Source organism: Abrus precatorius, unplaced genomic scaffold (genome assembly GCF_003935025.1).
Source record: "Abrus precatorius isolate BTA unplaced genomic scaffold, Abrus_2018 Scaffold9, whole genome shotgun sequence".
NCBI classification, from domain to species: Eukaryota; Viridiplantae; Streptophyta; class Magnoliopsida; order Fabales; family Fabaceae; genus Abrus; species Abrus precatorius.
Window position 1 is genome coordinate 9,580,031 of NW_020874439.1, and position 126,588 is coordinate 9,706,618.

Sequence of the window (126,588 nt, forward strand, 5' to 3'; positions counted from 1 at the left end):
ATAATTCCACAAGATATTTGCTAAATATACATCAAGTCAAGACAACAAGACTATGGAAATGGAATCACTTCACAGACTAGCAGGTGAACCATATATAAGGCTGATCAAAATAAAACCACATCAGCAGAAAGCAAGCAATCATTATTGCAACAGACAATACTACAATAAAAACTAAGTCTTATCCCACCACGTAGAGTCGGCTACCTAGATCACACAATCCCATTGAGCTCAGTCAAATACAAACTTTTCAGAAATCAAGTTAATCAAAAGGTCTTTTTTAATAACTTCATCTAAGGTTCTTTTCCTTCAACTCTTTTTTACCAGACTCAAAAGTCATATCGCAACAGACAATTTATAAGCAATTTGCATAGCCTAAGAACATTCAGATGGAAATAATTGCAATTTCTTGATGCCAAATCATGAAGTCTGGGCAAATGTCATAGAAAATACTCTCTCTCTCTCATGCTAAATAAAATCCAATTTCATTCATGAACTTGTGATCAAAGCTTGTTCAATAGAATTACAATGACAATTTTCCCTTGGGACCTATTGAGGATGAGATTTATTTTTGGCTCAAAATGGAAAACTGCTGGTAACTATATATGAAGTTAACCATAATTGTAGTCAGTGGATCCTTGACATTGAGGATAAATATCAACAAGTTGAGCTCAACCTGTCCTTAGCATCAGTTTTGCCTAGTTTCCTAGCCTATTTGTGTCTAAAACCCTTTGTTCAAACCAAGAACAACTCTTCATGTTTTGTTTAGCGGAGGGGATCAGAGCCTAGCTGATGAAAAAGAACTTATTTCACTGACTTCATATCAACACTAGCTGCTGTTGCTACTTTTCACAAGTTGACAACAATTTGATGCAACATTTGTCTTCTTCCTACATAATATCTCTGAGAAGAAAATAGTTGCTAACATATAAGCATTGCTTTGCAATCTTATTTATTTTATCTCATCGCAAATAAATTATGTTAAATTTCTAAACAATTTTTTCATAGAAGCTTCTGCAAGTTGGACATTGTTATATTGTTTAATGAATAGTGCCATTAGAAATTAGAATCATACAGAAAGGTAATTCCAACCAGCGAAGTTAACCCTAATTAATTAAAACTATACTCAACCAACCTATTTTCTTCAGTTGGAAAGCGAAAAAGAAGGTGGAATGAATAAAAGGTGCAAACGGTACCATGAGCATATCATAGAAAGGAAACCCTGCATTTGTCTAAAAGCATTGGAAGCAGAAGAGACATGATGAAAGACCACCCTAGCTTGACCCTCTTGTGCTTGAGAGCTTTGAAAGCTGACACCTCAAGAATCTTCCCGAACTGGGTGAAAATTACGTGCAAAAACTTCTTCAACTCTGCATCCCATATACAAATGCAGTCATTCAAACAATGTACGGTTGAAGTTTATTTTTTTATATATGGGATCTAAAAATTATATATATTAAAATACAATTTTTTGAAAAAAATTATAAAAATATGAGGTTTAAAAATTGTCAATTTTTTATGTAAGTGCTGATGAAATATGAAAAGTTACGAAATTTTAAAAATTGTTATTAAAATTTTTAATAAAATTATAAAAATAATCAAAATATCAAAAAATGCTATCCATGATTTTTGAAAAGTTCTCCAATCTTTGTAATATTTTTTAAAATATCATATTTTAGTATCTTTTATTTTTTTCTATATAAAGAAAAGAGCCTACCTTGTATTGAAACTGAAATTGGAATAGCAATGGGTAGGGTGCTCTAGTACTCATCTCTATACCTGCATTTAAAACAAATAATCATACTCATTTGCGTAGATAGTAACATTAATCTTCATATCCATATTATCTAGGTACTTGCATACTCATACTTGTATTCATTAGCTGCTCTTGTTTGAGAAAATAAATATTTATAAATAAAAGTATACTTATATAACTTCACATAACTAACATAATAATATAAAAATTCAATATGTAGTTGTCAAACAAAGTACAAGCAAAATAACAAATATTCAAAAATCACATGTTAAATAGGCCTTCGATCGAGAACGGTAAGTTCTTTTCTTTCTTTCTGTCTAATCTACCGCTGAATTGATATAGTCCGAAAGCCTGTCTTTCATGTTAAGGGAAGAGTCTCCCAAAATTCCTGTAATAAATGCTATTCATCAAGGGAGGACAACACAACCTGAAAGCCTTTCAAAACAAAAAAAAATAAAAATAGGGTTAGCTAGATAAGAGGAAGAGAATGACATATGTGCTTACTTTACTTGCAATTCCTCTCCTTGACTATGTCCCGGCTGATTGGTGGGAAAAAAAGAAGTTAAGGGAGAAAAACCTTGCCTCATATGCGATGTCGCCTAACCATTGAACTCTGGGGGAAGAGGACTTTTGTTTCTTAAATCCCACTCACTTCTTTCTACGCTAAAAGATCACAAGCTTGTTAGCGATGTGGAGTCAGATTCCTACTGACCCCTTGCTTGAACCTAAAGTATACTTCACTGAGCAAGCTAGGAAGAAATCGCTAGATCACGTCCTTGAAATAAACCTAGTTTTTAAAGGTAGGATTGGGTTGGTGGCCTAAAAGTCAAAAGGGATAAAATTTTAAGTGAAATTAAACACACAAATTATTTGTCCACAATGACCCATGTCTTGTATGAGATCCAATTAAATGACAACACTGGGCAGTGACAAGATAAATATGCACAATGGATGGCCTTTCATGTGGGATAACTTGATGACCTCTTATGGTGATATTGGCAACTACATCTAATGATTCACGGTTGTTGCAATAAGTTTGAATAAGACAGATATTGAGAATGAGAGTTGGGTTATGACAAAAAAGCTCAAGTATTGAATGACAAAGAGAAATTGTCACAACACAATTTTTTTAACTTTTGAATTTGAAATTGTAAGAAAAATAACAGATTGAATTAAAATTATATAATATAATTAATTATATATATATATATATATATATATATATATATTCATAATACATATGATAACACTAAGTGGCGATGAGATAAATCTGCACAATGGATGACTTTTCATGTGAGATCACTTAGTGACCTCTTGTGGTCATTGGCAAACTACCTCTAATGATTTATGGTTACTGTAGTAAGTTTGAATAAGACAAACATTAAGAATGAGAGTCGGATTACGGCAAAAAAACTTAAGTATTAAACGACAATGGGAAATTGCATTATATCTTTATTTAGGACATTTACTTTCATTCTTATTCTTTGAATTCATTTTCCATTGATCTTATATCCTCTTTGGTTGTAACTTGTTTACCTTTATGATCTTTTCAACTTCGCCATATCCCCTTTATAACTTAGTAAAGTCTTCTTGATTTTTGTATGTATGTGTGAATCCCAGTAGAGAAATAGGCAATGGTCAAGTTTATGGTTGATCATGCTTCATGTTGTGCATTTTAAGTGATACACTTTATCTTATACACTTGAGTGATTGAGAATATTCATGTGAGAATTCTATTTCTTATGGTTCACTAACTTGATTTGATAAGTTTATTTGTCAATTTAGAGTATGAGGATTGATTTCCATTGTAGTCATGATATTTAAACTTAGTTAGCTTTGTACATAGCTTAGTTTGTGTTTTATTACCTATGGTTTGATTTTGTGATTTGCCCAAAAAAGAAAAGTTTTAAGTGTGAGGAAATTTGATATAACATATTTTATATTTACATTTATAGTTTTATTTTGATTTATAAAAACTTTTTATATGCTTTATATTTAGAGTTTTTACTATTTTCTAGTTATTTGAATAAATTAGGCTTGTTACAAATACATGCTTTAATTGCATATTTTCAATTATTCTGACCTATAACTATTCTTTTGGTCATAATTTTTTTCTATAGATATCGTTTTTGTTTGATTTTAGTTGCATTGGATTCTATACATTCAGGGCTTCAAAATGCATGTATAGATAATTGAATTTGGAGTTATTTTTTATTTTTTATGATTTTTTGAAGTTGAAAAAGATTTGTTGAATCTTGTTGCGGGATTGTATTTGCACCTTTTTTATTTAATAATTATATTTGGACTTTTAGATATAATTAAGGCCCAAATTTTGGCCATTTAATTTACCTTAAACAAAACTTATAAATAGACTAATAAAGTTCTAAATTAGAGTGTACGATTAGATATTGAAATTTGACTGTTAATAAGAATCCTTGTTTTTACCTTTTCTAAAATTCTCTCATCTTCTTCTCATTCTCACTTGGGTTAAGTACTTTGATGGAAGATTAAACCTCTCATTCAATTCAGATGGTGTAAATCTAATTTGAGTTTTTGGCCAAATTGCTCAAGTTTGTTTTCTTTTTCTCTAAATTTATATTTGTATATTGTGATCGTGATTAACTTTTCTGTTGTTAGAATTTAAATTAAGACTCAATCGATGTTCTAATTTGATAATTAATTTGGATTAGATTAAATGATAATTTGATTTAATTTATGATCTAGTTCAATTAGGTTATTCGATTAAATTAATAATTGGGTTGCGTAATCATTCAAATTTGGATAAAAACTTTTAGATACTATAATAATTAGAATTACACGCATTTGGTATTCGTTGATTGATATTCCTTAATAAGTTTTTATTCAATTTACTTTCGCTCATATTTTTTATTTAATTAATTCAAAAATTTTAAATCCCTAACTTTTATTTGCTTTATTAAAAAAATTTAAAATTAAATTTAATTGAAGATGTGTCTCTATGAATCGACTTAGATCAAGCTCTATATTGCAAAATTCTTAAAGAAACTTAGTTATTTTGATAGCGACTGAGCATCGTCTATCACATAATAAATGAATAAGTACAAAAAATATAACGTTTTAACTCTGAATTAAATTTGACTGTTATATTTAATTTCTATACATATTATTTGTTTCAAAAGTTAGTTAAAATTTTTTACTCTCTTAATTTTTTCTTCACATTCAAACATTTCCCTTTATGTGCTTTTAAAATTTTATGAGTATAAAGTCTAAGACTTATAATATGAGAAAAATAAATATTAGTGTTTAAAATGTCATAAAAATATTTTTTATATAAACATATCAAATTATATTTATTTATTAACATTTCATATTTTAATTATATGATTATTCAAAATTTTCACATTGAAAAAGAAGTTCCAATGTTTTTGACAATTTTTTTAAGAGTATTCAATTACAAACGCGGAGAACAATATTTTTTAATGAAAAAATTTAGTCATTTGTAGACTTATAATTAATTCTCAAGATATAAATCAAAATATGAGTATTATACATAAAAAAATTAAATCAATACAAACATATATTTTTATTGATATAATTATTTATTATATTATATTCTTAAAATTATACAATTTTTAATTTAAAAAATAATATTTAAATCAGGTTTATTAATTATTGATTTTTTTTAGAATCAAGTAACGTATCAAACATTATACTACAAAAATGTCACACAAAATATATAAGTAATCAACAAATTTCATAATACACCCACAGATCTGCATCAAAATGTTTAGAATATATATATATTTTTTATGATAGTATAATATTTTAATGTTTTTATATTTAAGTTATATTTATATAGTTTTAAAATAATTATAAACCTAATAATAATATATGTTTTTTTAATTTAATTTACATGTTCCCTTTCATTTAATATTTTAAATTTATTTTCTAAATTTTATTTAAATTAATATTTTTTATTTTAATAAATTTTTAAAAAATATTATTATATCATTTACAAACCATATTAATTATTTTAAAAATTTAAAACAAATACATAAAAAAATTAATGAATTTATTATTTTAATTTTATAACCACACAACATAACTTTGTTATACTTAATTAGTTATTTAATAAAATTAATTTTTTTTAAATGTTAATCAATATTAATTCTATTAAGTGATCAAGCAATATAAAATAATTTAATTACTTTAAAAAATTTAATTCTATATTTTTTATTTTTATCAACAACTAAATTTCTAAATTAAAAATATATATTACATTATTATTATTTTTCATTTACAACTTTTTTTATAGTAATTTTATTTATGTAATAAAAAAATAATATATTTTTATTTTTAGATATTAACATATAGTTTTATATATATTTATATTGAAATCATATTTTTAAAATTTCATACATTAATTAAATAAATTTTATTTTATTTTGTATATATTAGTCGAATGAGTTATTTTTAAAAAAATATTATATCATTATTTTATAATGATATCATAAAAAATTTATTAGTAATTTTAAATTATAATTATAAATAAAAAATTTATCATATAAATTTAGGTTAATAAATATAAGCAAATGCATAAGTAAGAAATTATAGGATATTTTATTTAAACTTTATAACTCATTAAAAAAATTTGTTATATTTAATAAATTATTGTTATAAGTATTTATTTTAAAATTTTATATTAATAAATAATTTTATAATATGATGAAATAATATAAATTTTATTTTAATATTTTGGAAATAAGAAATTTTATACTATTTAAAATTAATTTTATAATTTTATTATAAATATTTTTTTAGTCTATCAGATATTTTAAATTAATATAATTAACTGTAGAAAATACTAAATTATATATATTTTAATTTTACAGTACTATTCTAATGTTATGATATTTTTTGTAAATAAATTTTTTATATAACAATAAAAGTATTAATATATTTTAATTTGCATAAATTACTTTATAATTTTTTATATATTTATACTTAAATTATTATTATTTTTAATAAATTATGGCGATAATAAAAAATTTCCTTTATTTATATTTTATTTAATTAACATGTTTTTTTAGTCTAACATTTTAATTTTATTTATTAATAAATAAATAACACTAAAAAATATTAAAATATATATTATATTATTATCAATTTATTATGTATCATAATTTTTTTAATTAATTTATTTTTCATAATCATAAGAAATTATACTTTTTAAGTAATAAATAAAATATTTGTTAATATTATCATTAATTTTTTTAAATTTAAATTTTTTTAAGTATATTGATATTTATTTATTTATTTATCTTTTAAAATTTATTATAATTATTATCGTATATAATTTATTTATTATATTTTATTTTAAAATAACTAATAATATGTATCATTATCTATAAATATATATATATATATATATATATATTTAAAATTTACTTATTTATTAGTATTTTTTAAGATTTAACATATTGAATATAATAACTTTTTTATTATATTTATATATTTTATATTTAAATAATATATATTTATTTTTATTTTAAAATAAATTTATTTAATTAAAATAAAATAAACTCGTACAACGTATGTACATATTTACCAGTATTGTATTTTAAGTTTATCATTTTTTATAAACATTTTTATGATAAATATCTCAACACATTTAAATACTAATAAGCTAATTTTCCTTATTATTAATATGGAGACTATATAAGCATATTCAATCTAAAAACTTTTTAAATACGTTAACAAATTTCTTCTTTTAAGTAGACTTTAGGGTTAAGTATTGTTGTTGTAGATTTAAACCTTTAAATATACTAATAAATAGATAATTTAAAATTATTACAATAAAAAATTAATAACATATTTTTTTATGTTACATGTTATTTATTCAAATTAGTCAGCTTATTATTATTATTTTTATATTTTTTTTAAAATATTAAATTTGAACTTGATATATAAAATATAAACTCTTCTAAAATAACTAATCTTACTATGTTAGGTATATGTGATTTTTTTTAAAAAAATATTGTATCACATTTAAAAGACTTTGTGAATGAATTTTTTTAATTATATATATAATTTTTCTAATTTAATTTATTTAATAAATAAGTTTGATTTTATTTAGACAACATTCTTGAGAGACTATATTTTTTAACAAACAGTTTTAAAACTTAATTGGATAACAGTATAAACGGATTTATATTCCTTAATGTTACAAAACAGTTTTGAGAAAAGAAAAAATAATGGTGAATAAAACAAAGTTATTAAAAAAAATTGTAAATACACTTGGTTATTCCTATCCTATTTTAAAACACAAAGCAAGAATAAAGCAATTTTTTTAATTCAATTTATTTCGGCAATTTAATTTTTAATTCAATAAGAAAGAAGTAATTGAAAGAAGCAATAAATAAAAAGCCCAAAATGGAGGTCCAAAAAAATAGTTTATTCTGAAGCCCCCTCGAACGTCGTCGTCTTCATGCCCAGCCCACAACTCGCATAGTCCCTCTCCACACGCGCACGAAGAACAACCAACGTGCAGAATATAGAGAGAAAGAGGAGCAAAATCACCATCACGATTACCCAAATTGGCCACCTTTGATTCCTCACGATTGCTTCCATGCCTGACATTTTCCGCTACATGTTAGGTTCCATGGCCAATTCGTGATCCAACTGTCCCTTTTCCAAAACCCTAGGAGAGAGAAACTTCGAGTTGAAACGGCCTCTTGGGGCTCTTAGGTTTTGCCCTACCTTCCAATTCTGCGACCCTTTCGTGAATTAAGGTGGTTTTCTTGCCTCAATTGTTGTGATTTTGGCATTTTGTGTGTTCCCCTGGAAACCCTAGGATCATGCCAATTGGGGGAATTTGTGGAAATGGGTGCTGTTAGGGCTTTAATTTTGTTGGGGGAATTGTGCTGGGTTGTTGTCTCTTTGCGACTGTGTTGTGCATTGTGTTGGAAATGGATTCAGGCTTGTCTGTTTATAGGTACCTGGCATTAATGTGCTATTAAATGCAGGGGGCTTGTGTACCCATATTGGGAAACTAAATAGAATGCGAGCTTTTGAAGTGGCAGGCTAGTAATTTGAAGCATAAATGTATAGTCTGCAACGTTTGTTTGAAATTTGAAGGGAATAAAACCATTGGCAGTAACATTCATGCATGCAATAGTTTCTCCTTCTGTGCATTTATTAGTGACTAGTACTTCAAATATTAACTATCATACCATTCTTCTTGTTGCTATTAGTTAGTATATTTGTAGATTCTGCAATGTTTTTCTGGTTTAGCATTTGCTTTCCTGTTCCCCTGTTTATAAATAGCCAATAAAGTATGTTGCAACATGCTAACCATTGTTTGATAGGTGTTCCTTTTAACATCCTAACTTAATAGGTAGTCCAGTTCACTTTCTAATTAGTATGAACCTTTTAGATAGTGAATTAATACTTGCTGAAAAGTGGGTCACATATTTCAAACTTTTATGGGGTGCTTTTCATGTTTATTTATGTTCCACCAAGGCTGATGATGGTTGCAGCAAACACACTCCAACACTAAGTTAGTATGTCCCTAGGAGGCTATTATATTACATTCAATCCATTACCTGAGGGCTTAGTCCCTATTATTGTGGTGAGAATGAGATGCTTGATTAACAAGTAACCTAGTGTCATTACAGGATTTAAATGGATTCTATCCCTTGATAACAGATTGGGAGAGGATATAATGGATTTGGATCCTTTATAACTGATCCTTGAAAGATCCTGGAGATATATGTGTTAACTATCTGGTGGGGCCAAGTTTGCTTGTCTTCAAATAGCAGGTTTCCTTGCTTTTGTATGTAGGGACAAAATTGAGTTCATAATAATATGTTTATTTTAGTTCATATCTTAGGTCTGTGTAGTGTGTACCTTGTGTATTGCTGTCATATAGTTTTAACATAATAGTATTCAAATTCTTGACTGATGGGAAGTTTTGGGTATCCTGATATTTTTAATAATTGTTTATTGTTACGAATTGCTTGGTCATTTAATTTATGCTTTTTAACCCTCTTTTCTTCACAAATTTGGTTGAATCATTAATAGATGCGAAGTAAAGCTCTTAGATATTAGAGGTTGGGAATGCATGGATATAACTCAGGATCTGCACTTGTTGTAAATGCTGAGGTCGATTCTATGGGAGGAGTTGTTGACGGCGGAGTTGGGATAGGTTTGAAGATCTCTCCGCGCAGAGCAGCAATTGAGAAGGCTCAAGCAGAGCTCAGGTGATGGGAAAACCCTTCGTGTGGTTGCATTTTGTTTTCTTACATTTTGATTGCCAATCCATAATTCTTATGTAAAAGAATGATTATTGCATGTGATATCAGAGAGGAGTATGATGCTCGTGAAGAAAGAAGAAGAGAACTAGAATTTCTTGAAAAAGTAAGAAAGTTTTGATCTTTTTCACTTCATATCTCACAATACTTTGATGTAAATGATGGCCACCTCTACTTTGTAAGTGCAGGGTGGGAATCCTCTGGACTTTAAGTCAGGGAATGCTGCCTCAGCTAGCGTCCAGTCTACTTCACTCACTGATCAGCATCATGAGCAGTTTGTGACCAGGTTGGCTATTCACATTTAGTTTTTCCATGCATGTATGTGTGCTACTTTTCTATAAATATCCTTTGTGTATTAATTTTCTTAATGATACTCTTTTTATTCTTTCTCCTATTCTGATCTCAGTGAAGCAAAAGGTAGTTTTGCATTGACTGCCTCCCCTCATGGTGACTCTGTTGACAGTAGTGTTAGACCAGGTGCTCCTTTGGCTAGTGAACCTAATACTGCTGATAATCTCCTACTTTTTGATGGTGAGAATGAGTTGCCTGAAACTGAGAGGAGGTGCCTGCATTCAAATAGAAGGAATAATAATGCTCCGTCAGAGCAGTCTTCCCAAATTGATGGGAGTCAAAATGTTAGGGAGACTGAAGATTCTGCTATTTTCCGGCCATATGCACGAAGGAACAGATCTCGACCAAATCATGGTCCTCGTGGAGCTTCAAGGGAAGTGAAGGGATTAATATCTGAAGCAAATAACCAAAGGAACCCTAATTTGCCTTCTGTATCTAAGCCAAAGCCTTCCAGTTTAAATGGTGATATCGGTACTAAAAGTCTGGCAACTAATAATACACTCAATAATGAACTGGTTGGGATCCGAGATCATCAATCCACTAGTGGCAGTTCTAGTGTTCCTCATGATAAATTGAATATTACTGTGAATAGAAACTTAAAAGGAAATCATGGAACTCTACCTTCAGAAGTTAACACTGTTCGAAACCCAGTTATCATGGCTTCTGGAGAAGCTAATGCTGTTGAATCAAGGGAGCCAGTAGCTGCTGTTGATCATGAGCCTTCACCTCATGTACTTACTACAAAACCTGAAAATGGGACTTATCATTGTCAGCCAAATGGGTTTGGCAATGTAGAAGTAGGCAGGAAAAGTGCACTAAATGAAGGCCAAAATAACATTGCTACATTAGGCCCGAAGAATTTCAATTTAGAGTCCTCGTGCACACATATTAGTTTAGGTAGAGATGTAAATAATGATAGTGATATGTGTACTAATATAAAGAATGTTGATGCTAATGAAAATAACATGGAACAACCATTTGCATTAGAGAATAAACTGACCTTTGTGGGCTGTGAAGTTGTGAAAGATAGGCACAAGACCAAAAGTGAAAATGGTGCTACTCTTAGCAACAAGCATGATGCTGGTAATCAAAATCATTCTGGTAGTGGTAATGTTGTCAAAGCTGAGGAAGATGTCCCAATTAACAGTTCTATCTTGTCAAATATAAAGGGAGTACATCACAATGATAGTACCATAACAAAATCTGATAAGGATACTGTCTTAGTGGATCATTCAAATTCTGTGAAGGAAACCAGCTATGAAAGACATCAGGCTCCTGCAGATTTGTCATTATTAGAACTTCCTCAGACTGCTGCAGCTGAAAAGGTTACTAGTGCCACCTCTGATGGTCAACCAGGTTCTACGCACAACATGAAGTTAGCAGACAGAGCTCATGAAGATTCTATTCTGGAAGAGGCTCAAATTATAGAGGTCTCTATTTCTGTTTTCCATTTCCAGTGATTATTGTTTACATTTTTTGGTTATATTTTGGATGTTCAGTAAATTTTAAAGGTCTGACATGATACTCTAAACAGGCCAAGAGGAAGAGAATTGCAGAGTTATCTATTCGCTCTTTACCCAAGTTGAACCACAGAAAGTCACACTGGGGTTTTGTTCTTGAGGAAATGGCATGGTTGGCAAATGATTTTGCACAGGTTTTATTTTTAATACTTCGTACTGGTGATAGATATTATACTTTCTCATACCTTTTGTGCAATCTTTTTCATTTAGAAACTAGCAAAATAAAAATCCTGCTTAAATTTATATGTGTTTGTTGAAATGATTTTTCATTGTCCTCAAAAAATGCATTTGTAGGAGCGTCTTTGGAAGATAGCTGCTGCTGCACAATTCGGTCATCGGGCAGCTTTTACTTGTCAGTTAAGATTTGAAAAACTAAACAAACAACTAGGGATAAAAATTTTGTCTCGCAAGATTGCAAATGCTGTCATGCAATTTTGGCATTCAGCTGAGCTGCTTCTAGAAAATGATGATCCTGGTGTTGAATGCATTGTTGGTTCTGTTGAATCTGGGAATGTTTATGGAAATAAAGCTTCTAGGGACCGAAGAAGAAATTCCAATTTGCTGCTGGTTATTTTCTGTCCCTTTTTACTCTATCCACAAATTAAACAGTGCTATACGAATTTGGTCATTGTCTTGCTAGAATTTTGCTGTTATATGAATTTTCTTTTTCTAATTTTTTTAATGAGTTGCTGTCAGTAAATCATTTAGTATGGATTTAAAAGTTGCTACTTTAAGCTTCACAATCGATATCGTGTATTGCATTTATATACAGCCTGTGTAATCATGTAAACTTGTAATAGTGATTTGAGAAAATGAGAGAAAAATCAAGAGAAACAGAAAGTTTTAGAGAGAGAGAATGAGGGAAGAAATTTGATTTTATTGATAAACAGTAATAAAAGTGATTATACATTATGGATCTTGTAGGATCTCTCTATTTAATAGACTTACAGCCTATATAACCACTCACTGACAGCTGTCATGCAACTGTCAGTTAGTCACAAATTCACAACAGAGGCAACTGCAGCGCCTAAACAAACTAACTATTAGAAGCGCAACACCTACTGTACAATATAGAAAATAATGAACTAGGTTAGGCTTATACTCTTGACAACTTGAATGAGTTGGTGAACTCAAAAGTCTGAACCAAATTGTGTAAACTGGTTGTATAAATTAGCTCAAGGTTTTGAGGATAAACCAAGCCAAACCTTATTTATATTGTTATATATATGCATTTTATATGTAGTGTACTTGTAATGTTGTAGTTTCTGACAAGGTAGTTAAATCGGGATTCAAGCTGTGAATCATAAGCCTTGTTATTTGAATCATGAATCAAATCGTATCTTGAATCGAAATATTCAACATCACAAATCATAAAAAACACAAATATAAGAGCATTGTAACATAAAGAAACATCAAAACATCTAGTATATTAACATTTTGAAGTCAAATAGTATATAGCTAACAATGTGACATATACTTGTAAGCAAGCTAGGATTGAAATCATAATATTTAGTCACATTAATAAAAAAAAAAGTGACTGCTCAAATTCAATATATATGAGCCTTTCAAAAAGATAAACAAAATATGAGGACCCATTTGTCTCCCAAACAACAAACAACAAGCAAAAAGAGTTGGAGAAGACAGATAGAAGATGGGAACCCTTGTAGAGGAGGGGGGGGACCACCAGAAATCTTGAATAGAGAGTGAGAAGTTGAGAGAACTACAATAATGCACTAGGAGACTAAGGTAGTTAAAATCAGGATTTTACTTCAAATCGTTAAGGGAAGTAAAAATGTAAATCGTAAAATTGTAAATTGAACTTAAGATTTTACAAAATTCTTATACATATAAGTTCATATTCTGCTTATTTAAATAGCTGAAATTAAAAAAAAAAATATATATCACTAAAAGTACTTAAATAATCCATATTCCATAAAGAGACTATCAAGCATAACCCATAATGTAATAAGTTAAGAATTCAAAATAGTCAAATCACCATTTTTTGATAAATTACAAGGCACAAACACCAAAATTAAATCGGAATACTAACTAGTAATATTCTAAGATGTCTAATCTAACAATTGTGCCACATTAAAATCATAAGGATCCACCATATGGTATTCATCTTCATCTCCATCAACTTCATCATCTAAATTCGGCATATCAACATCATTCTCAATAGCATTCTGTCCAGCTTGGTTTTGGGCCAAGTTCTCATCTCCATCCATGTCCAAATTGTGTAAATCCAAGTCCAACCCTTCAATATCCCCAACATCATTTTCTGCAATCCACTCATCATTAGATAGCTCACGAGCTCTCCTAAGTTGCTTCTTTTTTTACCAATTTTGAATTAGCCATGACAAAGACAACATCAGTATCATTCACAGTCTTTTGCTTCAAGTGATTTCTTCTCTTGGTATGGACTTAAACACATTCAAATATAATTATTATAAGTAATTTGTAGGCTTGCAGATAATTGAAAACAACTTTACTAAAAATTTTACCATCTCAAATATACTCCAATTACGTTAACAATTGATGTTTAGCAATTTGTAGGCTTGCAAATAATTGACAAACTTTTGAAGCTCTAGATATTTATCTCCATATGACTCACCAATCAGTTGGGGTCTTCTTATGAAGTGGCCCTCTAGCCAAGGGGCTACCAAAAAACAATTGATGTTTCTTGAAATCATCAATTTGAACATTAATCTTGGCTTGTTCTTCAATATTAGGCACCATCCTTGTCCTAGTTTAACTTCAAGATCAACTGTAATTCTAGGACTATAATGTAATTCCTATAAAGCTATTTGTCCCATCTATTATCAATGATATTCTGTAGAGACATGTAACTAAAGAATAAATAAAATGGGTTAATTTTCAAACAATGAATAAAAGACCACAAAATTTTAATTTTAACTAAATTTGATAGATAATCAATTACATCTTCCTGATTTCATTGAAAGCAATATGGATGGCTTCTTTAGCTTGGTCCATTGCCTCATAAACAAAGCCCATGGCTGGCTTTTCATCTGAACTAATCAAACGAAGGACTTTAATTAAAGGATATGCACCCTGTAAACAGATTAGAACATTCTTCCAAAACTGGTTGTCCAAAGCAACTTCCTCCACCAATTTAACATTCTTAACAAAGCTCCTTTGTTCTCATGAAGGCACCCCAAAGTTAAATATGAAGTGGCAAATCAAGTGATACCTGGTTTCATCAAATCTTTTCCTTTTGTGAAGCGCTGCAATAATGAAATGAGAGAAGTCCCTTTGGAATTGTTTCCTCATGGAGGGGTATATTTTTCTCAAAGTTTTCCAACATTAGATCAATGTAGTGTGTAGCATAAGGAGTTCAGTATAAATTCCTTCTTTTCTCCATCAACATCTCTCCAAAAACTTCATAGTTTGCTGCATTATTGGTCATAATTTGCACTACGTTTTTCTCACCAACCTCTTCCACAACTTCATCAAGCATCTTGACTATTTTGTTAGCTGTTTTGGTAATGTGGGAAACATCAATTGATTTGAAAAATACTGTACTTTTAGGGCTGTTCACTAAGAAGTTCAGAATAGTTCTCCTTTTGTCAGTCCATCATCTGTTATTATTGTGCAGCCAACACTCTTCCATAAGGTCCATTGTCAACTTCACTTCTTGCTTCAAGTACTCCACTCTAATCTCATGATAAGAGGGTGGCTTAAATCCTGCGCTGTGTCATGCAATTAACTAAGACATGGTAGAAATTCTTCACTTCTTGCAACATTGAAAGCTATGGCATTGTTGTAAAAAAATCTTGCAATTGCTTGACATGCATCCTCCTTTATACTCTTCTTGAAATATGCTGTTTATTGTGGCTTGTGGACTGACACCCCTTTTCTTTCAAAACTATCTAATCCCAACACTCTCAACTTTAGCACCTTCCAGTGGCTTTTCTCTTTTCACCAACTTTTAAAGAGTCATTTTTGTTTGCTGTTTTTTTCATCAAGGAAGTAATAATCTCCATCATTTCCTTATTCACATCTTCAAGAACAGATTTGCAAGGTTCAACATTTTGATTTGTTTTAGCCAAGTGGTGCTTTAAGCGATAAATACCTCCATTTAGTACCTTTTGGCAGAATTTGCATTGAACCTTCACAGTTCTTTTAACTGAAAATCCATATTTCCATCCCATATGACCCCTTTTTCCATGAGCATTCTGGGGAATCAACCTATGAGACACACTTGAAGAGCCCACAGCAGTGGAGCTGTCGGTTGCAGTTGGGAGTGACCTAGAAATGCCACCACCTGAGCTTTGACCACCAGCTATGTTTGAAGCTATTCTCGGACAAGATGAAAAAAAAGAGCAAGAAGAAAACAACTAACAAGTTGTTGTTGCCTTGTCAGTTTGGAGTTCCACGAAGAAAATAGAGCAAGATGAGAAGAAAATAGCTGACAACTAGGATTGGGGCAGAGAAAACCAGAGAGATCGTGAAGAATTCATGATTAAATGCTGTATAGTGCACACCAAGTCACTTTGAGGAGGTCTAGGGTTTGACAAAGAAGAAAAGAAGGATATAAGGACGTGGGACTTCATTGCCTAAACAAAGTTGGGTTAGGCTCGGGTTATAAAGAATTTGAGCTGAGATCCAAATCCAATCTGCATTTTGCTGAAATTGGAAGCAAATCGTGATTTCACCGATTTTACAATCTAAATCACGATTTGACCGCAATTTTACTCTCCTCTGATTTCTCCTATGATTTGCATTGTTTGGCTGACCAAAATTCAACTTCTGATTTTCACTAATTATTAAAATATTGCTCTGTTGAAGTTTGTGAGAGGGCTATTGATAGGAACTAGGTATCTTATTAAGGAGAATTAGGGATGAATCCCAATTACAATACTCACACTGCAGAACTTCAAGGGCCTGCACCTCCCAATGCCATAAAGGCCCCAATTTCCTTTCACCAATTCTCCCCTTCCCTCTTTAATCCCCACTCTTATTTATAGGCAACATGCCTTGTTCAACTAACTCACCTAACTAACCAACTAATGGGAATTAACTAAGTAATCTGTTTAGACAAACTATCAACGGAGTGACCTATCAGCTATGTACTATTTTTATGAGTGCTTTTATTTTACTTAATTATTACTACTCATGAACAGCTTTTGAATGTATTAAGGGAGTAATCATATATTAGTAGAATTTGAAACACTGTTGATAGATTTTTGAAACTAATAATAAACTAAAAGCTATGCTATTTTGCTTTATAAAATTTATCGACTGTTAATCATGATTTACTTCATATTGAGATAATGTCGAAGTGGATTCAGAATGCCCTTAGAACTGGTTGGATGTTGTGCTTTGCAAAATCTGGAATTTTAGTAATAGAGATTGTTCAAATACATTTACGTGTGGTTATCATGGTAGTTAAAATCGGGATGTGAATCGTAAAATCGTAGGATTTTACGATTTATCCCGGCCAAACGATTCAAAGCGCAACAAAAATCGGAGCAAGGTGAAATCACAGTGAAATCGCGATTCAGATCATGAAATCAGTAAAATTCTGATTTGCTGCTAATTTCAGAAAAACATGGGTGGTTCTAGATTTTGGCCCAAATGCTTTATAACCCAAGCCCCATCCAACTTTTTAATTAGGCGTGAAGGAAGTCCCGCATTCTTCTCTTCTTCGTCAAGCCCTAGACCTATTAAGAATGACTTCATGTGCACTGTTAGCAAAAGACGTCTTCTCTTCTTTGCGATTTCTCTGTCCCAACCTACTCATTTGCTATTTTTTTCTCATCTTCCTCTGGTTTCTTCGTGGAACCCTAAACCGAGACCAGACCAGGCGACAGTTTTTAGTGATTTAATATATTTTTTTTAATTTCAGCTGTAGAATATGAACTTACATTCATGTATATATAATTTTTGTAAAATCTTACGATTCGATTTATGATTTTACAATTTACGATTTTTACTTCCCTTAACGATTTGAAGTAAAATCCCGATTTTAACTACCTTGGTGGTTAATTGAGTTATTATGCCTTTATGTTCATTCATAAATAGACATAGTAAATAAATTTGCACAAGTGGTTACTCTTTATTATGCTTGATGAGTGTTGGTGGTGTCATAATATTTATGTAATGGTTAAGATGACAACAACAACAATCAAACTTTATCCCACTAAGGTGAGGTTGACTATATGGATTACATGACGCCATTAAGTTCAGTAAAAAACCAAATCTCTAGAAACATTTTTAATCAATATATTTCTTTTAATAATTTTCTCTAAGGTGTTTTTGGGTCTTCCTCTACTCCTTTTTATTGAACTAAAAGTCATATCATATACTTGCTTTATTGATGCTTCCAATGGTATTCTTTGCATGTAACTAAACCACCTTAGATAGTTTTAAGTCATCTTTTCCACTTTAAGTACTACTCCGATATTCTCACGTATACAATTATTCTTATCTTCTCCTTTTCTCGTGTGACATCTATTGTAATATTTTTATTTCTGTCACTTCCATTTTTTTACTTGTGTTGTTCCATTAAAGCCCAACATTCACTACTGTATAGGATAATGTGTCGTATTGTAATATGATAAAACTTTAACTTCAGCTTAATTTGTACTTTATGGTTATAAATAACTCTCAATACCTTTCTCAATTTTAACCATCGAGCATATATTCTATAGGGTAAAGCCCAAGACATAAAAGAGTAAATTTTGCAATGGAATATTCTCTTTTTCTTTTTTTTGTTTACATTTGGAGATGACATTTAAACAAAGTATATTGTTTTTAATTATCATTTCTTGTCGTTTGTTTGGCCATTGTTTGTTGATATAATTATTTGAGAGATGGCTGTCTTTTATTCACAAGTAGATTAGATGCTTCATAAATTCCAGATCAAAACCTTTTGTTATTTATTGTTTCATGTGTTATGGTTCTGTTCTGGGAGATTTGAAATGCTATAATTTATTTCCTTTTTTCTATTTTTTCTTAACTAATTGGTTTATTTACTTTTCGTTGTTTTGAGATATTTGTTATTGATGATTAAACGTGTTGGGTTTTGGTCAGGAAACAAGCAAAACTTTGGATGGACAAAGTCCTGAAAAACATGCTGCACTTAACGTGCATGCATATGCTTTAAGATTTTTAAAGACTAATAGATCTCATGGAATTTCCTCTCAAGCAGAAGCACCAACAACACCTGAAAAGATATTTGACTCGAGCACTGTTGACATGTCATGGGATGAGCATCTTAATGAGGTATCTAACAAATTGTTTTATTTTCTTATTAAAATATTTATTTTAACATTAGCTTTGCATCTCTGTCTTGCTCACTCTGTATATGTGATTACTTTGGTATTTGAGATAGAAAGAAAGCTAGAAATCTTTTATTGAAGGAAGAACAAAATCTCAGTTCTGTACTCAATTTGAGTGCGGACTGAAAATGATGCCAGCAAGTCAAATCTCAGAGAAATTAAAGAGACCTTGGACTCTCCTAACTGTCTTACAATCTTCTGCCCATAACACCTAATTCTTGAACATACAGTGGCCCCCTTAACTGACTGTAACAAACCTCCAAACTAAATGCAGCTAACTAATATCAATTACAATTGGCCCTCATTATCCACTGGTTCGCTTCTCCTCCTAAAATAGACCTGTTTTATTATTGGTTTGCTAACAGTACATGATTGTGTCACATGTTTATTTGCGACATGTTACTGCTAAATGCAATATTCATTTTGAAGTCCACTGGACATTGTTTTCTAATCTAATTTATTATATAGTTTTGGATTTTTGTGAAGTACTTTTGCAATTATTTTGTTATAATTGATGTAAGATTGTAAGCAAGCAACTATTTCATATGTATTTAAAATTACAGGAACGTCTTTTCTATGAAGTTCCTCCCACTGCAATGGAAACATACAGAAAATCTATTGAATCTCATTTCCTACAGTTTGAGGTAAACTGTGCCCACAGCTGCTCAGCTACTTAATTATCACAAAAAAGAAAGAGATGCTCGCTTAATATCTTTTACTCCCTCCTAAATGACAAAGCTGTTGCAGGAGTGTGTTTTATTCTTATTGGTTGAAATATTTATTTATGTAAATGAGTTTTTATTTATTTATTTTTGACATATTGGGTCAATAATCTAAAAATTTTCAGAAAACTGGAAGTATCACTCAAGAGGAAGTTGAAACATCCGTCTATGATACTGCAGCAGGTACTATTGAAACTACTTGCATTGTTTGGATTTTTTAGGACATTGTTGATTACTCAGAAACCCATCACTACTTTCTTTTGTCCATTGAAATAGAATTTGGTTCTGAAGAGAATGCATATGATGAGGAAGAAGGAGAAACCAGTACCTATTACTTGCCTAGTGTTTATGAGGGCAACAAATCATCAAAATCTGCACATAAGAAACATAAAAACTTGAAGTCGTACGCTCATAGGTGTGGTGATTCTGGTACTGATTTGCCTTATGTGCACTATACAACTGGTACTCAACCATCCATGGTGTTTGGGAAAAGACCTGCTGGTTTAAATGTTGGGCCAGTACCAACAAAACGCATGCGAACTGCTACTAGGCATAGAGTTTTAAGTCCTTTCACTGGCAACATGGGGATGATACAGGCTCAAGCTAAGGCAGATGCTTCAAGTGGCGATACCAATTCCTTTCATGAGGAGCAGATACATGTTGGACCCCTGATCCAGCAAAGTATGGAGGTGGAGTCGGTTACAGATTTTGAGAAACAGTCATCTTATGACTGTGCAGAAACATCTGTTAAAACAAAGAAGAAGAAGAAGGCAAAGGCTTTGGTAATCATCAATTTGTATTTATGTAACTCTAAGGCTGCTTATAAAAAAAAATATGCAACTCTAAGGCTTGCTTATTTTTCAGATGTGGAGGTATATTTTTATTATTTCAAAATCTCTATTTGCTTAACTATTATTTCTGCAGGGTTCTACATATGACCAGGGATGGCAGTTGGATTCTATTCTAATTGAACAGGTAACCTTGTTTTAGGCCAAATTTCCTTAATGTAATATTATGAGCCTTACTATTTCAACATTATGAAACAAAACTTGAATCGGGCAGTAAATTTCTTTCAAGTATTTTTAAGTATGTACAATTAACATGAAGCTCAAATTTTGGCATGATTAATAATATTTAGATTCTGTATATATGCTGCAAAGTTATAGTTGTGGAAATTCCATAAGACAGATTTAGTTTTGCTAACTCATTGGTTATTGTGATCTGAGCAAAGCAAATACTTTTTGGATCTTGCCATCTTTAGCTTGTAGAAAAAATGGTCTAATGCTTTGTAGTTTTGACTAAATGAGAAAGTAATTGTTTGACTTCTCCCCCTCTGTTTATTATTTGGATGGATGTGCCAAATTTTGAAAGTTCCTTGATGTTGGGAGTAAATTATTGGCTAATTCTTTGTGGGAGCTTGTGATTCAAAAGAACTTTCTTAAAAGGATAGAAAGGGTGCCTTTCTTTCCCCTCATTATTTTGGTGCTGGTATAATCAGTAAGCCTATCCTTTTCCAGAGCTGCTGGTCCCTCTCCTTCATTTCCTTTCTTGTTTTGGGATTATGGTAGGAATGGAGTAGACAATCAAGAAAATTATGAGGGATTTTCTTTGATCTTAAGGAATTGATGACTGGATAGGGCCCAAAAGAAAGGGGGTTAGGATCTTTGGAATTAGGTCTTCCAGAGATGTTATGATAGACAAATGACCTTGCTGTTTTATTTAGATACTACAGTTTGGCAGCTGGTAATTTGAGTAGGCATGCTTTTAATGAGAATCAATGTGATTCCAACCATGTTATCACTTGTCACTGAAACTTCTCCATGGTTCCCTGGAATATGAATCTTCGGATAATTGGATTATGCTTCTTGTATACAAATATTCACTGATATCGTAGGGTTTTGGTGAATGGTGATAGTTTGCATAATAAAGTGAGGAGAACATTATTGTACAGAATAATAGTCCTGCCTCAAAGTATGTTCCTTGCCTAGTTTTTCTTTACATGAACTTCCAGTCTGAAATTTTTATTAGATTTTAGGACCCTTAACTCTTTAATGGTCTTGGAATTTTATCTTCTTTTGAAACTGAGTGATAGAGATATTTGGCAGTGGAATCTCACTTCTATTGTTTCTGATTGAGCTGGTTCAAAAATGATGGGAAGAACTGGAAACTGTATTGAAGACAAAGCTCAAACTCTAGCTCAATATCAGATTGATATATGAACTGAGCTAGAGATGTGAATACAGAAAAACAGAAAGTATCCCTCCCACTGCTGTAATTTTCTAAATCCAAATCTGAAGTGCTTCACTAACTCTCCCTCCTTTCTATTTATACAAGTCCTCCCTATATTATAATTTATTGTCTTCTAGACAGTTACAATCTCTCTTACTGTCTTCTGGACAGTTACAATCTCAGGCTATACAAATGAGGGCTAAGCTTTTCATTTGGTCGTTTAGGCAATGATTAAAGCCTGTAAAGTGGCAACTTCAGAAATACCCAATCTCTCTGTAGCTTCTCTTGTAAAAGCTGGCTGGATGTTTATATGAGCAATATATCAGTGAATAATTGAAAAGGAAATTTGGAATTTTAACTTACAATTGTTGCTAATATTTTTTTTATTGTATTTTTATTTCTCCCTAATGATGCAACTTCTGAAATTTTAAAAGTTATAAGAATTCTAAAATGACTTGGATAACTTGTATCTTTCAAAACGTTAACCTTCTCAAATCAATATGCTAAGTTTTATATTTTTTTCCTATGATAATAAGCCTTACAAAAAAAGTAAGAGACATTGTTTTTTACTACATTATCTTTTAAGCTATTTTTCTTAAAATTATATATATATATATATATATATATTAATAATACTAGAGTGTGCCCATCTATTTTTAAGTGTCAACTCAAGTGTCTAAGCCATACGGAGGTTTTAATTGGATTCCTAATAAGGAGTGGTTGACCTTGTCGAACAAGTGTGTAAGAAGTTTTGGTATCAAATGTATGTAGCACCATGACACTTCAAACAAGAGGTGTTTGTGCTTCATAGCAATGACGTCTTTGACAAATTGATTAGGATGAAGGGAAGATTGGGAATCCTCCTGAGCTAAAGTACAAGTTGGAAAATAACAAAGAAAAAAGGTAAAATCAATGGGACAAAGCTGCCCAATCCCTACAATATCTGGGAAATTCCATTGGAAAGGCCATGTGCATTTGCAGTGGAAGAAGCCAAATGCCTAACCTTTATCCCAAATCAAGTATTGTGCATTGAATTGGGTGCTTGTCAGTAGAGTATTTATAGTTGTATAGAAATCTATCCATATAATCCAGTACTTAGGACTTGTGTCGCTCAACTATTGAAAAATTTGCCACTCCAATGGCAATTATGTAATTTGTTATAAAGCACGGTCATTGTTAAGATTCCCACATTGGTTAAGAATAGAGCCAAAATACTCCTTATAAGGACTAAGATAGTCCTCTTCCTATGAGTTAGCTTTTGGGAGTGAGTTAGGCCTAAGTTTCTTAACAGTCATTTTGTTTTTTTACAATTTGTGGAGTTTTTCTTGTGCTGTTTTATGGATGCTTCTCTAGTTTTAAGTAAAACTGGGAATTACTTAAGTACAATTATTAAGACAGCGACTCTTATCACTTTTTGGCACGTCAAAAGGTTGTCTCTGTCTTTGTTTTTCTTCGTTTTTGGAAAATTAGAAAGTTATAACAATTTGATCCTAGGATTGCTACCTAGACCTCCAATTTTCTGCAGGTATTTCTAAATTTACTGTATACACTGTTTATGACTATTATTTTCTAATGGTGTTTTCTAAATGCAGAGGGATCATTCCAAGAAGAGAGTGGATAGTCATCACTTCGAATCTAATGGAAACAGTGGTAAAACTAGCTATTTTATCATGGATCTAGAAACATGTCTTATTACAGTTACAATTAAACCAGAATGCATTGACAGTGTAGAAGTTTTACACTGTCATCCAATCATAGATTGTCATATCAATGAGAATGACTGATTCTTTTAATAATTAATTTAAAAGTCATATCCATCATGTATTATTTTACATTGACAATGCATCAAAATTAAATCTTACAATTAATATTAGTATTCTATTTTCTTCATGCTTTACATTTTTAACTGTCTTGTTCTGAAGGCTTGTATGGGCAACATAATGTGAAGAAGCCGAAGATAATGAAGCAATCACTTGATAATCCTTTGGACAATGTTGCTCCAATGACTAATTCTATTCCTTCCCCTGCTGCTTCACAAATGAGTAACATGTCCAATCCCAATAAATTTATTAAGATCATTAGTGCACGAGACAGGGGCAGGAAAGCTAAAGCAGTGAAGGTCAATTTTGATGTGAATTTAGATAGTCATTTCTAGCAAATTTTCTTTCTGTTATTTATATTTTTTTTATTTTTTGCTAATAGATTTCTGCTGGACAGCCTGGTTCTGGAAGTCCTTGGTCACTATTTGAAGATCAGGTTGTTTGGAATTCATTTGCTTTATTATTATTTTTTTCTTTTGTTCTCTTTAATAAATATTTTAGACCTGAAAATAACTGGGTTTTGTAAAAGGCTTACCCTTACTGTTCTACCTGTTGCAGGCTCTTGTGGTCCTGGTGCATGATATGGGTCCAAACTGGGAGCTTGTAAGTGATGCCATCAACAGTACTCTCCAAATCAAGGTAATTATACCCAAATATGGGTTTTATAAGAAAAGTGTCATGGTTGCAGGACCTGTTTTATTACCTTGTCACATTCCATTGCTGAAAAATTTCATCTTCAAAAGATATTATTATATTGACACCCACCGATTGCACCTCCTGCTTCATAGGACAGCTTTACACATAACTTAGAAAAAAATTTCAGTAATTGGTAGTTACATAACTTGGAAAAAAATTTCAGTAATTGGTAGTACTTTGGTCAGGTGTACTGTGCACATTTACTGTATCTTTTGAAACTGATGCAATGTTCATTATGAATTTAAATGCTGACATTTTATTTAATTTATGATTTGGTGTTGGCATTTAATCTGTATTTGCTGATAGCATGACATTTTACAATATTTCCAGTGTATCTTTCGGAAACCAAAGGAATGCAAGGAACGTCATAAAGTTTTAATGGATAGAAGTGCTGGGGATGGGGCAGATAGCGCTGAAGATTCAGGGTCTTCACAGTCTTATCCATCTACGTTACCTGGAATTCCTAAGGCATTGTTTTCTTTTAATCATTTTTCATTGTTTATTATATTTGGATGCATTGGGGGAACCCCATGGTTGACCTACATTTTGCAGCTTTGATTAAACAGATCTTTCGAATGATGTATCTTTAGCAGGGTAGTGCCAGGCAGTTGTTTCAGCGTTTGCAAGGGCCAATGGAGGAGGATACACTGAAATCTCATTTTGAGAAAATTATAAAGATTGGGCAGAAGCAACATTACCTTAAGAATCAGGTTTGAATCCAAAGTATTTTTATCAAGACAGATTCCAGGATGCAGTGACATTTAGAAGTGGTATTCCTTTTATGCTAACCACTAATGTCAGTGGTTAAATCAGATGATTAGTGGTTAATTGGGGAAATAGAACTTAAGTGATAGATGATTACTTATAGTGCTTTTAATGTGGATTAGTGCAATTTCTGCATGGATAAAATGTTGTTGTTGTGTATGATTATGAATCAGTTCATAAGCCAACTGTATTGTAGAGCTGTTATATTTTTATCTATGATGACCTTTATCTTCCTTTAAATCCTTATCATAGTCAACCTAGGTATCAACTTCTAAGGGCTTGTTTGGTTTCTAATAATGTTTTCTGTTATCAATTTTAATTACAAAAGTGCCACCTTGTCTTCATCCTGCTTCCTGTTTTCTAAGATTTGAACAGGAAACAGTGAAAACAGAATAACATTCTGGTGAATTCACTGTGAAATTGAGTGGGAAGGAGAGATTTTGGGGCTCTAGGAAGCAAGGTACTTAAAATTGAGATTTTACTTTAAATTGTAAAGGGGAGTGAAAATCATAAATCGTAAATGGTATTGTAAGATTTTACAAAATTCATATATAAGCATATAAATTCACATTATGCATATAAAATACAATAATTAGGGAAAAAATCCTTTAAATCAATAAACGCACTTAAACAAAGTAGCACTCACAAATCATAATTCATATTCCATAAGTTGGCATGAGTAAAAAATAGATCAGAACAGAAAAGATGCAAGAACAACAGCACTAGACTCAAATTCAGCAGTAGCACACTGATGGGTTGAGTTACAGACCAGGCTGCACACACCAAGAGGACTGTTGAATGTTGACAACAGTGTGAGGGTTCAAAGCTGCTAGGGGCAAATTGGGTTTGATAAAAGGAGATATGAAAGAGGTGTCAACTACATTAGGGTTCAACAAGAGGCTTTTTGAGGAATTTTCAGAATCAAAGTGATATTGTAAAATCCCATGATTTGAAGAGGGATTTTACGATTTAAATTGGGATTTTACAATGATTTTTCTCAATCAAGATTTTACAACAACCAAGCCTTATCCACTAGGTGAGGTCAATTACATGAATCATACGACGCTGTTGTGCTTGGTCAAAAACTAAATTTTTAGAAATCTGGTTAATCAAAAAGTCTCTTTTAATAAATTCGTTTAAGGTTCTTTTGGGTCTCTCTCAACCCCTCTTTAATCCACTTTCCTTACTGGCGCCTCTAAAGGTCTTTTCTGCTCATGACCAAATCACATAAGATGATTTTCAGTCATCATGACTTGTCCATTACAAGTGTTACTCCAATATTCTTTAGTATACTTAATTTTGTATCTTGTCTTTTTTCGTTTGTCCACTCTTCCACCTTAGCATTCTCATTTTTGTCACTTCTACTTTTTTCTCATGTTGTTCCTTTAAGGCCCAGCATTCACTACCATAAAGGATAGCTAGTCGTATTGTCGTGCGGTAAAATTTTCCTTTTAGCATGATAAGTACTTTACAGTCACAAATAAATCTTGATGCCTTTTTCCATTTTAACTACCAAGCTTGTATTCTGTGAGTAACATCATTAATTTTCCCACCATTTTGTATAATTGATTCCAAGTACTTGAAATTGGAAACTTATGGTACAATATCATCTCTAAGTTTAATTTTAAATGCATGATTCTCATCTTGTTTTTTGCTAAACCTACAATATATGTACTCTATCTTACTTTTACTCAAGTGAAAAACTCTTTGATTCCAAAGTCTCTTCCTCCCAATGATATCAATGGCAGATGGCGGCTCTTGGCATAAACCAAAAAAACTGCCATGAAGTTATGGCGGCCGCCATGAGGGGTTATGGTGGATATAATAAAATATATATAAAAAATACTATAGGTCACAAAAAATAATAGAAAATAATTAACTCAAAATACATGTAGCATAACCCACAATCCAAAGCATAATTCAATACAAAATATGCAATTATCAAATGTCAAGTTAACAATAAAAACAAAGATTATCAATTTAGTCCTCTTCTTCAACTTCAACATAATCGTCTTTTTTCTCATCCATCAAGGCATATCCCTTCTCTTCTCCCTCAGATTATGGAAGATTAATTTGTAATTCATCTTCTGTTTCTTCCGACATTTCTTCATCTTCTAATTTCTTCATCATCATCTTCAATCACTATTTTCTCTTTTTTTTTTGTGCTGTTGAACATGTCTTGATCTTGGAAATTTTTGCAGCTTTGATAGTGATACCACTTGATGGACTCTTTCTTTTCTTAGAATGACGCTTAGTATATGGTGTAGGATGTCCAATTCCAGAAGCTTCATAAACAGTTGCCCAATTTGAAGTGTTATCACCATAAAAAACTAACACATTTCCAGCATTTTCATTATGAGCATCATCATCCATTTCTCCAACCAACTACTCATTACACTTATCAATATTATTAAGTGTAATTAGATCAATTACATCTTTAAGATTGTAATATTTTTTGAGTCAGTGGTTATATTTCACATAAACCAAGTCATATAATTTTTTGTGATCAAGCCTATTCCTCATCTTTGAATGAATTTACAACGTGAGTTTAATTAAAAAATTAGTTTCTTTCTAATTTCTAGAAGAAAGTAGTAGGCTTAATAGATAAGAAATTACTTGCTGAAAAACACTCTAGTTGCTTTTCCATTAGGATGCACTACATGTCAAGCTCAAAATTTTTATAGCTAGTTGTTGCAAATGTGGAGATGTCCATACATTCTCCACCATTGAGCTATAAAATAAAAGATAAATTATAACTCTAAATATGAATTATAACCTTAAAATTAAAATGTTGAAAATTTTGATGAATTACCAAGAGCAATACTTTTTCCTTGTAATTTTGCAAAGTCGGACCCAAAAAGACCACCACCACTCTCATAAATTGGTAATTCAAGAAGTATGCTTTGTTGCATATCCTGACATGGCACTAACCTCTTGATAAAATCATACAACCCATTTGTAACTTCCAAATCAAATTTTATTTGAGGGTTGTCATGATAGAATTTCGGGTTTAAAATGTGACCAACTGCATTTAATGGACGGTGAAGCTAACAAGTCCATCTCTTATCAATAATTGCAAACTCATCTTTGTATTTGCTTTCACTATTTTTGAATGAATTCATAATAGCTTCTTTACCTTTCTTCATTGTTTCATAAATATACCCCATGACTGGTCTTCTTTCCCCATCAACCAAATGAAACACCCGGACAAAAGGAGCCATGATTTTCAAAATATATATCACATTATTCCAAAATGCAGGATTTAATAGAACTTTTATTGCTTGCTTTCCTTTAGCTTCCTTTTACACCACTCCTCAGAAGTAAACATCTTTCTAAGATTTGTTTTTTCTTGATGAAGTCTTTTTAATGATAGAAAAGAAGTTGCAAATTTATTAACTGCATGTCTCACCAAGTCCCTCTTGTTTGTAAAATTTTTCAACAAACTCAAGGTACTTGAATGACTGTAGATAAAGCCAACAACCAATATTTTCCTTTGAATTGTCTTATTTATCAAAGGAAGCTTTTCAATATTTTCAAGCATAAGATCTATGCAATGAGCTGGACAATGAGTCCAATAAAGATGTCTTTTTGCTTCCAACATCTTTCCAGCTAAGACATAATTGCTTTCATTATTTGTTGTCACTTGGACAACTTTATCTTCTCCAATCTCCTCCACAAGAGCATCAAGCATATCAAATAATTTTTCACTGGTCTTTACAAAATTAGATCCCTGAATGGACATCACAATCATAGTCTCAGCAGGAAAATTGACCAAGAAATTAATCAAGTATCTTTGTTTTCGATCGGTTCATGCATCTGACATGATGGAACAGCCATGTTTGCTCCATTACTCCTTATGATCTTTCATGAGAGAATCGGTATATTCTAGCTCTTTCTAAAGAAGTGGAACTCGAATATCATGATAATTTGGAGCTGATAAATTTGGACCAAAAGCATCAACAGCTGTAAACATTTCTTTGAAGCTCGTCATTTTAACAAGTTTAAAGAAAAGGCCAGCCTGATACCAAAATCGAGCTATGTATTGATGGACCCTTGCTTTGGTTTCTTTGTTACAAACTTCTTTTCTATTTGCTTGTCTCAATTTTAACTTTTTCCTTTTCTCAATTGCATTTTTTGGCTTTCTACAAAACACATCCATTGGCCCTTTCTGATTACCCATGTCAATACTGTGTTTGGGTATCCTCCTCAAATCCTCACTTTCATCATAGCCTATACTTTCAAAGCTTCTCACATTTGGCATCTCAAAGTTATTTTTACTTTTTTTATCCTTTTGATATGCCATAATCCCTTTTCTAACTTCTTCAAGACACTTGGGGCAAGCTTTCACGTTACCTTTCTTTCCAATCAAATGTTTCACTTTAGTGATTCCAGCACTCATAACTTTCCCACAAAAGTTATATACAATATTGTTTGTATCATCCTCTTTCAATGAATGAACATATTTCTATCTTGGGTCAGATCAATTAGAAACTTGATAATGAAGATTCTTGTTGAGCCATGTTAAGAGAGGCTAAAATATAGAATTTTTTTTTTTTTGAGAAAAAACAGAGAAAAAACAGACATGTGGAAGAGGGAAAAATTGAAAAATGGAAAAGGTAAAACTGAAATGAGGAAAATAAAGAAAGAAATGGCTATTGGAAAAAATGGGGTCCCCAGAGGTGGAGGATCAGTCGCTGGAAATGGAGGTTGAGGTTGCCGGAGATGGAGAACATAATAGTGACATCCAGTAGAACAAATAACAGGTGAGATCTTAGATGAGTGCAGATCTACGTCAGAGAAGACAGAGATCGGAGAAGATGAGGGTAGAAAAAGTCGGAGATAAGCAGAGAATAGAGAGATTTGAGATGAGGGAGAAGGGTTTTGAGTGACGAAGAAAAGGGACTTACCTAAGTTTTCTTCGCGTATCATCCTTGGACTGGGTCAAGTTTGGGCTCAAATCACGCAAACTGCCATTTTTCACGGTTTTCCGCCATGGCTGTTGTTACCGCCATGCGCGTAACGGCCACCATGGCGTTGCCACACAAAAAACCCATATAACGGAAGCGGTGTAACAACGGGGTTAAAAATTGCTACCACAATCTGCCATAGTGCCGCCATTTGACAACACTGCCTCCTCTATGACTCAAGTTTAACATTAATCTCTTTTTTTGAATCCTTAACCAATACTATATCATCTACAAATAACATGCACTGAGAGATAATCTTTTGCATGTCATTTGTAAGCACATTTAAAATAAGATTTAACAAGTAACGGCTCAAAGTGGAGCTTTGATGTAAACCTATTTCAATTGAGAAATCTTTAGATATGCCTCTAGAAGTTCTCACACATGTAGTTACCCTTTTATACATGTCTTGTATAGCTTGAATATGATAATGACCTGAGCATGTAGTGGGTGATGAAGCTGACACTCCCATCTTCTATCAATTACAGCAAAAATCTCCTTATACTAGTCTTCATTCCTTTCAATGCATTTTTAATGGTTTCTTTAACTCTATCAATCGTTTCATGTATGTAGCCCACATTGCAGGTTTTGTCTCATTATCAACAAACCTCAAAACTTGCACAAGAGGCCCCATAGCCTTAAGGGTGAAAACATCATTCCAAAAACAAGGCATAAGCACACACTGTTTGTTGCCCTTTTTCTTTTAGCTTCTTTGGCTGTTTTGGACTTTAACCATTCATCGGAAGTGAACAATTTTTTAAGGCTATTTTTTTTATCATGTAACCTTTGTAAAGTGAGGGATGTTGTCACAAATCTTGTTACTCCATATCTGACCAATTCAGATTTATTTGTGAACCTCGTCATAATATTCAAAGTCAATGAATGATTATAATTAAGCCCACAAGATTAACTGCTCTTTGTATTGTTTTCTTGACTTTTGCTGTTTTTCTAATGTCTTCCAACATCAAATCAATACAGTGTGTAGTACATGGAATCAAAAATAAATGTTGTCTTTTAGCTTGTAACAACTTACCTAAAATAAAATTGCATAGTTTAAAATTAAAAACTAATAAAATAAGAATACAAATTGTTAAAATGAAATTACTTGAGAGTTGAGAACAATTCTTACTTGGTAAGATAGTTACTTCCATTTTCAGTGACTACTTACACAACTTTTTTTTCTCCAATCTCCTCAATAAAACAATTTAAGAGCTTAAACAACTCTTTTCTGGTTTTCATATAAGCAGATGCATCAATGCTCTTCACAAATATAGAACTAGTTTGACAATTTACTTAGAAATTGATCAATGTCCTATTTTGTTTATCCGTCCACGCATTTGACATAATTGAATATCCACACTTTTCTCTTTCTTCTTCATGGCTTTTCAACATTTTCTTTGTGTATTTTAACTACTTTTTAAAAAGAAAAAATTCTACTTGAATATTTGAATTTCTTGCACCTCTTATTCCTCATCATCATCTTCATCAGGCTGAACTAAATATGCCTCTTTCTCAACTTACTTCTTCTCATGAGCTGTTATTAGTGTTTTTTTTATTTCTTTGGGAAACCTTGGACAGCTATCAGCATCTCTCTCTTCACTCCCATCTGATGTCTCTTCGGGTAATACTACCAATAGTAGTTTTTTCACAAAAGTCACAAGTCATAGACTTTTTATTATTTAATGTCTTTCAAACTATTCCATTGCCAACCTATATCCAAATTATTACATGTTGGCTTCACCAATGCATAGGAAGAAATTGAAACAAAGGTAGTTCCTTGTGATTGATTGGCAAGAGCAGCCATTGCTTCTTTTTTAGGCATTGAAATTTGAAACAAAATAAAGCAAGAAAATCAAAACAAAGTAGGATAATGAAAAATAGAAAAGGAAAATGGAAAATAGAGAATGGTCGGTCACTGGAAAACGTTTTAAGTTTGTTGGAAGTTTGCTGGAAAATGTTTGGGTCATGGTGGAAGCTTTGCTGTAGTTGAAGAATGACCCAAAGACGTCTGAGTCACGTCGGAAGCTTCACCAAAGATGAAGAAGGACCCCGGAAGCAGGAGGATGTCGCAGCGATTGAAGATGAAAGATAGAATGAGAGAGAAGAACTAAGAGATGAGAATGAGCTTATGGCTAGCTTGACAAGGGAGAAGAAGATATTAGAAATGTAAACAGGCAGCAAAATCCGAAGATTGCCCTCCTTAAAAGTTGCCAAACTTTCAGAAAAGGAGGGTAAAATAGGGATTTGACCTAGGATGAAATAGTAGCCAAGATGGTTGCTCTGTTGTGTTCTTGACCATAATTCGCAATGCAACAACCACTATAGTGAAACACGACGTGATGATGATGGGATAGCAGCACCCTGTCACTCTGCTCTGCACCTCCGCTAGCAGACGTTATTGACTACTATGGTTTTAATGGGGGCAAGAAGCTCAAGAAGCCTTTGAGAAGTTGAAGAATGCAATGACTGCACTACCTATCTTTGCAGTCCCAGATTTTTCTAAGTCATTTACTATCAAAACTAACGCCTCAGTGAAAGTTTTTGGAGCTGTCCTGTTTGAAGAAGGGAGATTACTAGCCTTTTGGAGTGCCACATTGTCTGAAAGTGCTCAGAAGTTTGTCTATGGGAGAGAGCTTATGGGTGTGGTGCACTGTGACATCATTATTTACACTGTCAGCACTTTATCATCAAAACAAATCAAAGGAGGTAGAAGTTTGACTGAACAGACACTAGTGACTGGAGTAGTTTTGCTGGGCCCCACAACACATTGATTATGACTTTTAAATTCAATATATAGCAGGGAAAGATAACTCTGCTGCAGATTGCATTCCACTCTCTGGGAGAGCAACTTTTGCAGCGATTTCAGTTCTGCAGTTTGATGATTTAAAGGATTGGCGGATGCTCTCAGAAGAATGATACTAGACTTCATCACTGGCCCTAATTCACATACTGGATATTTAGTTCAAGGATCAGAAGTTGTTTTGTAAGGGCTGATTGGTTCTACCAAAAGGTTAATCTACAATTTCAGACTTAATCAAACAATATTTTTGCTGCTTGCCAATAGGAGGGTGCTCAGGATACTTCAGGACCTTCAAAAGACTGGATGATGTAGTGTTTTGGGCAGGAATGAAGCATGACATCAAAGATTTTATAGCTGTTTGTCACACAAGTCAGAGATACAATTATGAAACTATGGCCCCAGCAGGATTGATTCAACCCCCCTCCACAGTTCCTACTCAAGTATGGGTTGACGTTATGGATCTTATTTGTTGCCTACCTAATAGGGACAAAATCCTAATAGTGGTCACATGATGCCATCCTTTTAAAGCTAGTGAAGTGGCAGCACTCTTTCTTAAAGAAGTGGTCTGTTCAGGCTTTGTGGATTCTCTTCCTTTGTAGTTTCAGATAGGATTTGTCTGAGTAATTTTTGGAAGGAATATTTCAAGGAAACTTGTTAGTTAAAATTTAGCGGGCATATTGATAGTACAACTTTAGTTTAACCTTTTTTTTTTGGATAGTACAACTTTATTTAAACCTTTTTATTGGAGCTATTCCTTTGATTTCCCATGACATACTGATTTGGGACAGCTTGATTACTGCTTATTGGTCTTGTTACTTCTGAAGAATGTTTTCTCCATTGAGCAGAATTGTAGCTACATAAATTCAAATTGGCCCATTTTATCCTTAGTCTATATGTATGATTCCTAATAGAATGTCTTTTGTTTTAATGCAGATTGATAACCAGGATTCAAAACAATTAATGCCTGTCCATAATTCACACATGATTGCTCTTTCCCAAGCCTGCCCCAACTACCTGAATGGAGCTGTTTTAACGTAAGTTTACTTTTATCTTATTTTTTGGGTAATATGGAAATATTTACAACTCTGCACTCTATTGCATTGTCTACTATGCTCATTTAACAGTAGTTGGGTTTACCTTTTAATTTAAAATTTTGGTAAGCCTGATTAGTGTGGTTGGCACAAAAATTTAATTTATGTTTGAATCCTGGATGTAGGCCACTTGATCTCTGTGATACAAATTCAAGCTCAGATGTCCTAGCCTTTGGATATCAGGGTTCTCATGCTGCTGGTTTGGGATTATCAAGTCAAGGTTCTGTTCCGTCAATGCTTCCTACATCTGGCGTGAATTCTTCACTACCTGGGACTTCTGGTATGGTTCTTGGCAATAACCTGTCATCATCATCTGGTCCGATTACTGCCTCTGTCAGGTATGCACTTTTTATCGATGGAGATTATTGATGTGCAATTATATATTGTGCATTAACATCATTTGTTTTTCTACACATAATTAATGCATTTGTGTCAGGGATAGTAGATATGGGATTCCAAGAAATTCACCTTCATCAGTGGATGAGCAGCAGAGAATACAATACAATCAATTGTTATCTGGAAGAAACATCCAGCAGAGCATGTCTGGGACTCTTTCTGGAAGTGATCGGGGTGTTCGCATGCTTCCTGGTGGAAATGGTATGGGTTTAATGAATGGAATTAACAGAAGCATGTCAATGGCCAGGCCAGGGTTTCAAGGAATAGCATCACCATCGATGCTTAATTCTGGAAGTATGCTTTCCTCTAATATGGTGGGAATGCCAAGCCCAGTAAATATGCATCCTGGACAAGGGAACTCAATGTTACGACCTCATGAAACTCTACATATGATGAGGGTGAGAAATGTTCTTTTTCCATCCTTTTAGGATTCAATTGATTCTGTAGTGTTATTTAATATTTGGACTGGCTTATATCTATTTCACAAAGGCTTATATTATAATCAAACTGCCAGAGAGAGAATTTGATCAAAAAGCCTTTTTTTAAAAAACTTAGCAAAATGCTAAAATTAAAAATGTGCTTAATTGGTGTTTCACCTTGTGACTATAAAACTTATATCCCAACCAGCTTTGCATCCTTGTTTTCACTTCAACTGTAGTGAGGCAGTGGCCTCGCTTGGGCTTTGTAGGAGATTGGTGTATTTGTCAATATATGTGGTGATTTTATTTCAATTCTAATGATGACATTTTCCTCATCGACATTAGCCTGGCCATAACCCAGAACATCAAAGGCAAATGACAGTTCCAGAGCTTCAGATGCAGGTCACCCAAGGGAACAGTCAAGGTATTCCTGCTCTGTGTGGGCTGAGTTCTGCCTTTAGTAATCAAACAACTCCACCTGTTCAGCCTTACCCAGGACAGGCCACGCAGCCACACCAACTGTCCCAGCAACAATCCCATCTCAGCAATCCTCGTCCTCATCTTCAAGGTCCAAGTCAGGCCTCTAATTCACAGCAACAAGCCTATGCTGTCCGGCTGGCAAAGGAAAGGCAACTGCAGCAACAGCAGCGATATCTGCAGCACCAGCAGCAGCTTGCTGGATCAAATGCATTGATGCCACATGTCCAGGCACAGTCTCAAATTCCCATATCCTCATCACCGTTGCAGAACAGTTCCCAAGTTCATCCACAAAATTCTTCTCAGCAAGTACCTCTTTCACCTGTAGCACCATCTTCACCTTTGACTCCCTTGTCATCTCAGCACCAACAGCCACAACCTGGATTCAGCAGGAATCCTGCTGCTGGTGTGTTGACTAATCAAGCAGCAAAGCAGCGGCATCGACAGCCACCACAGCAGCAGCAGTATCAGCAGCCTGGTAGGCAACACACCAATCAGCGGCATAATGTACAGTCTCAACACCAGGCAAAACTTCTAAAGGGAGTGGGAAGAGGAAACATAATGGTCCATCAGAACCTCCCTGTGGATACTTCTCATCTAAATGGACTCTCTCGGCCTGTGGGAAGTCAAACTGGTGAAAAAGGGGACGAAATCATACACATGATGCAAGGTCAAAGTTTATACCCTGGACCTGGTTTGAACCCAAATAACCCATCAAAGCCCTTGGGTCATGCCCATTCTTCAAACTATTCACAGTTGCAGCAGAAGGTACATTCTGGATCAACAACCACTTCATCAAAACAACCTCATATTCCTTCCGATACTAGTTCTCAAGGGCAGGTTTCACCAGTTTCATCCAGTCAGTTGTCACCTCCTCAGCCAGCTGTTATTGCTTCTAGCCACCATCAGCTGCCATTACAGATTCAGCCTCAGTCTAAGAAAATTATTCAAACTCAAACAAATGTTCAGAGAATTTTGCCTCAAAACTGTCAGGTGCAATCTGAGTCAGCAAGCAAGTCTCAATCTAATTCAGCTCAAGCTGATCAACAGCCTGCAAATTCTCCCCAGGTTAGTTCATGTGCTACAATGACACAGGATTGTATTGATTCTGCTAGTGCAGTACCAGTTTTTACTTCTGTATCTTCTCAGTGGAAAACATTGGAACCACCATTTGATTCCACTGTGAAGAATCAAACCACTCAAGGGAGCTCCTTGGGGAGTGCACCTGTTGGAAATTCAACTGGAAATGAGCAGCCAACAATTAGTCAAGGGTTAGGGCCAAGATCAGGTAGCTTGACTAACGCACATAATTCTGATACACAGTGGCAACAGCATCAGCAACAACCTCTTCAACAGTCATTGTCACAACCCATCCTATCTCAGCAGCCATATCAGGCACCAGAGCAGCAGCAGCAACAGGAGCAAGAACTGCATCCTTCCAAAGATCTTGCTTTACAACATCAGTCTCAGCAACATGTGCAGCATTTACAATCAGGACAGAGCAGTTTGTTTATCCAACCTCCTAATTCTAAAGTGGAATGATGCATTCTTATGGATGGAGCAGCCAAGTGTGCTTGTTCTGTCCGGATTGGAGTCTCTATGCCTTTATGACAGCAGTGTACAGGTATTTCTATACTTTTTGGCTTGTATGTTTGCAAATATGGTGAGCATTGTATTACATTTGTTCATTCTTTTAATTCTTAGGGATGGGGCAGAGTCATCTGATTTTTGCACTATAGGCATGGAATACACGTGCATCATGTAGGCTTCTCTTAAGTTGTGTTGCTGTTAGAGGAAAGTTTTTTCCCAATGGTCATATCATTAATTTACAGTGACTTTGTTCTCAATGGCAGCTGATTTTCTCTAAATTTGTTGCTCTGGTATACTCAAAAAGTCTGTTGAATGATAACTAGAAAGGAATAATAGGCATGCTAGGTATCATTTTCAGAACATTACCTAAAATCCACTGCATAGAAACTCTAGAATTCACTGGGAAGCAGGGCAAATCTATTAAATAATGTCAACTAGTTTTATGTCCTGCACCATGGGCGGATTGATAAAATAAAATTTATTTATAATAATAAATAGTATAGATTAATATAAAAATAAAAATAAAATATAAGCCTCAGCTAGTAATTTTATTAGAAGAAACATCTCCAATTGATGAATTATTTGATATTTGGTTCTTCAAACCTTATTTTATTTTATTATAATTTGTATTGTTTTGACTATTAATTTAATGAAATATATTTATTGTGTCATAGCAAAAACATCAATCTTTATAAGTGCATATGTAAAATGATTTTGTTATTTTATTTTTCCTTTTTGTAATTGTAAAAATTGATTCACAGTTTTTTAAGTACTACATGTGTGTGCACAGACACATACAATAATTTTTTTTTATTAATTTAATAAAATATTTTAATTATGTTATGGAAAAACTATTAATAATTACCACCTATATTCCTATTTAGAAAAAATAAATACTTAATTCATCAAGATCAATAAAAAAGTAATTATATGTTATGAATTTATATTTTATTCTAGAAATACCCATAATTTAAATGAATAAATGTATCTAATTATGTATGGGTAATAGGTGAGTGTCTCTTGAATACAAATCTCATAATAAATAAGGGTATAAAATAATATTCAAAATTGAGAATCAATTTTGCAATTGAAGAATGGAGATTGAACATCAAATAAAATTATCAACATCTTTGTAATAATTTTTCTCGAGAAGACACTTTATCTTCTACGACAACAATCAAGCCTTAGTCTAAGATTTGTTACATAGATCATACGATGCTAATCAAATGGGTCAAAAAGTGATATCTCTAAGATATTATTTATTGTCAAATTCCTTTTAATATTCTTTTTTCAAAGTTATGCCATACACTTTTTTCACTAGCGTTTTCAATGGGCGTTTTTGCACGTTTTCAAACTAAATCGTTTTTTTGTCATCCTTTTTCATAATAGGTGTTATTTCAATATTCTTTTGTACACAATTATTTCTTATTCTATCCTTTTTCATGTGACCATTCATTCATATTAGCTCTCATTTTTCCATAATAGATGGTCTATATCGTTTGCATTATTGTTTTAATGTAATTTCTTTATCAAAAAAATTTTAGTCTATCTCTCACTTTACACATTGTCCGAGGTCCCTTTGGGTAAACATTTTGTTACTCCTTCCATGATATATTTTCCTCAAAATGACCTCAAAAGAACCCTACTAAAGTTTTTATGGATAATTTTACAAAAAGTTACTTAAAAACATTGAAAAAGTTATAGTTATAGTTTTTATCCCTGTCATATTTATGTTACCATTCACTTGAAATAAACTTGTGTACAAGTTTTTGTGATGCTCTAGCATTAATTTATTAGATATAAAAGAATATTTTTTATAATTGAGGATCCTGACATTCTTTTAAGATGTGGTCTACAAGATCTATGCATTTAGGATTGTTTGCATTCATCTTTGAGTGATTTGATTGATCAAGAGCTTTTATTGATAGAATCTGAAAATAAAAAACTAAAAGATTTTGGCCTAGAAAATCATTACTTTCTATTTTCTAATCCTTAAATGTGCTTGAAAATTTAATGGGTGTTAAAAAACATAAATTTCCTTTCTAAACCACTACAAGAATCTGCTTGAATAGTAGTATTTTCAAAATCTTGATATAGCTCATTGTCATCTTCTACTTGTATTGTATGAAGATGGCTTGATTGATCAACTATTATATTTTCTTTCCTGAACACTACAAGAAGTAAAACTCCTATGCATAGATCTACCATGTCTTTAACCTCCAAAGTTTAGGTTTGTTTGCTGCTTTGGGTTGTGAGGCTTATTGTTAAGACCCTGGAATTTTATTAAAGAATACAGGAAAGAACTCCCCAAATCAAGGTTGTCAAATGGGGTTCAAATCGTAAATGGGAAGCTCTATTTTTTTAAAAGAAAATCATGAATAAAACCATATGTAGATCTTAAGATTCATGATCAATAATTAAAAATGCCATAAAACATATTTTAGCTTACAAAAACATCTAAATATTACTGTTTTAAATTTAAATAGCTCACTGTATATCTAATAAAGTGAAATATAAACTTCAAAATAATGAACACAATAATTACTCAAATTCAGCTCTAACCCTAATGAATGTTTTTGAAAAAAGCAACAACTACGATTTCATTATTATTTTAAAAATTTATAATACCTAAATATTTATCAACTTCTAAAAAATTTCTAATAATCATTATCAGTTAATTTTATTTTTTTTTCTTGTCATTACATCCTAGTCAACCAACCACAAAAAGGAAACCCACACTTTGGCCGAAGCCCAAGAGTGTGATATAGCACACTACCTACGAAAAAGACTCTGGAGCCATGGCATGCATGCTCTAGATCTATCATACTCATAATCAATGTAAGTTTTAGTCCCATTTGGATCAATTTATTAATCAGGCTGACCTGATCAAAAGTAAAAATTTCTATCCATTATAGAGCTCATTCCCCCACAGTTGATAAACTTGAACTTTCAACTTTGTTCTGCAACCTCAACCCAGTGAAACTCAACATATGCCTTTATTCATCAATAATCTGAGCTGGGGTTGAGAGGGAGAGTTTAGGATGATGAATAAAGGAAAAACTTGCAAAAAATTGACCCTAAAATTGCGTTCTTACATAATGGGTTGCATAACCTTACCCATTTTTTGGATGCGACCCAAATGTGCAATGACGAACCTTTCCCTCTCAGCCCCAACTCAGATTACTGATGAATAAAGGCAAAAGTTGCAAAAAATTGACCCTAAAATTGCTTTCTTACATAATGGGTTTCATAACCTGACCCATTTTTTGGATGCGACCCAAATGAGCAAGAATTGTACAAATCTGCTTCGATTCACAATTTGTCTGAAATTGGGGCGATTGGCATGATTCAAGGTCAAAAACAAGTCTCCATGCAATTTGTACAATTTCTTTGAATTGAAATTTGTGCCAAATCGAGATATGTATTATACGAATCTTGCAGTTCTTAACTACTATTTCCCACATTACAAGACAGAAACACATACACGGATGTTGAGGGTCTGTGCCTCTCAATGCCCAAGGGCACCAATTTACTCTCAAATCACAAGATAAATCCACTCTTAAACTTCTCTTGTATATATAGGCAACATGTCCAACTAACCTGACTAACTTCTCCACTAACATAACTTTACTATTAGACTAATATACTCCCCCTCATCAAGGTGATAATGTGGATCTGTCCCATATCCTTAGATCCCCTAGTTGGAAAAACACTTTCCCCTTGTATACCGCTGTTTGTGGCCTGAAGCTACTGCCTCTATCCAATAGGTTTGGACCCATATCCTTGGAACCACGGTCCCATTTCCCAGCATTGCAATCCTGTAGTTGGTAACCAAACACTTGACTACTCGCATTTGTTCTGACTTCCAGTGTGGACATGGTCAGTAGCTTACATCATCCTGTAAGTTCCACCAGGGTCAAATACCTTAAGACCCTCTTGGTTCCAAATCCCAACACAAGTCTCACACAACTTGCAGAAAAGACCAGCCTGCAATCTCGGCTTTACCATCTCGGCCACTTGGTTGAGGCTCTGATATCATGTCACCAACTAACTCTCCCAAACAGTTAAAAAGTGAAGGCATGTCTCAATGGTTTTATTATTTTCATGATTACATCACTTGACAAAAAGTGTAGTTTTAAATTGATTAACGATGTATGTTGATATGTATAGAAATTTTTGTATCTTTGTGAATACGCTGTCTTTGCTAACATGTATATTGAGGTCTGATGCCTGTTAATTTCTCATGAATAATATCCTATGATGATAGTTCTATAAAATGTTTCACAAGTTGCAAAGTTTCATAACAATTTGTGCTTCAGTTTGGTCGTGTATATGTGTATCTGGCCATTTTCTTGTTCTTTTACTTTGGTGTATTTGTTAATTTTTCATGGTAGAATGAAAAAAGAAAAGAGAGACCTCATTTCTGCCATGGGGTTTTGTGCAGATGTAGCTGGCTATTCATGATGGGGACTGTGGATTATGGAAACTGATATTCGTTGTTTCTGCACAGGTCCTGTTAAAATATTAACCAAAGTTATATTGGCAGGCTTCGTTGCTTATTTTGTTCTTGTTTCGCAAATCTTGTATATTACCACTGTTCTTAGAAGGTTGACCCCCCTTTTTATTTTTTTGTAAAGAGACGAATATAGAGGTATTTGTACAGGGTCGTCTCTTTTTTCTTTTGTACTTTCCCCCTCCCTTTCCTTTTGTCTTGTTTTACCTTCTCATGTGTAGAGGAACAGTTCCTTTTTGTTTTATTAGATCAGCGAATGTATGATTACTTTAGATAATTGGGATAGAAATCATTTTTATGGGCAAAAGCCTATTGAAGGTTTTGTGAATACAAGTTTTCTGATGTTCAAACCGGCTGATAATGCTATTTATTATCTTAGTACTACCATCTGCACTTGTGGAAATTTTCAATATTGTAACCATTTTAAGTTTATGAAACACAATGTTTTAAGAGCTGATCCTTACATCTTTAATGTGTCAACCACAACAGCATTTGAATTTTCACTATAAAATGCTTGTGCTTGGAAGTTTTTGCCATTTCATACCAGTTTCATCGTGAGGGCTGAGGATGTGATAATGGTTAGAGTAAGGGTGTTATCTTGCCTCGTATAAAAAATGTGTCATTATAACACACTGATTCTAGTTTTTCTCTTTGGTGAAGCTGATGCTTGTAAATCATTGCAGATTGTATTCTATCCTGATGAAATTATTGTAATTTATTAAGATTCTCTGTTTACTCAAGTAGTTAAGGACACATTTTGATTTGTTTCATCACTTATCAGCAAAATTTTTCTTTGTTGTATTAAAAAAGGTATTAGTTATTGCATCAGTATCTGCAATGACTGGAAACCTCGTTAATATTGAATGCAGAGACTGCAAATCTAGTCAATAAGATGAGTCATTTTGTTTCTCATTTGACAGCATTTATTTATGTCTTTGTCAGCCATGCTGAAATCCCCTAATTGAGATTGATGATTGCAGTTTTTGTACTCCCAAGATTTAAATGCATTTTCCAGCATTAAGTCAGCTTTGTTTCTACCAAATGTGTTAGTGGTTCGATTAAGAAAATTGTAAATCTCAACCTTAAAGTTTAAACTTTGGAATCACATGTATCTGAAAAATGCCATAGAAAGAAACTCTACCGCCTGCATTGGTGCATGATTTTATCCTGAGATTAGTATATTAGTGGAAATGTACTCTCCAGCACACAAATGCACATGCATATTTAATTCTTTTTGGGAAGTACTAATTGATGTTGATATATATTACAATACTTATGCTCTGATTTGCTAATTTACTTTGTTATCTTGCTAATTGGGGAAACCCATTAGAATCTAACGACCTGTGTCATGTTTAAATTCAGTTCTAGGATCTTGCCTAGTTTAGTAGAATCTAACGAACTGTGTCAAGTTTAGATTCAGTTCTAGAATCTTGCCTAGTTTTGAAAATTGGCAATTGATGCCTTGTTTTTCTATTCTTATGGTAATACCAAACTCAATATAAATACCAAAATAATCTTAACCATTATATTTATGTAGAAAATCACACGAACATTAGCGTGTACACTAATGATGTAGGTTCAAATCTAGTAGCCATGAAAATTTGGCAATTGATGCCTTGTTTTCCTATTCTTATGGTAATACCAAACTCAATATAAATACCAAAATAATCTTAACCATTATATTTATGTAGAAAATCACTCGAACATTAGCGTGTAAACTAATGATGTAGGTTCAAATCTAGTAGTCATGATAAACTACTTGTAATCTAGTCTCGTCATCAATGGTGAGGGTTTTGTAGTAGAAAAACAAGTTATGCAGTAGTGTTTTAAGTGATTGATAATGACAACCATTATAGACTACTTGCATGAAGATATTTTTTCATCATATTCTTAACATTAAATAACATTTGTTAAGAATGTGTTGATAAATTAAGATAAGAAAATATCATCACTGATTAGAGAACTTAAATTAAATTTCTTTACATTACTTTATCCTTTCTATTATATATATATATATATAAATACTATCCTCCTAGATAAATAAAAAATTTTCACCCTTAAATTTATTTAAGCTTAATTGTATTTTTTCCCCACTCTAATTTAGGCTATATACAATTTTAGTCTCTCAAATTTTTAGCTAATTCAGTACTTTTACTTTAAAAGTTTAGCAAATTTGGTCCTCCACTTTATTTTTCCACCTATAACTTATAAAATCTTACTTTCTATGAAAAACTATTACAAATTTAATTGATTAAATAATCTTTTAGTCAACATTCACCAACCAAATTATTAAATTTCACTCAGAAAAGATAATATATCATTTTTCTCCTTGAATCATAGTTTCACATTTATAAAATTCTTCAAATTTCATTTAGTTTTCACTAAACTGCTCGCTTATAAACGATTAAAACAATTTCATGTTCCAAGTTCATCATAAACCTTCCAGATTTTTAGATAAAAAATAATAATTTGAGGATTTTAAGTAGGGAAAAAAATAAAGAAGGGACTAATTTTGTATAATTTTAAAAGTGGAAGGATTTAATTAGGTTAAAATAACTTGAAAAACTAAATCAAATCCAAACTAGAGAAACTAAGGTATAAGAAATCCTTTATTTGAATAGTTGTGAATGAGCTTCTTGGGAGTAGTGATCCTCTTTGGTTGCTTGTGTCTCAATAGTAGTTAGTTTTAAATCCTGAATGTTGAATTGAGACTTTAGAAGATAAAAATAAAATTTTTGAGTAAAACTACAATGTTGTTAAATTTGATGTTAAAAATTTTATTTCAATTTTTTTTTTGTCAGAAAAAATGACATATATTGGAGGCAGCTGAAGCCCAGAGAGACACTAAGTCTGCCCTTTGATGTTCACTACATTTGAAAGCAAAGAATGTAAGCTAGTTGTTCACGTCTCATGCTAAGGCTTCCAAAATACTCAGCAGTTACAGGCTCCATTCAACACTTAGATAATCACATAGACAACTATAAATGTTAAAGTTGTATCTTCACTCACATCTGGGCATTATAGATAACACATCTCTCTCACACCATTGTAGATTTTCTTTAGTATAACTTATTCTGTTGAAACACACTAATTTGACATTGAAGTATCTTTGGAAATTCCATCTTTACCTGTGTGTGAATCGGAATCCATATTCCTTCTAGTACCCTTACTAGAAGCAGAATTAGCACATCTTTGGATACACAACTTACTTAAACCTTTATTCGATAAGCTTTTTTGAAATAATAATTTATATCATAAATTTAATAATAAAATTTATTAAAATAAAATAAAAATTACTTATTCTGATAAATTATACTATTTTTTTTTAAATAAGTTGAAAATAACTTATAAGAACCATAAATTATTTTTAATAAGCTGTCTATAAGTTTTTCCAAATAAGTCCTTAGAAAGCCTTAGGCTTGACTATATCACTAACAAATATTTTTCTTATTTTGATAGTTTTTTGAAAATTGAAATAAAATTAAATGATAAATCAACATAAATTTATTAACTTTTTATATTAATATTGTAGAACTTTCTTAATTTAAAAATAAAAAAATATTTTCCCTCATTATCTCTTATACCTCTCTCTCTCAGGCATATCCAAAAGTCATAAACTTAATACCTTTATCTTTTATTTACTTTTCTAAATACTATATAACTTAATTTTTTTTAAGAAAAAAGACTTTTCCTTTTTACTCCCTCTAAACCCTCACATCCAAACTATCCATAAGGGAACAATATTGGCTAACATTTTTTTCTTTCGAATAACTTATATTATTTTGTACAACCATTTATTTATTTCTATGCCAATTGATACGTCTTATAAACTAATAGTTCGACCTGAAAACCTATTCAGAACACTCAATGCTCTTTACTGTACACAACTAGACATGTTTATTGTTATTTCTTGTGTATTTAAAGTAAAACATTTTCTTAGCATATTACAGGCTTATTAGTGCTAACCTTTTTTTTTTTTTTAAGAAAAATAAAATTGTATTAATTTAAATGAGTGAAAAGATGAGATTATAAGAAATAGGAGACTTATATAGTCCATAAAACTAACAGTCCTAACTAATTTCTAACACCTTTGATTTTGAATAATATTTTTAAAATGCATGCATAAAAAAGAGAAATATATATAACTTTACTCTTGTTCAAATAACAAATTTGTGTTTATTTATCAGTACTATTGCATATTTATGTAATTTTTTTCATACAAACAAAAAGGACATCTTTATGTCAGAAAATAGTTTCTGCGGGTATACTTTCTCCATCACATGTTAATACGATCAAGTTTGACGGTTTCTTTGAATATATCTTTTGCGTTATTGTTTTAGGTATACAAATATAACTTAAAAAAGAAAATGTTATCAACAATTTGTTCACAGCATAGTTATTTGCCCTTCAATATAACTTTTAATGTAAAGAGTAACACCTTTGCCAGCAAATTAATATTAACAAATATCAATTGCCGTTAAGAGAATTACTTAAAACTCTTTTTATCAAGAAAAGAAAAACGTTGAACCAATGAACCCATGAAACTGCATGAGTCAGTTTCTAGTGTAACAAATTGGATGCTTGACACCCAATAATTACCAGGTAAATAATCTCGCTGGCACACTTACAGATCCAAGAGTTATTTTAAACACATTTTTCAGTCTTACTAGTTAAAAAATCTTACACACGCTTGCAGGATTGATTATGCTTAATTCATACGCATGCAATTTTCAGACAGAACTCTGAATTTCAAATACAAAATCTCAATCCGAACATGTAAATCACTACACTATACATGTTTTCCGTGTGAATTCAAGGCACAAGAGACAATAAATAAGCAAAATAAATGGGTCCTCCCTCTTACAAGAAACTTCACCTCCTGAGTAGTCAACAGAGGCATATTATAAAATTAAAAATCCACTATTGTATTGCATCGTATTACAAACAACATATAGTCATCTCAATATAATCCATATATTTTCAAAAGCACAAAACATTTAGTCTTGAAAGTTGACACTTTAATTTAGCACTTAGATTGCCCCCAACTTCATCAGCCATAAATTTATTTGATCCGGATATTTACACCACCAATCAATTTGGACAAATCAGTCACATTATGGACCCAAATTGATAAATTAACTAATGGTATTAATTAATTTCAAGAACTAATTTGATGCGTCCTTGTTTACAGAAAGGGAGAAATCTCTCTTCTACATATCCAAGCAATGGGGCACCGTAAACACAAAAAGGATTAAGGACCAAAAATGGTAAAAGACCAAAAAAAATGCGAAAATTCTGCAAAATAAATCAGCACATCATTTTCCCACAAATCTTCAATACATTAATATAAATGATCAAATGTGGGGCCCAGGCTACAATGCACAAGCCATTCAAGTGATGCACACTTGCACAAGTAACATTACCAAGTTTTGAAAGTTATTATATTTATATTTTAGTTCTTTAGTTTTTAAAATTTAAGTTATTAAACATTTATAATAGGTACTGGTAGAAAAAGTAAAATATTTGATAGGATTAAGGACAAGGAGAGAGGAGTAGAACTGTTTCCAAAGAAGCTTGAAGGTCTGACAAAGATTAGGCAGTGGTGGTGAGCATGAGCAACGGCGCAGCCTTGACAGCGCTGGAGTACTTCGATTCTTCTCCTCACTCATGGCAAGCTTCTCGTAAGAAAAAGGTTGTTATGCGCGTCGCCTATGTCGGCACCAATTACCGACCTCCCTCTTTTCTATCCACCATATGTTTGTTTTTCAAACCCACTTCCACGTATAGTGTTCCCCTTGTTCTCATGTTTTCAGTGAGTCTTAAGAAATATTTTAAATTCCTTGCATCATAGGTGTTGCTGCATCTTAAAATCCTAAATGCCATGGTTCCGCTGCATCACAAACAGCAATTGCTACTTGATATGCTAACAAGAAAATCACAAACACCCCATACTGACCTTTAAATTGCTATTACATGTTGCACGTTAAAGAATTTAAGCATCATAGCATACAACACAAAATTACTAATTTTCAAATAAAGAATCCATTCAGCAGATTTTATCAGATGAGTATGGAATCTGCTTGAAGGTTGATATTATTTACAAATTGATCAAACACTATCATTCAGTAATTTTGATGAGCTACTGTATGAAGTAGCATGGAACTGACTATCTAACTGAAGATATAGGTTTCCAACCAATGCTGTCACTAGAAGTAGTGCACAAGTAGATGATAAAACATCATGAAAAGCCTCAATGATTTAAGCACAAATTAGACTTTCCAAACATTTCATATTAACTTTTCTTAAAGTTTTTATCAAATGAAATAGCAATGCTTTGCTTCATCTCTACTTGTTGCACCTTAGAAAAGATAGGCTTCCTAATAGGAGACAATCTCCCACATCTAATCATTCAAAATTTCAAATTCAATACTTGGAAACATGAAATTGTTGAACATTGGCTAAACCACGTTCAGCAACTTTGCTATTTCTCTTTCAAATTCTTCATAGTTTCCAACCTTCTTTAAAAGGAAGTACATTTTAATCCCAATTGGTAAGGTGAAGCAGATGGTTTTCAAGTTTCAAGACTTCTGCAATATATAGAGTAATCAACTTCAAAATATTGGCTATTGAGCATCCTAGCTTTGACCAACAATGATATCTGTTTGGAAGCCAAGGATATTAGTACTAGGTCAAAAATCACTTGTCCAAGTCAAACTACTTGAGAAATTTCTTACTATTACACAATCAAAAGAAAACTAAAAAAACCTTTTCTATTTAAATGCAGTTTGGCTAAATCACAGTCCACGACCAATTACAATTTACAGGTGATGAAGTTGCCAATTACGGTTTGTCATTGTAATTAGAAACTTATGTAGTTTCCAGCTTGGTCAATTATGTAGCTACCCTTGTACTGTTTGAGTAAAATATTAGTGAGACCGCACATACATTACTTTATTTTATCGTAATTTTTATGGTTCATGTGGTTTTCTGCTTTTCATGTGATTTTTCTCTGATGTGTTCAAATTTTCACATGGTTTTCTGCTGTTTTTGGTTAGTAAAAATTCAGGTACATTATAATATGGAGTCATCTTCAAAGTTACGTATTTCCCAGTGTGCAGTTAAAACAACTTGTAAAATAAATAAACAATTATCAGAGGCTCAACAAAATAGAATTGAAAATACCCCTTTTAGTTGGTTGCTGAAGCTAATAAGCAACTCACTGATAGGATAATTAATTATTAGAGATAACGCCAAACTAATTTTAAATTTTATTTAATTAATTACTTTTTCAATTAATTCATCTTATTCACTTTTGTTTTCATACTTTAGGTGGGAAGACTAATACACTGCTTTCAGAATCGGAAATAAATTTATGAAACCTACTGTGGAGGATATCTCTTTAATCCTTGGTTTGCGTTGCCAAGGAAGAGATATAAATCTAAATGATGGTAGCAGCTCTTCTACTGTCTATCATCTATGTGATGGAAACATCACATTTGAATCAATTACAAAGGCCTTGCAAATAAATAATACAAATGATAATAGACAACTATTGTCATTTGTATTTAGCAGCCCTTAAGTATCTAGACGATTTAAATAATCTAGATAACTTAAATTGGGTTAGGGCAGTTTATGATTATTTGGTTAATGGGCTCAACCAAACTTCAAATAAAGAAAACAAAAGTTTCACACCAGAATAAAAGGATGTGTTATTGTCCATCAAGCAAGTGTATCATTTTTTGTTAATTCTAATTTACTTATAAGTTATATAGTTTATTGATATAAATTTTCTATCTAATGAAAATAGATATGGACATATGAGCATCTAAAGAGCTTTAAAAGGCCAACCTTAAATGAGCATCTTGTCTTGGACAAAAAATCTATAGGTTACTTGAAAAATAAGGAGGTGAAAATCTTCACCTCCATATCAAGGAATAACCTACAGCAGGAAATAACTGGAGAAGGATTGACAAAAGACATTCCTTAAGAGAAGTAGACCTTTAAAACTAGCATGATCAAATTATATGGTCAGAATGTTTAGAAGCTTTCTTTCTGGAAAGTTTGATCATACTGGAAAGTTTGATCATAAACGGTACCGTATGACAACTAGGTTCGAGTGTTTCAAAAGGAATTAGGAAACATAGGCAGAATGCCAGTCTTGTCATATGTCTCTAGTTGTCTTGGAACTACAATAACCAACAAGAAGCATGTGTGATATTGAAAAAATCTTAAAAGAGGAATCTTTCACAATTCCTCATTAATAACAGTGATATAAAGATTAATGCAGAAAAACTTCTTCGAAGGTTAGTTGGGAAGAGCAAGCTTAAGATAGGAAGAGAGGAAAAGGTGGGCTAATAGAGGGTTAAACCTCCAAGTCCAACAGGATCATATCATAACGCTTCCAGTTTAAGAAACTGGGGCTGAAACCAGTTGAGCCACAAGCTCATGGACTCAAAAACAAATTTTCTAGGGTAAGCACAGGATACGTAGAAAAATAACATAAATCAACTGCTAATAGCCTCTAGTAAAATATATTGTAAGACTAAGATACAAATCATTCCTGCTCATGCCCGAGTATTTTTGCTGTTCTTGACAGAAATGCAGATTTACTACATTGACAGAGAAGATAAAAGTGTGAATTAACGATTACTTGACTCTACCATTAAAGTAATGGATTTTTGTATTTTTGCTTTTCGTTTACTCATTCACCCCAAGATATCTTCTCCATAACAAAGTTATAATATAAAAGAAAGAAAACTGACCAGTCAGCACACATGCATATTATTGATCCGTATGTAATAAAGGAAAATGCATGTATTAATACTTTTGCAGTTAGTAGCAACAAACAAACCATTGTGGTAAATGACTTTCTCGTAAGGTTCAATCAATATCACAATAGAAAGTTATTATTTAAAAGAAAGAAAACGCAGCCACTTGCACCTTAAGTTGATCCATTTAGGAAAATGCACATATTAATACTAACAACTATTGTAGTAAATGACTTTCAATAAAATCATAATAGAAAAAAGCTAGTACTGTAAAACTCAACTAAGACCAAAAAAATTAACTTACCCTCACGTGATTGAGGTGTGTAGTAAGGACTTCAAACGAAACAAAAAATAGGATAAATAACTCTCAGCATGGCATTCAACTGGTTTTGTAGACTTTTCTGTGGTAGAAAGCAACCAGAGTTTATTTCTATTTTCACAATCTGCAAGCAAATCCACCATGTAGCCATAAATTTCTAAAACAGGTTACATACAAATTACAAGCCTTGCAATACAAAACGAAAACGAAACGAAAACGACTCTGCATTGAAGAAGAATAATTCAACAATTGCAAAGCTGATATCTTCGATAAAAGTCTAAATCAATATATAACCCTACAACAGGATGATAGTATCCGCAATTAAAATAAAAACAGAAATTACCGATTGAAAGCCACAATAGGAAAAAAAAAACCTTCAGGTTTGTTGACCAATCTTGATCCTCTTGGAAGAACCGAAAACCCTCCCAATGGAATCAACGATCCTTCGCTGCGATTCGAGAATCATCTGAATCCGCTTCTTCTCCATCTCCAACCTACACCTCTCCGTTTCCTTCATCATCTCCATCTTCAAATTCTCCATCCCAATAAACCTCTCCGCGAAAGCCCTCATCTCCGCAGTCAACCCTAAAACACCATCGTCACCCCCATCATCATATTCATCATCTTCATCATCATCATCATCATCGTCATCTTCATCATCATCACCGATATCATCGTAATAAACAAGTCTCTCCTTGGTTCTCATAGGTCTCTGGCTATGGCTAACAATATGATTAATACTCTTCGACTTGATATAACTCTCTCTCTCCCTCTCATCGTTTTCATGCGGATTGGTGTCGTTGTCGTCGAAGTCATCATCGCTGTCGTTTCGCGAAGGGGCTAAGGCGGAAATAGGGAGGGGGCCGCGTTCGAGTTCGTCCATGAGGGATGAGTATTGCCACGCGCTGGCGGGGGCGGTGGGGGTGGTGAGGCGGTGTTTTTTGTCGGCACGGTGGCGCTGACGGAGTTTTTCCATTTTATGGCGGCACTGGAGGGCGGACTTGGAGGGGTGGTTGAGGTCGTAGCCGCAGCGGGCGGCGACAACGACGGCGACTTCTTCCCACTGGTTTTGACGGAGAGGGCCGCGTTTGAGAGAGTACCACTTCTCTTGGTAGGCTCGGATGAGGTGAACGGTTTCTTGGTGGGTCCATGGTATGGGTTGGGGCTTCTTTGAGGGCGATGCGGCGTCGTTTTGGGGTGAAGACGGGGTGGCCATTTCAATGGGTAGAGTGAGTGCGTGGTTTGGTCATAAATTGTGGTGTGGTTTGGCTTTGTTATAACTTGTGTGGTTTTAAGGGATTGGTTGACATTTGGTGGCGGTTGTTGGTGTTGTGGCGGTCATGTAGGGGTGCTGTGGTGGATAGTGACAGGCCAGCATACTCAGAACGGAACGTGGTGGGTCACTGTAATTGCCACACCCAGTTAGCCTTCTACAAATCTTATTTATTTATGGTAAATTAACAAAATTACTTTACAAGTTTATTAAAAAATTATTTTTTTCATAATATTGATGTAATAATTTATTTTTTAAAATAAAACTTTATCAAACATTTACTGGATTATTCTTTAATCATATTATAATTATTCTAATTTAAGTTATATATTTTAGTGTCTTCTAAAGTCTCCATAGATGAAAATGAATGTAGATGAGAATTGGATTTATAATTTGAATGTCATGGGTGCTGGAAGGGCAATTTTTCCTGTAGTGACATGTTTGGTGACTCTATGAGTCGAGTTAATAACTATTGAAGAAAGATTACATTTTTGTTGACATGAAGAGTTTTGTAAGGTTATTTGTGAATCAGAGTATCTAGAATGGTGAAACCAGTTTAAGATCTTTAGATGGAAATTGGTTAGGCCAGGTTAGGCTTTACTCTAAACAGGTCTGGCCTGTAACATAATTATTAGGCCTGAGTCTGGCCTGTTACCTGTTAAAGGCTTTATTTTAGGTTTGGCCTGGCCTGTTTAAGTAGTCTGACTTGGCCTAAAGCCTATTAACAAAGCTTGTTAAAAAAAATTAATATTAATAAAAATATAAATATTTTATTATTAAATTAGTTTATACATTTTTCTAATTTCTATCTATATTCTTAATAATTATTAAATAATTTTTAAAATATTATTTAAGTATGAATTATAAATATTTTATATTAATAAAATTTATATTTATTTTTTTTATTTTTTTAAATTATATAAATAATAAATATTTTAGTTTTATTTTAGAAACATATTTTGTTTATTTAAAGACATCTTATATTAAACAAATAAAGTTATAGTAAATACATAAAATTGATAAAAATAAATAACATTCACACAGTTTGTTGAATCAATTAAAAGAAAATTATATGTTTTAAAAAAAATAAATTTAAACTTACTGCAATATATATATATATATATATATATATATATAATGAAAATAATAATAACTATTAAATTAAAAAAATAACACTTATAAAATTTATTGAATCAACTAAAAAAATTATTATATTTTAAAAAATAAATAAATATCATCATTATAAAAATTGTAGATGATAAATACTTATATTATAAAATTCATAGATGCAGAAAAATAACATATGAGTATAGGAAGAGTTATTAAAATTTATATTTAAATTAAAATAACTTATATTTCTAAATTTTTATCTTAATTAAAAAATATGTGATAAAACTTAATATAAAAATTTAAACTTAATGTACTATATATATATAAAATAAAAACAATAATAACTATTAAATTAAAAAATAATTACAAAATATTTAATTTTATTTGTCTCATTAATTTGTTATTTTAAATTAACAAATAAATATAAAATTAATTACACTATAATATTAATGTAATATAGAAAATATTACTAATACAATAAATTAAAACACATACTTATAAATTACATATAAATTGATAAATTGACTAATAATTTAATTAAAACATGTGGAAGTTATAAAAATATATATTATTATATAATTTATTTATAATTATATTATTTATATTATTTACTACATGGTCTGATTATATATATATATATATATATATATATATATATATATATATATTAATATATATTATAATAAGTTTTTTATTTTATTTTGTTATCATTTTTTTTATAAATTTTTACTTTCAAATAAAATATAATTCAGATTTAAGCCATCTCTATTTATTATAAATAAAAAGAATTATAACATAATATATTAATATAATAATTAAATAATTAAATTAATAATAATAAAATTAAGAGTATAAAAAATATGTTAATATAATTTTATTATTTTATTTTTAAATTTTATTTCGTTTAGTTTTGATTACGTCTTATTCCTGTTCAAAGACTTAACTATTTTTTAAATTGTTTAAATATAATAATTTATTATTAAATAAATTTATTATTTAAAAAGTGTAATCATGTATAAATATTTTTAATTTTTAATATAATAAAATTTATGTTTATTATAATTATAAATAAATAAAATTATAACATAATATATTAATTTAATAATAACAGAATTAAGAATATAAAAATATATTATTAAATAACTTTATTATTTAAATATATTTTGATAGCTCTATTTTTAAATTATAATATATATATATATATATATATATATATATTTATACAGGCCGGCCTGTCAGGCTTAACAGGCTTTATAAACAGCTTAAGTCTGACTTATTTACTTAAACAGGTCTTAAAAAAGGTTTGAGTCTGGTTTTTTTATTAAAAAGGTCAGGTCAAGCCAGGCCTAAACTAGGTCAGGCCACAGGCTCTTGTCAGACGGCCTGGCCTGTTTCCATCCCGAAAGGAATAATACTCATATAGAAATGTTATTAGGAGAATAAAAAAATAAAAATTTGAGATTGGAATGTAGACTGTGTATTTTTAGAGAATCCAATTCGGTTGTGCATGATTTGGCTACTTGACAGCTGAACATTTGAAATTAATTCTTCATTAATTTTTTTTTTAAATTTTGAAATCAATTCATGTTCCAATGTCATTACAAATTCTTCAAAAAATAAATAAATTATAAAGATTGCTTCAAACGTTCATTTTCTTTGCGACTCAACGCCTTCAATGTCATTCAGCTATTTCTATCACCATCAAAATCAACTGGCTCTACCCATTGTTATCATCTATCACAAATTCAATCCTTTTATCACTGCAATATGACACCTTCCACTATCATCACTTGAAACCTTCCACATTTCATAACAACCCTTCTTCACCATTATAACTTCACATTCTCTAACACTACTTTGGCCTATCATCTTTATTGCTAGCATCACTTTAATAAAGGTAATTTTGTCATTGTTAAAAATTCACCTTACTATTTATGAGGTTATCTCGTATATTCCATTGCTTTAATAAGGCTAATTTATGTTATATATTATATATTTTTTGTTAACACAGATTTTACTCTATAAAAAATAATCGATATAATTTTACGAAGCATAAAAGGATGTCAAAGTGATTTTTTATTTATTTTGCCAAGTGTAAATTGTACTTTTTTTTAAAATGTTAACAATAATAGTCTTTCTTTAGAATTGAATTTAAGTAATGAAATGATATTTTTAAATAAATTATTATTATTTATGAAAATAAAAATATATATTTAATTAAAGTTGTGGTTCCTGTACTTAATACTATTTTTTTTTTTAGGCTTTCTATAATTTCATTTTGATTTTTATATGAACATTCATTTATGAATTATTTTTTTTATTATTTATTAAAATTAGAATAGTGTTAAATTTAATTTCTATACTTAGCATGATTTTTTATATAACTATATATTTGAACTACTCGGGCTATATATACAAGTAGCAGGCTTATGTTGGTCGAGTTTGATAAACCTAAACTTATTTGAACTTCTAAAATGGCAGCTAAAGTTCAACTCTATATAAGTAACAAACTTATGCAAATTTATTCACATAATTACAACTCATAACAAAATACACTACTAATAATAATAAGGAAAAGGATTATTTTAACTCTTATATGTTTGGTCATATGCAATTTAAATTCTAACTTTTTAAAGTGTCTAATGAGATGCCTTATATTTACCAGCATGTGCAAAAAAAGTTCTTCCGTTAGTGAAACATTCAATTTTTCTGTTTCTTGAAAAAAAAAATTAACCCTAAATCCTTAATCCTTCATCTCTCTAGAGTGTCAAGTTTCATTTGTAGAAAGCTTTTAAGGTGATCTATAAAGGCCACAAGACTGTTGTGGTAGGATCCATCCTTTTTGACTTTCCAAGCTTTCTATGGCATCTCTTTGACTTTGATTCTCAATGCTTAATCCTACCATCCATTAACTTCTTCACAATTTTCTCTACACATTCCCTAGCAATCACTTTCGTCTTTCCATAAGCCTTTTATTATAGTATTAGTTGCTAAACCCAAGCATGGTGATCAAGGGAATCCCAACACTAATGGCTTCCACCATTGTGTTTCATTCACATTGTATTAGGAACTTTCATGTAGGAAGATGATGTGTGAATAGTAAATACTCGTCACTCGCCCTATGTACAGAAACTTGCCCTAATACCTATGTGGGTACACAAATAATGGGTACTTGTAAGGTTAAATAGGGCTTTTTTGCCCGCATGGAGTTAAAGGAGAAATAATTTCTCCATATGGGGTTATTTCATAACAAATGTTGTGTCTACGGTGATATGAAAGTGTTGTAAAATGATCTGACGATACAATGTAAAGTGTCGGCTACAAAACTACCGACACTAAGTCTAATTATTGCCACGTGGCATATGTGTCGGCTCGTTGTACTTCGACACATGTGTGTCAGTTTTATTTTTGGCGACACTTGTGTATCAGCTGGTAGAATGCCGACACTTGCGCTGTGTCAGTTGCTTTGACGCCGACACATTTCTCGTCCATCTCCTTACCTATTGGACAAACCAAAAGACAGTCTTTTATCCAGTGATTTTTATTCAATTAAAATGCATATATATAGGTGAACGAGTTTGTATTGGTTGCGAAAAATTTTGAAGAAGTTGCCGAGTATAGAAGAAAGTGAAGGTTAGAATGTTATTAATTTATTGTTTTAATTTTTTAATTATTGCAATTAAATTTGAATTAATAATTTTAATATTATTATAAATTAATGAAATTAAAAATATTTGTAGTAATTAATTAAATTATTTAATGTTAATATAATATTATTAAAAATATAAATGTAAATCTTTTTTATTTTTATATTTTTATAATATTTTTTGTTACTATTTGTTTAGGTATACTTTGGTAATATTTTTTGTTGTATTTTTTAATTTGATATATAGGATGACTTAAATTGTGGTTATTTTATACTGGAATGGAAAAGTGTACGAAGAAAATGAGGATATCATATTTGAAGGGAATAAAAAATGATTAAAAGAGAACGTGAAATTACTTTTGAGATGCTGAAAAAAAATACATACAAAATTAAGATTGTGCAATAGTAATATAATTTTTAGACTGATTTCACGAATTTTAGTTGATGGAAAAAGTGGAAAGTAAGCAATTTTAGATGTATGTGATAATAAAGACATTGACTGTATGATAAGTGCTTGTCAAGAACGACATCAAAGAAATGTAGTTAAGTTTTATGTGGATATTGCGGTTGGTGAAACTTCTCATGTAGGTGAAACTTCATTATGTTTAAATTTATCACTCCCAACTGTTAATGTTAATGAGAATGAAGAAGAGTATGTAATTGAAGGAGGTAATGTATAATATTTATTTAAATTATATGATGTTTAAAATTTTATAAATTATTAATAAATATTTGTTGCTGTATCTACAGATGAAGAAGATGAGTACGATGATGACTATGAAGATGAAGGAGAAATTCATTTAGATAGTTCTTCTGATACTGATTTGGATGATGGTTTCGATTCAATGATGAATATTCCAAACATTGAAAGAAATAACGGTATGCAAGGACAATTTACCGTACAATTTTATATAATATAATAATTGTAAAATATTTTTAACTAACATTAGTTGAGTTTAATACAGATTCTATAACACCTTTTTGGAACATAAGTTTACACTACACTGCTATTAATAAGGAACATCTTGATCAAGAATTGAGTTTTTCTGAGTTGCATTTGTCACAATCATGGGTAGAAGGAGATGCATTATATGTTGGACAACTCTTTGACTCTAAAGAGGAGGTTAAAGTGGCAATAAAACATTATCTAATTAAGAAACATCAAACATTTTTTGTGGTTGAGTCAAAAGCATCAACTTATTTTGTCAAGTGTGTGAATCATAATTCCGGGTGTCCTTGGAAAGTAAGAGCATTCCTACCTAAAAATTCAAATAAGTGAAAAATTACGAGATAGAGTGGTATGCATACCTGCGTAAATACTATGATTTCCCAAGACCACAAAAAGTTAGATTCAAATTTTATTTGTTCATGCATTCTTGGTACGTGAAACTCGATCGAGATTATTTTTATTTGTCTATTTAAAATGATTTTGAAATGATCATTAGCTGAAACGTATTGTTTAATTTTATTGACAGGTATGGTCAAAGAAGAACCTTCAGTTCCCTCATTAATCCAAGAGAGAATAAGTGGACAATTTGCGTATTCAATTTCATACAAAAAAGCATGGAAAGCAAAGTAAAAAGCAATTGTGACAATATTTGGTGATTGGGATGAATCTTATATAACATTACTAAGATGGTTAGAATACATGCAATTACATGCTCTAGGGTCAGTTTACAAAATTGAGATCAATGATTATGTGAGAGGTAATGTAATGAATAATAGATTTAGAGTCTTTCATAAATTATTTTGGTCATTTAGGCAATGTCATGAAGCCTTCAAGTTTTGTAAGCCTATAATACAGATAGACGGTACCTTTTGTATGGTAAGTATAAGCAAACATTGCTAATTGCTACAACTTAAGATGGCAATAACAGTGTGCTTCCTATAGCATTTGTCATTGTTGAAGGAGAAACATTATCAGCATGGAAATAGTTCTTAGCCATGATTCGTTTAAATGTTACTGATAAAACTGGAATTTGTTTGATATCTGATCGCCATCAAAGTATTAAAGGTGCAATGTCTAACCCACACATTGGGTGACAACCTCCTAATGCTTACCATGTTTATTGCATTCGTCACATTGCAAGCAATTTCAATAGAAGATTCAAAAATTCCACCTTGAAGAGTATGCTTATGAAATTAGGTAAGTATTTTATAACTATTAAATTTTATATTATCTATGAATATATACTTATTTTTCACCATTAACCATATAACTTATTTAAATGTAGCATATACACCCTACAAGCAAAGATTTGAAGCGAAGCTTAATACATTTCGTTCACATTCTCCTAAAGTTCAAATATGGATTGACAACATATCAAAGGAAAAGTGAAGTTTGGCTTATGATGATGAAGGGAGTAGCGTTATGGTCACATAACGACTAATTTGTCAAAGTTAGTGAATAAAGTTTTAAAAGGGGCAAGAAATTTCTCAATTACTACCCTTGTCAAAGCAACCTATAGTAGATTGGTTGAATATTTTGTGAAGCAGGGTGAAAGCACAATTAATGACATGAATAATGGTAAAAGATATTGTCGTAAATTAATTGAAGTTATAGAAAAAAAATCAAGAAAAAGCATCTTTACATCAGGTTCGTCGTTACGACATACAAAGAACAAGGTTCGAAATTGAAGAGGCTTTTAATCCAATGACACAAAGGGGGTCATAAGTGGAGTGTGATATTATCTACATGTAATTGTGAATGTGGCGAATTCCAGACATACCGATACCCATGTTCACATGTCATAGCTGCTTGTGTTACTGTAAGTATAGACTTTTGGCAGTATGTTGATCTTGTATATACTTTCCAGTATTCTGTGAAAGCATACTCATCTCAGTGGTGGCCGCTTAGAAATTAAATTAACATTTTACAAAATGATGAGTGGAAGTTATTGTCAGATCAAGATAGAGTACGAGGTAAAGGACGACCAAAAGCTTCTAAAATTAGAAATGAAATAGATTGGGTTGAGTCACAACCGCGACAATGATGTAGGTTATGTCAACAGCCAGGTCATAATCAACGTCATTGTCCTCAACAAAGCAATGCTAATATTCATCACAAGTAGGATTTTATGATTGTAAGCAGTATGCAAGGTTAATTTAATGTATGTTGTCTTATTAATTTAGTTTGATATTATGTCACATATTTAAGTCGTAGACAATGTCTGGAATGTGCCTAAATATAAACGAGTCGTGCATGTAAACCAAATAAACCAAAAACTTAAGTTTTAGACATCGTTTAAAGTTTTATAATACAATATGATAACATATTCTTAATCAGAATCCAAGGAGTGGTCATAAGGTCCCTCCTCATGAGGAGTGAGAATGCACTGTCGACGACGATCTTGAGCTCCATGGTGAGGGTTACGTCTCACATCAGGTCCTGCTGCATCTGAGGCTCTAATGAATTCAGCATTAAGATCAATTCCATGCTCATGCCCAAGTAGTAATGATGATGTTTGCTCACTAAGTCCACTTTGATGAGCGCCTACACCGGATGCATTCGGCAGGCAAAGTATGCATCAAATCCATACTATATGGTTGCCAAACAAACTACAATAGAAAAAAAAATATTAATTTAATTATTCATAAATATAAATTGATGATAACATATATCATTAACAAATAACAAATTACCTCATCATGTTTCAAATGATCAAATTTGAATCTAAAGTATGCTAGATCCTTTCTCCCCTTCCTATAATTTTGAAATCCTAACCACCTATAAAAACATAAATATCAGTATGATTGTTTGTAATAAAATACTGTTGTGTAAATATTGAATAAAAAAATTAAGATTATACGCATACCGTGCACATAAGGAAGAACATTCTGTGTGTAAGGAGAATCACCGAGAGTTAGAAATGGAAATCTATACCACGCCCACATCATCACAAGTGGAGTCAATCCTCCAATATCAGACTGATCAATATTTGTGGACATGCATAACTCTCTGTATAGGAATGCTAACGCTATAAATGTAGAACTAGGTGGTCTAACTCCCAACAAATTTTCAACGATTTGTGCCCTGTCACCTCCTGTAGGGGCAATAATTGGTCTTCCATCAATACGAAGACTCATCTGAATAGCAATGTCTTGAAAAGTAATAGTACACTCTCCAAGAGGTATGTGAAACGTATGGGTCTATGATGCCATCTTTCTACCAAAGCTGTAATCAATTGGCAGTCAATAAGAATACTAGCCAACTGTACTACTCCAGCAAATTCTGCTACTGTCAAATGAGGAATAATCTCTACTGGAACTCCCTCCATGCTAGCATGTATGAAATGACCTCTTCTCACTCTCAATATTGGGTGTTTACGGCTATCCCAAATATGCTCTGAAATATGAATAGACTGATAGCACAGTAATGAACCATCCTCGAGGTTGGGATTTAACACCCTATTACGAGACAAAGATGATGTCATCTGAAATCTATTTAAACAACTAAACTATAAACTTCAAATTTATAATATAAGCAACAAAATTTTATAAAAACAATTTCATTTCAGTATTAAAAAAACTGTACCTTAAAATAGACTCTATCAATTATTATAGTAACAAAAAAAAAAACTCTTTTATTAAATTTACCTGCAATTAGTAAATTTACAGCATAAGTTTCAATAATACCTTACAAAAAAAATTATATTTTCAAAATATTATTATACAAAATTTAACCTCTAAATTCTTACTAATGTATTTAAATTGTTTTTTCACTTAAATTAACACATAAATTTATTATTACTAATTAAAATCATATAAATAACTACAAATTTCTTAAAATATTCAAATATCTAAATTACTAATTATCTAATTTTTTTTATTTTCAATCATTTATATTTTAAAATAACATTTTCAATTTTATTTAACTTAAAATTTTATATATTTACCTTTTTTCACTTAATTCCTTATTCTTTTACTCTAATTTTTTTTTCAAATTATTTCAATTTATAATTAAGTGACAAATAACTATATTTTTATCCTTCACAATTTTAAATTATTTACTATTTCTTAATTATGGGACATAATATTTATTGAAATATTATTACAAATTTAACGACTGCAGTTTTTTAATAATAAAAATTTATTAATTAACATATTTTATTCTTATTATTTCAATTTTGTTTTGTTATAATTATTTTTTTATTTTATTAACCTTATAATAATCACATATAATTCTTCCTGATATATTTATCTAATTTAATTTTTTTTATATTTCTTAATTAATTTATATTTATATATTTATCTAATTTAATTATTTTGTTATTTTAACATAGTAATATTTGTATATCAATAATAATATTATCATCATTTTTACTTTTAAATACGGTTTTCTACGTAAAAAATAAGAATATTATAAATTTTAATTTAAATATTTTTCTATTTTTATATTTATCTATTTTTGTATTTTTGTATTTTTCTATTTTTTACATGCATAAAATTACAATAAAATAAATTATAATCTAAATTTTGACTAACCTGACGCGAGAATGCTAGACCACCGAAAGCCCCCTTTCAATCTTGCAATCTTCTGATCTTCCTGAAATGGGTTCTGCGACAAAAACGGATAAAAGAAATTATATTTTTTTAAAAAAATATTCATATATATATCTAACATACAAAAAAAATCATTTCTTCTTACCTTACAAATTTTTAAAAATGCCAAAACTTTCACCCTTCCTTTGCTTTTTCGTTTTGCTTTTTGCTAAAAAATTTTAACTTTTTCACTTACAAAACGAAGAAGATGAACCAAAAGCAGACCAGAAGCACCAAGGGAGAGAGGGAGGGGCGAGCAGGAAGGACCTCCTGCAATAGTGCGACATGGACCAATCAGATGTGTATCGGTCCTGAACATGCTGACATTGGTGTCGTCAAACGCAGTACCGACACTAAAGTCGGATCTAAACCGTCCGACACACTGGAGAACCTCCACGTGTTTAGTTTGCAGCCGTAGATCAGTATTATCAAAATCTATCTGTTAATATTTGTAATAGTGTCGGTTACAAGTTTGACGACACTATTAATTTAAAAAAAAAAAAATTTATGTGTCGGTTATGTATCTTTCGATACTTCAAACACCTATCATTTTTCATCCTAGACACAACATTTGTTACGAAACAACCCCATATGGAGAATTTGTTTCTCCTTTAATCCTATGCAGGCAAAAAAGTCGTTAAATGGGTACCTACAAATACTTATAGGTTTTTATGATTCCTTACTAAAAATATAAAATTATAAAAAATTTAAAATACAACAAGCTATCATCAACCATTTACATAACATTAAAAGAGAAATTAAATCATTCACGACCAATGGTTAGAGCTGTCAAAAAGTCCATCTGACCCAACCCTAGCTCTAGCCCATCAAGGTTAGGGCCAAAAAGTTCGCGGGCCAAAAAGCCCATCAATTTATAAGCACATAAAGCTAAAAAGCTCACAGAGATAGGGTTAGGTTCAGGGTTTTGTAACGCCCCGAATTTTGGTAATATTAATTATTATTATTATTATATATATGTATATATATTCACATGTGTGTTGATTTATTTGATAATGATGTTTACGTGTATTAAGTACATGGATGTGTATGTATATGTATAACTGGATATGGCTGAAATGGACTAAGTGCCTAAGTGCAGGGCGAGATACTGGGTTGTTCTCGCTATAACGAGAGGATTCTCGCTGTAGCAAGAAGGCCTTAGGAGGAAGGACTGAAACTATCACTTTCCGCTGTAGCGAGAGACGTCTTGCTGTAGCGAGAGAGCGACAGTTTGGAGTGCATTTCTGGGTGTAATCTCGCTGTAGCGAGAGGGCCTCGCTGTAGCGAAATTTTGCAGAAACTAGAGTGCAGTTTTCTCTGATTTTTTTGCTACAGCAAGAGGGCGTGTCACTGCAGCGAGAGTGTCGCGACCAAAAAAGGATTTAAAGAGGTTAGGGTTCGGGGAGAGTTATTTCTCCCTCTCCCTTCGATCCTCTCATGCCTAAAGTCTTTTCTATCGATTAATTGCCTCCAAAGCCGTTCGGGAGCTTGATTGAAGGTTGAATCCGTGTGAGGAATGCTTGGAGGATGAAATCCATGAGGGGGAGCACTTCTTGGTAGATTTAGCGTGTGAAACGTCAATCCAAGGTAAGGGGGGACTCTACCTATCTCAATGTGTTGTAATTCTTGTGTGCTTTGTTGATTAATGCTATGTGGATGAAATAGTAGAAATTGCGTGTTGAATGGAAATTGATGTGCAATGTGATGTGTGCTGGATTAGTTAGGCCCTGTGAGGGTGATTGTGTGTGATGGAATGTCATTGATTAGTGAATTAATGATATTGTGAACAAATGCGGGCCCGAGAGCCGTGTAATATAGATAAATATTGGCTATGTGTCGTGTAATGTGAAATGAATGTGAGTTGTGTGTTGTGTGTAAGTATGATTATTGCATGCGTGAATGGAATATGTATAAATGGGCGTGTTAGCGCCGTTGTAATGTGCTATGAATGGTTCAGCGATACACTGGGGGTGTGGAAGATGAGGACGGTAGAAATATCTTGGGGAAGAGGGAGTGGTGGTGACATCGACTGTGGAACGGGTGCACCACAGGCCACACACTTTCTTCCTGACTAGACCTCTGACCACTACCTTTGCTGAGCGACCCGTGACTGCCCACGTGGTATCCTTCAGGTGGGGGTAACCGGCAACCATTCATGGTGTAAATTTGTGATCACAGTGTCAATGTGAGTGTGACTGACATGCGTAGGCACATGTTCATGAATTGTGCTTATGGATATGATGATGCTGTCTGTGATTGTATTTATTTAATGTATTGAAATATACTGGTGAATGATGTTGTTTGTGTTATATCTGTGTAAATGTATTGGAAATGTGCTAAAGGTGAAACTCTATGCTGACTGTGTGTTTTGGGTAGTGTAGAGTACTCACTCTTACATTCATTTTTCAGATAATCAACACGATTAGCACCAGACTCAATGAAGGGGTGGATGGAACTGCTATAGGACTTAGGACATTATTTGAAAACTATTGTATTTGAATAAGTCTTGTTGCAACTGTTTGATATAATTCATAACCCATTTCTTTATTTGAAATGGTTTATGAAACTTGAATCAAAATGAACATTTTATTATTTCAAAAATTTGCGAAATTTCTTATTTATTGAAATTAAATTTAAGGTGTTACAAGTTTTGTGAACCAAAAAATTTATATGTTCTTAAAAAATTAAATTTGAAAAATTTTGATATAAATTGTGATAATTATTAAAATATTTAGTAAAAATATTTATTTCATATAATATTTTTATAATAAACTTGTAGTCCAATAAAATTACTTAAAAAAGAGGAAAATAAAATAAAATTTATATAATATTAAATATTTATAATAATTATTGTTATTAAATAAAATTAATAAAAATAACGATTATTATATAATTTTAACAATTTTTTATATAATTTTTATCTATATTAGTGATAATTATTAAATAATTGTAAGAATTTTTTTTTATAATTTTATAAATAAATTTTAAAATACTATTTAAGTATCAACTATAAATTTTTTCATATTATAAATTTTTAATTATTATTTTTCTTGATTTATTTTCATAAAATTATTAAAAATATTATATATATATATATATATATATATATATATTATTTTTTTCTAAGGATCATATTTTATTTATGAAAAAATATCTTATATTCAAAAAATAAAGTCACAATAAATACATAAAATTGACAAAAAAAATAACATTGACAAAATTTGTTAAATCTAGTGAATGAAAGTTAATATGTTAAAAAAAGTAAATAAACATTTTTATTTTAGAAATTGTAGACATGAAATATTTTACATTATAAAATTTATGGATGCAAAAAAGTAATATGTGAACAAGTAAGAATTAATGAATGTTTGCAAATTTAAATTTTGACTTATCTTATTTAATAAAATTAATATTTAAATTAAAATAACTTATATTTCTAAATTTTTATCTTAATAAGAAATTTATGATAAAAATTAATATAAAATTTTAAACTAAATGTAATATATATTATATTTAATTTTATTTTATACATTAATTTATTATTTTAAACTCATAAATATACATAAAATCAAATACACTACAACATTAATGTAATATAAAAAAAAATAGTATGTATACGATAAATTAAAAGACATACTTATATAGCACATATAAATTGATAAATTCACTAATAATTTAATTTTTTTATTTATATGTTGATTTATGTAAATATTTACTAATTATTGAATTTTAAGTATATATTAATAATTATATTTTTTTAATAATAAAAAATTATCTATACTTATATATCTATATAAAATTTATTAAAATTAATCATTTAAGATTCTATAATTATTAAATTAATTATTTAAGATTCTACATATTTATATTTATATTAAAAATAATCATACCATGTATAAACTTAAGCTATAATGAATCTATAATTATTAAAAGTCATTAAAAAATATTTAAATATGTTAGGACTGATTAAATTTATTAAAATAATTATTAATTAGTATTTTATAAAATATTATTTTGTCAGTTAATTATTGTTTAGATAAAAATATTTAATACTTATTCTTGATTAAAATCATAAATTATTTTATAATATTAAACAAATACAAAAGCTAAATTTAATTTAATTTTATAATATAATTATATTTGATATTATTTTTATGATAAAATTTTAATATATTGAATAAATATTTTTTATTTTTAAAATTATTTTTATATTTTAAATATAAAATTTAATTTATTTAAATAAAATAATTTAATAAATATTGTAAAAAAATGATATAATAGTTATTACTTACTTTGTAAAATAAGTGGGCTAACCTACCTCTAACCCTGACCTAGTCCACTATTTTCTTAATTTTAGGGCTTAGGGCCAATGTAAACTTACTAACTATAGAGCTTTTAAAAATATAGAGTTATACAGGGGACTAATAGCGTAGGGCTTAGAGTTTTGACCCATTTTGACAGCTATATCAATGGCAAATGAATGGAGATGAATGCTAATGTTGGAGACGGGAAAAGAAGATGTTGTTTAGGAAGGAAGGAAGCACTTATGAACGTTGTTTAGCCACCAGAGGTAGTGGACCATAGCAACAGACATTGATTTTGGCAAGGAAGAGGCGCCACTCAAGCCATAAAGAAAATGACATTGACTTTCGAAGTAGGTTACTAATGTTAGGATTATGCTGTTTTTATTTATATATATAAGGTAATTTTATAATTTTATATATAAATGAGTACCTATGGGCACGAGTGTCTTACTACGCGACTTTGTCCTGTTTTAATTAATAGGTACCAAAAATTTATTTATTAGAATTGTGGGTAATCATTTGAAAATTCAAACTCAACTTATAACAAGTATTACTTGCGAGTGCAAGTTTTATAACCATCTCATTTATGAGCATTCTTCCATATTCACTTTCCTCATATTTTCTTTGAAACCTTATGGCAACCATTTGTTATTTTTTAGTTGAGAAAGTTGGGAACAAATTGTGGTGGAGAAGGTGAAGAGAGGCTGTTGGAGATGTTGATGAAGTCGTCGGCAAAAGAAATACCGACAAGCTCTAGATGGAAAGTGGAAGCTTTCAAAGGTTGGTGCGTAATTGTAGTTGTCTATAAAGGAAGTGAGTTTTGTTGTTCTTCATCAGAGTCAAAGTTGATTTTGAGACAATGGCCACAAAGAAGAAGAAAAAGAAGATTGCTAATGCCCCTACCACTATAAGGCAGAATAGGAATTTGAGAATATTTTTGTCTCATAAATAGAAAAATTGAATGTTTAACTAACATAATTCTTCTTTGCATAAGTTGGTAAGTATAAAGCATGGCGTTGTATAGTTTCAAAAGTTAAAGTCTAAATTACACATAACCAAATATATTGGAGAGACAAAATAGACTTTTTCCTAATAATAATGATAATAATGTATTGATTAATATAATTAGAATGTACATATTATGACATATTAATTGATGTAAGAATATATGGAATATCATGCATGGTCTTAGAGTATATTTTGAAATATTAATGATGTGACTATTATAATGTTTGATCTGTTGTAAATTTATTAATATCATATGCAAGTTAGTATTATTTTGGTGTATATTATATTTAATAATGTTCTTGTATTACTTGTTTCATTCATGGAATAGAGAATTTAGTAGGGTAATAAATACTCACTCTTATAATTATTTTTTAAGAATTAAAATGAAGAATGATTTGTTCTAGGATCATATTCTCAGTGATATTGCAAGAAAGAATACGCTTTGTTAGGATTAAGTTATATTAATATTATAATAATTTTGATTAAGCCCTAATTAAAAATTAATTTAATATATAAAAAAGTTTGATGTCAATTTTAAAAACTTAAAGATTTTTATAAAGTTTATTGTAAATATGATTTGAAGTATATTTGTAATATTTAGTAGTTAATTCTTTCAATCTTACTTTTTATCCTAATTTTAAATTAAATTATAAAAATACATTTTATGAATGAGACTTATTTACAAAGTTTTAAGATTTTAATAATTTTTATTGTTTTAAGATTTAAATCAACATGAACATTTTTTAATTTATCTAAAATATTATCTATTTTAATTAAGTTTTATCAAAATTTATATATAAAACATATTTTGACCACAAAATCAAACAATAATAATAATAATAATAATAAAGAATTTGTCTAAGTTGCATTTAATACTTGCACATGTTACGTGCAAGATTATCCTGCAAGAGTTTGGACTTTCATTTTGATGTTAAATCAATTTATTATAATAATAAATTACACTATTATATATTTTAAATAAAATTAAAGACAAGTAAATTTTTTTCAATTTTATATTTGAATAGCAAGTGAGTTTATACTCGGAATGGAGAGGAGAATACTTAGGCCATAATCGAAGATGGTGAAATGGTAGAAATGATAACTAAAGATGATAATTTTAGCTGTAGGTAACAGTACAAATTTTCATTTTTTTCTTCTTAGTATTTTTCTTTCTCTTTAAATATCTTGTTTTTTAATTTTTTATATTTTCTCCCTTAAAAACTTTACTCTTGTCTCCTAAAAATTTTATTCTCTCCTGTTCTTTTCTTCTTCTTTTTTTCATATCTCCTCCTTAAAAATTTTAATCTTGCCTCCTAAAAATTTAATTGTTCATCCCCTACCGAAATCTCTCCTTTATATTTTTATATTGGTCTTCTTTTTACTTTTAGAGTTTTGTAATATACTAAATGTCTGAGGTTTTCTTTATTGATGCTAAAAATTTATCCTTAGTGTTGAGTTAAAGTTCGCATAATGCAAAATTTTAATTTCTAGGAGCTCAATATTTTCATTTTTTTTTTTCTGTTAAAACATCTTTATTTTTATTTTATTTTTTTAAAAATTTTTTATAACAATCTCTTCTTGGAGATAAAAATTGGTGTTCACACTTATAATTTATCTTTTAAAGCAATTCTTTAACAAAGTTTTAACTCTTTATTTAGGTGATCAACTCTTTATTGAATCCATTCTTCTAATTATCTCATTACTTACTTATGTTACCGAAATAGAATGACAAGATTTTATTATTTTATTTCTCATGCTAAAATGTATGTTTTAGAAGTACCCAAACTTTCTAGTCTCATTCAATCATGTCTCAATTAGTTCCTTTTTTTTTTGGCAATATTTGGTAATCTAAAAAGTTATCTTAGCACTAATTATGGAAGACTATTAGGAAACAAAACATAAAAGATTAAAAAAATCTGGCATAATTAATGAAAATTATAAAAATAATAAAATTTTGCAAAAGCCCTCCCAACACATTACCAAACATTCTTATTAAAAATCACAAATAAATAAGCTTATTTGACCCTATTACTCGAAAGAATAGGACCGAGAACATTTTATAAGAGCAATAATTAACTTGAAAAATACATGTTGAATCGAGAGAAACTCAAAAAGTATATAATTCTAACCACACATAGAAGACAAAAGGAGGAAGCTTCAATCGAAATTTCACATCAAAATACCAACCCACCACGGAGATATACATCATACAATTTCGACAAAATGAAGAAGAAACTTCAAGACTTCTTGAACTTTGGTCTTTTAGAGGCTTGAAGCTGACCCTTTTTGACATGCAATGGCGACAAGAGTAGATAGAACTTAGCATGCATGGCTAAAAATAGCATTGTCACTCATGGGTTTTGACAGAAAGGATGCCAATAAGAAAGCTTTTTCCTTGCGGATTGAAGGATGTCAAACTCAACTTTGCATTTGCATGTGATGGAGTAAGGGCAACGAGTTTGACCTTGCAAAGTGAAGAAAATGAAGTCTTTTTAAACAAAAAAGAAGAAGGTGTAAGGTAGAAGGGATTGATTGAGTGTCCAAAATGTACTCTACATGTAAGGAAAAGTGAGTAAATGACAGTAAGGATGAAAGCTCAAGGTTTCAGCCATGGAGAATGAAAGGAAAATAGAGCTTTATGTGTTGGATCCTTGATCCAACATTGGTCTTATATGTGAATAATTATATATTAAGGACACCTTCGGTTATGCCAAATTAAAAGTGATCAAATAAATTAAATTGGTCAATTATGTATCTGAAAGGATATAGGACCTTTAATGTGTGGCAACTAAAGGGTAATTCTATTTTGTGATGGGTAAAAATAGAAATACCAAAAGGCAGCCTTATTTGTCTATAAATAGGTTAGGTCCCAGGACACACTACGTTCTTTTCTTCTGACATCCCATTATCAGAAAGAAACAGACAGATTGCTAAAAGGTTCTCTCAAGAGAGTACATGTTGATCTGGAAAGCCAAACCTTAGCGCTCTCTTATCATTATGAATTCAGGTATGTTTCCATTTTTTTTGTTTTCGATGATTAACATGATAGATTCAGGGATATATAGATGATAGTTTTCATCAGGCTTAAGTTTGTTTCTAACATTATGAGTTTGAGGAAGAAAGTGGAAAGTGAAGAATGAGAAAGTAGGATTGATGTCCGTAATGCTTAAGCGGGGATTGAGATAATTTCCTCTCTTTTTTCCAATCGATATTAACATCAATTTAAATAAATTAGATGTGCAATTAGATTTTGTAAGCTCTTTAATTGACATGAGTGGGAAAAAGAAGGGAGAGTTTTTCACATGATATTGAACGAGGTTGGGAGATGATTTCACTATATAAAAAATACAATTTTAGGAGTACATTTTCATTTTCATTGTTCCTTGCATATATGTTCTTTTATTTTCATCCCTTAAATAGTTATGGGTTTGATTTACACAAGCCAATGTTTTGTTCCATGACTCTGATAGAAGTTAGGACGGTTTTGACGGTGGTATTAAAAGTCTTGATACCAATGATTTCATCGAAGGGTATACCTACAAATAACACTCTAAAGATCAATTTAGGTAGGATTTTGGTAGAGAATAACAAGTAAACATATAGACCTTAATTGACTTGATTGAAGAAGGTTTTGTGCGTGGTTTCGTAGGTTGAATGGGAAATGTATTATAGTCTATGACCTTTAAAGCATGGGTACAACACTTCCAGTTCCCGAATAAGTACCGGGTACGGGTACATACTAGATAGGTACTCAAATAAATTTGTAAAAAAAAAAGTTGGGTGGAGAAAGTGAGTAAGTGAGTACCGTTTGAGTATGGAGAATAAATTTTTTTAACTAAAATTTTAGAGTTTTAAATTATTTTTTTTCAAAAATTTGATTAGTTGTCTCTTTCTTCCCTCTAACCTCCACGTATCCGTACTTCCTTCGGCCTCTACATACTTATAGGTTGGATAATGTTACTTTTCTCCTCTCATTTCAAATCTCAATCATTAGCTTTTACTGGTGAATAACAACAACAAATGGTATCAGTGATCTCTTTCAAATATACTAAAATTTGTATACTTTTATTTTATATACAGTTTTTTATATTTATTTTATACAATTATATATATATATATATATATATATATATTTAAATTAACGTATCTGTATCCTATTTTTTTTTGAAAAATGCCATATCACGTACTCATATTCGTACTCGTTATCATACCCGTATCCATGCAACATATTCTATAACCACGGTACGAGGGAGCTGAAAATTTACCTCTCTTGCCAATACATGACCTTTTTGGGATCCGAGATCAAGCTTAGGATGATGCTTTAGTGTTAAATTTTGTGTTGATTTTGCTAGGGAAGTGGTGATTTGACCCTAATAACTACTATCAATTACATTGACCACGAATTATCAAAAGAGTGTAAATTTTTTGTATGATAATGATAATACTCAAATGAAATCCAAAAAGCTAAACATGCCAACACTTAAAGTAATATTCTTATTTAATTTTTTTGAAAAAAGTCATAGTTCTTTTAAGTGTAACTCATCACATAATTTTGAAAGATAATAAGATTTTGTTAACTCATTTAGCAAAACCATAAAATGAACTGATCTCAGTAGCCTTTCTGATAATGTGATTTTGAGATAATGCAAGGATGTCGTAAGATCCCACTAATCCCACTGCTTCAAGAAAAACGTATGTTGTTATGCAATATAAAAATGACTAAAATATGATTTAATTGTAGGTTTTTCTTACCAAAAATTTTTTAGTTTAGTGTGAAAAGCTAACTTCTGGCTAAAAGTTGAACGCTATTAAAGTTATGTTTAGTTAAAAGTTAGATGAAAAACTATTTTTTTAACTAAAAGTTGTTAACTTAGTAAATTAAAAATATTTGATAAAATTATTTTTTGAATTAGTTAATAAATATAAAATGACATAAAATAATATATTTAAATATTTTTATGTAATTTTTTATTTTATCAACAATAAATTTTTATGTAATTATAGTTTATCAAACATTATATTAAAAATTAAAAATAAATAACGTAAAATTTTAATAATTAAAATAAACTGTAATATTAAAAAATGCTGAGGATGAAAAAAACAAAAGCTACAAACTCATTATTTTAAATAATATTTATAAAAGCGTTATAAGTTAGTGAGATAAACTTAATTTCAAACGTCTTTATTTTAATCAATTAAACTTTAAAAGCTTATCAAACAAGTAATAAACTTACTGAAATGACTTGATCAAGATATACCGTAAAGTCAATTTTATGAAATGATTTTGTAAATTTGTTTTATATTCAATAATTAATCTGTACAAAAATCATGATTTTTAATAGATAAATATAGATTATCTAAACAAAATTGTTTAAAATTCATAATAGAAAAATTTTCACAAAATATACTAGTTAGTCTGTCTTTATGAAATTCATCCCGTAGAAGTTAATGTAACTAGTTCCTAAAAATGACAATTTATGATACTTTCTGTCAAAAATATTTGAAACTTTTTTATTTATAAAAATTAATTCGGAGAGATGAAATTATTTAAAAACTGACAACTTTATGAGATAAACTTATTACTTATAAAAACAAATTTATATAAACATGTACTTTTAAAAACTAAAGGAATAAAAAAAAATCTTCTTTGGGGAATCAAGTTGTATCTCCGTCACGTAACGTTTTGATATGCGAGAAAATTAGAATACATATGTATGCATAAAAAATAACCATCAGAGACATGAAAACGACCCCTACGCATATTATGTAACAAACAAATTTCAAACACTACGCAACAAACTATTGTTAATTAGTGTACACATGTATAAAATTATATACCCAGACACACAAAAAATAAAAAATAAAAATAAAAAAATAATATATATATATATATATATATATATATATAATTTCAGTTCCTAATCAGTTAAAGAAAAAATAAACAATTAAAGAAAAAACTATAGTAATCAACGAAAGTTAGTCTGAATAGCCTGCTCAATATCACTTAAGTAAAATTTTTAGTTCGAATTATTATATATGCAAATTCTTGTATATGCAAGATTAGATCCTAGTTAAAGATTAAATTTTTTTACTATTACCCTTAAAGCAGAGACACTAGTTAATATTTGCCTAGGTCAAAGATAAAACAAATTCTACAATAAAGTTGAGGAATGATACTTTTGCCATCATTAATCATGCGAGAGGCATCAGCCACTCAATGCATTACAATATTACATATGTCATCATCAGAAAACACCAACTTCTAGAGAATATATTAATAACCAATAACTAGTTAATAACCATGGTCTCTCTACTTTTTATGCCCTTAATCAAGCTTTTAAAAAATAACTATAAATATCATCTTTTTAAAAGCAAAATCACACACACAAGCACATAATCATGATTACTACTTAAAGAAGAAATAAAAGCAATAGACATGATATCTGAAGCAACAAGAACAAGGGAAAAGAGGATATGTACAGTTCATATTCCATCAATTGTGCCACATCCCTCCAAGGCAAAACACAAAACAAGGTGGGATAATTCAAAAACTGTACTTTTAACTATATATTTGGCCTAGTGGACTATGATAATGTTTATTTACATACTAATAAATAAAAACAAACTGCTACGAGGTAAAAGAAATACTGATGAATTCTAGTTGCTACCAAAGGTGATTGCCATTTACAAGTAGCCAAGGATGCTACTATGGAGCAAAGCTAAAAACCTCATGACACTTACTTTACATGATTTAGTTGCTTTCACATGTCCCCAAAGACGCACTTTGGCAGCGTCTTTTCCTCAAGCTCACCTGAAAAGGAAAGGGTATAATTATCATTGGTCAACGATCAACAATTACATTATGACCTTCATTACAAATAAAGGTGTTTTGTTCTCAGCTAAAGCACGGCGACAAATACAAGAAGGGTGTCTCTATTGATTTTATGTTTTTATGTTCCTCCATTGGGAGATATTTTGTTAACCCTCTTTCTCCCCTCCCTTCCCTTCTTCTCCCTCTCCCTTCAAACTCCAAACAAAGCCTAAGTGTCTATTATCACTCTATTTAAGTAATATTCATATATTTTTTTCTCTCTTACAACCATATTAATATTAGATGTATGTAAACAAAAATCACTAAAGGAAGAGTATTACACATGAGAGTGACAATACCATACAAGAAATACGCCAGGAATTCAAGTATCTTAGGTTGTTAAAGTAGCACATCTTTTATTATATAAGAAATTTTGACATACAAGAAAATGTCATTTCAAACAATTTATGGGGAGTAACCAAGGCTTTCTGTACCTTGATGACCAAGCTTGAGTTTTGACGTTTGCTTTTGTACAGGATTGAATTTTAAAGAGGTTCAGACATAAGACTATTCCATGGAGATATACAAAGGTGGCAGTTATGGAAACGTAATTGAATCAGTAACTTTCAATCATTTCATCTTTTATGAACTTAACTTGATAATGGTCCTAGGTAATTGGGAAGGTTCTCAGACATAAATATACTGTAAAAGGTACAATTCATCTAACTTGTAAGAGCAAGAAATATGTTTAAAGCTACATGAAGATAAATTTCATACAAGATTGACTATATAACAGTACATAGAAAGTAAAACAAAAGTTCTTTTGCTTACCAGAATTATGTATTTATAAATCAAATTGTTAAACTCCTCTGGCATATATCAAATTTACTTTCCAATCATCATGTCCATCATCAAATATGAGAATTTTAAGCTTTAAATTAAAAAGCTCTACAATCAAGATAAGATCTACCTCAACCATAATGATAATCCACTACCTTCTTCTGTGCATATCAATTTATATTGCTTTGCATGGTCATGTCAAATTCAAGTAAATATTTGTCATTTGTCTCATGACAGAAGCATAATAAACCATTACATACTAGAAAGAATGACAAACACAATCACCATATAAAGTTTAGTCAACAAGAACAGAGGACCATGGCTATTGTCGCAAATACATGCTTCTAAAAACAAATTTGGTCTAAATTCAAGAGGAAGTACACAAAATGTTTTACCTTAGATGATGAAGGGGGCAAGGAAGCCCGACGTATAGGGTTTCTCAGCTGTTTTATCCTTTGAAGATGGTTTGCTATCTCCTCCAAAAGCTTCAACTGACGCTTTTCACCTTCTCCATTCTCTGCAATTAAAGTCAATTTTTCCTTCTCATGTTTTAACATCCTCAACCTTTCTCCGAGAATTTCGATCTCATTGCTAATCTTTAACTTTTCATAATGAACTGCACATGAAGAATCACTTCCATAATCAAAAGGCAAAGTTCTGCGTCTTGAGCTTGAGAACATGGATAACTGACTACTCGAGCCATCATCAACACTATTACCATTTTCAGTCTTGCCTGCCCCCGGACAATGACTCCCTACATTACTACTCTGTACTGCTAAACTTCCAAATTCAAGAGATCTATTTGTGGGTTCATTTGTAACAGTACTCAATGAAGAGCTACTTAACTTTTCATTTTCCTCTTCCCTAAGTTCTATGTTGTCATTAATGACATGAACATCAAGAACATCAGGTTCAGTATCGTAAAAGGAGCTATGCAGGTTGTCATGCACTTGATCTTTGAGCTTTGTGTTTTTCTCTTGCTCTTCTCCATCTTCTGTATGGATACAAGTCTGAGCAACCATATAACTTGAGGAAATATCTGCCATTTCATCCTTCTTAGCAATTGATATGGTGCTTTGATCTTCAAATGTTTCGATTGAAATTGGAGGACTTCGTCCCCATTCATCAAGTTGCACCTTTGGCTTGTCAAATGATTGGTCACTTCCTTTCAAATCCGTCTGCCTATAAGCTTCAAGCTCCTTTTCCAAAAAGTGGTTCTCTCTTTCCCTTCTTATAAGGATTTCTTGCAGAATATTCATCTCTTCTTCATCATAAGCCACTCTTTCGTCTATCATCCTCTGGTATTGCCTCATCTCCATTTCCATTGATGCCTTCTCCTCCTGTAGACGCAATATCATAGCCATGGCTTCATCAGCAGCAGTAGCAGCTGCAGCTCTCTCCTTCTCTAGCTCAAGGTAAAGAGCAGCATAGGCAGCTTTCTCTTCTCCAAGTGCATTTTCTAAAATCTTGATACGGTCCTCTTCATTTCCAACAATATGAACATTGTTTTGTGCATTACTCCCGTACTTTTCCAATGATGACGAACATTTGTCCTGTCCAGGACTATCAACCATCGATTCATTAAATTCATAACTATGAAATGTCTTCTCATCCAAATCATTGCCCGTTTGGGCATCATCAATGCCTATGTACAGCAAAATACAGCAAGTTAAAAGCAATATCCAGTAGGCATAAAATAATAAAAATATAGAGAATAGGTGTTCAATGAGTATATATATATACACAAAAGATTCAACTTGTAACCCCTTTGAAAGCCTAAAAATCATCATTATCATCATAAGATGCTGAACTAAGTACCGATTTGAATTTCGGTAACCCAACCTAAATCTTGTAATACTAACTTTTTAAGTGACAAACCGCATATTACAAGAATCACAAACCCTTATCATGTAATAAGGATTATAAATATGCTAACATATGGGAGCTAGTCTAGCATAATTATCATTATCAACATTAGAAGTCTACAAATCCAAATTAATTTAGATCGCTGAATGAATGATAATTATGTTGGTCATTTCTTACTTACCAAGTGCACTAACTTCTTTCCCTGAACCAAACTTTATTCTTTCATTGGTTCTGTCTCTAATTATACTGCCATCGCAAGGCAAGCAGGAAGTGAGGACAACATCAGGTTGTAGATTATCACAAGGAACAACCGATGAGATTTTCCCACAATCATAACTAGCCCTCCTCCTGCGCCTAACTCCGGACCTTCTCTTCATACTCATGACCCTCTTCCCCTTAGGATCATACACGTTTTCCCTATCAACAAAAGGGACCAAACGTGGCCCTGAACATGAACTACAAGATGCCTCATCTTCCAACTCAACAACCCTATCACCATGTGGTCTCTCTGCAACCACTTGGTCATCATTAGCACTGCCTGAATGACCCTTCACTCGAATCAGATCAAAAGGGAACCTTTTAGCTGCCATGACTTGAATGGAATATATCTTCCTTGAAGGCCATTCAAACAGCACCTTATGCACACAGAAACTACTATTCCTAAACCCAAAACTCCCTTTGCAGGGACAAGGCAAACAAAGGCTAAAAAACCTGAAAATTTTGGACACAAAGAAAGCAAAAGCTGATCCACATAACAGGAAATAAGCTATAACAAGGTCAATAAAAGCTCCAATAAGTCCTCCCAATGTCCAAGAGTGTGTTGTTTCCTCCGTAGCCATCTTCTTCTCAAGTGCTCAGAAAAGATCATCACAAGTACCACAAGAACGTATCACCCAGTACCCACAAAGCAAAATCCAAAATTTTCACCGACCCTTGTCCCAAAATCCCCGATTAAAAGCACCAATGAAAGAATTGAAAAAAAGGGTGTTGATATAATGGAATCCAGATCATAGGAGGTGGTAAAACAACTTGAAGAAAAAAGCGAAAATACAAAAGAAACCCAAAATCATGGTATCTGCAGTTCAACCTTTTTGTTATTATTATTTTTGGAGAAGAATATTTACAAAACTTAGGAAATTGAGAGAAGGTTGGTGCGTACCAAGGTTGAAACAGAGGGTTAACAGTAAAAACAAAATAAAAATGAATGAGATTTTCAAAAAAGGAAAATAATTAATAAAGTGAAAAATGAAAAACAACTCAGAAAGGAATGGAGAATAATACAACAGTGATGATGATTGAGGGAAGAATATTGAGATTGGCATGTGATTTTTAAAGCCTCGTGGAATCATAGTTTATCATCATTGCAGCCCCCAAAGCTCCATCCAACTTCTTCATTCTTCGGTAAGACAGAAACGAACGACGCCGTTTGTCATCGCCTCCCAAATCGCCACGTGGTGCTTAGTGTTATATTATTCTGATTTAGCCTGAAAAGTTTGCTGCCTCTATTCTCATGCATATCCAGTAATGAATGCGGTGTACGTGGAAAGTTTTTACTATTTGTTTAAGAGCAATTAATAAAATATTAAAAAATAATAATTTTTTAATTAAAAATATAATATTTAATGTTAAGATTAGATATATTTTGTGTTCTTATAAATATTTACCTGTTTACCATAAACTTTTATAATTTTTTTAGAATTTATTTTTTAAAAATTAAGAAATTAGAATCTAATCTGAATTTAATCTTTATCGATTATTGTTAATTTTCTTTTATTAAATACTAAAGTAGCTGATAAAGTGTCAATTTAATATTTTTATGTGTCGTGTGACATGCTATATAATTTATTTTTTTATATTTTATTATTTAAAATTATATAATTATAAATAAATTTCTAAATATTATCTATATAGTTTCATAAAAAAAAAATTTAACATTTTTCTTTCTTCTCTATCGCCTCTCTCATTTTCTCTCTTACACCCTGTTCCTTCCGTGTCCACACACACACACAAATATCTGATTACTAAATAATGGCCAAAAAGTTATCTTCAAATGATAACAATGGCCAAAAAAGTTATCTTCTTATCAGATTTAAGGTACCTTCTCACGCATTCATAGATAAAGATTATGTTATTCTCGAGGCTTGCATAAAAGATTTTAGGACTCCTATTTACCAATACAACAAAGTTAGGAATGGAAGTAACTTTATAGAGTAAAAATTCCATTTTGAGCAAAATCCTTTTGTGGGGATTGCAGGTAAGCACATTGGGTGCTTTCTAACTTGGAAGAAAGGATTTGAAGAGTAGGCAACTTAACATCAGGGCAGCATTGCGAAGGGATTTGACTTGAAAGCCTAAAAAGATAAAACGCAGGAAGTATTTAATTAACGAAAGGTGGGAAGAGGTTATATCTCAAGTTTTAAGAACTTAGCCTATAGACAACCTTGAAAAGGAAAAGGAAAAGAAAAAGGGTTGGAGGAGGGGGTGCCAAGTGAAGGTAGGGAAGGGGAGGGGTTGCTGAAAAAAGGTGTGAAGAAGGGATGGGAGTAGGAGTAGGGGAGGGGGGAAAGTGCTAAAAGGGTTGTAGAAAAGGTAAGGAAAAAGGTTGTAGAGAAGAAAGAAAAAAGTTAAAAAAAAATTATACAATTATGTAAAATGTGTAATTATATAATTTTAAATAATAAAAGAAATGATGTGACATGTCACATGGTGCCATATAAAAATGAAACTGATATTTTATCAAACAGTACTTAACAGAAGAGAATTAATAGTAAGGATTAAATCTTAATTTCTTAATTTATTAGAAATTATAAAAAAAATTTGTTAAAATATAACTCCTAAAAAGTTAAGAAATTAAGATTTAATTAATTCTATTTTGTTAAGTGCAACTTGACAAAGTGTCAGATCATCATTTTTATATGGCACCATGTGATATGCCACATCATTTTGTATAATTTGATAATATATTTTAATTTCATTTTCATATTTCTTTAGTTTTATAATTTAATTATATATAACTTTAAATATTATTTCATTTATTATCCAGCCTTTATCGGATTGAAATTAAAGTCAGACAAATAATTCTATTAAATTTATTCTATTAATATTAAATTATTTTTCAGCATATTAAAATATTTATCAATTATTTAAAATCAATTCTTGATATTAAAATTTTTTAAAAGTTTTAAGTCAAACAGGATTTAAGTTAAATTCATTAGAGCCCATCTCATAACTAACGAACTTCAATTGAATGACAACAAAAAGAACAGACAAAAAAAATATAAATGATGACAAAAATTAATTACGATCCAAAATCTCCAATGGCAGTACGATGATGGATATTATATAGGTCTTATCATCTTGAATTATTGTTAATTTAAAAATAAAAATAATGGGAGAGTTCAAATAACTAATAAAAAGAAATTATTGTTCGTACTTAATTGCAACTGCAGGTTATCTTATCTAAACTATTAATAATTAATATTAAAAAATTATTTTATAATGCTATAAGATTTTATATATTTTTAATAATTTATTTTTTATTTTACCCTTATTAAAATATGTAACATTTCAAAATTTTACTACTTTTAAATTAATTATTAATTATATTAATTTAAATAAATTAGTATTAAATTATATATAAAAAGTTAGAAACTAAAATATATTTAGTGAAATTTATCTAAAAAAGAGTAACAAACAAATTGGATAAATTAATTACTCAAAAATATTTAAAATAATTTTAAACTATTTAAATTAGAGATTACAAAAATTATAATCAATTAAGAAAAAATAAAAATAGAAAATTAAATATAAGTTACAAAATTGATAAAAAGACCAAAATATCATTAAAATAGGATTTACATGATGACTCAAATTGATAGTCATGAAAATTTTAAAATTTTGAAGGCAAGCTATTAGGTTAAATGAGGTTATAGTCGATCAAGAACCAAACACAAACCTCAAATAGAAAATTCAAATCGATTTTTCTAAATATAGCACTTAAAGTGGGGTGAAAAGGTTAGATAAAATAGGTAAAACTTATAATTTTATGATCATATCTTACCCAAACCAATTGACATGATTTTTGGCATGAAAGGATATCTAATTTGTTAATAATTGAGTAAGGGATTAGCTAAAGTGAAGTAGATCAATAAAAAAGAAAGCTTAGTTTACTGAAACTAATTGAAAATGATATTGATTCAATGATTCAATTCCTAATCAAGAGGTCTAACCAAATCAAACTTAGCCAACAAATAGTATTATGTGAGGGAGAAAATCTGAAGTGAGTAACCAAAAATTAAAGACAAACAAAGCAAATACTTAGATAGGGATGGAAACACGTCAGGACAGGTCAGATTTTACTCTAAATAGGTCCGACCTGTAATATAATTATTAGGTCTGACCTATTTAAATGGTCTTTCCTGGCCTGAAGCCTATTAACAAAATTTGTTACAAAAAAATATTTTTAATATTAATAAAAATATAAATATTTTATTATCAAATTAGTTTACATATTTTTCTAATTTCTATCTATGTTATTAATAATTATTAAATAATTATAATAATATTTATATAATTTTATAAATAATTTTTAAAATATTATTTAAGCATTAATTATAAATATTTTATATTAATAAAATTTATATTTATATTTTTTTGATTTATTTTGTAAATTTTATTTAGATGTTAAAGATTTTAGTTTTATTTTAAAAAACATATTTTGTTTGTTTAAAAACATCTTATATTCAACAAATAAAGTTATAGTGAATACATAAAATTGATCATACAAAATAACGTTCACACAATTTGTTGAATCAATTAAAATAAAATTATTATGTTTTAAAAAATAAATATATTTAAACTTAATGCAATATATATATATATATATATATATAATGACAATAATAATAACTATTAAATTAAAAAAATAATTACAAAATATTTAATTTTATTTGTTTCATTAATTTGTTATTTTAAATTAACAAATAAATATAAAATTAATTACAATATAACATTAACATAATATAAAAAATATTGTTGATATAATAAATTAAAACACATATTTATATATTACATATAAATTGATAAATTAATTAAAAATTTAATTAAAACACGTGCAAGTTACAAAAATATATATTATTATATAATTTATTGATAATTATATTATTTATATTATTTGCTACATGGTCTGATTATATATATATATATATATATATATATTATAATAAATTTTTTATTTTATTTTCTTATCATTTTTTTAATAAATTGTTATTTTCAAATAAAATATAATTCATATTTGAGTAATTTCTATTAATTATAAACAAAAAAAATTATAACATAATATATTAATATAATAATTGAATATGAATAATAATAAAATTAAAATATAAAAAATATATTAATAGAATATTAATATTTATTTTTAAATTTTAATTCGTTTAGTTTTAACTGGTCCTATTTTTGTTTAAAGACTTAGACGTTCTTCAGCTTATTTAAATATAACAAATGTAATAATTTATGATTAAATAAATTTATTTTTTAAACATGTGTAATCATATATAAATATTTTTAGTTTTGAATATAATATAAAATAATTATTTAAAATTTGACATATTTATAGCGAGAATTGATGGACCAAGCGAAAGTGAGAATGTCGGCTTGAGTAATGTAAACGTTAGTGAGAATCCAATACCTTGAAAATTTAAGGGTTCCTCCGCAAGGTTCGTCCACGGAGGGCGAGTCAAGGCCTAAAATCAGACCGAAAGGCGTAGTCGATAGACAACAGGTGAGTATTCCTGTACTACCCTTGTTGGTTCCAATAGAAGAAGTTTGACCCCTCCCTATAATGTAATGTTTTAGTTTTTTTTATTTTTAGGGGTTTATATATTCCATTTTTTTTAATGTGCCTCACAATTCAAAATAATTTCGGGAGAGGGGTCATTTCATTTTTCAATTTAGAATAAATAGCTTCAAGAAATGAGAGAATTAAGAATACTCACTAGAAATATTAATTCAATCCATAATGATGTAACGGAGGTACTTTAGTCAAAAAATTTATACCAATGAAGGTAAAACACATAATAAGTTATAAAAGTATATATTAATATACATAATTTATTTAAAATTATATTATTTACTATATGGTCCTATTATATATATATATATATATATATATATATATATATTGTATATTGAATTTTTTATTTTATTTTTCTATCATTTTTTTATAAAATTTTAGTTTTGAATAAAATATAATTCATATTTAAATAATTTTTATTTATATAAAAAAAGAATTAAACATAATACATTAATATAATAATTAAATAATAAAATTAAGAGTATAAAAAATATATTAATATAATTTTATTATTTTATTTTTAAATTTTATTTAGTTTAGTTTTGATTGTGTCTTATTCCTGTTCAAATATTTAACTATTCTTTAACTTGTTTAAATATAACAAATATGATAATTTATTATTAAATAAATTTATTATTTACAAAGTGTAATCGTGTATAAATATTTTTAATATTTAATAGAATATAATTTCTATTTATTATAATTATAAATAAAAAATGATAACATAATATATTAATTTAATAATAACAAAATTAAGAATATAAAAAATATATTATTAAATAAATTTATTATTTAAATATATTTTGACAGCTCTATTTTTAAATTATATATATATATACAGGTCAGAGACAGGCCTTAAAAAAACCCAAGTCGTGTTTGTTTATTAAAAAAGGCAAGCCCCTGTTAGGTTGTCTGACCTGTTTCCATCCCTATACCTAGATGACATGATAAGAGTTAAATTTTTCACATTGAGGATGATTTTTGGGGGAGCACTTTCCTCATAGATAAAATTTGAATTTGGGAGAATTTAACAGTAAAGTTACTCCAATTAGATCTCTTTAGTTGATCGTAAACTTCCTACCCAATAAAGGTCAAGAAAAAAAAATTGAAAAACACTCACCAAAGACAAGGCCAATTTTACGTGTAAAATGGAGCAAAACTAGAAGACTTAACTAAAAATTCTAAATCTAGTCAACACTACTAATCTAACGTGTACTAAAAATAAATCACACTACTTAACCATGTCATTCTCCAAGCCAACAAAGTAGGAAAAACTTCAAAACACCAACAACTCCACAACCAAAATTAAGTAAAAGAACTCCAACATTTGAGGATCCTTTTGAGCACACTCAAAGCTAACTTGGAAGGGAAGTAAGAGGTACAAACCAAGCCAAGAAAAAAAGAGGAAGAAGAGATCAACACACACTTGCAATCCCATAAAAAAGACAAGACAAAATCAAGTAAAGGATAAGAGTATAGTTTATAAATTAGGAAAATAATTTTGCTAATTAATTTTTAGTCAAATGAAAACCTTATACCTTTTATATTGAATGAAAATTTTGTGAATCTAGTTGATACATGAAAATAAAATTGATTAGAACAAGAAAATACAAAGAAATAATTAAAAACAGCAAAAACAGAAAATTCTACAAAAAATCTTAACAAATTGCAAATGGGTATTTTGAGGAGATTTTTTTGATGACTTTGCTTTCTATGTATTATTATCATGACATTATGATAATTATATGTAAATCCATGTGTTCAAATTATTTGAACATTCTTTTGAAATTTTCTATAAAAATAAAGCGTTTTCTGTTATAAACTATCTGTTATTTCTGTAAATATCCTTTTTTATACATAATTTGAGTTCTAATTCTTTGTATGACCTTTATATGGCATAAATACACTAAGCTTAGTTAAAAATTCATGATTAAAATTTGTAGAGCATAAAAAGAAATTTTCAAAAAAATTTAAGAGGATTTATAGTTTTGAGATAGTTATAACTATTTTTTAAATTGTTTTTAATTTTGAAAAATTATAAAAATTACAAAAAAATTTAGAAAATAAAAACCCATGATTTTATTATTCTATAGATTTTGAATTTATTTTGAATTTAAATAATATTTTGGATGTATTTTTGAAGATTATTGGTAAAAGAGTTAAAGGAAAATGATCTAAAAATAAAAAATAATTAAGAAATAAATTTTTAGATTCATTGACATATTTGGAACTTCTGGAGTATGAGAAGTATGTAAAGTTGACTAAGTTATTGACTTAAATTTGAAAGATTTAACCTTTAAATAAGGAAATACCATGAATTGACTATAAATAAACTTTAAAAATTTAAGATAATTAATTACATGAGTTGTAGGATCAAATGAATGTTTTTGATCATATTGAGACTTGAACAATGACTTAGAGGTAAGGAAAAATGCGACAGACAATTTGAAAATCATCAAATTTTGATAAAGGACCTTTTGCAAATAAACTAAAGTTTATAGACTAAATTGTAATATCTATAAATTATGGAGACTGTTTTGCAAAAATTTACAAAAGTATTTTATTTAGATATAAAACTGTATCAGGAGTAATTTCTAACTAGTTTCACTAAAATTTGATTTAAATTAAATTAATTGTGATTTTTTAATTAAGTTGTTGATAGATAAAAGTAACTATATGATCTGCAAAGAAATATTTTGTCACATGCAAGGCTTTGTAAGTGTTTGAATTTCTTTATTTTTTTAACAATTAGACACACATAGGGAACTATCCTCACTAGTTTCATCATATTTAAAATAAATAAGTTATAATTTTTCTAAGAATTTATTTTTAAAATAAAGTAACTTGTGACCTACCTACAGAAAATAGATTTTGAATTAGAATATGTAAAGATGTGTCTTAAGAATGTATTTTTGTATGATAGTAAATATTTATAGGAACATAACCTCGTTGATTTCATTATTTTTGGAGGTGTTATAAATTAGTTATGAAATTTTCAACTTGTTGGGTTTTGAAAATGACACTAGAGAGAAACTAGGTTGAGTGTTACTTTTTGTGGAAGAATGCTTTATGTGTGTACTTTTGTTGAAAAGTAAATACTTCAAGAAAAAAAAAACCTCATTAATTTTATGAGTTTTGAAGTTATAATGATTTATTTACATATTTTTCATTAATTTAGTGTTGGGAATGGTATTTTGGGAATAATAGAGGAAAACTAAGTTTCAAATAGCTCTCTGGAACTGAATGATTTATGCTTGTATTTTTACACGAAAATAGTCATGTAAATAAAGAAAACACAAGTGATTCAATGATTTTTTTGAATTATATTGATTTAGTTATGAATTTTATAAGTTGGTACATGAAATCTGAAAAAATATAAAAAAAGTCATGTCCATAAAATGAATGATTATCTTGTTTTGAAAGATGAATGATTATGATAAATACATAACCAATGGACAAATTAATGGCTAGAATTTGTGTTATGATTGTGAAATAATGCATAAGATAGTAGTTGAAAATGCCAGGGTACAGGCAAGATGCAAAGTGTTGGTTTTACCATAAGAAATAACAAAGTACTCAAGTCTTAGCAAAAGATCAAACTTAGCTAAACTATGCTAAACTATTGTGATAGATACTAAAGCATACCAAGATTGGTTAAAGTATGAACCGCTAGGAGTAACCATGTTCGTGGGCAATTGTACTTGTCAAAAAGTAATAAAGAGTTTTTAAATTAAGTTTCCACATTATTGTCTCACAAATATTGTTTCCAAGTATCAAGAAAGTCTTGATTTAATTGTTTGAATTTAAAAGATGTGTTAGAAAGTAAACAAACTAATTAAGCAGATTAAAAATAGTGAAGAAACACACTTTTGATTACTAATTGGAAGAGAACATAAGGCTTATGAGTTCGCTTTTATGTTTTCTTTTAACTTAATTCTAATTTTGATTTCTTTATAATTATTAATCACTCATACAAATTTTATTAATGCCAACGATTATGCAATGTTAACGTTTTTTTTCTTTAAATTATTATCCTCAATGATCATGCAAGGTAAAAAGATAAGAAATTATGAAACACCTATGAAATTGTTAATTAAATAACGATTAGACGAGAAAAGTTAAGTTTGATCTACCTAATTCATATCTCATTTTATTCTATGAGTTCATTAACTAAACATGGTATGATTGTCTACTATGTAATTAATTACAACATGCTAGAAGTGGTCAATTCCTAACATACAAATATACGCACTAGAATAAAAAACAATCACAAACGGAAGTTGAAATTATTATCAAACAGAATGATTACACAAATTAATGCAAAGGATCTATTATAGTCTTAGTTATGAATTTAGTTATTCATCCTAAAATAAACAATCAAAACAAAGGTATTAAACTCCATAAATATGAAAGAAGAATGCAAAGTAGGATGATTCCTCAAGGAAAATAATGATCAAAGTTCCTATCCTTCGAACACGTTCCCAATCACTTGCTTAAACTCCAAAGAAGCTTTCTTTGTTTTTGCTAGTGACCTCCACTCTCAATGACTCCAAGCATTTTTCATCTGGGATCAGACAACAACAAGATCGGGTAAGATCCTAATCTTCCTCCTTAGGATCATAGGATTGGCGATCCGGTCCAACTCGATCATGGTACTTGGGTTTCTGGGTTAGTTTTTGAACTTGGGTTTATAGGTTAGGTTTTTGCAAGTTGAGTTTCTGGGTCGGGTTTTTGTGACCTAGTTTTTAAAAATAGTTCTAGGGCATTTTTTTTACCCATTCTTGAGTTATCTTCCATGCGAAAACATCCATTCTCTCATCTTCTCTGTTTTGAACCGGCTCCTCGTGCAACAAGTCAACAACACACAATTTCTCATCTTCTCTCTATTTGGGTTTTGATTTTGTAGCTTCTACAATGTGGGTTTCAAGCTTTCAGCTGTTCTGGTTGGTTGGTGTTTGCTGTTCTGTGTGATAATATCTCAATCTTTCCTTTATTCTTCTCATTGATTTTATGTTGGTTGTTGTTTGCTATTCTCATTTGTTGCTTTGTTTCACAGTTCTCCGTGGGTGAGTCTCAATTTTGTGTGGTGGTCTACATGGGTGGGTCTCAGTTCTTCATTTCTCCTCTATTTTTGTTCTTTCATTGCTACATGGTGGCCAATATTAGGAATAAAGTTGGTGGTAGTGGAAAAGGAAAAAGGATTCAATCAAGTGGAGCTGCAGGGAGTGGAATTTTTGGTAGAAATGAAACTTTGAGATCAAAATCAAACAATAATACTGGAACAAGAAATGATGTGGCGTGGAATCATAGTGTTTCTGTTTTTGGAGATGCTAGAAGTATTAAATGTAAATATTGTAAAAACAAATATACTGGAGGAGTTCATCGTATCAAACATCATTTGGCAAGAACAAAGCAAAATGTTGGAGCTTGCATGACTGTCCCTGATGATGTTCGAAAGCAAATATAGGACATTGTTGTTAAATTGCAAGAAAAAATCATTAAAAAAAAAACACAGTAAGAGCTTGAAGGAAAGACAATAAAAAGTGATGCTGCTGAATTTGAAAATGTGGACAAAAGAAAAATATAAGGTGATGTTGAGAGTCCAACAACTCTTTTCAAGAAAAAGGGAGTGACCACCCAAGCTACAATTAATTCAATTTTTAAGCAAGATTTGAGAGAGGATGCATGTTTAGAAATTACTTCATTTTTTTTACAATAATGCAATATCTTTCAATGTTGTGAAGAGTAAAGAATTTAAAAAGATATGTGAGGAGATTGCTCGAAATGGTATTGGATTTAAGTCATCATCCTACCATGAGATTTGGATAAAATATTTGAAGCAAAAAGTTGAAGAGACAAATAGCATTTTGGAAAAGCATAAAGCTACATGAAAAAAAAAATAGGATGCACCATCATCACTGATGGATGGACCGACAAAATGAGGAAGACAATACTTAATTTTTTGGTAAATAGTCCAGCAAGAATTATGTTTTTGAAGTCTATTGATGCATCTGACATATGCAAAATAACAGACAAATTTTTTAAGATGATTAGATAATGTTGTTCAAGAAGTTGAAGAAGCAAATATGCTATAAATTGTGACAGATAATGCTGCAAATTATAAGACAGTAGGAGAAATGTTGATGGAGAGAGGGAAAGACTTTATTAGACACCTTGTGCTACGTATTGCATTGATCTTATGTTGGAGGATTTTGAGAAGAAGATATCGTTACATAAAATAACTATTGCAAACAGGAAAAAAATCACAACTTACATCTATTTTAGAATTAGTCTTATATCTTTATTGCATAGCTTTACTCAAGGTACAAATTTAATTAGACTTCCAGCTACACGTTTTGTAACTTTTTACTTGACTTTAGGATGCTTGAATGATAATATACGATCATTATTGAGAATGTTTACATCTAAAGAATGGAAGGATAGTAAGTTTGCCAAAACTAAGAATGGAATAGTTGTTGAAAGTCTAATTATAAATAAGGAGTTTTAGAAAGATATTCTAAATTGTTTAATTGATGCTTATCCCTTAATTAGAGTGTTGTATCTGGTGGATTTAGAGGACAAACTAGCCGTGGGTTTCATTTATGAGGAAATGGATTGAGCCAATAAAAGATTCAAACCAACTTCAATGTTGTTAAAAAAAGGTATATTAAGTGTAGTTTAATTTGATAATTTATAACTTTGGTTTAGAAATTCTTTTTTTTTATTTATTTAATCTCTAGTTTCATGCCATTATGGGAGATAATTGAGGAAAGATGGGAAAACCAATTGCATAGACCTTTGCATGCTGCAGGCTACTACCTTAACCCAATTTTGCATTATGCTACAGATTTTGAAGCTGATTTTGAAGTTAAGCGTGGATTATATGAGTGTTTAGAAAGAAAGGTAGAAGACATGAATGAAGATAATAAGATTGACGGTCAACTAGAGTATTTCAAAGTTAAAAAATGATATTTTGGTACAAAAGTAGCAATTACTAGAATGAAAGTGAAAACTCCAGCACAATGGTGGAATTTTATGGTGGAGAACATCGTTAGTTACAAGGATTTGCCATTTGTGTATTGAACTTGACATGTAGCTCATCTAATTGTGGTGTAATTAGAGTGCTTTTGAAATGGTAAGTAAGTTATTTCTTAAAACTAACAAGTAGACTGCTTTAATTATTATATTAAATTATTAATTAATGTTGCTGATATTTAAGTTGACACCAAGAAAAGAAATTGTTTAAAGCAAAAAGCAATGAATGATGTTGTATTTGTCATGACAAACTCAAAATTGGGCAATAGTATCAAGAGGAGGAAGGAGCCTAAATTTGACATTGAAGATATTGCTTCTGAAGATGATTGGATTGTAAAGGAGGATAATGACCTAATTCATATATGAACTTTGATAGAGTATATCAAATCCAAATCTGACATAGTATATATTTGACTTGCTAATAAATGAATTAAAATAGAATAGTTATAGGTGTATTTTAGGAATGAGAGGAGGTTGTAATATCGCCTCAGTGATGTGTATATATAGGGATACATCTGATCAAAGGGACACACAAAAATTATCAAGTTATTTTAGCAAATTTAGATGAGAACTTGATTCAAGATGGAGAAGCAAGTAGTGGTGTTGGTAATGCAAGTACAAAGAGATAGTGATCTAAGATTAGCCAAGGCCCTCAAAGAAAGCATACTTATAGTCTTCCACACTCTTAACTAGAAAGAATTCATTCTCCCCCACCCCCTTCCAAAAAAAATACTACTTAGCTTCAGGTTTAGGTAACTAAAATGAATAGATTTGCGTAGGACAAAGATTCTGACTTTTATTAGTTATTTCTTCATTATCCTTAGTTTTAGATGTAATATTAAAATCATCTAATATAGATTTTACAATTTCATCATCATTTAGAATAAGACTAAGTGCTTTGACTCTAGCAATTTATCTTTATAGGAAAAAGTCTAAGAAATAGAAGGGTTAGATAAAGCCTTGTTTAGCTTCAGATCTTAGTTGCTCGTCTTGCATGTACCAGTTTTGAGCTTCCATTAAGTCCCCATAATCCATCTTTACCTTCTTTGTACTCTAATCCATTAGGTCCAACTTCTCTATTGAATGCTTCTCTGTCTCATGATACTCAATCTCTTAGAAGTCCTATAGGCAAAGGTTAAGAGCCAACATTCTAAGTCTTGATGCGTCTTTACTAGTCTCTAATATGTAAAAACTCTTCAAACTCCTCAGACCATCTAGGATGAGAAACCCTAGCAATGCGTCCCTTGCCCCTTTCTTAAAATGAGAAAAGATTTTTTAGAACCTCGAGAAAACCTTAAGTCTATATGTTTTTTAAGATAAATATTTTTTATTCATAATTAGTTATAATGTAATTTAATTATCATAAATAAATATTTTAAATATATCTTGTAATGTTTTTTATTTTGATTACATGTATATATTTATGATGATAAAATTATGATCAAAATTTTGAATTATTATATAATTTTTAATTAAATAAAAAATTCTAATATACATACTGGTTATAGAAAAATTTATAAAAATCTAAATAATAAGTTTTTACATTATAAATATAATAATAAATTTATATTATTAATTTAATGAAATATTTTTATATACAGTAGAAAATTTATAGGATTTTGTATGATCATTAAATAATATATTATAATTAAAAAAAAGAAAAAGTTAAAAAAGATTTAATTTTAAAATAAAAAAAATAGAGATAAAACTTTGGTCAGAATGGACTATGGAGAGACATTAAAGTATAAAATATTTATCACATCTTATAAAATATTAAAATCAGAGTAATGTAAATTATCATTTACAATTTGAAGACCAAAACTGATTCACTCCGGTTCTATTGAACCTTGACGGCCCTCGCCTGATTGTCTTGTCTCTCTCGTTCACTATTCTCAACCTCTCTTCGTCTCAGATCAGGTAAATCTCTCACAGTATTACCCACGCCATCTTCGACGGATTTTATTTTATTGTTTTTATTTTTTAATCTGTCTTTTGCTGTTCTGCATACAAATTACAATCTCCCAGTGATTGAACCGCCAATTTTGCCCAATTCTTCTTCTTAGTTTAACCATTAATTTCACATTCACTAGTCAGTGTTTTGATGATAAGACTTTGTTGTTGTTTATTAATTTCATATTCACTAGTCAGCGTTTTGATAAATATTTTTCCCCCTCCGATCACTGATTCTCACTTTATAAACATAAACTATCTCATTTATGCCATTCTGTGTTATATATCTTTGAAGAAATGCTTCAGATAGGGTTTCCTTTGCTTTGATTTGGTGCACTACTTAGTATGAACTGTGAGATATTTATTTTGTTTACTGAGATAGAATATGAAATTTGGCATTTAATAATAATTGCTCTTTCTTTTTTCCCAAATATAGTGGTTTTTGCATTTTTTAAGATTGATCTTTAGCGTGTTAGAAGGTCTGTTTAATGGATGGTAATGCAATTTAACATATGCTTGAGTTAATTGCTCTGTCTAAACAAAAGGTTTTAACATTGATTGGAATTAAATTAAAGCCATTAAATTCTCATGCATTTTGAATTCTTTAGGATTTTAAAATCCTGTATCCAAACACTACAATAATCTTCAGATAAACAGACTCTGCTTAGTACGCATGTTTTATCTGGAAAACCATGTTTTTCATTCACTGTGAAAGAAATGTGAAAAAAATGCATATAAAATTCGCGGTTCTCATGGCCACCTTAATTTTTTGACACAATGGATGACCTATACCTTTATATGCCAAATTTCTGGGAGCACTGGTGTTTAACTTTTTCCTATTGTTAACCTGATCAGGAACTTAGAATATACATGATATCTCAATTCTCATGACCCTATTTTGTAATTCGTTTGAGGATATTAAGGTTTATAAAATGTTTCAATATTTTAAATCGTATGACTTCTAAAATATGTTTTTTTGTTTGTTTTTTTTTGTCAATACTTCTAAAATATGGTTGTGCAAAGGTTTTTACATTTTTGGGTTGAGATTTTGAAGAAATGTGTAGTTTGGGTGAGTCAGTGGTTTGCTAAGTTAGCATTCAGGTAGTTTAGAGCATGTTTGAATGCAGTGGTTCCCTGTGGAGTATAAACTTCACCTGTTTCCTCCAAGCCTCTGTTGTGTTCTTGCAAATTTAGAAATTTTGTCATGAGGTCCTGATGAAATTTGTGCTCCATTGTTTGTGTTCTTATGCTGAGTGTGTGGCTCTTAAGGAGTTAATCTTGCTGGTATGTGTTCTCAAGTTTTAAATGATTTTCTCTTTGTTTGTCTATTGACAATTGCTAAGTTTAGTGACTAATCATGCTTTTGTCTTTCTCTGGGTCCTTCTGTTGCTATTGTATGAGGTCTATCAGTATTGGGCTATGGAGTCAGTTTTCATCTGTAATTCTTTCAGTTCCTGTTACTTGTACAGTTCAATATCTTGTAAGCTTCGTAAATCTTTTTTCCCAGAGGATCAAACTTTAGGGATAATAAGGCTTTCTACTTGTAGTTATGAACTTATGAGGTTTGTGTCTTTTCATTGGTGATAATTTGATAGATAACTCCTATCTAGTTAGTTAGTAGAATAATTAGTTAGTTAGAGTTGGTTGGTTAGTTTGTTGGGCTGGGACTGTTAGTGAGAACTTTTGTTAGTTAGTTACAGAGTTGTAAATAGAAGAGACAGTAAAAATAATAGAGAGGGAAAGAGAGAGTGGAGGGAGTAATAATAATTCAGTTGTGGGAAAGTTTCCTGGTCTCTCGATTATCCAGGGGAGTTATTGCTGTGTGTCATTTTCCTGATTTGTTGTTCTGCTTCCACATTGGGAGTTGGGCTGGAATTGAGTTTTCCTCTCAATGAAGATTCACTTTTCTTATCATTGGTACCAGTTTCTATCATAAGTTAACCTAGGTATGATTCAATTTGGCAGCTCTATGGCTTCATTAGTTAATTGTTTCAAAAGTTATCAGCTGAATCAATATTCAATAATTTTTTTTCTAGCAACTCTGAGGTGGGTTCCTTTTTGCAGAAAATTCTGAAACTAGTTGTTGATGATTTGACAACATGAATAAGTTATTAGACTTTGGGAGGAAAGCCCTCTTTTACGTCAGAGTGCTTTCTGGATATGAAGAGCGAAGAATACGATCTTTTAGGCTGCAGCTTGAGCAACGTGTACAACAGGTCTGACATATTTTACATTTAGTCATGAACATTTATATTCTTGTTAGTTTTTGTTCCCTTTAATTCGAAAACACAATAAAATGAAACAAAATGAAATGAGACACGAATGTTCTCAGCTGGGACCTCGGATTTCGTATGAAGTTGGGTATCTTTGAAAATTGCAATAGCCAAGAAGATAGTCTCATTTCAAAAATCAAATGAAACCTGCCTAATGTTAGAGAGAAGGGAAGAATTGTGTCCAATCCATTCTTGGTAAACAGCAGGTGTGAACCATGTGATGCATTTAAGCTTTCGAAAAGGTTAGTTTAGTTTAGTATTGTTCATGTCAAACATGGGTGATCAGTTGTGTTCAGTTATAGCCATCGCAAATCTGAGGCATGTCTTCATGTCTTATTCTAGATACAATAAGGGTACTGAGCCATTTTGAACTTTTATTTGTAGTTAATAAGGCTTCATCATGTTGATCCTTTGTCTTTGAACAAGTAGTACATTGTGAAGAACAGTCAGCTTTTCTTTGGGCTTATATAACAGTATTATAAAAATATGTAAAGCAAGGTATTGAAGATATTACAACAATGTTTTTTCTTTTTTCCTGTTGCTCAGACCCTATTCACATGGGAGAAATAAGAATTGAACTTTTTCATGGTGGTGAAGGAAGATGTGTGATTTCCTCTTTACTCAACAACTGCTTGCCCTCAAAATTTCCTTTAATATTTGGTATCTTCTTATTTCGATTTTGATATGTATGATGTTCCCCCATGAAAAGGCACAAGCAAGGAAGGCAGCCATAAATAAAGTACCTGAGCAGATTATTTTATCTGAGATTCGTCGTATGGTTCAAGAGATGCAAACTTTGAACAAGAAGCTAGAAGAAACAGTAAGTTGTATTTTCATGGGAAATAAAAAATTTTGGGGATTTAGGATTCAAATACATGCATTCCTTTTTGAATTTTCTTTGAAATTTTCAATCCTTTTCCTTCACTTGTGAATATGAAGGCACAATGTCTTCTAAACAAGAAGTTTTATTTTATTATTTATTCCTTAAGCTATATTAGCATTCATAGAGCATTTCTGTGTGAAATGCAATTTTTTTCTTCTTTTGCTGATATTAAAATTGGATGATTCATAGTCTTTCATTTAGGTATTTTGGGGGTATAGAAATATTTGTATTTTGTCATAATTGTCTTATTTAAGATATTTGTCTGTTATCTAAAAGTCGTTATATGATTGATATTGGTTTCTGTTCCATGATTATTCATTTGTGGCTCTCAAATTTGTTGCATAACAATATGAAAAAATCATGTAGGAGGCAGCCATTGAAGAATATTTCAAGCCCCTTGACAAGGAAGCTGAGATTATAATGAAAATGCAACTACAAGGGGAAGAGAAAACTTCAGAGATGATGATGAAAGCACTGGAGGAACAAGCTTCCCTTCAAAAAGTTGAAGCAGGAAAATTTGCAAGTATGGGTCAAGTTGACAACTCTGAAACCAACCAGAAGGAATCTGAGATGATGGAAATGCAGCTAGAAGAAGAAGAGAAGACTTTGAAGGAGATGTTGAAAGCAATGCAGCAACAAGTTTTGCTTGAGAAAGCTGATGCCGAGAATACTGATAGTGTGCACCAAGCAGATAAGTCTCATATCAACCTGACCCCAGCATCCACAACCACTCCTAAATGAAGCTGAGGTTGTGTAATTTTGAAACATTGATGATTCCTGATTTTGAGATTTGAAATGCATTTCATCATGGCTATTGAAATGTTAATCATCCTTGGTGAATTTAACTAACCGAGGCAGGACTAGGTATATTTGTAGTTTATTTGTATTGCTTATTTTATTCAATAAAATTTCATCTTTTGAGGTGTGGTCAAATTAGATCAATTTCTTCAAGGGATATGGTTAAATAATAATTTTCCTACATATTTTAAAGCTAAAATAATGAGTTGATTATCATTTAGATTGAAGAGGAGGGATATATTTATACCAGTTCAGTTCAAGTCAAAACCATTCATAACTTTGTATGGAATGCAATTTTCATCATCCAACTGTTGAGTTATAAGAATGCATTGCATGGATTGGTGTCAAATCTTTCAAAAATTAAAAAACAATAAGAATATAATTAAAAGGTTCTTATTTTCATGTATTTTAAATGTATTACATAGCATTCTTCTTGATATATATCAATCAAGTACGACATAGTCTTGGATTTATGTAAAATTTTATAAATATGTATGATCAATATTATATGAGCTTTCATCCAATGATGGGTTTTTTAAAATAATTGTCCAGTAAAGTTATTAGATGATCTAAGTATGTTTTTGACCTACACTAGTATAAGTTGATCCTTCCTCTTGATAGGTATATGTAATTTTTCCCTCTAGCTTACTTGATTTGGTTTTGTTCTTGCAGTATAAAATTTTTGTCACAAGTCTCTACACTTCATTGCTGTTAATGTGTTGATTTCTCCTGTTAAGTAGGGTTATAGCATCATTAAATTGAATCTGATGTGACAAACTATCATTTTATATGGTTATAGGTATTGTTATCTCTAAAGTCACTTATGGTTGATTACCACATCACAAAACTATCTTCTGCCTTCAAATTTTTTCTTGTAGCTTAGTTGGATCAATGGACTTTTCTGGCATAGAGCTTGCTTGACTCTCTTTCTCTTTTTCTCTTTTGTTGATTTGTGCTCTATTTGCTTCAAGGTATGTAGCTACTCATGGGAAAACATGAATTGTTTTCTGTTTGGTTCTTTAGTTCAAAGAGCTTCTACATTATAATGCTAAAGCTCAAAGATGCCCAACTATAGCAATTGTTCTTCCTTGCCTGTCTCAAGCAGCTCATGATAGCAGAGACATAACCAGATCCTTTGTTTACTACTTTAAGGTTAATTCTTAGGAGGAACTTCTCCATGGAGGAAATATGAGATAATGATTAGTGCTCTCTGGGGACTGTAGCTTGGTACCAAATGCCCAGCAATGCTCTTGTAGTATGAGTACCTAGTTGTGGCTTGTAAGTTTTGAACGTATAATAATACTTCATTACCCCATTGCAAGATTATCATCTTGCACATAAAGACATGAAAGGACAATATCTATTACTTGAGTGTAACAGAGCAATTTGGAGTGTCTCACGTGTTTATAGTTTATTCCACTTGATACTAATCAATTTATGGTGAGTAGAAGAATAGTTGCCGAGGCTTTCCATCCACCCCACCCAGCTAAATAGAAGCATTTGACATATTAATTTATGAACTTGAACTGAATTGTGGCAAGCTTTTGAGGTAGATATAGCGTGGCTTTGTTATTTTAGTCACAGATTCTATACTCCATTACCACTTTGAAGAATCTGTATGCTCTTATAAGTAGGTTTGTTTCCTTCTACGTGTATGTTAATGGTCATCGAAATTTTTTATGTACTTTCTTATTTTGATGCGATAATAAAAATCATATTTGTGACATATGTAGTTGGCATGTGGTCAACCATGGTGTGGGTAGATCGTAAGTTGTGTTAGTGTCTTTCATTTGTTGATGTTTTTTTAGCTTTAGTGAAATTGCATTGTATATTGTGGACAACGGTGCTTGTACTTATGCTGCTATCTACTAACGCAACAAATTTGTACCATTGCCAACTTGAGACACAAGCATTACGTGGTTTTAGGTTTGAGGAGAAAACTGGATGAGATTCTTCAATAGGGGAAATAGGGAGGGATAGGAGGGAAAGAAAGGATTGGGGAAGATGACTTTTATTTTACTTAAGTATCCACGTAAGGCAACTATAAGACTTCTTTTTAAGACAACTATTAAAATTTGAAGTTCTCTTGTCTAAGAATAATTTTTTAGGTTAAGCTCTCTTAATGGTCATAAGTCTTCCATGGATATTTTCACGAGTTTTACAAATTTATAAAAATGAATCTATATATGATGAATGGACCAGCTATGCCGTTAACTGGTTTTTGGCTTGTTCAATGGCTTACAAGTAATTTTTGCACGGGGTGTTTATATGAATTGACGACAGGATTTATTGGTTCGCTCGAATTTTTAAAATAATATAAAAGAACTTGTGAAAAAATTGTTAGAAAGGAAAAAAGAAAAATGAATGATCATGATAAGAGTTTTGTAGGATTTATTTTCTCTTTCTACGAGAATAATAACATCACGCTTGAATGAGATTAAACAGTAGTTTATCTTTTGTTCTTGTTCATTCAATTTTAAAAACATTGAACGAATTCGACCAATGGACAACATGTTGCTTTACTATGGGGTCTGTGAACAAAATTATGAAATCTGCCAATTTTATAGCTTATAATTTCTTTTGTTTCCATGTATGAGTTCCTCCTCAGGAAAAAAAAAAGATCAAATCCAAATCCAACTCTATAATCTACTAGTTATTGTATTGAATAAATTGGTTTCTTCATCACATTTGATAAAATATTATAAATTACAAAATTAATTACATGCTATAAAAATCATCTTTCTTTTTCTTTTTTGGCAATCAACAAGTATAAACGATTGAGCAAAATATTTATCTTTCTGTGATGACAAATAATTTAATTAGATATGTAGTATGTGTAACTATAAATCAATTCTCATTTTGACAAGATTCAAGGAATCTGAGCTGAATGCTATATGCTTCCTTTAACTCAGCTAATACCTCTGCAATTGATGGCCTCTGTGATGCATCCCTCTCCACTGACTTCACAGCAATGAAAGTTGCCTTTCTCATGCTTAAGGGATCAAAAGCTCCTCTTATTTCCTCATCCACAATCTCAAATGCACCTGCTTGCAAGTAGGGCTTGGCCTGCATTTGGTAGTTATGAGAAAAAAAAATTGTGAAAAAGGGAGAATAATAGACAAACATGAAATGCCAAACAAATTAAGGAAAGAGAGAAACACTTGTAGCAGTCTTAATAGGCAAAGGAAGGGGCCATATTATCATATAAATATTTGATTAGGGCTGCTTTAATTGAAAGTGATGAAAGAAAATACAGAGCAATTCATGTTTGCCATTCTGATTAATTGGAGATGCTTCTGTTGATAAAGCTCTTTTTAGATGAGAGTGAAAGAAGTAAAGCTTGATTATACAATCATACATAAAAGATTAAGATTAAAAATTATTTAATGTTATATGATCACTAAAAAGTCATATAATTTCTGTATTTAAATTTTTATTATTCATAATATCTAATTATCAATATTTACCTCTACTCTCCCACCAACCAACCGAGAAGCTAGAAACTTTGTCTTGTGACTTTAGAAGATAAAATTAACTAGTACATTGCCACTGATAGAGGAGTTATTTTTAATCATATTTCATGTATTCTTATTTCCCAATCACTTTCATGCAGCCTCTTTACTCCATTGTGTTGGCTCAGCAATGTTTAAAGTAAAAGAGATAAGAAAAGAAAAGATGCATAAGGATTCTAACCATGGACTAGCATAACAAACAAGTGACAACGCAAAATTTGATTTTGATGAAAGTAAAAAATGCATGTGCATGAATTCTATAATGAGCATTGAAACTAGGTTTTCCATTTAATATACTGCTTTTTAGTTTAGATATATTTTTAGTCCCTACATTTTTATGAAATTTTGATTTTAGGTTATTATTATTTTTAGTTCCTAAATTTTCTAAATTCAACACTTTTAGTCCATAACAATGACTTGACTACCTAAAAGGTTATCATGTGTTAATGTTTTATGAGTTTAATTTTAGTGCGCTTTTACATTGTTAATTAATTAGACTAAAATGTATATATGATTTTTACAAAAATCAGCAATTTTTATATGACAATTCATGATTGGCTAACAATTATTATACTGTAAGTGTATTTAATTAAGTTTATTTTTTCTTGTGCTACGTTAATGAAAGAGAATAAAAGTTGCTGAATTAAAAAAATTCAGGAATAAAATTTTAATTTTAAAAAAATAAAATTAAAAATTATAAAAATGTTAATTTAAAAATATTTAAGACCATAATTTTTTTTTTAAATTAGTTGTTCATGACCTACTGTGAGAGTAATGAATGAAGTGATAGAGAAGAAAAGTAGAAGTGGACAAAAAATCTAGATATAAAAGTCCAATCCAAAACTTAAGATTTAAAAATCTAAATTTTTGAAAGAATCAAATATTCAATCCACAAGTAAAAAAAATTCCAAATATGAATAGGATCTTATCTATCAAAACTGGAATTAACTTAAAGAAAACTAATTTTAATAAATTTAATGAATTTTTAAATCTTCATATATATTAAGGAAAATTAACCCATGTCCTCTCTGCCTTTCAAACCCAAACTTCTTTTGTAGTAAAGGGGAATGTTAGAGAAACAAAAATTATGCATATACCTTCACCTAATTGCTTATCAGTTTTTGGGTTGAGTTGATTTTATAATTTTAACAATAACCAATGTTTCTACTCCTTTGTACAAACAATAAAAGAAACATTATGTTACCCATAACACCAAATTGAATGAGTCAGGAGTTCCAGAGTGAGTCAATGGCTCTCTTCCACAAATGAGTTCCAAAAGAACAACCCCAAAGCTATATACATCACTCTTCTCTGTCAGCTGTTGAGTGGAATAATACCTGTACATGAATATAATGTATTTACATGATCATAGAAATTACTAATTTATCAATAGCTTAAATACATTTTCATCTTTAAAATGTGATTATTTTTCTTTTGTTTTAATCTCTGTAAAAGATTTATTTAGTCCTTAAATATTATAAAAATTATGCGCACTTAGTCCTTGATAAAAGTTATATGCTTTAGTCCATAATAAAATACAAACAAAATTTAAATAAAATTTCAAGAAAAGTCATATTTTCAGATATTAAAATCATATTTAAACCTTTATTGATTTTAAGGACATACTCTGGATCAAGGTAACCAGCAGTGCCCTTGACAACAGTGGTGACATGAGTTGCATCTGCCTGAGTTACTTGCTTAGAGAGACCTAAGTCACAGACCTTGGCATTCATATCCATATCCAAGAGGATGTTACTGCACTTTATATCACGGTGTATGATTCGTGGTTCACTTCCATTGTGTAAATAATCCAACCCTTTCCATCAAAGAAAATAGCTTCAGAAAGATAATTTATATGATGTATCAAACTATAGTGTTCCATAATTTCCAATAATAATATTAATATTTTCGTGTTCCCTTTCCATCAATGAACATGGGAGTACATGTCTTAAATAAAAAGTGAAGTATATGCATCAGTCATTTTAATCTTATATTTTTATTCTTAACATGAATAAACTTCTGATCCTTATAAATGCCATAAATTTGATTTTAGTTTTTAGATAAAAAAAATTACAAGACTAAGGATAAAAGCTCATTCACTTTAAAAAACTTAAGAACCCAAACTAAACAAAATATCTTCAGACATTAAAATCAAAATTTAAAATATTTATAACAACCAAAATGTTTTGCAAAATAAGGAAATAAAGTGAAGTTTAATGTGTACCTTTTGCAGCATCAACAGCAATTTTCAACCTTCGAACCCAACTTAAGGAAGTTTTTTGACTGTTTGTACCTAAGAGAATAAAAATGCAGCGTTAAAAAGAGAATTCATATGCTGATTGAATTGTTAGAAGACATGATTCAATGATGCAAAAGGTATATGTGATTATAAGTATTAGACATGTATTTGTGTTCAAGCATTTAGTACCATAGAGGTGATCAGCCAGGGATCCACCAGGCAAGTACTCATAAACTAATATTTGATGCTTTCGTTCATGACAAAATCCTTCCAAGGATACAAGATTTTGATGCCGGATTTTTGACAAAAGATTAACCTAGGCACAATAGTAGACATCAAAGAAAGAATTAGGCAATAAAAAATAGCTTTTATAATAGAATAATTGTTTTCAGATTTACATAAACTTGAGGCATATATATATTTTTTATTTTTTATTTTTATAAATTATGCCTATAGATTGAAAACATATTCTAAGTTGCCAATAGAGGCCAACATGGGCAAACCACTTTTAATGAGGCAATTATCTAATACCTGTATAAAAAACTTCATGTGTGGTGGTGGTCAATTAATTATTAAAAAATGGTTAAATTAAAAATTTCATCCTTATACTAGACAATATTTTTTATTTTATCCGTTTAAAAAAACTCTACATTTTAGTCTTTACTTAAAAAAATGTTTACAAATCGATTTTGCCTATTTTCAAGGTTATGGAGTCAAATCTTGTCTCTAACCATAGCTTCTTATTTTGGTCTCTATATAAAAAAATTTATAGTTCATTTTAGTCCTTACATTAAAACAAAATAAAATCCAATACAATTATATTTTTGGCAAATGGCAAAAATTAGTCTTTAGTGGTTGCTCAAGTAGTGAAGAACTTATTTAGGGTTCAATCCCTAGCAAAAAACTCTTCCACTCCCAGACTAAGTTTTATAAGTTTTCTCATATTAGGACTAAAATATTGAGTTGTTACATGTAAAGACTACATCAGAAAACAGTGTCAAGTTCAGGAATCAAAATTTTAATAACCTTAAAAAAATCACACTAGAGCTGAGTTGGTGTTTAGAATCTGACCCTTTGTCTCAATTTTCATTATGCACATTTTTGGTATTACACTGCTTAGAAATACACATGAAACATGCAATGTTTTATGTAAGAGGAATTAAGTTACTGAACCTCATTGATAAAAGAATCAGCACCAAGTTGAGATTTGTCAAACCGAACTTTGACAGCTACAGATTTTCCATCTGGAAGTTTTCCAAGATAAACAGATCCAAAACTGCCCCGTCCTATAATTTCTTTGAAATTTCTTGTAGCTACTTTGATTTCTTTGTAGGAAAAGAGTTTTGCAGCACCCCAATTCCTCATGTCCATTTCTGCTCCTATATGACACAAGGACATCAATGTAACTCATGATGATTGATGAGAAAAATGTACAGATATATGTATGATGTCAAAGAATATACATACTTTCTGTGTGGGAGACCTCATATTGTTTAGTCTTGTATATCAATAATACTAAAAGACACATTAAAAGAAATGCTAGTGTGACTCCTCCAACCATGCCTAGTATGATTGCTAGATGGTTATGTACATTGTGTTTCTTCTTAGGAACTATGGTGACTTGGGGTGCCTCAATTGGAGGATTAGATGATGCATCATCACATGTGGTTGTGGAAAATGTAAGGCACAAATTACCAGTTGTCCTGCAAGAAGATCAAGGAATTAATATTCATGTTGTTCTTTAATTAAGGATGTCTATCTATGTTGCACGAATATCGATACAAGTATTGGGTATAATACCATAAAATAAGATGGACTAGTATCTTCTGCAATAACTGCGCTCTGCAATTAGTGTATTTTTCACTTAAGTTAAAGTGCAAAAAGAACACTGACTCCAGGGCACAATTTTGTGCCAAAAAATGAGGGAGGATCCTGGTCCCAATATGATACACAAATACGGAAAATTTTTAAAATATTAGGATATGAGTACGGCCATATATATTACTAAAGTATACTTATATTTATGGACGCATATGAGAATATTTTACTATAACATTGATCAAATCTTACTAAAATAATTTTACAAAAAAAAATAAAAATACTAAAAGTAAGGAATTCCAGTTAAATCTATAAAATGTAAAAATTATTGCTAAAACACGAATATAACACGCATATGTCAACATTTCTCGTGTATTCGTGCTTCAGAGATGCCAATGCATGAGCTCAATACCTGATCTCTAAAGTTTCTTTGTTCAAAGATTGTGGTAGTGGACCTTCTAGTTTGTTGTTTTCCAGATTCCTGCAGATTGAAAAACAATTGTAATTGGTCCACTTTCAAGGATAGAATAGGAAACAGAAAAGAACAAACAAAAAGAATAAATAGAAGAAATATTAGGAAACAGAAAAGAACAAACAAAAAGAATAAATAGAAGAAATATTTCTCTTTGTATTTTGAGCTACTTTTCTGTTGCCAGCTTACAGTAAGTGCAGGTCTTCTAACTCTCCCAAGCTATCAGGCACCACTCCCATTAGACTATTGTTCTGCAACTCTCTTCAGATAGAGGGGGGAAAAAGTGAATGAAGGGGAAGAAGAGGGAAATGTAAGATTAATAATTTTAATACTACCTTATTGAGACTATGCTGTAAATTCAAAAGACTATAGATAAAAGATTCAAGTAAAGTTTTGAAAAATTAAACAAAACTTCAAATTTCTAAAAGAGCCATGAACTTCCTGAATTTCAAAAGAATGTGGCAAATGTAACTCACAATATTTGAAGGCTAATCAAGTTCTCCAGATCAACACCAAAGGATGTTAATTCATTGAAACTTAGGTTCCTGAAATTTTCATCAGTTATTAGCACACTTTGCATAAAACCAAAGATCAAGTTCATGCTCTTAGGAGGCATTACAATTTCTCAAGATGTTGCAAGCTATCCAAATTCTGTATTTCACCAGCAAGCGATGTGTTGTGCAAATCCCTGATAAACAATAAGGCCAAAGATGGATGTTAGAGAGTGAATACAAGAAAAACATAGAGTGCATGTTTGGAAATGCTTAAATTTGGAGAAATAATTGCTTCTTTTTTCTTTTTCCAAAAGTTTTCTCAGAAAGGTTGCAAATATAAAACAAGTATTTCTCCCTAATAAGCAGAATCACACACTCATGTAGATGATGTCCAATTAGTTGAAAGAAAATTACAATGTTTTAAGGTCTAACAAGTCACTAAATGTAGGACTAATTGATCTCAAATTTATGTCCGAAAGATCCCTGAAATGGGTCATTACTATTAGATCTTCAATGAAACAAAAGCTACTACGATGAGAAAAGATAAAAAAAATAAATAAATTGTATTTAGTGCACACACAATGATGTAACGAGGCTTCCTTCACAATCAATTTTATCCCATGGTGATGGAAAGCATGGATCATCTTGCCATCCAAGATCCAATCCAGTGGATTGCTGAATAACCTGCAGTGCTGAAACTGCTATTCAAGTTGAGCAAAAGAATTAGTGAATGAAATAAACTATAGCTTGTGGAAATGAGAATGAAATGTTTGCTAAGGCAAGGTGGAGGGCAACCTGTAGTTGAGGAGGCATCAGATGGGATATCAACCATATTATAAACCTCAAATGCATTGATCTGAGGGTAAAAGCTGATACTCTTTAGTGTTATATTCAAGCTACTAATTCCCTTTCGCGTTATGTATAAAGCACTTGTTTCTGAACTATTTATTGTGTAGTTTGATTTCACTAGCTCTCCATTTATGAACACATCAAATGAGGGGAAAACAGGAAGAATTCCAGCAAAGTATAGAATGACGTAATAGTCTCCAAATGTGTCAAGAGGGAGGTTGTATGTCAGCATATTTCTTCTAGCCAAAACTCTCCCAGTTTGAAGAACAACTGCTGGTGGTTCTTCCACAAGACTAGACTGATTGAAGCTAAGTTGAATCTTAAACCCAGTTGCAACATGAAAGGGTGTGAAACTTCTATCAGCATCCCATATTCTATCAAATGGATCCAGGGGATACCTGTAATTTATACACATAAAGTTTCACAACCTTATAATATCAATAGGAAAAGAAGGATGCTATGCTATGCTGTGGTTTCTTACCTTATAGAATCATTGATGTGTCCACAATCAATTCTATAACTCTTCCTTAGCAACTTATTAGGAAAATCTGCCATGCCAGTTGTGTAGGCTCCTTGAGGAAGTGGTCTGATTTCAAGGGAAGAAATTACAGGTGAACCACCATGTGGAATAGCATTTAAACAGAATGGAAGTGTATCTTTATTGACATTCCATAGAAACTCTTCACTCCATGGATCATTTTCAGCAAGATTTATGGTAGCAGATGTAGCTGTTCCAATAGAAACAGAAAACTTGGGGGGTTTCTCAAGTCCATCATAGTTCTTGTACACAAATTTTGCTCTAACTAGAACCAAATTTGTTGCATTGTTCACTGGTATTCTGTAACATTTTCGCCTCCTGGAATTTGGAAAAAACCGAGCCGAGATGCTCGATAAGGAGGAACCATCACCGTAAGTGATCGTGGTAGTCTTGCCTGTGGTTGTGTAGGTGGTGTCTGGGACCCATGAAATGTTAGATAAATCCCTAAAAGTGGTTCTTCCACCACAAGAAAGACTCAAGAAACCTGTCACATGGAAGTCTATGAGAAACATTTGGAACTACAGAAGGTTGACCTTAGAAATTTGGTCATTTCTTTGATATCCAAATAATGGAATCATCAATCAGAGTGTAAAACATAAGCACAAAAGTTCGTATTTTTCATACTGCACTTAGATAATTTTACCAGCTTGTCCCAATTCAAATACTGCCACAAAACTAAAATCATTTTCATCATTTTCACTTCTTTAAATCAAATGAAGAGCAATGTTTAGAAAAATGATAAAAAGAAGCTTAAAGACTTTATGTTATGAATGATCTAAAAACAAACTCATGAAAAAATAAACATGGCCAAGGAAATACGAGCCTGAAATGTTCTAGTCAATTTTCCACAATGAAAAGTTAGGCTCAACTCAAAACATGGTACTATTTTATAATGAAATATAGACATACCATCTTGTTCACAGAATGTGACAAGCCAGAAGCTACAAAACAGAAAGAAACCAGCCAATGCATCCCTCAAGTCCATGAATTCATGAACACTGATGCCTTCTTTCTCTTTTTCATAACTACCGAGAATAAGAAAACCCACTACACATAAGTAGTTTCAAAGTTGTGCAATGAATTGATTCATAATCATAATCATAATCATAATCATAATCACCTCTAGATGTAAAGAAGAATGATGAAAATAAATTGTGAGAGGCAAGACAAAGCTTGAAGGAAGGGAAAAGGAGTGGAAATTTAGGATGGATCTATGTTTGGTAGGGTGAACAAATTATTGATGATAGAAAACTATGTTGAAATATAATAAAAAGAGAAAGCAAAAGAGGAAATATGAGTGAGTATGCAGGGAATGTTATGATTAAAGGTTACTGAGCCATTGAAAATTGGCAGTGGTTACCGTTATACAAATTTTGTTTTCTCAATATTAGCACTATCTAATAATTAGTAGCAGGCTAAGTGGAGATTTTATTTCTTTATGGAAAATGCTGAAAATGAGAGGTTTTAGGGTTTAACAATCCTTATCTGTTTTGAATTATGTATTAAAAGGTTTGTAATTTTTATGCTTGTGAAGATGCATACTGGTTGGGATAAAGTAAAGTGTTATACGTCAATGCATTAACTACCAAGCTATGGGGTCTTAAAGACTATCATGATTCATAGCAGTGTGCTTTATTATTTCTTGTACGGAGGTTTGAGAATTTCACTTGATATTCTTTTTTTTTTTATATATATTTCTTTAAATGTAATAAAGCCTTTTCTTAATCCATTATCAATTTTTTAAGGGTTAAATATATTTTTAATTCTTGTAAATAAATTTTTATTTGGATTTGTTCCATTAAACAGTGTTATATATATATATAGTTTTAGTTCTCCAAAGTTTTATTTATTTATTTTTTAATGAACCTTACCACTCATAAAAATGAAGAATGCCACAAGAAAAAATTCATTCTAAATCTGGAATTTTGAGGTGATAAGATAGATGTTATTTTCGAAAATTATAAAATTTACAATAAGTAAAATCAATGAGAATCAAAACCATTTATGTATAGGTTTGTTTAAGATGATGAGGTAGTTTCGATTTAGTTTCGGACTCTCGAGTCCCGTTTCTAACAAAAAAATATATTTTTAATATTAATAAATATAATTAAATATTGATACTTAAAAAAAACATTTTAATTTTCATAAATTAATTTTATATTTTTTAAAAAATAATTTCTATCAGAACTCAAACAATATGACATAAATATAGTCATACTATATTAGTGATTATTCTAAAGTGACATGTCACATTATCAGTAACTAATACTTGAGAAAAATTTCAAAATATTAATTTATTAGATTATTATAGGAAAAAAAAAACATTATAAAACAAATCAAATTTACGATGTCAATGTCAAATCAATGACTTAATCGATCCACTGATGCTGTATAACAGGACAAAGCCACAGCAATTCCTGCAGTGTTGCCATGCACTTTGGCTTGATAAGCTGATATTTTGACGTGTATTTTTGTGATAGTCAAAGAAGAAATTATTACTTGTAATTTCTTTGGAATTTGCGTTCATTATCTGCAAATTCTTCAAAGTGAATGCTTAGAATGCAAGTTTTAACTAATATGCACTTCATTTGATGGTAATAACGCATGCATAGGATGCTTAAGACATGGGCATCCAATCCATTAAAGTAATCATAATTGATTGTTTTTTCTTTTGCCTTTGCTTTCAAATCTGTACAAAGATCGACCATGTCATTTGTCACAAGAAGAGTAAAGTAACTTCTCAACAAAGCCACAATCACTGCATGCCCTCGTGCATTCAATTTTATCTATCTTGCCCAACCTAACCCTCAACCTTTTTCTAGTCAATAATTAGATCTTAATTACTTTCATGACGTAAATGTTTCCAAAGTGAATTTTGCTTTCGTTTTCATACACATAATTACAAATTCTGATTAATAACTTAATTATGAGACATAGTTATTTATCAATTTGTCAAACTTTGTCAACGTTCATTCCCCAACTTCTAACTTAGTTCAATATTTTTATTTTGTTAGCCCGTTATATGTTTGTAGTTTACTAAGCTCACCAAATCAAGTTGTATTTGACCAATTCATTTAATACTTTTTATAGATGAACTTTTGGGATTTATCTATACTTATGTGAGAATATTTACACTGTAAAAAAGTAAAAATATATTTATTTTTTATTCAGATTAAAATATCGTATAAATTTAACTAATTTTCAATAATCCAAACATTTGGTATCATTGCTCAAATACATGCTTTGCCAAACTTCTAAGAATAAGATTTAACTAGCAAGATCACTTGTATCGAAAAACAAAATTTTTCTGCTACTGATAACTAATTAAAATAAGAATTTTTTTATAAAAAATTTGCATTCAATGTTATATAGCAAATTTCCGAGATAATATTGTAATCTTGATTAACAAACAAAACAATAAAGCTTAAGAAACTATACTTAAGAATTGTAGTATCAAATGGTTTTTCAACAATCATATTTATTGAATGCAATTTGTGGAAGCTAGTCCTAGAACTTGTAACAAGCCACTTGGTATATAGTTTGTCTGATGTGTTTCATTGTAATAGAAGGCGCATGGAAAGCACCAAAACATTTGAAAAAGGCACCGTAGACTCCTGTCATGAGCATAGATGGAAATAATGGACCACATAAGATGCAGAATTGTCATTTGTGTAGCTGCCATGAGAATGGTGTGAGGAAAGGGGCGGTTCTGTGTACATCAACGTGTTCATTTGTGAACCAAACTTTTTGGCCCCATTCCCATGTTTCATCGTCAATGGTTTAGGATGTTGGATCAGATGGTTCCATATATCCAAGATTTAGTGTCTTATAGTTTTTAATTATAAAATCAATTCTTATATACACATTTTAATAAACAAAAATACATTTTAAGATTAATTTTGACACATATGCCAATTATATTTAATGATTTAAAACTAATTCTACTCAATTTTAAAACCAACCCATTTCTTAAAAGACATGGCCCATGTTGCACACGTACTAGTACTACACGTAAACACTTTTTCCTTTGTTCAAACATCCTTTTGGAAAAACTGCAGCTACCCTTTAGAGAGAGAGAGAGAGAGAGAGAGAGAGAGAGAGAGAGAGAGATGTCTCTTCCAAGACCCTCTGAGGGTGAAGCCTCTTCTCAGCTGAAAGAAGGAGGAGCAACAGCCTCCTCCTCTTCTTCATGGAATAAGCTAAACACTTTCCCTCGTTCAACGATACACAACAAGAGAAGCAAAAATGGTATGTGTTACAGAACATAACATTGATTAGTTACTAAAGTGCATCATCATATTCATGTATGCTAGATCTTTGCCTCTGTTTTGTTAAGAGGGTTGGTTTGTAATTTTTAATATTTAAAAAAAAAGTTGAAATAAATGAAGATTTTTTGGACGATTAGAATGTTACATGATAATAAATAGAAATTTTTTATACCTCGTTTATTATACCTCTAACTGTAAGTTATTTTTTGAGCGGTAAAGAGAATGTTTTGTGAACATTAAGCATGGCTAACTAATTAGTGGGATCTTTACTAATTCAGAAGACAGTGATGAAGATATGTTCACAGTTCCAGATGTGGAAGCCACACCAATTAGTGTTCATTCTGCAGTAACTCTTACAAATAGTAACCTTAATCAAAATAATGTGACAGACCCTCAATTTCAAACTGGCTTTCCTGGAAAGCGCCGCAGGGGAAGAAACCCTGCAGACAAGGAGCATAGACGCCTCAAGAGGTATACACATACATACATGTATTAGGTATTTTATTCAAATGTGTTCACAATTTGGTAGCTGAAACAAGCATTATTAGGAGAAATTGGGTCTTATAAGGTGTAACACTTCTTTGATTTGTATGTGTACTTTTTCTAAGAATGAGTGAGACCCACATGAAGATTAAATTTCTTTGTAGATTTTGATCAGGGTATACTTGAAATACTAAAGAAGAATTGAGGTATTCAACTAATGAATGTTTATTGTAGAGTAATAGACTGAACCATTCAAAATACAAATACAGAAAAAGAATTGGATCCGTATCATATTAATGTATAAATATAATCAACATGTGTGAATTCGAATGGAAAAAGTTCAAATTCTTTTAGTATGTGATTGTGAGTTTGATTTCAAAATTTATGTTATGTAAAAAAGTAATGGAATTTCTCTTATACCATCCGACTATATTCATAAGATTATTCTATCATTTTCAGATAAAGAAGATAGTATTAGAAATCAAAAGAAAAAATATTATCATATTCATGTAATAAAAATGTACATGTCAAAGGTGCACTTGTTAGGAATGAAAAAAAAGTATCCCTTTTAAATTCTCAACACATTAAATGCCATATGTTTATATAGTATTTTTTTATTTTTTATTTTGACAAATTATCTTTAACACACTTGTTGGTGGGACTATATAATAATAAAATATAGACACTTAATTAGGAGTATCCTTGTCTGCAAGAAACCTAAAAATATTCACATTTATTTATGCGTGCAATTGCTAGTATGATTAGGCCATATTGCCACACTTTTGAAAACAAATTTTAAATGTGAGAATGTAATAAAATGATCATAAACCATAAAACCAAGTGTATATATGACTTTTGATATTACAAACAGGTTATTGAGGAACAGGGTCTCTGCTCAACAAGCCCGCGAAAGAAAGAAGGTTTATGTGAATGACTTGGAATCAAGAGCTAAAGAGTTGCAAGAAAAAAACGCTATCTTAGAAGAACGCATCTCAACTTTGATCAATGAGAACACTATGCTGCGGAAGGTAACAGAAGCCTAGGCCTGTATATTAAGGACTTGTTTGTTTCCTGATTCTTAAAACCATTTTTTATTTTTAAAAATAAACTTATATGATAATAGTAGTTTTTGAAATTATTTTCAAAAATAATATTTTTTTCAGTTTTTAAAATTAAAATACTATCTATATTTTTATTTTCAATTTTCTATTACTCATGTTTTTCTCAAAAAAAAAAAAAAAAAAAACACAATCAAACACATCATCCTAATTATATTACCATTAAAGTCCACCACGGCTCATAAATAGTTGTATTTCTTAAATATGCTGATAAAGATTCAATTCTTAAATGTGTGAGTATAAAGAAAAATTATTAAAAGAAAGAAAATTTAATTTACTGATTTTTATGAGTCTGTTTGAAAGAACTTGTAAACAGCTGACAAAAAACAACTTAAGATTTTCATAAATTATTTCCAGCTTATTTCAATAAGTTTTTTAATATAGTTTATTAAAATAAGTTATTTTCTGCTTATAAGTTTCATCATTTCATTTTAAAAACACTTATTAAATAAACAGTTATCTTAACACATATTATATCTCAAAGATTAGCATGAGATGCATTTTAATCTGCATGGCGTGTGTATGGTGTTTTTCTTATAATGAACGTGATTCAATCAATGGCAGGTTCTTATGAACGCGAGGCCAAAAGCTGATGATAGCATTGAACTAAAGCAAGACTAGTTAAGTAAAAGTTAACATGCGAAGGCAGAAGAGGCGTCAAAGTAAGGCCTTCAAGAGATGCCTTTATGATTTCTTCTAGACACTAGAAATGTAAATTTGTATTTCTTTCTCAAGACATAGGTTTGTGCTAAAAAGAATGTTACATCTAAGATCAATATTAATATTTATATTAATTTGTGGATTAGTATTATTAAATTATTATAGTTATATTGTTATTAATTATGACATAAATAAATGTGTATAATTATTATTAATTATATAAATTTTGTGATTGCCCTTTTAGTGCAAATGACCTGTGATGAGTTGGGTCATTCTATGTGCCAAGTAAGAGATTTCTGCTCTCATCTGATTAGGCTTATATATAACTGTTGTACTATTAGACAGTTACTAGCATGAGATAATAGCAATAAGAAAAGAGAGTAGTTCAGGTACACTTTTAATGTAATTATTCAATATATAGTTATGATCTGTATTATATACAATCATTGATATATTTAGTTTTATATATAAAATTATCCAAAACTTTAATTTTATATATAAAATTTCTGCAAGTGGTATTAGAGCCTACTTAATACACATCGTAATTTTTCAACTTTGAGCAACCAAAACACTATAATTTTGATGTATGGATTTGAAAAATAATTTAAGGCTTTTGTTCATTTTATATTCATAAATATCATATCCAAAAATTGTCAATTTTTGTTGGGTATGTTAAGATAATTTCGCATTTTCTTAATTTTTGAAATTATGAATCCTAAATTATTTTCTTTCAAATTCTCTCAAAGGGACGAAGTTTTTTTTTTAAATTGATTAAAGGGCTTTTGTTAACAAATTGAACATGAACGTAACCTAATAATTAAATTCATTATTTAGTTCAATTTAGATTGAGAATTTGTTCTTTCTTTCCTTTTGCATTCATCATTGTCCTATTTTTGTTTTGATTCAATTCCCTTAAACAAAAACCTTTTTCAACAAATAGTCATAGGGCCTTTGTTGTGCATATCACAAAGAACATAGTGGACCCTACTTATTGAAAAAACTGTCTGGGTTGCTCGAATCCTCTATAGCTTCATCAGGTTTTAGCCTTTGAAACTCTCTTTTTTGTTTAAAATACATCCATATAGCTTTGGAATGGCATGAATTGGTGCTCTAGAATGCAAGATTGAACTGGGTCGAGTTTTGGACCCATTTTGTAGCTGATGGGTTTATTCTAGGTGTACGAAGGCTGGGAGAGTGTGTTGCGTGGAGGATGCCTGGAATTTTTTTTTTTAATCCTTTTGAAATTAAATTTTTGATATTTTGGACAATTTTTCATAATTTGTTGGGCATTGTAGATATTTTTAATTCGTGTCTAAATTAATTAAATAATTACTGTATTGATGAAATTATGGGCCCAAAAATTTTTATACATAATTATACTATTATTTATACATTTTTATACTATTCATTCTCTCTTTGAATGTAATATATATTAAATTTTATTTTTTTGGTTTTATATCAATTATTTGATGTAATTATGGTATAATTATGATTTCATGCATAACATACATATTTAAATTAATTATGAATGCATGATTATTCTGTATAAATGTCATCCCACCTATCGTGAGACCGTTTATACAGGACTTTTATAAATTATATAATTATATATTGCATTAATAATAATTATATCCTATCGACATATTGTTATTAATGTGATTTGAAAATACCATGCAATTGTGTTTTGTTTATGTAAATTTTGTATTGATACCCTATCGGTGTTAAGATTCTTATGACATGAAGTTTTGTGCATTGTATTCGTCTTTCTTATTTATTGTAATCCGGGATCCTTAGGCGAGATCACAGTGAGTAAAATTTTTTTTGTAATGGGCATATTAATGTTGCACTTGAACTCATTTCACATATTAAATTTTGTTATTTCCTACATCAGTATCTGTGCCCACTTCGGTGAAAAGTTTCAACAGGACTAATTATGAGGACTTAGTTGACTTTGTTAAATTGTTCCTTACCATTTTCTAATGTTAATGTTGCCCCTATTAAGAGAATGAGCCTAAATTTTCCACACTTGAATCTTCCGCTGCCGTTATAGTAAAACATTATAAATGGATTTATTCTAATAAAATACTTCTAGTAACTATAAAGTTCACTATAGACAATGTTCTTGAGATTAGTAGTACTAAGAAGTAAGTTTAGTCACAAAATTCGTTGTAGATAGATTAGTGACAAATTCTTTGGCAAAGATTTGTCGTAAAATTGTGAAATTTTAATAGTGTCTCTAGGCAATAAGCTTAAGAAATTTGATAAGATTGAGAAGGCTTACTATCCTTCATTGTTCACAAAAAAAAAAAAAATTAGCAGTTTCTTTGTAGGATATTGTGTAGGCTCCAGGGTTCTAGCTTTTATTGTCCTACTTATATTACTAGAGTTGTTGAGTCACATAATATTGGTATCTTATAATGTATGATATCACTACTTCTTCGAGTATGATTTTCTATATTGTTAAGATGCTTATAGTTTGTAGTTTGTGTTAGGTTATTTTGGCATCTTGTTATGGCCACATATTGTTGATTAATGTAGAATAACAATATGTTTTAATTTATGTTGTCCAATTGAAAGATAAATTGTTGAATATTTTGTGTGGACTAACATAAATTAATTTTTGTTATAACTTGAATTTAATTCTAGATAAATTAGATGCCAAAATATTAAATCATGTTGTTTAATCATGCTGTCTAGAATAATAAGATGTTTTGATTTATATTGTCCAAGTGGGAGATAAATTGTTAAATATTTTGTGTGGAGTAACATAAATAAATTTTTGTTATAACTTGAATTTAATTCTAGAATAATTAGATGCCAAAATATTAAACCATGTTGTTTAATCATGTTGTCTATTTTGAAAATAATTTAGAACATATGTTTTTAATTTGTTAATAATATAATAATAAAATCCATTTATGGTTTGAAGTACGCTTCTAGACAATGGTACTTGAAGTTTGGCTTCAAGAAAAATGTTTCAAATATGTGCATTTACTTGAAGATGAGTGGGAGCAATTTTATCATCCTTGTCTTATATGTTGATGATATCTTTGAATGAGACAAAAAAAAATGTTGAGTAGCCATTTTGATATGAAAGACCTTGGTGATGCTTTTGTTGTTCTAGGCATCCAAATATGTCGTGACAGGTCTCGTGGTACTCTTGCATTGTCTCAGAAAGGATAGAATTTTCAAGAGGTTTAATATGTATTCTTTCTCCCCATGTGTCACGCCTGTTTAAAGTGGTGAAAAACTCTCTGATTCTCAGTATCCTCATGATGATAGAGAGTTGTTTTTAAATGGAGAAAGTTCTATATGCTTTCGCTATTGAGATTTTGATGTATACTTAAGTTTGCACTCTGATCGATATTACTTATGTTGTTAATGCTTTGGGAAAATACTTGAGCAACCCATGTTTGGCTCATTGGAAAGTCGTGAAGAAGGTCTTGAAATATTTGCAGGGAATCAAAGATTATATGTTGACCTATGCAAAGTCTAATCAACTTCAGGTAATTGGATACTCTAATTTTGCAGGTTGTCTTGACAACTGTAAGTCTACTTCAGACTTTATTTTTATGATGGTGAGAGGAGCTGTATCTTGGAAGAGTGTCAAATAAATAGTTATAGCTACTTCTACTATGAAAACAAAGTATGTCGCTTGTTATGAGGCTACTCGCTAGGCTATGTGGCTAAAAAATTTAATTTCTGGCTTCCGCATTATTGAGAGTATATCTAGGTCACTTGTGATTTATTGCGACAATACTGCTGTTGTACTTCTCTCTCAAAATAATAAGAGCTCTACTCGTTTGAAACACTTTGATCTAAAGTATTTGTTTGTTAGAAAGAAAGTACTTGAGTTTTAGACTTGAATTGTGTACATTGCTACAAAGAGCATGTTAGCATATCCATAATCAAAGGCTTGAACATTGGAGCTTTTTAGAATCATGTAGTTCATATGGGTCTAGTCAAGTCTTTTGATATTTTGGATTAGTGGGAGTTAAATTTTGTATTTACTTGTTGACATTATTGTCTAGTTTCTTTATGAGATATATGTTTTGTTGACGTCACTTTTATTGACATATCTTTTATGATAATTTTTTTTATACTTGGACCTTTGTGGAAATGATATTTGTGTTTCTTTTATCTATATTGTGATTGAAATATAAGTTGTTTGTAGTGTGTGAAATATATCCTTATCGGATATAATTGTATACTATTGAGAGCTTATTATTTCTTTAGTGATAATTAATAACTTGTTACAATGACATAGTTTATGGACTTAGTAATTTAATGATGTTATCCAAGTGGGAGAATGTTTGTAACACCCTCAATTTTGTTGCTCTTGTGTGAGAAAAATAGGAATTTGGATAAAAGGTTTCTAGCTTAAGCGAGGTAGGATTTTCCAAAAGAGAGCGTTCTGGAATTCTCTCACTTAAGCGAAATGAATTTCGCTCAAGCAAGATGAGATAGAGTTACCCTAACTGTCCTCTCGTCCAGACGAGAAGGGGGTCTCGCTCAGGCTAGGAGCTGTAATACCCCCTATGTTAGTATTTATTAATTTTGTATTTGGTATAAGTTCTTAATGCATGTTGCTTGAAATTATGAGAGTTTTAGATGTTTGAGTTGCAGGATTTTTCACTGTAGAAAGATGTATCTCACTGTAATAATGAACTAGAATAAAATAGAGAGATAAAAGTATTAATAATATGTGTAAACAGCTAATGAAAAATATAGAGATGAAATGGGAAATACAGATAAAGAGAAAGGAATATGATAAGGACGAGTATGGATAGTTCAGAGGTACACTGGGAGTGTGGAAGATGGAGATAACTGAGAAGTCTTGGAGAAATGAGGGTGGTGAATGCTCTTATTGAATTGCACAAAACAAATGAGAGTAAGAGCACCATAGGCCTCACACTTATTTTCTGACTAATACTCCTGACCATGCTTTTGCTAAAAGGGGCCAGGTCGACACACATTATATCTGTGTAGCTGCGGCTATCCAGCGACTATCTATGCTAAAGAAGAACTCAAGGGATCCTAGGGGTAGTGAAAAGTGCATAATGAGAACTCTAAGCATTAAGAGAGAGATGAAGAGTAATAAGCTGAATATTTAAAGATTGTGTCATGTATATGAACATGATTGATTGTTGTATTACTTTTGTTTTACTGTGTGAATAATTGTGAATGTATGCTTAGTAATATGAATAGAGACTCATCTTTACATAAATATTTCAAGGAACCAGGATGACAACACCCAGAGAGAGAATTAGGCTTGTAGATAGTTCTGTACATAATAGATTTAACTATGTATTTAATGAATATCAGAGATTATGTTACTTTAGAATTGCTATACATGTTAATGATGTGCCTAGGGATATTATTATGATGGAAATGAAATTAGCTTATAGTGTTCCTTTTGATTTCCCTTTATGTAGAATACATCATACTCTTTGTGTATATATATTCTCTGGTACTGTGAGAACCCCAACAGCCTTGACCTACTTGTTTACGTATCACGACCACGACCATTTTGGAAGACCATCTCGATGGACGTTTGAGTGGATTACTGATACACAAGTTTTTGCAAACTCAGGTGATCTATATCTCGAATCTGATTGACTCCGATGATATCACAATGATAGAGGGATGGAAGCAATTATGATTGATTTTATCTCAACTCAAATTTTTTTGTAAATAATTACTTTGCTTGAGGACAAGCAAGATTCTAGGTTGGGGAGAGTTGATAAGTGTATAAAATAAGTGATTTGAGATGGTGACTTAAATATTTTTTATGTTGAAAGTTGGATTATTTTGCTAAATTTCCTTCAAACTTGGAACTTTTACAAATACATATATATTTTTTTGAAATGAATGCAATTTTATGGTTTTAAGCTCTTTTTAATCTATTTTTGTAGTTGGAATTACAGGAGAAACATCTGAAGAAGATTAGAAAAAGACAGAGGAGGAGTAATTGAAGCATGAAGATTGCAAAAAAGTCAGCTTCTGGAGATTTCGCGCTGTAGCGAAACACACTCGCTGCAGCGAGAAAAGCTATTGTGAAGAGGGTGATTCTGTGCTTTTCTCACTACAGCGAGAATGGCTCGATGTAGCAAAATACTTTTGGGTCGCTGTAGCGAGAATCCTAGCTGCAGTGAAAGGCAAACAGAATGACCTAGTTTCTATCTATGTTTCTTGCTACAGCAAGGGACTGTCGTTGTAGCGAGAGAAGCTCAAGCAAATCAGTATAAAAGGCAATTTTTATGTTCAAGTGGAGGGTTACTGTTCCAAATCCAGTTTCAGAGGTTCAGAACGGTGCAAGGCAAAGAAATTGAGTAGGAATACTTGGTTTTTGATAATTTATCCCTTTTGTACCTCCATTTTTGTTGATATGGTTGTCATGAGCAGCTAAATCTTGTATGGGATTGAATGTAAATCTTCAAACCTGATATATTCTCAGTAATCTATATAAATATAGTTGTTTCTTCTTTATTTCTAATGATTTGGTTATCTCAATCCGTTTTAATGGTTGAATCTAGTTATTTAACGGTTTCTGGAGTTCAGATCTGAGTTGTATTTGGGAAGATATTATTTAGATCTAGATCTGATTGAGATTACTCAATAATTGGTTGCTCTAGGAATAGATTTCAAGTTGTTGATTGCTTTTAAATTCTGATTTTAATGCTGGATAGTTTATTAACTGTTTGAGAAATCAACATTTGAGAAATTATCTTAGGAATATATTTTTAAGGAATTGAAATATATGATTGTCTTATTTTGCATCAGATTCATTGGAAATGATCGCTATATTTATCACTAGATTACTGGAATATAGAGGGGAAGATAGATGAAATTCAATCCCAGCTTTTAAACTTGAATTTTACCATATTTTACTTTAGTGCTTTACATTTTAATTATTGTTTAATATTACATGAAAATCATTCACCAATTTTATTGTATATAAGCTCAATTAATTTATATCTTATTAATTAATACATTTGAATTGCTCTCTGAGGACGATATCCCGTTACTCTACCGATTATTACTTGCAACAGACTCAGTACACTTGCCGTGTTTGAAGGAAAAGACCCAACAACAATTAATTACAATTAATGTTTTTTAATGTGACTTTAAAGACTATATATAATTTTAATCAATTAAAGGTATTGTGGTTACTCTCCAATTTATTAAAATTATATTTATCACCAAACATTAATTTTTCTCCAAAAGGCCAAATATTAGCATTAATATCAAATAAACCAGATACGAAAATTTGCATAAACCAACTAATATATGCAACATATGTCTAAAATAACAATATAAATTAACAATATCATGCTAAACAGTTGCAGAGAGAGGATATTTATAGTTTTCAGAATCATGTATCTATCAAATGTTATGGGTTTAGGTAATTAACAGTCACATTAGTCTTTGAACCCGCATCCTCATCAAAGACAAAGGCACTACACCAAGCGCTACTTCATGTTATTAATTGACATTTAAAAATATATAGTGGCATATCCGCCAACAACAAAAAAAGCACAAAACGACAGAAAACCCTCTATTTTACTAGTCTTCAACCTCTAGCCAAGTCAGTTTGACCCATTCCCCCGAACCTGAACCTGATTTTAAAAATTCAGCATTTTCAGTGAGCAGTAGACGCGAAAAAACATATTTTTAGATACATAAAACATCAAAAATAATTGTCCATCTCTTTTCCATATTTAGTTATGATTAAAAAAGAGAGTCAAAATGCATAAAATCCATATCCAAAAACAAAATTTTAAATTTTCAGAATAAGCAAGGCAAAGGCAGTCATGCTTTGATACTAAATGTAAACAATTATTAAGCTGTGCAGAAGCTAAAACAGATCGAAAGCACTAACCTCTAGCCATTGCAAGATTGGTTCACGATTTTTGTTTTCCTAACCCTCACTCACTCAAAGTACGATGGTGTGTTGTATTCTAAATAGAAGAGCGAATTCGATGACCTAAACTAAATGAAATTGGAAAATACTTATACGACTCTACTCACATGGAGCCCAAATCGTGGAGTGCCAATAGTGTTATGAAAAATCAGCAAAGTAACCTCCATATGAAAAAACCAGATGTCAAATAATGGAGATAATGGATCACGTTATGTTCCTAAAAATAGAAACTAAAAGACTGAAATGGATTGCTTAACATGTTCGTTAAAAGTGTCAATGCTTATTCTTTTGTGAAAATTAGGGAAAATCGTTTGAGCTATTAAATTCCTTTATACATGAGCTTAGAGAGGAAAACATTGTCTAAGTATTGATCAATGACAATAACTATGTCTTAGTTAGTAAGAACTTGAATTAAAGTTCTTAAGTAGTATACACTATACAAAAATCTATTTTTATTATTTTTATCTTATATAAATTCCTTAAATCTTGTCTCAGATAAATATTTACAAACAAGGAGACCATCTATATTTAGAATCCTTATGCATATTATTGTTTGGACTTGATGTTGGAGGAGATTGGAAAGATTCCAAAATTTAAAAGGATCATACAAAGGGATTGTTCTCTTGTAGGATTCATGTACAATCACTCCTTGGCTTTGAACTTGATGAGAAAGTTTACAAAAAAAGATGGAATTGGTTAAGCATAGAGTCATTAGATTTGCAATAACATTTCTCGCTTTGCAAAGGTTTCATAAACAAGAAAAACAACCTTAAAAAATGTTAACTTCAAATGATTGGTTGAAATAAAAAACAACCAAAGAGACTAAGGTAAGAAATCAACTTAGGTTGTATTGATGCCTACATTTTGGAATTAAGTGTTATACACTCTTACAAATGCATATTTTGACTCTTGGTTAGTTTAAATCAAAAGAGTTTGATTTTCTTGTAATGTTGTTTGTTGTTTTTTATTAAAATAATGTCAAATATTTTAATTATATTATAGCTGAGTGGTGGTAGAATTATGAAAATCAAGTTCCAAGCTTGCTTGCAAAAGTTGACCATTAAGATGTTGAGCTTGACCTGTAACTCATTTGAATTATTAAAGAAATTAGAGTATTTTTTAACATATAAATAACTATGTTTAAATTAATAGTTTTTTCAAGATTTATATTCATTGGTTGAGAAAAGATACTAATATTTTCTTAATTAATGATTAGAGTCACTCTAAGAAGAGAAGCAAATTAAAGAGTCAAAAGTTTGCAAGATTTGGTTTATATCAGGTATAACCAAAATCTACTATATTGTTATAATATAATTGATGTGATTTATCTCATTATTTCAGAGAAATCGAAGAAGGAGAAAATAAGAAACTTGCAAAAGATGAGTTGGTCTTTAATTATGATAATTTAACTTTAAGAGTTGTTACTAAAGCTATTAGGGCTAATTAGTATGCTGCTTACACTAGATAGCAAACAATATTGAAGAAGATCATTACTACTACTTCTAACTTTAGAAAAGAGGAAGATATTGTGCAAGATAAATAGCAAAAAATACAAAAAATTAAAGAGGAAGAGGAAGAACACATTTGCAAAAGTAACAATGAGAGTGAAAATAAAAGGGAAGTTTTCTATCAAAAACAAAATATGATTAGATTAGGATTTAGGAAGGAAGAGCTTTTAGACTTTAATTTACCATATGATAGCATCGTTTGTTTAATGTAATAATTATGCTTTAGTGTTTTATATTTTTACTTTGAATGATGATTATGTGATTGATTTTGAGAATTTCTTTAGCATTTATACTAAAATTTTGTATACATAATATATATGTGTATTGTAAATTCTTAAATAGCAATCTTTGTTACTATTTGAGATTGAGATTGACAACTATAATATAAATAGAAAGTAAAGATTTGATGTTGCCAAGGATGGTAAGCAATATGAAATCTAAATTCAACAAATATTCAAATGTTAATGAATATTTGAATTTTAATTATCCCTTATTTATAGCTATTTTTCTTAATCCAAGATATAAATTGGAGTATTTAAGATTTTTTTTATTAAGATGTGCAATAAATGTCAAGAGATCCTTTAAAAAATAAAAGACATGATAAAAAAATTATTTGCTTAACATGCACAAATGCATCATCTTGTTGAAAAATGAGATGTTAATGTTCAATCATTAATATTTCTTTTCAAACACAAGTTATCAGAACTAGTGTAAGTGTTAGATTTAAAGATGAATCTAGATTAAAAGTAAAGAAAAGTAAAGAGAGAGTACAAACAATGAGTTGGAAAGATAAATGAAGGGTGGTGATGAAGATAATTTGGATAGATTTGATATTTCGAGACAGTGAAAAGACAATGTGGCTAAGTATCATATTGTTTCTTACATTGTTAGGAATATACTTGTTATTCCTTGGTCTACTATATCGTCTCGATTCGCATTTAGCATTGAAGGTCATATATTCTATACCTAAGTAGTTCATTGAATCTTATCACAATTGATTTCTTAATTTGTACACAAAATTGAGTAAAGACAATTGAAAAAGATGATAACTTACAAAGTCAATTGCTTGCTGACACGTGGTCGCACACGGGTCAAAATACACCTAATTACTATAATACGAGGTAAGCAACTAGGGTCGTTTCTCAAAGAATCACAAGGACAAATTAATTTATTTAGAGAGTATATAAAACGGGGAGTTTGTTTATAAAAGAAACAAAAAACGCACTTAATTATAATTAGAATGAAGAGTGAACAAAAAGTGAAATTCCAATCCAAGAATTAAGAAGAAAAATGACAACTCTATCACTAGATTTTTAAGAGAGTACATCAACAAACAATTCGGTAATTAACAATGAATCCGAATGAAACCTCAATTTGAACTCAGTATTCACATGAAAACCTTCATGCATTCAATTAGCACATTGATGAATCCACATTTTATTGGATTTTTACTTGTTATTTTAATGTTTCTTAATAGAAAAAAGTAAACTTAGGGTTGTAAATAACATAAAAATATCATTTTGGTCAATTTATAATAGATTTCTTAATTTTAGGTTAATTTACATTGATTTACATAGATATAGTTTGTAATTTTGATCATTTGAATAATTGTGCATGAGTTTCTAGACTTTTTCCATGGATTTTTAGCATTTGAGAAAGTTTGAAGTGAAAGTGATCACTTTGGAGTCCATAGTGAACACTACAGCAAGCTTGTTCCAGAAAGGTAGACCAGAGTGATCACTATGAACCCATAGTGACAACTCCAGAAAGGCCAAAAAGTACAAGATCCTGTGCGTAGCTACTATGGAACCATAGTAGACACTCTGGAGCAGCCAAAGTTATCACTCTGATGCCAAAGTGACAACTTTAGAGAGGGCAAAAACACAGGACCTACGCGTAAACACTGTGAAGACAAAGTGATAACTCCATAGAGGCCAAAATCACAGACCTTGCGCGTTATCACTATGGAATGTGCGTAATCACTTTGGAACGCTGCGCGTTATCACTATGAAACCATAGTTGTCACTTTGGGCAAAAATTTCTGCACTATAAATAGAATTTGAGAAATTAGGGTACGGGGGCTTTTACATTTCCTTAGATTCTTTTGACACTTTTGGAGCATTTTGCAGAGCTTAGGATCTTTGGGTGACAGCCAGGGGTTCATTATAAGTTTTTAATTTCCAGTTTCCCTTTGATTTTCATTGATTTTACATTGATGTTGCTTACGTTTCTGCACTTCCTTCTTTCATTTGTGAAGCCCATCCATATGGAGGGCTAATTCTCTTGTAATTCCTAGTCAATTCACATGGTTCTTGAATTCTTGGGCGTAATGGCAATATTACTCTTTCTTTCCTTTGATTTATTAACCCCAATCTCTAAATGAAATGAAATTTGCATGAAGGGAGCATTGCTTAATGAATCCTAAATTACCCAAACGAAATTCTAATCTAAAATTGCTTAATTTTGATTAATCTTTGAGATTGCTTAATCTTAGGGATAGAGATTGGAGCCCATTAAGATGCTTAATTTTAATTGGGATGCTAAAGTTAATTTACGCTTGATAGATTAACTTAATTCAAGGGAAAAATAGGGGATTATTGAATCATTTGAAAGAATAGGGATAGAACTCATTGATTGACTAGGGATTACTCTCCTTAATTGATTAAATTTCACTAGTTTACATTTTGCTCTTGATTAAAATCTGGAAATTGACAAACCTTCCCCCAATTTACTAGCTTTAAATTTTATGTTTACACTTGTTCGATGTATGTTCCCAACCAAAAATTCCTTGGAGACGACCTAGGACAACATCCTAGTACTGCATTCATTTCTTTGCATATTTGATGAGGATTAACGACAATCTTTGTGCATAACGAGTAGCAAAATCTTGCATCATCACACATAATTAATTAAAATTCAGAAAACTCAATAACCTAATTGAATTGTGCTCATTTAATTTACCAATGCCGTTAATTGTAGTTTTCAAACCTAAAAATCCAATTCATGTTCCTTAAAACTCAATTAAATACATCAATCGAATAATACATAATCAACCAGATGCATAATCATCAATCCAAACGAATAACTTCAATTCAAAAATATAATTAGCAAAAGGAGAAAATAAGAAAAAGATGAAACCAAAATTATTATTGAATTTATGCCAATGTGAGATCAATCCTCAAGAGTGTCACGTCCCTTTTAATCCTTAAATTAGATGGAAATTTAAGCCTCCATGGATGGAGGGAAACAATTCATAAAGGGGAGAGAGAGCGAGAGAGAGAAGAGAAGAGAAGAGCCAAAAAATTAAATTCAAAATTCAAAAATTCAAAATTTCGTTCGTCACTTTGTTCCAATTTTCGGCTATAAAAACGGTCTCTTTTTGGTTCGTGGCCTGAAGGACAATTATAGCCTTGGATGTCAGCTTCAAAACGCCACTAGAATGGGCTTAATCGAATGTCTGTGGACTGAGATATGGCCCAAACACTGCACCTTGCTCAGGATCCGCGACTGCAGCGTTCTGACTTTTTCCAGGCCCAGTTTCAACTTCTGATCATCAGAATTGGTTTCTGACCTCTCATAGGAATTGTGCACCTTTCTCTTAGCTTTCCTACAAATCAAGAATCACAATGAAAGGAGTTCTACAACTCAAGATATGGTCCAAAAACCAAAACAGTATCAAAATTTGCCAAATACTGAAAAAATTAAATAAAGCACAAATAAAATTCAAACATCATAAAATGATCCAATTCAACTAATTAGGCACAAAAGAGGATTAATGAGTTAGGAATTAGAGGAAATAATGTTATAAAAATCCAATTGATCACTTGCATTTTTTCTATTCTATTTATTTATTTTTCTAATTTTATATTTCTCAAAATTTATTTAAGTTTAATTTGTTATATGATGTTTTTCTTTTTCTAAGAATTGTCAAGGGAATATAGCATTTAAAGAGAATGTGATTAAAGTTGATGATATTGTTTAGTAAAGCTTTTACAATTTATTCATTTCATATTGTAATTAAAGTTATATTTATCTATTTTACATATATAAAAATATATTTAATTTTTTCTTTTTTTTTCCTTAAATATTGCAGGAGTTATTGGCAATTGAATTTGATATCCTGTATTTATTTTATGAAGACAATACTTTTTTAAGTCTTTCACTAATGTAATTTTGCATATTATATTTGGACATTTGATTTTGAGACTTTTTATAATTAAGTCATATGTAATTTGTTAGACATGTAGATGTAGTGATTAATAATCCACATGAGACTACATTAATAGTATACCTAAAATTTCTGCTAATTAAGTTATATTATTTTGTTGGTTTTTCGTATATTTTTATTTATGTTTTCAAAATTAACAAATCCGGTTACTCAAACTAAACCAACATGAGCACAATTGAAACTGGTTTGATTTATTTAGATTATTGATGAAAATTTATTTAAATCGAATCAAACCAAACCAAATATTTTTAATCATTTTGAACTTATTTTTTATGTAAAATCAGACCGACTCAATCTAATTATATTATTAGAAAAGCTTATTTTGTTGGCTCTAGTATTATAGTATCCACTAGTCATACTTGCATTTTAAAAAGTATGATTTTTAAAATACCATTGCACACATTTTTATGGTTTGACATAAATAAATTATTAATTTAAAATCTTAAAATAGTGTAAAATTATAATAAATATAAATAAAATATTATATGAAATTTTAA

At 30.6% G+C, this 126,588-nt stretch overlaps 6 protein-coding genes across 9 annotated transcripts; 3 read left to right on the forward strand and 3 right to left on the reverse strand.

The window, feature by feature from the left end:
• The first annotated feature begins 8,215 nt into the window (after positions 1-8,215).
• On the forward strand, positions 8,216-42,182 carry LOC113850361 (chromatin modification-related protein EAF1 B-like). Its single transcript, XM_027480881.1, has 23 exons — positions 8,216-8,523; positions 9,815-9,993; positions 10,096-10,150; positions 10,233-10,330; positions 10,451-11,825; positions 11,930-12,049; positions 12,210-12,482; positions 18,972-19,163; positions 19,783-19,863; positions 20,067-20,124; positions 20,218-20,723; positions 20,866-20,916; positions 23,763-23,820; positions 24,093-24,289; positions 24,373-24,426; positions 24,549-24,629; positions 25,017-25,154; positions 25,280-25,396; positions 34,149-34,249; positions 34,432-34,644; positions 34,743-35,100; positions 35,467-37,222; positions 41,633-42,182. The coding sequence occupies exons 2-22, from the start codon at positions 9,851-9,853 to the stop codon at positions 37,138-37,140; spliced, it is 5,943 nt and encodes a 1,980-aa protein (XP_027336682.1). The 5' UTR covers positions 8,216-8,523; positions 9,815-9,850; the 3' UTR covers positions 37,141-37,222; positions 41,633-42,182.
• A 4,842-nt stretch (positions 42,183-47,024) lies between these two features.
• Positions 47,025-52,039, reverse strand: LOC113850363 (protein bfr2-like). Of its 2 annotated transcripts, XR_003502195.1 has the most exons (3): positions 51,132-52,039; positions 50,774-50,912; positions 47,025-47,591 (listed from the first exon to the last, which is right to left on the reverse strand). XR_003502195.1 is itself a non-coding variant. In XM_027480882.1 (2 exons), exon 1 carries the CDS (start codon positions 52,002-52,004, stop codon positions 51,165-51,167), a length of 840 nt encoding a protein of 279 aa, XP_027336683.1. In that variant the 5' UTR covers positions 52,005-52,039; the 3' UTR covers positions 50,901-50,912; positions 51,163-51,164. The 2 variants fall into 2 exon arrangements, 1 of the variants encoding a protein (XP_027336683.1); XM_027480882.1 differs by lacking the exon at positions 47,025-47,591 and having other exon boundaries at positions 50,901-50,912; positions 51,163-52,039.
• Positions 52,040-74,076: 22,037 nt separating this feature from the next.
• Positions 74,077-78,717, reverse strand: LOC113849132. Its single transcript, XM_027478796.1, has 3 exons — positions 77,369-78,717; positions 75,717-76,966; positions 74,077-74,481 (listed from the first exon to the last, which is right to left on the reverse strand). The coding sequence occupies exons 1-3, from the start codon at positions 78,024-78,026 to the stop codon at positions 74,422-74,424; spliced, it is 1,968 nt and encodes a 655-aa protein (XP_027334597.1). The 5' UTR covers positions 78,027-78,717; the 3' UTR covers positions 74,077-74,421.
• A 13,154-nt stretch (positions 78,718-91,871) lies between these two features.
• LOC113849886 lies at positions 91,872-97,699 on the forward strand. Of its 2 annotated transcripts, XM_027480109.1 has the most exons (5): positions 91,872-91,993; positions 94,091-94,242; positions 95,009-95,119; positions 95,549-95,930; positions 96,952-97,699. In XM_027480109.1, the coding sequence occupies exons 2-4, from the start codon at positions 94,126-94,128 to the stop codon at positions 95,921-95,923; spliced, it is 603 nt and encodes a 200-aa protein (XP_027335910.1). In that variant the 5' UTR covers positions 91,872-91,993; positions 94,091-94,125; the 3' UTR covers positions 95,924-95,930; positions 96,952-97,699. The 2 variants fall into 2 exon arrangements, with proteins under 2 accessions (XP_027335910.1, XP_027335909.1); XM_027480108.1 differs by lacking the exon at positions 96,952-97,699 and having other exon boundaries at positions 91,916-91,993; positions 95,549-96,365.
• Positions 97,700-98,626: 927 nt separating this feature from the next.
• On the reverse strand, positions 98,627-107,167 carry LOC113850446 (probable LRR receptor-like serine/threonine-protein kinase At5g48740). The gene is made up of 17 exons (XM_027481001.1): positions 106,812-107,167; positions 105,846-106,386; positions 105,311-105,762; positions 105,096-105,213; positions 104,930-104,998; positions 104,641-104,709; positions 104,498-104,566; positions 104,211-104,282; positions 103,962-104,030; positions 103,532-103,573; positions 103,199-103,434; positions 102,905-103,110; positions 101,921-102,047; positions 101,717-101,785; positions 101,119-101,308; positions 100,697-100,829; positions 98,627-99,046 (listed from the first exon to the last, which is right to left on the reverse strand). The coding sequence occupies exons 1-17, from the start codon at positions 106,885-106,887 to the stop codon at positions 98,828-98,830; spliced, it is 2,757 nt and encodes a 918-aa protein (XP_027336802.1). The 5' UTR covers positions 106,888-107,167; the 3' UTR covers positions 98,627-98,827.
• Positions 107,168-109,909: 2,742 nt separating this feature from the next.
• Positions 109,910-112,676, forward strand: LOC113850254 (transcription factor HY5-like). Of its 2 annotated transcripts, none has more exons than XM_027480712.1 (4): positions 109,910-110,150; positions 110,449-110,641; positions 111,525-111,681; positions 112,336-112,676. In XM_027480712.1, exons 1-4 carry the CDS (start codon positions 110,012-110,014, stop codon positions 112,390-112,392), a joined length of 546 nt encoding a protein of 181 aa, XP_027336513.1. In that variant the 5' UTR covers positions 109,910-110,011; the 3' UTR covers positions 112,393-112,676. The 2 variants fall into 2 exon arrangements, with proteins under 2 accessions (XP_027336513.1, XP_027336514.1); XM_027480713.1 differs by having other exon boundaries at positions 109,921-110,150; positions 110,452-110,641; positions 112,336-112,484.
• The last annotated feature ends 13,912 nt before the right edge of the window (positions 112,677-126,588 follow it).

Bases quoted from the DNA above. Each gene is read 5' to 3' on its own strand.
- LOC113850361 (XM_027480881.1), top strand. From the start codon at position 9,851: ATGCATGGATATAACTCAGGATCTGCACTTGTTGTAAATGCTGAGGTC. The intron at 19,864-20,066 runs GTAAACTGTGCC...AAAAATTTTCAG, and splicing joins CTCATTTCCTACAGTTTGAG to AAAACTGGAAGTATCACTCA. The intron at 34,250-34,431 runs GTAAGTTTACTT...TCCTGGATGTAG, and splicing joins CTGAATGGAGCTGTTTTAAC to GCCACTTGATCTCTGTGATA.
- LOC113850363 (XM_027480882.1), bottom strand. From the start codon at position 52,004: ATGGCCACCCCGTCTTCACCCCAAAACGACGCCGCATCGCCCTCAAAG.
- LOC113849132 (XM_027478796.1), bottom strand. From the start codon at position 78,026: ATGGCTACGGAGGAAACAACACACTCTTGGACATTGGGAGGACTTATT. The intron at 76,967-77,368 runs GTAAGTAAGAAA...TGCTGTACATAG, and splicing joins GAAAGAAGTTAGTGCACTTG to GCATTGATGATGCCCAAACG. The intron at 74,482-75,716 runs GTAAAACATTTT...TTTCCTTTTCAG, and splicing joins TGCCCCCTTCATCATCTAAG to GTGAGCTTGAGGAAAAGACG.
- LOC113849886 (XM_027480109.1), top strand. From the start codon at position 94,126: ATGAATAAGTTATTAGACTTTGGGAGGAAAGCCCTCTTTTACGTCAGA. The intron at 94,243-95,008 runs GTCTGACATATT...CCCCATGAAAAG, and splicing joins TTGAGCAACGTGTACAACAG to GCACAAGCAAGGAAGGCAGC. The intron at 95,120-95,548 runs GTAAGTTGTATT...AAAATCATGTAG, and splicing joins ACAAGAAGCTAGAAGAAACA to GAGGCAGCCATTGAAGAATA.
- LOC113850446 (XM_027481001.1), bottom strand. From the start codon at position 106,887: ATGGACTTGAGGGATGCATTGGCTGGTTTCTTTCTGTTTTGTAGCTTC. The intron at 103,435-103,531 runs GTATTATACCCA...ATCTTCTTGCAG, and splicing joins CTAGTCCATCTTATTTTATG to GACAACTGGTAATTTGTGCC. The intron at 101,786-101,920 runs GTACTAAATGCT...TTATTCTCTTAG, and splicing joins CCTGGCTGATCACCTCTATG to GTACAAACAGTCAAAAAACT.
- LOC113850254 (XM_027480712.1), top strand. From the start codon at position 110,012: ATGTCTCTTCCAAGACCCTCTGAGGGTGAAGCCTCTTCTCAGCTGAAA. The intron at 110,151-110,448 runs GTATGTGTTACA...TTACTAATTCAG, and splicing joins CAACAAGAGAAGCAAAAATG to AAGACAGTGATGAAGATATG. The intron at 110,642-111,524 runs GTATACACATAC...TATTACAAACAG, and splicing joins GAGCATAGACGCCTCAAGAG to GTTATTGAGGAACAGGGTCT.